This window comes from Abramis brama, assembly GCF_963993115.1.
Source record: "Abramis brama genome assembly, chromosome: 21".
Taxonomy (NCBI): Eukaryota; Metazoa; Chordata; class Actinopteri; order Cypriniformes; family Leuciscidae; genus Abramis; species Abramis brama.
In genome coordinates, this window is record NC_139983.1 from 11124124 (window position 1) to 11246019 (window position 121896).

General features: G+C 37.3%; 8 protein-coding genes across 18 annotated transcripts in view; 2 read left to right on the forward strand and 6 right to left on the reverse strand.

Annotated features, from left to right (window-relative positions):
• Positions 1-21586, forward strand: part of npas3 (neuronal PAS domain protein 3) — a 333561-nt gene extending 311975 nt beyond the window's left edge. For 2 of the 3 annotated variants that reach the window (XM_084096867.1, XM_084096868.1), the window contains exons 7-12: positions 1256-1374; positions 6442-6635; positions 9639-9745; positions 15304-15451; positions 15817-15932; positions 17029-21586. In XM_084096867.1, coding sequence (XP_083952993.1) covers positions 1256-1374; positions 6442-6635; positions 9639-9745; positions 15304-15451; positions 15817-15932; positions 17029-18428 — 2084 coding nt within the window. In that variant the 3' untranslated portion in view covers positions 18429-21586. Of the gene's footprint in view, positions 1-1255; positions 1375-6441; positions 6636-9638; positions 9746-15303; positions 15452-15816; positions 15933-17025 lie in introns of all 3 variants that reach the window. The other variant, XM_084096866.1, reaches the window with a different exon arrangement.
• Positions 21587-35671: 14085 nt separating this feature from the next.
• Positions 35672-37109, forward strand: LOC311072457 (uncharacterized protein; the record flags this gene model as incomplete). The annotated part of the gene is made up of 2 exons (XM_084097481.1): positions 35672-35799; positions 36098-37109. 2 exons carry the CDS (start codon positions 35672-35674, stop codon positions 37047-37049), a joined length of 1080 nt encoding a protein of 359 aa, XP_083953607.1. The 3' UTR covers positions 37050-37109.
• A 15732-nt stretch (positions 37110-52841) lies between these two features.
• Positions 52842-63445, reverse strand: egln3 (egl-9 family hypoxia-inducible factor 3). Of its 2 annotated transcripts, none has more exons than XM_084096712.1 (5): positions 62822-63445; positions 54274-54393; positions 54043-54179; positions 53884-53957; positions 52842-53797 (listed from the first exon to the last, which is right to left on the reverse strand). In XM_084096712.1, the coding sequence occupies exons 1-5, from the start codon at positions 63317-63319 to the stop codon at positions 53769-53771; spliced, it is 858 nt and encodes a 285-aa protein (XP_083952838.1). In that variant the 5' UTR covers positions 63320-63445; the 3' UTR covers positions 52842-53768. The 2 variants fall into 2 exon arrangements, with proteins under 2 accessions (XP_083952838.1, XP_083952839.1); XM_084096713.1 differs by lacking the exon at positions 62822-63445 and adding an exon at positions 60204-60813.
• A 2740-nt stretch (positions 63446-66185) lies between these two features.
• sptssa (serine palmitoyltransferase, small subunit A) lies at positions 66186-69227 on the reverse strand. The gene is made up of 2 exons (XM_084096986.1): positions 69068-69227; positions 66186-66903 (listed from the first exon to the last, which is right to left on the reverse strand). Exons 1-2 carry the CDS (start codon positions 69168-69170, stop codon positions 66800-66802), a joined length of 207 nt encoding a protein of 68 aa, XP_083953112.1. The 5' UTR covers positions 69171-69227; the 3' UTR covers positions 66186-66799.
• A 446-nt stretch (positions 69228-69673) lies between these two features.
• Positions 69674-73513, reverse strand: eapp (e2f-associated phosphoprotein). The gene is made up of 6 exons (XM_084096985.1): positions 73347-73513; positions 73008-73192; positions 72806-72919; positions 70593-70707; positions 70395-70520; positions 69674-70302 (listed from the first exon to the last, which is right to left on the reverse strand). Exons 1-6 carry the CDS (start codon positions 73415-73417, stop codon positions 69984-69986), a joined length of 930 nt encoding a protein of 309 aa, XP_083953111.1. The 5' UTR covers positions 73418-73513; the 3' UTR covers positions 69674-69983.
• Positions 73514-73838: 325 nt separating this feature from the next.
• On the reverse strand, positions 73839-85675 carry snx6 (sorting nexin 6). Its single transcript, XM_084097670.1, has 14 exons — positions 85591-85675; positions 85405-85455; positions 83597-83701; positions 83359-83469; positions 81959-82080; positions 80507-80630; positions 79985-80080; positions 79305-79410; positions 78400-78475; positions 78270-78309; positions 77015-77101; positions 76530-76689; positions 74762-74847; positions 73839-74676 (listed from the first exon to the last, which is right to left on the reverse strand). Exons 1-14 carry the CDS (start codon positions 85594-85596, stop codon positions 74623-74625), a joined length of 1224 nt encoding a protein of 407 aa, XP_083953796.1. The 5' UTR covers positions 85597-85675; the 3' UTR covers positions 73839-74622.
• A 5418-nt stretch (positions 85676-91093) lies between these two features.
• Positions 91094-96059, reverse strand: cfl2 (cofilin 2 (muscle)). Its single transcript, XM_084097338.1, has 4 exons — positions 95907-96059; positions 93915-94222; positions 93318-93394; positions 91094-92059 (listed from the first exon to the last, which is right to left on the reverse strand). Exons 1-4 carry the CDS (start codon positions 96024-96026, stop codon positions 91947-91949), a joined length of 618 nt encoding a protein of 205 aa, XP_083953464.1. The 5' UTR covers positions 96027-96059; the 3' UTR covers positions 91094-91946.
• Positions 96060-96507: 448 nt separating this feature from the next.
• Positions 96508-120882, reverse strand: baz1a (bromodomain adjacent to zinc finger domain, 1A). Of its 8 annotated transcripts, none has more exons than XM_084097797.1 (28): positions 120743-120882; positions 120301-120436; positions 118393-118671; positions 112921-113073; positions 112723-112824; positions 112513-112600; positions 112250-112384; positions 112016-112076; positions 110361-110515; positions 110065-110160; positions 109843-109981; positions 109485-109631; positions 109040-109135; positions 108707-108931; positions 108226-108391; positions 108020-108124; positions 107821-107912; positions 107020-107565; positions 105897-106060; positions 105644-105786; positions 105389-105537; positions 105099-105179; positions 103851-104098; positions 103394-103581; positions 102936-103270; positions 98161-98333; positions 97889-97976; positions 96508-97518 (listed from the first exon to the last, which is right to left on the reverse strand). In XM_084097797.1, exons 2-28 carry the CDS (start codon positions 120411-120413, stop codon positions 97346-97348), a joined length of 4440 nt encoding a protein of 1479 aa, XP_083953923.1. In that variant the 5' UTR covers positions 120414-120436; positions 120743-120882; the 3' UTR covers positions 96508-97345. The 8 variants fall into 8 exon arrangements, with proteins under 8 accessions (XP_083953923.1, XP_083953922.1, XP_083953920.1 ...); XM_084097796.1 differs by having other exon boundaries at positions 98161-98336; XM_084097794.1 differs by having other exon boundaries at positions 109470-109631.
• Between the last annotated feature and the right edge of the window lie 1014 nt (positions 120883-121896).

A 121896-nucleotide genomic window follows, 5' to 3' on the forward strand; every position in this document is an offset into this window, starting at 1 on the left:
AAACATTTGTGGTAAGAAAAAAAAAAAAAGATGAAAAAAAAAGAAGATCAAAAGTGGCAGTTAAAACATTTATAATGTTACAAGAGATTTATATTTAATGTTTTAATAAATTTAATAAAATACATTTAATAAATGCAAAAAAAAAAAAAATGTTTATTGAACTTTCTATTCATCAAAGAATCCTGAAAAATGTATCAATATTTCCACAAAAATGTTAAACAGCAAAAAAAAAAAAAAAAAATATATATATATATATATATATATAATTATCATATTAGAATGCAGCAAATCATCATATTAGAATGATTTCTGAAGGATCATCTGACACTGAAGACTGGAGTAATGATGCTGAAAATTCAGCTTTGATCACAGTAATCCATTTTAAATCCATTTTTTTGGATGAAATAAATGCAGCCTTGGTGAGCATAAGATAATTCTTTCTAAAACATTAAAACATTGTAATGTTTTCAAACTTTTGACAGGTACTGTAAATATAACTAGTGAGGTTTGGAAAGTTTGCTTTAATAGAGTTTATTTTCTCCGGGCTGGACCTCCTCTGATGTCTGTTTGTATAATGTTGAATGTCAAAACTAGTTAAAATGTGCAATTAATTTGGCTCTAATCAAGCGTGTTACAGCAAATTAGCAGAACCTCCATTGTTCGCCAGGTGTCCTTGTGTTAAGATCAAGGCTAGAAATCTTTTTTTCTCATCTGGTAAGAGATGTAATATAGTATAAGAAATATATTTTTTTGTTGGCTGTCATTGAAAATTCTATATTGTAATATATATTTACTATATCTTAATTTTTTGTGAAGCAAATGTGAGTGGTGTTTGCACATGCACAGCTCAGCACTACAATGCTAGGGTGTTGCGGGGTGAATTCTTATTAAACCAAGTTTGTTAGATTGCTCTCTTCTTAATTTTCCCATTTCTTAATTTACACATTCCTATGAAGGCAAATACATCTAACACCAGCTTGGGGAGGTTTATTCATTTGCCATGTAGTGTTTAAAGCAATTATGTTAGTCAAGGCTCCGCTTCATGCTATTAGTAAATACAATTAAAACATTGTCAAAGTTTGATTAGCACCTTCCCCCTTATCAGGTTGTGCTGTTTCATTAACTGTCTACCAAGAGATGATAGAAACTCAATGAGAAGATGTTGCACATCATACTCACTAAAGCAGTCTGATATCTCTGCGTCTCTGTGAGTTGTGTATTGTTGTAATAGGATGTTTGTTGTTTGTTTCCGCAGTGGAGTCGAGCAGCCCTAGTCTTCTGTCGCCGGATAACACTCTAGAACGTTCCTTCTTTATCCGAATGAAGTCCACACTCACCAAGAGAGGCGTCCACATCAAGTCCTCTGGATACAAGGTAAAACTGGCCGTCATGTTCTAAAAGAAATGAAAACTTGTATCATATCGTGTGTCATAATTAGCAGTGGAATTGTATACGTGTCACGGCCATGCAGAAAATTCAGCAGGCAATAACTAACAGAAGTGTTAGCTTCCCGTGCTCTGATCAATTATGCACATTGCCTGTTTTAAAACGATTTGTGTGAATTTTAGTTAGTTATTAAACTGATTTTTTTATTTTGTAAAGACGTTCATACTTTACCATTCAAATTTTGGGGGCCAGCAAGTTAAAAAAATATATATATTTTTTTTATCATTTTATTCAGCAAGAATGTGAAAGTAAAGACATTTATAATGTTTAAAAAAAGATTTGTATTTCAAATTATATTATATATATTATATTTTATTAATTATATGTGACCCTGGACCACAAAACCAGTCACATGGGTAAAAAATTTTGCGAAAGTGAGATTTATCCATCACATGAAAGCTGAATAAATAAGCTTTCCATTGATGTGTGGTTTGTTAGGATATGACATAATTTGGCCGAGATACAACTATTTCGAAATCTGGAATCTGAGGGCGCAAAAAAATCGAAACATTGCGAAAATCGCCTTTAAATTTGTCCATTTATTTTCGCGATTGTGCTGCATTCACTGTTTTATATATTTACGGTAGGAAATTTAAAAAATATCTTCGTGGAACATGATCTTTACTTAATATCCTAATGATTTTTGGCATAAAAGAAAAATCAATCATTTTGACCCATACAATGTATTGTTGGCTATTTGCCACAAATATACCGTGCGACTTTTGTGATCCAGGGTCACATATTATATTCTTAAAATATAGACCCAGAACTTGAGAACGGTAATGTACATTGGCATGATTTATAATAGTGTACTACTGGAATAATGCACAAGGGCATTCAGGAGCATTATTAGAGGCTCCTTTTGTGCTGCTTAATGCTGCAACCATAGCCAATACCACTGATAAAGCAGATCACCAAAGGCTTAGTGTTGTCAAAAATATAGATATTTCGATACTGATACGGAAATATCATAAATGATTCCAATTCTCCTTTTCGGCAGTATCAATACACCGATACCAGATGCGTGTTCTCGCTCTCACTTCTCTCCAGCGGGCGAATTGACACACACCCGTCTCCTCTCTCTCATTCGCACCAGTTGAATAGTGTTGGGTGTCAGGTCCTGAATTTCGGCGCAGGGTTGCGGGTATTGCACATAATTTTACTCGCGCTCACAACAAAAGCATGTGCACTACTATATAAAGCCGCCCCTCAAACAGCTCACGAGTACCAAATTGACCTCTTTTTCGTGGCTTATTGCTACACAAAATTTAGGTGAACTGTGAACACAGTCAGTTTTAGAATGTAAATAGTTGAAAAAGAAATCACAAAGAATGTTGTGTAAGAGTATATTGGATCTGTGCATAAGCTCTTAAAGTGTCAGCAGCCTAATAAACCTGCCGTGTTAATCAAAGGACAAAAGACAGAGAAAATCACTAACTATTCTTGACTGAATAACTTTTGTAACTTTAATCTGTAAACATAAATCTGTATTTGAAAACTATCCAGTGTTGTTTTAGATTTGATTACTTTCATTACTGTAGTATTTCTTACCTGAATATACTGTTATGGCGCTTTTCCATTACCAGTACCAGCTCAACTCGACTCGACTCGGCTCAGCTCGCTTTTCGCTCCGTTTTCCATTGCAGATAGTACCTCCACAATAGTACCTGGTCGTCATAGCGACGCCGCAGGAAACTGCCGTGACTTAATCTTTTACGCGAGACACACCCGCTACCCACACACACAGGACAATGGAGGAAATCGAGTGTATGCTGTTTTTGAATGTTTTTGCGGTTTTTTTATTCAGGATACTCCGTCTGGCGCGTGCAATGATGACGCAGTGAATAGTGACGATTCTCTCTGACCAATCAGCAGTCTGTCGTGTTTTCACGTCACATTTTAGTATCGCCTCAGCTCGCTTAGAACCTCGCCGGAGGTGGTACGAAAAAAAGTACCTGGAAGCAGGTACAGGTACAACTTTTACACAGTGGAAAACCAAACAGAGCCGAGTCGAGTCGAGCCGAGGCGAGCTGGTACTGTGTAGTGGAAAAGCGCCATTAGACCCACCTGAAAAACTTAAAGCCATGTTTACTTAATTTGTCTCTTTATTCTATTGTATTTACTACTGACGGTTTACTTCAGTTCAAAGTTTCAAAGATAGCCTCCCTGTGCTGCTGTGTATAAGCTATTGAAAAAAAATTTTTCACTGTATCATATCAAAGTTAGAAATTCCAGTATCGTGACAACACCACTTCAGTGTCAATCAGATTGTAAATAGAGAAGCAGATGATTGTTTGGATGTGTCTTTGAGTGAACGACTGAGATCCAAACCCCCCCCGCCGCATCCATCTGGACATAGATTGGATGCAAATAAGCGTGAAGTCGGGGAGCGCACTAACCCATAGCATAAATATTCACGCATGCACATTCGCATATATTACCAGCCAGACAAGGACACTTCTTATTGCATTTACTCCAAATTAAGTCAATATTTGTTGTTACATAATACAAAAGTATGAATTTTGCATACGGCGCGCCAGCATTAGGTGATAGGTGCGAGGCGGAGGGAAGTGAAGCGTGGCGCGCATCATGGCTGTTTATATCTCTTCTTCACTCTGGAGGTCAAATCAAAGTAAATTCTTCTCCAGCTTAAACCAGCCTTTTCTTTTTTTGCCAAGACGTCTCGGCCCCCGGCTCAGTTAATGCACTCATGTAAAAGCTCTCTATCATTACTTGTGCCGTATCGCATTTCAAAAGCACTCCAGAGAATCCCTAGGAACAGATGAATCTTATTTCTTATGTATACCTATTCTATATTCACCGACCCGGTGACGGGCGGGGGAGAGAAAGAGAGAGAGCATTGTGTGCTGAACCATGAATTATAAAAATTGATCCCTTTGTTATGTTGGCTTGTATTAAATTGAGATATGCTATGCGGCTGCCTCTCGCTGCGGCCGCGGTGAACCCTTGCCATGTCAGTTTGCATTTAGCAGCCTGAGCATATTTAATGTTTTGCCAGAGCTTATGATGTTCTTGCCAAGAGCACTCCTGCAGCAATTTACTGACGAGTCTCTCTTTGTGGCAATTACTTCAAAAGTTGTATTTTCCAACCAACTTTTTGATGCCCCTCGCTTTGGGCTTCAGTGGAATCATTTCCATTTTGTATGCTTTTAATATGACTCAGTGTTTATTTATTGAAAGATCTAGTGTTATGCGTAAGTGGAGATGGATGTGTATTCTGGAGGCGGCGTGTGTTTTGTGTGGGCTGGCGCTCTCTGGTGTGCCGCTCTGTTTATGAGAATGCGTGCATGGGTTTGATTTCGGACGTAATTGGACATCACCTTCTGATCGCAGCGTGCTGTGATGTCTTATTGAAGCTCGGCAACAGCTGATGCTCGCTCGCGTCGTGATAATACACAGTCATCGAAGACCGGAAACAAACACTCATTTCTCTAAAATACCTATTCGACAAGTTTCAAAACTGTTGCATGCTGTTTTAATGACCAGTTCTTAGTTGAAATATTACATGAAATGTTTGTGCTATGAAAAATGGCTGGAAACGTATACAAATATAGAAAAGAAAATGTATACGTTAGATCACCATTTTTTTTAAATTAAATTAATAGCACTTCTCTCGCCACTCAAAGCGCTGTTCACATTTGGAGGGGGGATTCTTCTCAACCTCCACCATTGAAGGGTTAGTTCACCCAAAAAGGAAAATTTTCATTAATTAACTTTTGTTCATCTTCTGAACATAAATGAAGATATTTTTGATGAAATCTGAGAGCTTTCTATCCCTCCACTGACAGCCTAAGCAACTACCACTTTCTGGGGCTTGAAAGAAGAGGGACAGAAAGCTATTAGATTTCATCAAAAATATCTTAATTTGTGTTTTGAAGAGGAATGAATTCCTTATGGGTTTAAAACGACATGAGGGTGAGTTATTAATAACAAAATGTTCATTTTTGGGTGAACTAACCCTTTAAACCACCTAAAATCTTGAAAACAAAAGGTCATGACTGTTATTTGTCTGCTATTCAGCTACTAATTCTGGAGAACTTTAGCGAGATAAAAATATAATTTTTGTTATTCTGACAAAATATTTTTTGTATTAAAATAAAAAACATAAAATATAAGCTGGGACAGATGTGACATCGTTGAACTTTGCAGTCGTCTTTAATTGGCCCCTGATTTGAGATGGCTTTTGAATTGTGTGAAGTTCGAACAAACTCTCTCAACTGTAAACCAGGAGAATCACTCTTTTTTAGTGACTGTGGCAGTCCGTCGTTCCTGGGGTTTGGGTTTGCTTGTCCCTCAGCGGAAAACGTACAAAGCATCAAAGAGCCCCACCGGCCTGAGCACTCGGTGACTTCGGGGCCGAGACTGTCTATATGAATGATGCTAATAGCATCTCACCAATCTCTGAGGTGAACCAATGAAAGGATAGTGTCAGAAGTTTAAAACACTACAAAAACAATCCCCTCCAGGTTTCCCTTGGTGATTAAAATGGATGGATCCAAAAAAGAACATTGTTACCAATCTAGTCAATGCATCCTCTGGGCAAAACGTGCTACAAAAGACTTTAAAGCATTACAAACTTTAAAGCCAGAGAAAAAGTAATTAGTTGCTCTGCCTTTGTTATCTCTTGATTATTTCAGAAAGAAATTGTGCTGTGTTTTTTAATATTTCGTGAACATGTATAACTGCTACAAGAACCTGAGAATCTTGGTTTGGATCTTAGAGTACATATTGGATTATCAAAGAGCTTTGTCTGTTTTCTGAGTTCAGCCTGCTTTAAAACGGTTGGCCATTTTTTATACTGGCCATGTTCTCTGATCCGTGTAGAGGAGGACTGTAGAGGTTATTTGACTTCATCTGGTTTATTTTCTTTTATCTTTAAACTGTGGTTTGGTACTTACTATAGGGTTTGCATGTAATTGAGGGGACGATCGCATCTGATCTGTTCGTAATTTTCCGCTTTGTGTCCTCTTCAAGGTTATCCACGTTACCGGCAGGCTGCGGATAAGAATGGCATTAACACACAGTCGTTCGGTACCCAATCAAATCATGGGCATGGTCGTGGTGGCACACGCACTTCCTCCGCCAACCATCAATGAGGTTCGGATCGACTGCCAGATGTTTGTTACACGGGTCAACATGGATCTCAACATCGTCTACTGTGAAAACAGGTAACACTCTTTATATAATACGTTCAGTCCAGTTTTAACTGGCCTTGGTGATGTCATTTCATGTTGACTAAAGAGGGCAACAATTTTGTTTCATTTTGCAAAGCTTATACTGTATGTATTGCCTAGTATTGTGATTTTTTTTATCTGCCTTAAAGAATGATAAATGGTGCAAAAAGAATTTCAATTTCAGCTGCTTAGAGTTCAAAATATGACATTGTTGTAGAACTGAAGGATCAGCGGGTGAAGATGTGTTTTGCAAGAGTGGATAATCAGCCACACAGTAATGTTCATGTGCAGTTCATTATAGAGCTGATAGTGATGAGTTCTGCTTAAATGCAATCCCAGAATGACCTTGTTTCAACATCTATCGCTCACTTTAAAAAGCAGGCCAAGAAAAAACCCTCTTTTGTACTTACAAAACATCTGTGGTTCCACTGCTGCCCCGTAAAATGAGAACATCTTAATTTGGCCTGGCTTGAAAGGAAATATCATATTAGTTTTATTAGTTTTATTTATATCTCTGGGATTGAAGTCCTCCCAGCGTCTGCTAAAATTTTTACCACTCCCCTGCACTTAACATATTTATGAGAGAATGGAAACGGGCCAAGTCTATAGCGGAGTTATCATCACAGCAAAAGCCTGCTTTAAAATGGAGGTGGATAGAGATCGGTTGGCCGGGTTATTTTTTTTACACTGGCCATGTTCTCTGATCCGTGTCGAGAAGGACTGCAAGTGAGAGTCAAATAATGTCTTGAAATACGCTGCTAATAGTATTTGCCCTACTGAAAGGCATTTTGTATGGTTTTAACCACCTGTTTTTATCCAATTTTCAATACTTCTGTGATAATTGCTTTTAGATTCAGCAAGCAGTTGGTAAAGCTACAGTAGGTCAGAAAATATTACGTCTATAATGAAAACAGGCTGACAGCTTGCCATCACAGATGGAAACCTTTTTAATGAATAAAATCTGGTGCACAATACATTTAGCTTACAGAAGGGCTGGGAAATCAGAATCTCCTTATAAGAAGTTGCGTTTTCATTAAAATTAAAAATTCGCCCAATGGAAACACGTCAATTTCGCAAAAAAAGTTTTTACTTCGAAAAAGGAATATTTCGCAAAACTGCAATGGAATCTTTCTTTAGAGAAGGTGCAGTATGTTTGGACAGAAGATGAGACTTATTAAACTCATTAAAGACAAAATAATTAAGGTAATACTGGATTCTTAACAAAGAAATGCCACAATTTAATAATTGTGTCTCATCTTCTGTCCAAACATTAAGTGCAGGGGAGTGGTAACATTTTTAGCAGATGCTGGGAGGACTTCAATCCCAGAGATATAACTAATAAAACTAATATGATATTTCCTTTCAAGCCAGGCTCATCTTCTGTTCAAACATACTGCACCTTAAATGTACTTTATTCCTGTGATGCAAAGCTGAAATTTCAGCATCATTACTCCAGTCTTCAGTGTCACATGATCCTTCAGAAATCAGTCTAATATGCTGATTTGCTGCTCAAGAAACATTATTATCAGTGTCAAAAACAGTTGCTGCTTCATATTTTTGTAGAAACTGTGATGCATTTTTTAGTATTCTTTAATGAATAAGTTTAAAAGAACAGCAGTTATTTGAAGTTAAAATGTACATTTATTTACTGTCACTTCACAATTGAATTCATCCTTGCTGAATAAAAGTATTCATTTATAAAAAAAATTCTACAGATCCCAAACTTTTGAATGGTGATATTATTATTTAATCTCACAAAAAAAGTCTTAAAAAGTGTGTGTGTGTGTGTGTGTGTGTGAGAGAGAGTCTGTAGCTGTATTTCCATTACCCTTCAAATTGCGCAAATTGAAAATACGCCCAATGGAAACGTGTAAATTGCGCAAAAACTCCCATATATCACAAATGCTCGCAGGAGGTGGTTTTTCAGGTGATTCAAAAAAGAAATATTTCTTAAAACTGCAATGGAAACAGTTTTTTCGCATTTACTGGTTACCTGGCGTATGTAAAAATGTATCTTTCTTTAAAGAAGGTGCGGTATGTTTGGACAGAAGATGAGACTTATTAAACTCATTAAAGACAAAAGAATTACGGGAATACTGGATTCTAAACAACAAAGAAATGCCACAATTTATCCAGACCTTGAAGCAGATAGGAGGAAGAAACACCCAGAAACAGCTCATATGTGCTGCTCCCAAGTATAAGAGGCTTTCCTTGCCATTAATGCTTGGATAACACGTCTACGTCTCCTTCCATTAAAAACAATGGCTAGTGCGGTGGCTGTTATATACATTAACTTAACAACATCCGTTGCCATGATTATTGGAATGACTTATAGAGAGGAAAAAATGTCGTTTAACTGCATAACATCGGTTAATGTAAACGCTGTCATTTCGCAATATTTTTTTTCTCCTTTTTCTTCGCAAAAGTTTGCACAAATCTGTAATGGAAACCAGGCTAGTGAGGTTGACTCGAAACCAATCAGGGCTGAATTTCCCAAAAGCACCGTAAGCCTAAGTAGATCATAAAACCATTGCCACCAATGGTCTCTACAATCAACTTGGCCCACAATGCTTTTGGGAAATGCAGCCCATGTCATTGCCCTATTTTAATCTGTCATTGACTAGGATATGATAACCCACAGTAATATCTGTTTGGCTTCTTTTTGGTGGACTGCTCAACTCTGCATATTAATGTAGCCATTGGCATTATTGGATCAGAAAAGTGCAGGAATCTGATTGGTTCTGACAAATAGCTAATATATTATTATAATTTGCTGCTGCTAATGTTTAATGGTGATTTGTGGGTGAATATTGAAGTCAACATGAATTGCCAATCACAAAACTTTTTCCCGTAATGTGTTGCATTGTAGAAACAAGCTTTTTTCAATGCACAAAAAAGAGTCTTGTTTTGAGCGACTAATGAATCGAACTGCTTAAAAATAGTGAAAAAAACAAAATGGTGTCAATTTTGATTTAACATTGAAATAATCCTTTCCAGAATCAGCGACTACATGGACCTGACACCTGTCGACATCGTAGGGAAAAGATGTTATCACTTCATTCACGCAGAGGACGTGGAAGGCATTCGGCAAAGCCATTTAGACCGTGAGTATCCATCCAATCAATCTGTGCAGCCACCCAACAGTGCCAAAAACTACAGGATGGTTGTTAAAGAGCAAGATTCAGTGTCCTTACATGCTTTAGCGGGACTCATTGATCATTGGTCAATGACATCCTGAGAGCACACCGTGTTACGTGCCAAAGCTGGTGTAATGTGTTCACTGCAGCACTTCAGCGTAATGGGACAGCAGTGTGACAGGCAAGATTATCCATGCTAGCGGTTCTTCTCATAACTGTCCATGAAGAACCGCTTCCCTCTGCCAGACGGGTAGGCGAGCGCACGTCTTCCAAACAAGCCACATATCGTTTGCAAGGCATAGAACGTGGCTGAGAATCTCTGTTCATTTGACATTGCACATCTTACTCATTTCACTCCTCCTTTCAGCTTTAGTTGCTCCTCTCAATGCACAGGCGCCACATTTCGAGTGCATTTTTATGTCATGTAGTATTCATCTGGGCCGATCCACCACTGCAGAGCCCTTTGAAGGTTCCTCAACCTTTTGCGCGCGCTGCTTTCATCGCGCTCGGCAGGAGGGCCGCTGACCGTCTGGAGGAACGTTCATGCTTCTTGAATATCTTAAATCATCTGTTAAGTGTGTTTTGGCAGCACACCTTTTCCGCTCACCTCCACCACCATGGCAGAAATTCAAAGCGTCATTGAGAGCGGCGTAGCGTTTCATACAGTAAATGTGTGTGCTGCTCTACAGCAGGCAGGTTGCCATTATTTAAGTAGTGAGGGTTGAGGCACAGGAAGAGGAGGAGGAGGGGGATAAATCCCTCGTTTTATTAGGTGTTTGCAGAGGAGGGTGGGTGTCCTTGGGGCTGGCAAGGGAATTTGGAGCTGTCTGATTAGATATTGGGAGTTCAACTGAATTAGAGCGCAATTACCACTGTATTGCACTGTCCCTTTGCCTTAAAAAGCCACCAGATTGGGTCCATTAGACCTTGATTTGAAACCCAGCGGAGGCAGAGGAGAGAGGACTGAAGCCCTGGATTGCATTGATAGCGGGGAGAGAGAGAAAGAGATGGTGTGAAAGGAGAGAGAGGAATACGCACTAAGAGAGAACTGCACATCCCCAGCTACCCCTGGCTTTCTAACCATCTATTACGCATTAGCGTGACGGCAATCAGCATAAATCTAGCCGCACTGCGAATGACCGTTCACGACGTTGCAGTAGAGAGTGGATGGGGATGCCGTTTCTGCATTTTACTTTGCACGTTTATGCTCGATATGATAAAATGCTGGTTGAAACATTGTTTGAAGATTTTGCTTCCCACGCTGTAATCTACTCAAAATTTAAAGAACTTTTTTTCACATTTGTGGGCAAAGAAAAATCATGTTTTGATAGTTATCAGCATCTTTGTTCAAATAAATGACCGTTAGATATTTTTTATATATTTTTGTGCGATAAGAGCCATATTTATCTAGTACAAAAACAATAAAAAAACTGAATCAAACTCAATCTCAATTTGAGCAGATAAATTTAAACCAAATACTCTACCAATAACTAATACAACTAGAAAATGGTAGATAAATGTGTTGAACTGATTTCCGTAAGTTCCTTCAAATGAGAGATACCATAGTTTGAGATGGGGTTTGATTATTGTTAATTATTCCTGCTGTCACACTGCTAGTTGCTACTTTTAGTTTTATTCCCCAACACAGGTTAAATGCATTATAATGACGTGTGTGTCAGAGCCAGATCTTCAGGTGTCTGCATGAACATGACATGTGCGTGACTAAGGAGCAGATACAGTGATCTCCCGCTGATTGCTAATCAGACACTGATATCAGATCACACAGGGCCATCAGATTGGTTAGAGCCAGGGATAAGAGGGATGATGTCAGTCTGGTCAAACCTCTCGACAGATCTGTGCTGCAAATGCAGTGACGTGTGCGGTCCTTTGGCTTGAGTGCATGCATGTGGTTGTGTTCTTAATGCGTTGGGATACAGATGCATATTGGAGAGGTCATAGGCCACTGCTCAAGTGTTTAAGGGCCTAAAAGCTTTTAGAGCAGATCTGTTCAAATTGAGCACCTTGACCTACAGTTGCTTAAAGAGTTGTTTATGCTCCTTTATAAAATGGGAAGTTCAGACAAGATTCTAATCTTCAAAGTGGTTGAAAAGTCTGGTTTAATGCAAAGTTGCTTGACAACCACAACCTACAGTTGGGCTAAACTATATTAATTAGTAGAATAATTGTAATTAATTTAATTCATACTGCTGTTACATTTTATAAAAGCAATAATTCAAGGTTGTGCATAACAGTGGTTTTAAATAAAAAGTTCTGTCATGACATTCTAGATGGCGCAGGCTAATAGGTCCTTAACTCAAACTGCTTGCAATCACATGATTCTCTGAAGGGCACAGCTGATTGGTTCCTGCTGCATCAGTAGCCAATGAGCGCACATGTTCAGCCTTCAAAGACTTTGTTAGCATTTGCTGTAGCGTTTGCTGCACGCTTTCAAAAACCCTCCACCTTCCCCAGCTCCACCTATATAGATCTGCTACGGTTAATTCATGTGTACAACAGCAGCATGTTTTACATGCTCACAGCAGCGTGTCGTGTATGTACTGGCAAAAGTCCCGTACTTGCTCTTCAGCAGGTCTATTCCGCCAAGACCAAATATCAATATTGTTATACCCATGCAAAACACTCAGAGAGTTGTCATGACAGAACTACAGTTAAGGTAAACTCACTGTACTGCACAGTCTCTCGTGGGCTTCTTACTACTTTTAGGACATGCTAAAACATGACCTATCATCTATTTGTTTAACGGCTTAATTTGAGCTTTATAACTGGATAAAATGATCTCTAGTTTACTGAAGGAAAATTAGAAAGCAGACTGTGGTGCTCATGAAGCATTTGAGAGCAGGTGTTTTATATGGGCAGAAATGCATTGTGACAGCTCTGACCTCACCTGTGTCAGCTTCAGAACAGGACCAACACGGCTTAAATTAATAAAAGACACTGTGTTACACGACTACGTATAATACTCACCGCATAAATGCTCCGCGGGTGTGTGTGTGTGTTTTTACCAGCTGAGAAAGAGCGAGAGAGAGACAGAGGTGGGAAACGATGGCTCACAGAAGTGTGGAGAAACCCCAGGAGACTGAAGCTCTGTGCCTGAAGGCAGACTACAAGAGCCGGTCTCTGAAGAGTAGTTCAAACTGACTTTAATGAAAAACTCCCTTCACTCCTTATTGTGCTTGAAGATAGACTCCACAGCTGCAGAAAAATACACCTGCTCTAACACCCATCGCATGTACCGTTGACAATGTTTCTTCAGTTTTCTTCCATAATGGATTCAGAGTAAATATGAAATATGTTTCTGTATCCATGGATATACTGCATTTACGTCAGCAGTGATTCATTTGAATGTTTTGTTGTTGTTTTAATGTAATTCTAATTAGTTTTAGTTGTTTGCACCAGTTTAGCCAAGGTTGTCAACTAGTTTGACTTCTGGTTAGACCAGCATTCTCAACCAGCACATGGCCATCCATAAAAAGCAAGCTTTGACCAGCTAGAAACTGGATTTTGTTTTGGATTTTATAGCACTAGGAAATCTTTAAAACCAGCAGATGATAGCATCTTTACTTGTAGTTATTCTAAATGCCTTGAAAGTGGTCGTAGTCGTAATTTCACTTCTCACCGTTTCTATAAATGGCCAACGTGTTTACTTCCTCTGCTGGTGAAGTTTTGCCATTAAATCCAAAGAATACAAGTTAAAAACCTCCAATTCACTTGTCCAGCCAAACCCTGCCTAGGTGCCGCAGATCTGCATGTCTGCTCTCTCATTCATAAAAGGCTTGTCTTTACAATAATACCCCAGTGGACTGCAAGGACTTTTCCATAAAGCAATTTCACGGGTGTAAATTACTTACTTTTATATGACAGTGACACCCTCCACCCCTCCTGCTGGAAGTGAGGCCACGCTGGGTAAAGGGTATCTGAAAGGTAGCTGCTATTATGGAAGGGATCCAAGTGATTTAACAGAACTGAAGGACAGAGGCCCTGGTGCAGAGAGGGATAGAATGAGAAAGAACGGAAGTAGAGAGAGAGAGAGAGACCGTCCTGCAGGCTTGCCCGAGGCTCCAGGAGAAGGCAGGCAGATTAAAGAGGCCGTATTCCTTTTAAAGCCTCCAAAAGCAGCCAACGACTCCTGCACCGGAAAAAAAGAAAAGAGGGATACAGAAAGAGAAGAGCGAGGAGGGGGAGAGAGAAAGGGGTGGCTTCATTACCACTAAATCAATAACTCAAGCAGCCCCTGATTGATTTAATGGCAGCGTAACTGAAAGGGGGTTAAAAAATAAGCCTCACCTGTACAGACGTGGTGCCGGGTGGAGCCGAGGGGGCCAGCACATCAAATGCAATGCAGATGAGATCAGGTTTAAAGGCAGGGGGAAAAATGTCCTGGAAACTTGTAGACAGTAATGAGGGTTTAAAGGGACCGCTCAGACTCACGTGTTCACAGATAGAGGAAAAAAAGAGAGAAAAAAATCACTGTATATGTATGACCAGATTTAATATATTGAAAATGTATAATACTTATCCAATTTAATGTACATTACTGGCACAAGCATCTATCTACCACTGTGAGATTTTAAAACCATTTCATAAAAGAATAGCTAGAAATAGAAAATAGAAAAAGTTAATGTTTCCACCTCTTAATTTAGTACAGTTGAAGTTGGTTTTAGGGAATTTTAGGGAGCACTTAGAATGCTTAGATGCATTCCATGTGTACTGAACCCTTCCATAGACTCTCAGTAGCATGTAAACTTTGTTGAAGAGAATGAAGGTGAGTCAAGGGCATGCCCACTGGCCACAGCGAACAAGTCAGATAAACAACTCATGGCTTTTTGTCTCAATTTTCTGGAGTTACAGCTTAGTTTTACATTTATTGGTACAGAAAGCAGTCGGTGAACTAAAGTCAATTATCAGAGCCTTTGGGACAGCTTCTTAAACAATGCTATTAGTCCGTAATGATTTTAATTACTAGACTTATTCTTTTATAAATCATTCTTCTCAATGGACTCTTTTTATGGAAAGGGCTATTTGTAACTGTAATTAAACCCAGAATCTGAATTTACTGCCGTGCTTGGATTCCGACTGTTTCTGTTGTGCAGAACAATGATTAATGCAAATTCATATTATTTGAGATCGCCATTTAGCGCTTAATTTAGCCAAAATTATGGCAACTGCCACAGTGTCTTCACATGAGTAGCCTCAGACAAGGACACAATTACAGAGCCCTTAGCAAACAGTCACAGCACCCTCTGCTGGGCTTTGGAGATTAATAATGTTCATGATGTTAACACAGCATGAAATAATGGATAGGTTTGAGCTTTACCTGGGCACACTAAATGCAAATATTATGATTATTATTAGTTGTTGTTGTAATTAAACCTGAGTATATGTATTGCTGTAAACTTTTGAAAACTTAAGCAGTTTCATTTCATATATTACAATGTTCACAGGTTTATTCCCTTTTTTCCTCTTCCTCCACCTTTCCTTTCTTGTATCATCTCCTCTTTCTATAGTGATGAATAAAGGTCAAAGTGTGACAAAGTATTACCGCTGGATTCAGAAGAATGGAGGTTATATCTGGATCCAGTCCAGTGCCACTATTGCAATCAACGCCAAGAACGCCAATGAAAAAAACATCATCTGGGTCAACTATGTACTGAGGTATACGAGTCTTTTACTTTGATGAAAATGCCATATCTTTAGATTTTGATTTGTTCCATCCGGCACTGTAACAAGATGAAAGTATTTCCCACTTGAGAGAGTTAGTAATTGTCTGCTCTTCTGTAAGATGACGAAGGCTAAACGCAGCACTCTTCTCAAACTGCTTTTGGGTCTGTGCACGGGCTCAGAGAACATTAGAATGCTCTGTGGTTTGGGCCGCAGTGAATCAATCAGGATGTCTGGAACATTCTAGAGAAGAGAGTGAAGGATGTTTCACACAGCTGTGAATGATTCTCAGCTGGCAAAGTGAATGACTTCTATCTTCTAAATGTGTCTTTTTATGTGGTTTCTTTTTTAATGGGCAGTAATCCAGAGTACAAAGACACACCTATGGACATCGCACAGCTGCCTAACCTGCCAGAGAAAGCATCAGAGTCCTCGGAAACATCTGATTCTGAATCTGACTCCAAGGAGAATTCTGGTAGCGTACCACTCTCGTCCCATTCCATTGCAAATATGATACTATTTCCCACAAAACATTTCAGAATAAGTGGAAGGTTGCTGGTTTGATCCACACATGGAGCAAGCCCTAAATCCATTATTATGTCCTTGAGAAGGAGACTTAAAGCCAGTTTTTCTTGCTCCATGGTTGTTGTCCCAGTTCATGGAACTGTTTTTAATTCTTAGTAGTAGTCTTCTATAAAAAAAAAAAATAAAATAAAAAAATATATAAACAACACACTTGTCTTTTAACCAAATGCAAATGTCTCATCTGAGGGCTCTTACTGGGTAAAATATCTTCATTCCAATAATTACTGGAAATTATGTAGGACAAGGAAATGTGGTGCTTTCGCCATGTCCCTAAAACTGGTGTAAATAGTCAATTAAAACTCCACAGCCAGTTGGAGATATTAATTATACATTCCAAAAAAAGATGAAGTGAGATTCCAAAGATGGTGGAGGCTGTGAATGAACAAGGCCAGTTGACAGTCTGGGGAAAGTGCCAACATATTGGCCCCTGAGCATCTCTGCCTGCCGAGCCTTTTGCCAGCCTTCATCACAAAGGTTACAGACTGTGCCAGCTGCAGCTGGACCAAACCATGCCCTCTTCTCCTCTCAGACTCCCTACCCATCTCTACACCCCGCCTTCTCCTTCTGTCTTTCTCTGTCTCTTTATCTCTCTCCCTGTGTTTCTCTTCCAATGCAGACACGCTTTTCCTAAGGCCAGAATTTCCAATCCCCCCCCCCATCAAGGTCACTTGTTCTGAACAGAATTCTAACCTTTCATGACAAAACTAATGATACATCACATCATACACAAGTCACCAGTGGCTAATGCTGCAACCAAAACAAAGAACCGTTTATATCCCAGGTGTAATTGTGTCCTGTTCATATATACAAGTAATATATGTCCAACTGGAGCTCTCCCAACTATCTAAGCTTTAAATAAATACCCTTATTCTAAAACTCCTAATCATGTTTAGTGAACTATGGTTCTTGTGCAAGGTACTGATAAACTATGACATGATGATGGGAATGGAAACTTGTCCTCTAAACCTTTTTCTTTCTCCCAGAAGACAACGAAAACTCCAAGTCAGGTGGGAAGGGGAATCAGTCCTCTGAGAACAGTGAAGATCCAGAGACGGACAGTAAGAAACAGACAGGCCGGCCGCCAGAACAAGAGATGAGACGACAGGAGGAAGGAGACAGTTCCAGCAATCCAGAAAGTCAGGACAGTGATGATAGCCTGGAACCTTCTGACTGTGAAACCGACCACAAGGAGGGCCGCTTGGGTGGTTTACACATAAAGGTAGAGCGCTATGGTGACGGCGAGGTGGAGGAATTGCAGGACTCGCCCTCCTCTTGCTCCTCCTCCTCAGAAGAAGAGGATGATGCAGAAGATATTGTGAAGGACTGCAACAGTGGGCGAGAGTTGACAGGGCCGGCAATGAGTAAACACCAGAAGAGAAAGAAGAGGAGGAAAAAGCAGAAATGGGATGATAGTCGCCAACGTCTCCGTCTGTCTCCCTCGGCTGCTGCAACCCCCAGCCCTGGCAGCCTGGACCCCACCCTCGGAGACCAGCCTCCCCTTCTGCTTCCACCCTCCCCGACCAGTTCCTCTGTGCTGAAGATCAAGACTGAGATGTCGGAACCCATAAACTTCGACAACGACAGCAGCATCTGGAACTACCCACCCAATCGAGAGATCTCCCGTAACGAGTCCCCCTACAGCATGACAAAACCCCACGACACCTTCCCTTCCCCCCCGCCTGCCGGCCTGCAGGTGTCCATTCCCGACTCCGTCCTCACTCCACCTGGTGCCGAGGGTGGAGGAGGCAGCAGAAAGCCCAATTTCAATGGCAACAGTAGCAGTGGCAACAATAACAGCGCCCCCACCTCCGTGTCCAGCGCAACTCCAGGCAGCTTGGCTCCTCCTTCCAGTTCAACCACCGCTGACCCGCTCTCCCCACCTCTCTCTGCCTCACCGCGGGACAAGCAGCAGGGTACGCCCACCTCCTCTGGTTCCCTGCTCTACACCAGTGATCTGGAAGCCCTGCAGAGGTTACAAGCGGGGAATGTGGTGCTTCCATTGGTGCACAGAGTCACAGGAACGCTTGCCGCCACCAGCACGGCATCCCCACGAGTCTACACCACTGGAACGATCCGATACGCCCCGGCAGATGTCAGCCTGGCCATGCAGGGCAACCTCCTGCCTAACGCCCACACTGCTGTGAACTTTGTTGATGGGCCCGGTTTCGGCATAGACCCCAAGACACCCATGGAGATGCTTTACCATCACGTGCACCGGCTCAACATGTCCACCCCCTTTGGGGCCACAGTCAGCGGAGCCGGGCTCACGCAGATGCCTGCTGCTAACGTCTTCACCACAGCAGAGGGACTCTTTTCCACGCTTCCGTTTCCCGTCTACAGCAACGGCATCCACAACACACAGACTCTGGAGCGCAAGGAGGATTGAAGCAAAACATTGAGACCATATTACTGTGTTCAACTGTGTTAAAAAGACTCTTCTGAGGCAAAAAGACTGTGTATCAAAGTTGGGGAAAAGTGAGATGTTCTAGCACTTTGAATTTTGAGCAATTGAGCTTGTGTAACTGAAATGAATGGTTTCTCTTTCTGTGTCTTTCTATCTTTCTATCTCTTCGACTTTCTCTTTCTTCTTTCTCGCCTCCTCACACAAGTTCTTGATGACGGTTTCTCTAAACGGACTAAACAGACTCATCTCTATTGTAAAGAGTTCCCTCTGAGCCACAGGGAATTCATAGCACTGTAGCGTATGTCTTCTCTGGGGTGAAATATTTGTCCAGAGTATCTAACATCCTCATTAGGATGTCTTAAAGGTATTAGAAAAAGAAAATTGACAAGAAAAGAAACGGTATCTTGATGTAATCGAGATTGATGCTGATAAAAGGATGTTACCCTATTTGATGTAGTTCAAAGGGTTTTAAGGTTCTTTCTAAAGGGGGAATAGTATTTTAGAAATAATGCTTTTTCTTCGTTTTTTATAGCTCAACTTGCAAATCATGCATTTAAAAAAGCAATTTTAGCCGGGTATTGACCTGTGAATAGAATGTTACTATAAAATCCCAGGACATGGAACAGGTCAGTGTGAGATTTCTCCAGTTCCATCATCTTTTTGCAGATCCATGGTGCTATCATTGAGTTACCCTCACTCAGCTGGCTGATGTAGGTACTGTTCCGGAACTCCAGACAAATGGCGGCTTCAGAGCTTTTCTACAGAAAAGTCAAACATCTAACAGACTTCTTTTGTTATGATTGATTTTTTTTATTATTATGTTCATCACTTATTATTATGTTCACCACCCGTGAGCATGCGGTACATTGAGTATTTTAACTCAATCTGAATGAATCCGGAGAGAGGGATACGCTAAAGTTTGATTTTTTTTTTCCGTTGAATTCCTTTCTATCTCTCAGTGCAACTGAGGCTAATTTTGCATCACAAACTTGAAGATGAATGTTAAAACTCCAACAGGCTTAGGTCAGAGCTATTCTTAATTGTTTTGAGGATTTTTTATTTTATTTTTTTTATTATAAATGTTTGGCTTAATTGTTTACACTCCCTCTTTAGCTTACAAGCCTGGTTTCCTTTCCGAAATCAGTTTCCCTTCATCCCTTACCCCTTAAACTCTCTCTAAAAATCACATATCAAACAGAGATTGTAATAAGGACATGCATTTTCAATCAAAAAATGTGTTTTGAAAATCCACATTCCTAATTTTTATCCACTGTTGCCAAAAAAAAATCTACTCTCACAGTTTGGTGTTAAAACACTGTGATTTGATGTTTAAAAAAAACGAAAGTAATAAAACGGAAGAAAACTGTCACTTCATCCTTTGACAGCCGTCCATCAAGTCATCTATTATGCAGCGTGATAACCGTAAACTTGTACAATGTGTAAGTGTCATTGGCTGTCAGTCTCCATAGCAACTTAAGTGTGTGTTACTATATGCAGTATATACTGAGCTAATGTAGCTGTTTTGTCCTTTGTCCTCTCTGTGCTAGTCCGGGCTTGGACGGGGAAACATTTGTTCTCCTTCCTGCCCCCTTGCAGTCTTAGTGAACCAGTGGAGGTTAGTGGATTTTGTGTGGTGGCCTTCCAATGTAGTGTCACCTTTTTTGCTGCTTCCTTTTTGTATGTATTACTTTTTTCTGTTTCTGCTATTGCTTTGCTGTTGTGTAGTCTACAGACCTCTCTCTCTCTTCTCAGAGATAAAAGACTCTAAACTAGCTCAAAGGTTTAAGGAGCCATTTTTTTGCCACTGAGGTATTCTGGGATTGCAGTTTCCAGCCCAAATGTGATGAGGAATAAAAAAACTGAAGTAGCATTTAGCAGACTGGAACCTTAAAAGCCTCAGATGTGAAACATTCCCAGAGTCCCTTGTGCTTCTCTTGTGCATTGGGTGTATTTCATTGGTTTCCACCAAACCTGTTGACTTCAATGACCCTGCAACTCACAGGAAATAATGAAAAAAAAAAAAAAAGATGACAGTAGTATTTCAGGACAATAAACAATTTTAAAGATTTCTAAAGAGATGAAAAAAGTATTTCGCACTATAAAATCTATTTTTATAGGTGTTTTGGAAATGCATGTTTACTAAGTTGATTGTTTGGTTTACTTGATTTTGTTCGGTCCAGCGGCTTTGTCGATGTTTAGTGTTTTTTAGTCTGTCCGGCAAAGGGAAGGGGGGCCTTCGTCTTTTTACCTGAATCAGGCTTCCCCCCGACATCAGGAAACTTGTGTCTGTGGTTTCTGTGAAGACGTGTTGTTACTCAAACCCAGGTCATGATATTAATGTTTTTAAAAATGACAATAACGGGACTCGCTGTCTGAGCGGTTGCAGGAGAGCTGCAGGTTAACAGGATCCTAGATTTTAGCATTTTGTACGTAGAGCAGAAGTGGTCAGGACGACGGGGGTTTGGGGACAGCTCCAAAAACAGACACTGTGGACCAGGAAATACACCCATATGTTACTAACAGAACAGCCGGGCGAGCTGTCTCAATGTATCTGTGTTGTGTCAAAATGATTGCTGGTGATTTAATCTTAAACTAATCTCAGCTGCTGTCAGATAAATAGTGTTTAAAATTACAATATGAGAAATCACTTCATTTACCTGTGAAGACTGTGTCTGTGTTTTTAACTATTTCTTGTACAATTATACAGATTCTTTTATGAGGAACTTGGTGCCAAGTAGAAGAATATGGGAGAAAGGGGATTCTCTTAGTATCAGTGTTAACAGTGTTATAAATTCTAAGTACAAACAAATTAAAATATTAAAAAGAGAAAACTATGGTACATTTTGATTTTGTTTTTTGTTTTCAGAGGAAAAAAAGACAAAAAAACAACTAACTGAAGCTAACTTTGAGTGCCTGGCTTATTTTTTTGGAAACACCATGAATTTTTTGTTCATTTACCATGAATAATGCTGCAATTCAAAAATGTACATACTTCATTTTACAACAGGGTTATTTTATACTTTTGTAGGTTTTCATCAGTTAAAGCGACATGTCATACATGGTTGTCTTTCTGTAACACAGTTTTTTTACCATCTTACAGGTGCCATATTCATAATAAACTTTTCTTGGATTTGTTACTATCTGGCATCATTTCTTTTACATTCTATTCATCATAAGTGAATGCCGAACATCAATGATTATTCTTTGCGTTCCTACTTTCCTGCCTCTTTATGTTTGTTCTTTTCCCTCCTATGTTTTTAGTTTTGGTTAATGTGGTCAAAGCCTTTTTAGTTACCTACAGGTTTCAGGTAAGGGAATATCACAATATTCCCATGTAGCCCTGCTGACTTTTGCATCCACACACAATAAATGTGCAATCCAGTGCACTTGTACCAGGGCCAGTGGCTGAGTAAATCTCCTTTACGTTGGACAGATTCTCACGGGTATTTCTCATATGTTTTTCCACCTCACGGTATCTTCACCAGGTTTTCAATTAGCAGGAATATTTCAATCTGTGTCTTCTATTATACTGATCTCACTGTAACTTCCTACGGCAAAGCTAAATAAAAGGGGAAAATGCTTCCTTTAAAAAAAAGTGTTTTACTTTAGATGTTTTTTCCACAATGTTAGGTCCTGCTCTGTGACAGCTTTATTGATCAGATGTTGTTGAAACACCATTTTCAACCCAATTCATTTCCATAATGTGATGAATTTCCAAGTGAAACAGGATATTCATAAAGAAAACGGGTTTGGAGTGAAGGGGTTTTATTTAATCCATTGGGAATTGATTGGATTGTGCAAAGTGGACAAGGTTGGCTTTGAAGAATGGCAGAATGAGCCATTTATTTTTTATGAAAGAAAGATTATGAAGATATTTATCTCTTTGAAATAACATGCGGCGATATATTGTTCACAACGAGACCGAAACACGCAAGAAGGTCAATAGAGTCAGTTTTGATTTCATGTTGACTTTATGTAACGAGTAAGATTACTATTACAATTATTCATACTATTTCTCCAGCACATGTGCACAGTAATGCAATGTGCTAGAATTGACCTCCCATTGTCATTCAGCATTGGAGTCTGATGTTATTTGTTATAAATGATTAATCTGTCACATCATTACTGTTTAAAAATTAATGTGTCCTGTAATCTTTAATCAAAATGACTTCCCCCTCCCTCTTTCAGCATCATCTCTTCTCTTCTCTGATGATGTGTTTACTGACATGAAGGTGGGGCAACCTGTCACTCACATGAGATCCACCAATAGCAAACCTCAACCATCCAATCAATTCCCGCTGGACAAAATCAAGTCCCGCCCTACATATTTTCTTGTTCGTGAAGCCGATTCACTCGGATATACACATCACAACAGGGAAGAAAAGACTATCGCAACTTCCGCATCATCCGGGTATAAAGTGCACTTTTTCTTTTTGGAATTTTCAGTGTTAAAACACTACTCGCACTATTTATACTAAAAAATGGCAAAGAATCGTGCATATGTTTGCAAATTGGGATGCACATAGTTTTTAATTTCCAAGATAATAACTGGATGTCACTCACATGCAACATAATGAGCTCATTTGACAATAACACTAATGTTTGAAACACAGTGGAATAATACCACTTCACTACTTTTTTTAAAAAAGTGTAGACAGTATAGTGTATACTGTGTAGTATTCAGTACATATAAGCTAGTGTTCCACTCCGAACACAGCTTTTGTTCAATGCTAAGTAACAGTGAAACTCGCTCTTCATTTTTTCCTTCACAGTTTCTGTGTCTCATAAACACCTTTCCTCTTTGCCCTGTTTTTCTCTCTTGTTCTTTCCCTTCTCCCTGCTGCATATCTTTCTCCACTGACTTCAGGCACTGAGGGGGAGGTCACCGCTGAAGCCCACTGAAGAAATCCTACCAACTTTAAATATTTTACGCAATTTTAAATGAAGCCCATGAATGATAGATCACAGGAGAGAGAGAGAGAGAGAGAGAGAGAGAGTGGAGAAGGTGAAAAAGCCCAAACCTAAATCCTCCCTAATGATTAGGAGCTGTCCATCTCCCCTATACAGTCCTTACTGGAGTTTATATAGCAAACAGGCTCTTATTAGGGCAGCTACAGATCCTTCAACACTTATATGAATATGAAATATGAACTCTCTCTTATCTACATAGGTCTATGATCAAACGCAGGTTTTACATTTATTTGAGCAGAGACAGGCATGGTTTTATCTACATTGCAGATATAAATATAGATAGGCATGGATGGATGGATTTTCATATATGATTACTTTACAGATTAGATATATGAGTACTTGTAGAGTAGATTTATGTATTTGAGGAGGTGTTTGTTTTTTTATTCAGCTAGATCTTAGAGCCACAGATGCTTTTCATCTGAGCTGTGAAATCCAGTGTGGCACGAGTGACATCTAGTGGTTACAGTCAGTAAAAACATCTGAGGAGCTGCTTTTTCAATAGAGATCTTCTGTACTTCTGAGACCTCTTGTGAATGGCAGGATCTATCATCAGTCTTTTCTGAGACAATCATACTGTTTATCTAAAAAACTAAATGCAGGTTTGGTAGGAAAATGGCAGTGACCTATGTCTTGAGCATTTCAAAATATGCAGATTGTGCCAGAGTTTATGCTGGATTTGATGCGTAAATATTGTTTTCACATTGGACAAATAATACAAAGTGTGAAAAATACAAAGTATTTTTCTGCCATTACTGAAAAAAAAAAAGCTCTTCGTGTGTCATTACTGATTTTAACCACTAGATGTCCCTCTTGCCACACTGTGGATTTCACAGTTCAGGTCAGTGTCTATATGAACTGTGCAATTTCACAAAGCCTTCATTATAACGCACGGAAGAAAACAAACATTAGCCTGTATCAAAATTATTGTTTTGCTAAATTAAGCAGATCTTTAGGCTAATTTCCCCACAACATTTAAATTAAACAAAAATATATCATCCATATTATCCACAGCAGGGACTTCAGAGGAATGAATTAAATGATTCATTAATGTGATAACTTTGTAGGCTATCACCTTAAAGTTAAATAAAAAAAATATAAAATATGTATCAGTAATTTAAATAACATTAGACACACTTATAAAGGCGTTATTGTTTTATAAGCCATGTCGGGTGCAGTTGTATGGCAACTAAATAAGGCTAATGTGTCTGCCATGTTATTTCAATTTTTATGACATTTTCTTTTTCTAGGTTATGTTCCAAGATCGTTCAAGCTGGCAATTATTAAGCCTCTCATAAAGAAATAACAATTAGAGCCAAATAAATTAGCAAATTGCAGACCCATTTCAAATCTTCCATTTATGTCTATAATACTAGAAAAAGTTGTCCGCTCAATTAGGCTATTTTTTTGCAAAATAATGATATATAGGAAAATTTTCAGTCTGGATTCAGGCCCCATCATAGCACTGAAACTGCACTCATTAAAATTACAATTACAAATGACTTCTAGCTTCTGACCAAGGCTACATCTCTAGTTTTACTTGATCTTAGTGCTGCATTCGACACTATAGATCATAAAATACTCTTAGATCAATTACAAAATTACACTGGTATTCAGGGACAGACATTAAGGTGGTTTAGATCGAAGATAATATCAGTAAATTATACCGCAAGGATCTGTGTTAGGCCCTCTGCTATTTTCAATATATATGCTTCCACTTGGTAATATTATAAGAAAACATGGAATTAATTTCCACTCTTATGCCGATGATACTCGGTTATACATTTCATCACGACCAGATGAATTCTCTAAATTATCTAAGTTGACAGAATGTGTTAAAGATTTATAATATTGGATGACCTGTAATTTTCTTCTATTAAATTCAGCCAAGACTGAGGTATTACTTATTAGACCAAAAACCTGTACACAGAATCTCTTAGAATACAATTTGCATTTGGAAGGATGTACAGTAACTTCATCCTCTACAGTTAAAGACCTGGGCGTTATATTAAACAGCACCTTATGGGTGACAGGTGATGACGTCACTCTCCACCCCATTTCGTCTAAATCGCACAAAAACTGTGTCGTTCGTTTGTGCTCGGTTTGTGCCGTGAAAATGAACATTGTATCTATATCCCCTCCTTTAGAAATAACAAATATAATTCGGGACAGTGACGTCACTCTCCACCCCACCTCATCTAAATCGCACCAAACCGGTGTCGTTCGTTTGTGCTCGATTTGTGCCGTTGAAAGAAACATAGCAACTAAGATAACCCCCTCTTAAACATACATTGTTTTTACTTTTTAAGAACAGTTACATAACTGTCCACCCAATATGGTCCAAATCGTTGCAAAACTGTGCTGCTCGTTTGTGCTCGATTTGTGCCGTTACGATGAACATTGTATCTTTTCCCCCTCCTTAGAAATAACACATTGGATTCGGGACAGTGATGTTACTCTCCACCCCATGCCGTCCAAATCGCCCCAAACCGGTGCCTTTTGTTTGTGCTCAATTTGTGCCAGTTTTGTGCCGTAGAAAGAACCATCATAAATTATTCGATTCTTTAGACATCACAAAATCTTTGGAGGAGTAGTGACGTCACGCAAGCAAGCCGCCCTCTCCATACATCGTCTACAACCCTGTCTGGTTCGTTTGTGCTCGCACAAGGCCGCGGCTGACACAAAGTTATGATACAGAAAATTCAGCTTTGACATCACAGGAATAAATTACATTTTAATTATATTAAAACAGAAAATAGCTATTTTAAAGTTTAATAATATTTCACAGTATCAGTGTTTGATAAAAAAAAAATAAGCTTAAGAGACCTTTAAATATTTTTTAAAAATATGCTGTTTTCAAAAATGCCAGGTCACATGGTCATGACTAACCAGCTCTCTCCTTATTAAAATGTGTACAGACTGCAGGGATCTGATTAGCCAGTGTCTAGCCCGGGATCCAACTAAACGCCCCACCTTAGAGCAAATGTTACAACATCAATGGTTTGATCGTGATCTACAGTAGATTGGAGAAGTTGAGGAGATTCACTCGATCACTTTCAGGTGTGAGGAAACAGGCAGAGTAGGATTATTATCTTTTGTCTTAAATTCTGGATTATTTGTAGTGAGATTTTCAAATTTGTGTTCATTGTTCTTGTTATAGTCAAATCACCTTCATTTATATAGCGCTTGATACTATACAGATTGTTTTAAAGCGGCATCCCTGTAGTAAACAGGAAAATAACAGAATTCAATTCTTGAAGTTGACTTGTTCATATACTCTTTGTTTTGGATAGGAAATAACATACTTGCTGAGAGCTCTGAGTTCGAGACTTGACCCGAAGCCAGAAGTCCAACACCAACCTGACAAAAACTCAGAGCCTGTCCACGTCTGAGCAAGAACGTGTTTATTTTGTTTAACGTGCTTATATTTTATTTAACATTTGTATCTCTTGAATTGAAATGTTGCATGTATATTTTTAATAAACGTTAAAAAAAACGTAAATGGGCTTTTTCGTTTGGACTTGTTTTGGGATCCTTTATTACGGTAATTTGGATGTATTTTTTTTATTATTAAAGGGATAGTTCACCCAAAAATGAAAATTCTGTCATCATTTACTCACCCTCAAGTTGTTCCAAACCTTTATGACTTTCTTTCTTCTGCTGAACACAAAAGAAGATATTTTGAAGAAAGTCGGTAACCAAATGACTGATGGACCCCATTGACTTCCATAGTAGGAAAAAAAAATACTATGGATGTCAATGGGGACCAGCAACTGTTTAATTACCAACCTTCTTTAAAATATCTTGTTTTGTGTTCAGCAGAAGAAAGGAAATCATACAGGTTTGGAACAACTTGAGGGAGAGTAAATGATGACAGAATTTTCATTTTTGGGTGAACTATCCCTTTAATATGGATTTATTTTTAAGCAACAATAACAAATACAAAACAAGACAAAACAGTAACAAACAATAATAGACAAAATAGATACAAATTAAATGAAAACAATATCACAGTCAGAAAAATGGCACATCTTTCACACTGTTTACATGTCATAAAAGACCTACCAGCTGTTCCTGTGGTGCTGCTGGAGTCATGGCAGGTGTCCCAGAGGGACTTGTAGTTGTAGTAGCGGGAAGAGAGCCTGGGATCTGGAAAATGTAATGCTCTTTCAAAAACACATTACTATAAAATGGATTTTAATTAGAGCAATATGCTTTTATTCATTTATGTATTCTTCAGATTTGTATTCATTGTCTTTCAATCTGTCTATTTCAAGATTGCATTGTGTATTATTTTGTGATTTGAAAATGTGTTTTTCAAAAGTGATATACAAATACATTTTCTAATTATTATTACACAATAATGATGATTATTATTATTATTATTATTATAACACAACAATAATAATAAATATTATAAAACAATAAAAGTCTAAATTATCTGGAGCAACTGGGAAGTCCACTGACACAGTATGATACAAAAAAATTGTGACAGGCATAATTACCAGTTGTGTAGCTGTAGTGATATCAGATGCAGGTCCTGAAGGTTCAGCTGGTCCAGAAGTGGCCTGGACAGAGGTGGGAGTTGGAATGACGGCTGAGCTGGTGGTGACAGGTGATGGACCAGAGGATGGGTCCAGTAGCCCAACGGTTGTGTCCAAATCAGCATCTTCAAAGCCCTCGTCACCTTCCAACTCTTCCTCTGTGCCTACATCTTCCAGCATGTGCTCAGTCTCCTCTGAGTCAGGTTGGACATCCTGCAAGGCCCTCCCTGTCTGGCGGTATAGGTAATCTATACCTATTAGCTCCCCTGGGACAGACAAGAAAAAAAAAGAATAGAGGAGAACTTACTTTTCAGAAAATTCATAAAATGGTCATTCTATTTTATGGATATAGAAAATAGCCTCATGATGGAAAGCTTAAACTAACCAGTGTAAACAGCAGGTGGCTGAAAAGAGGGGACAGGTTTCCTTCCAAGCACCTTGACACTGTAGTTGTTGACACAGTGAGTGAACAAGGTCGCCTGAGTAGCTGAGCAGTGATGGAGGCTTGACTGCCAGGGATGCAGCTTCACGGTCCTGATTCCATCTGTTAAGGCCTTCCAGGAGGTACAGCTGGAAATTCAGGCTGTTGGCACTGGTTCCTTAAGAAAATGCAAATATGAGCAATATTGTTAGGTTAACTTGTTGTGTTTGGTTCTTTGACAGACATTAACTCTGTTAGCGTTTCCAGGATAATAATAATAATAACAATAATTATAATGATGACCATAACAATACTACTACTACTAATAATAAAATGTTTAACTGCAAATATGTAATCTTGATGATGAATAAAAAGTGATTCATACTGACCTGGAATTAACCTGTTCAGATGCAAGTGGAAGGATTCAAGTGATGTGGACCCTCTCGCACATCTGTATTTTGGGAAGACAATGCTCTCCTTTTTAGTGGTGCCAGTTACAGTGTACAGGAGGACACCTGGTTCATCCTGAATGCACTTCACGTGCTTCTTCTAGATTTGCCAGATGTGCTGCATCCTCTCGTGGTCCAAGAGAGGGACACCCAGAAGGTGTCTGTCCGCCTCCTGCAGTGCAACGCCAGTTCGTCCTTGGTTATCTGCTGGTCCACTAGTTTTTCAGTGATCCCAGGAACACCTTCTCGTTTCAGCTGTTCCTTCTTAGCTTGACACAACAAGGCAACATCTCCACTGTTCCATTCAAAAATGCAGTTTGACAGTCTGGACATGAAGATGGGCTACAGAGGATGTGCATCCTTTGTACACCCAGATGCCAGTCGCCGCATGTCAAGCTTTACAACCAGGTCTGGCCACCCACCAAATCTTTGTTTCAGTTTTGTCTGTCCAGTGCCCTCCCGACAACATTCACAGTCAACATAGAGAAGCTTAGGAGGAGCCTGTCCAGCATTTGCTGTACCTGTGGATGAGATCAGCAGCCATGGTGTCAAGAGCAGTCAGGACCTCCTGAGCAGTCAGGACACTGATGAGGATTTGGCCCACCTCATTGCTTACAGATGTAAGCCACAAGGCGGTCCCCTTGGCAATGCCAGATAGCTTCTTGGTGATCTGTGATCACACAGAAAAGACAGTGAGTGCCTAAAGCCCAAATAAACTGTTTCTTTTATATGTAAAATACTGAAATAATAGTGCTGGACACCAACTTCTCCAATCCCCTCTTTCGCAGAAGAAGTGCCACATTGACCTCTGACACGGAGCACCTTAAAAAAGAACAGCGATAAGCAAAGATGAACAGGCATCAACTGGTACAGATGATAATACTGCATAAGTGCAAAGACAAGATTTAGCAACCATTTTGTATAAGCGAGGCATGTCACTGCATAACAAATTTCAGCATCAAGCCACAGGAAACAGCTGACAATGCACCAATACTGAATAGATGCCACAAGTAAGAATGTGTAATTAAAAGAGAACACGCTATTCCTTAACTTGACACTTTACCAAGCACGTTCTGTAGTTTCTACATCTGTGTGTGAGACACAGGAATATTCATGTTATGTGAGGACAGTCTGTCAGCTTGACAGGGCATCATCATCGTAATGTCTGTCAGCCATCGCGATGGACGATGGCATTGTCTATCGGCCCAACCCTACTAGGACCTGGTTCTAAAAAAGCCCTGGTGCTAAATTATAAAAGACCACTGTATCTATAAACTCAAGATGTTATCAGTTCTGCTGTTGGTACTGGAGAAAATTAAGAAAGTACACAGCCCTATTATTAAGTCTGATTGGACTGAAATCTTCTGCTCATTTAGCAGATTAAAGATTAGAAACACTTGTGCCTATATTCAATTTTACAAAGGCAAATAAGGTTCCTGCTGAGTGTTGTCATTAAGTCTCGGCCGGGGATCACAGCTGACCAAACCATCAGACTGTTCAGTCTCAGAAATCACCTGTTTGAATTTAAAATTAGGTAGCCTACTTACTACTATATTTTTACATTTAAAATTAATATGAATACCGTTTTTAGACTTGAAGTGTAGGCTAGCTGGGTGCTTGGAATTTTAACACAATTATTACCTGACGACGTCTCTTCACCTTGATGATTGATCTGCACGTGGCTGTCTCAGAAGTGAATGATGCGATCAGCCAATCAAAAGCCTCGATTCCATACACATGCAGTACCACTTACCCACCTACAGGGGCGCTGTCTCGATACACAGCTGATACACACATAGGGATACACAAAATCATGTAATTGTGAACTATGGGACATAAGCAGACATTTTGATTTTGAGCTCCCCCTAACAATAGAAACACTTCTACACTGTCAGAATTATGAGGACACCGTCCTCATAATTCAAAATATCCATGTGCATATGAAATGTCCTCATAAATCACAAAAACCAACACACACACACACACTTATATGAAGGACATGCATTCTTGTAATAATAATCTTTATTTAAACTTCTCTTTTTTTGTCACTTACATTCATTTGTTCATTTGATAGCTCATAACCACACAAGACAAACAGTATTCATTTATCTTTATTTAATATATATCTCTGTTTGATTTGATTTTGGTTTACTTAAGTTTATATGTTGAATGTAAAGTTGAATTGTTTTCCCTCTTAATTTGTAATGGGCCCATCCTTTCCTTTATAAGCTGTTTCTTTGTTCATTTGAGCAGGTCAGTTTTAGTTTGTTTTTTTGTTTCTGTCTAACTGTTTTTGATCTCATTTTTTGTTTGTTTATTTTATTTTTGTTGTAAGAAATAAAAAAAAGAGTTTGTGAAGTTGATTTTTCTTGGGTTCAAATAAAGACCCATTTTTCATAAAAGGCTTGTGTTCATTGTTGCTGACTTTTTGGTCCCTCACAGCTATATAGTGTTTTATACTAATGTAACAAAACTTCAAATGCAAAGCAACAAAGAAATTCAGTCAGAAGCCTTTGATGTATACAGGTACTATATAAATGTATGTAATTTCAGTAATTATACTGAAAGTTACAGTATGTCATTGAAGGTAAACTGATTTATGTTCATAAATAAAACATCAATCTCACATTCAAATATCTAATGTTTACATTTTTATCTACAATTTTAAATAATATTTGTTTGTTTTTTGCTATACCAGTAGTTCTCCACTAGAGCTTTCTATAGTTTAAAGTGTTTGTTCATCATTTACTCGCCCTCAAACCTGTGTGAGTGTTTTTCTGTCAGACACAAAATAAGATATTTTAAAGAATGTTGGTAACCAAACAAACCAAACTAAAACATTGGGTTTTTGGACCCCCACTGACTTCCATAGTATACTTTTCATAAATTGCTTTGTTACCAACACTCTCAGTCATATCATTGATTATTTATTATTTTTATTATTTCGTTTTTATTTTATTTTATTTTTTAAATGTTGTCCTTTGTAGAGATCATATGTTTTTATTGCCACCATACATCCCACTGTTTTTAAATAGACAGAAGGAATAAAAGACTGGTAACATTACATTTGTTCAAATTATTTAATGCAATATCATGCACAAACAATCAACATTTTACAGCATTTTTTAATCTATGTTATTTTATGTGACAATTATGTATATTGTGACATTTGTTAAAGGGCAATTCCGCGCAAAACTGTCACATCCATAACGCCAACTAAATACCATGGCATTGTGTTGGCGTTATGGATGTGACAGTTTTGCGTGGAATTGCCCTAAACGCTATTTATGATGGTTTATTTGACCATCCTTGGTTGTCAGTGATATTGACTCATCTATCTATAAATTATAGAAACGTGTGTGTGTGTGTGTGTGTGTGTGTGTGTGTGTGTGTGTGTGTGTGTGTGTGTGTGTGTGTGTGTGTGTGTGTGTGTACCTGTTTTTCTATCCCGGTGGGGACTTCAACCTGAATGCACACAGACTCATGGGGACTCGTGTCACAGTGGGGACCTAAATAGAGGTCCCCATGGGTAAACAAGCTTATAAATCATACAGAATGAGTTTTTTTGGAAATGTAAAAATGCAGAAAGTTTTCTGTGATGGGTAGGTTTAGGGGTAGGGTTAGTGTAAGGAGATAGAATATACCGTTTGTACAGTATAAAAACCATTAAGTCTATGGAGAGTCCCCACAAAGATAGTAAACCAGACATGTGTGTGTGTGTGTGTGTGTGTGCGTGCGTGCGTGCGTGCGTGTGTGTGTGTGTGTGTGTGTGTTAACCGCATATCTCTCGAACCGTTAGTCCGATGGATTTCAAACTTGACAGGTGTCTCGCTACGGGCACGAGTAAGTGCAGTGCCAAGTTTGACGTTGTTTGGATGAGAAATGCTAAAGATATCGTTAAATATATAATTTTTAGAAGATTGTGGTTTAAAAATAAACATTCTGACATTAGAGGGTTGTATCCATAGACATAATAAATACATAGACGCCCTATTGGCCGCTGGATCGTACGTCAACGGCGCCGCCATACTGCGGAGGGCAACTTTCCCATACCTCTCATAACGAGAATTGAGAAAAATGCCTATTTCGTGTGCTGCTTGGGGCTTTACAAATCGCCACACAATTGAAAACAGGTCTCAGGGAATTACCTTTCACAAGCAAAACTGAAAATTTGTTCCTGGTTGTATTTCATTTACTATTTTTATTTTCAGAGGAGAAAGGCCGCGAAATTTAAAAATACTACTGTTATTGTGTCACGAAATGTAGTTTTAAGAGTTTTTCAGTCGACAATGTAGTTGTTTAAAGCTCAAATCTGTGGTCTATTTATAAAGAGAGCGCCTTTTTAAAAATGTTATCTGGCGGTTTCGGAGTTGTGAGAGCCAGCGATCACCGGGCGCTCAGCGCTCATGTAACGTTACCCCGCCGACGTTCGCCGCTGGATCTGATGTCTTTAGTCTAGTGAGAATAATTCGTCTTGTGTATATCTAACGGGCGATCTTTGGTTTCATTAATCTATTATTTGTTCCTTGGCAGATTGTTTTGGCTGAGGGCAAAGTGAAGTTTCATAACTTTATATATTTAGGCTATTTGACTTTAACGGTGTAGCCCGCTGTATTTTTTACTGAATCGTTTACTTTATTTCTTGACTTGTATAGCTTCTTATACCTTTTAAAAACTGAAATTTAACAAAAAGAGACAGGGTTGCGTCATTTTATTTTAGCCTATGTAAGAATATTTTAAAATATATAAATTTACATTATTTATTATTGTTATTATAATATACCACTTGCGATTATCAATCTATTATAGTTATGCTGTTAAATTATTGTACTATTCATAGTAACTATTTAACTTATTTTTTATTGTCTATATTCTGTAATTGATATTTCATATTCTATTGCTATTATTATAGTATTATACATAAACATGCTATTATCAATATATTATTATTATTATTATATTAGTACTTATGATATTATATAATTATACTTTTCATTACTATTTAATTTGCTGTATACTGTTTGTTTATTTTATTGACTAAACTATTTACTATTAGCCTACTTCTCACTTTATTTTATATTTACTATTTGCATTGCACTGTAGTTGTACCATGTATTACCATAAAGGATCCATCAGTTATCTTTTTTATTGCTAAAATCGGGTCAATGACAGAATATGCTTTTCCCACAATAAGAAAACTTTATTTAATTTAATGTGAAAATTAAATTATATCTCAGTATGGGGGTGTTCACAACAATTCTTATCCAAGAATGAAAAACCAAATACATGACAACCCTGAGCTTTGGCCATTCCTTATTAAAAATAAATAAATTTTATAAGTCTAACTATCGAGATTTTAAATAACTAGAAATGGAACTTTTTTGTACACCACATACAAACCACTGAAATCGGTTGATAAATATATTTTTGGGGGGGTTTATACAGAAAAACGGCAGCTCACCTGTTTACTTGCATTTGATTACAGCGCAGTCTTGCCCTCCGCAAAATGGCGGACGCGTTGACGTATCGCAGCAACGTTCCAAAGCGGCCAATAGGGCGTCTATGTATTTATTATGTCTATGGTTGTATCGGTCAAAGAAGCCCCAAGAAGGTTGTGGTTTAAAAATAAACATTCTGATATAAACACTCTGTCAGCTACACTGTTTACTTCTGAATATTATAGTTTGGTTCCAGAATGTGATAAATCCATTTTGATTAATTTGAGTAAAAATCAACGCGCTTATTCATTTGTGGATGTAAACTGAATCTATAAGTCAGCTATGCTGTTTACTTCTGAATATTATATTTCATTCTGGTGCGCTTAACGTTATCGCTACTGTGTAAATGCTATTCACCAACTAAACATATCCTTTTCAGTGCGTTCACATTCTCTTTCACGGGCATCATTTGTAGTAGCCTATTCACAAAATGTTTGCTTAAGCATAGCGTTTTCTCTGAGTTCACTGTGTGCTTTCTACCATGCACAAATAAAAATGTCACTGAACTTTTGCTGTGTAACAATGTGCACTCAAACACACCAAACCAACAATTACTACAAATTACAAACCAAAAAACTGATTTTGCACTGGCATTTTGCACTAGTATATATAATGGAAAAGAGAGGAGAAGACATCAGGAAAGGACTCTGAAATATGAGTGTTCCCTTTCGAGAACAGTCACTACTTCGTATTGGGGAAACTCCTTTTCCTCTAAAATTCTGAAGCCTAAAATGTAAAACGCATTTGCAGCTGCACAGCTATAGCACAGTGAGTGTCTGGCTCACTCATTGGCTGTGCTGCGGCAACTGCACATCCAATGGCGCGGGCGCCTCTGACGTGTGCGCCAATGAGCTAGCAGCGCGCCGTCATACTATATGAGGAGATGGTGTACTAAAATAAACAATGGCTGCGTCCGAAATCGCGTACTATGTGAGTAGGTACTACATTTAAATTAGAAAGTACTTCGCGACCGTTAAAAAAGTACGTATAGCTTTCTTCTTCTCACCGCTGATTCCAGATGGTTTAGAGGACAATTACTCGAGTCGCCCCCTATCGTTTCAAAGAATAGTACAACGGCGAGCGTGTCAAGTATAAACACCTCGTCCGTTTGCAGAGACTCACGCTGCGGAGCCAGGCGAAAGTATAAATAAGGCTAATGGCGGCCGATGCGTAGTTTTGCGGACGCGTATGCGTACCGATTAGTTGACCTATGTAACCTGTTATAATGGCGGATTCGGGGACTAATGCTGCGTTCTATTGTCAACGATCCGACTCGGCCCTCGGACGTCACTTCCACACTTCAAGCGTTCTGGTATGTTTTGCGCGTCCGAGTCGGAGAAAAAACATGGACGCCACCCGGAAAGCTGTTGCTATGGTAGCACTGGCCGAGTACCAGGCGCTCCAAAATAAGTATGTGCTTCACCTACACAACACAGAGGAAGAACTCCAGGAAGAGAGCACAAGACGCAGAAGGTATGCTCATATTTCAGTATGTTTGGTCAAGTCTGAGCCACGTTATAGTAGATAATTTTGATGAAGGTGATATTGAACTCCTTGCAGTATTGCTCTTCTACAGAACGCTTTTTGTCATCATAAATAGATGCACTTAAAAGCTAAATGTAATGTTTCATGCATGTTTTTGACAACTTGTGCAAGATGCAAACTTTGCTTGCGAACGCAGCGCAAAGTAGTAGACGCACTGTCACATGAGTTAAAAGACATGTATTAACAGCTGTTTTTTTATCTCTATTTCTTTTTCTCATTCACGCAGGGCTGTGGTATCAGCTGTGAATGTCCTCAAGTCTGGAATGGAGTGGGAGATCATGCTAGATATGGATGACAATACATTTGCCCGTCATTTCCGGATCATTAGAGCCAGGTTTGAGCAGCTCCTTCGACTGCTTCAGGAGGGGGGCCTGCACAGCGAACACAGCCATGGACTTCCCCCCTTGCCTGTTCCCAAAAAGGTCCTCATGTTTCTCTGGTATATTGCCAACCAGAACAGCTTCAGAGAAATATATGATAAATTTAATGCTTCCCAGTCAGCGACGCACAGAGCCATCCTTCAAGTGCTGACCATCATGTCAGGGATCGGCACAAACTTTGTGTCTTGGCCAAGGGGCTGTGAGAAGAGGATGTCTTCTGCTGTCTTCCAGCGCATCTCTGGCCTTGATGGAGTCATTGGGGCGATAGATGGTTGCCACATCAGGGTCCAGAGGCCACCCATCAGAGGAGGGGATTACATCAACAGGAAGTCCTACTATTCTGCCCTTCTTCAGGGATTTGTCAATGATGAAGGCCGCTTCATTGACATCTTTGCTGGACCACCAGGCAGGGTGCACGATGCCAGGATGCTGCGGGGCTCCACTTTTTACACTGAATGGCAGGAGAAGATGGGGGACTATCGTCTGCGCGGGGACAGTGCCTATATTGGTCAGGCCTTCCCCTTCATTGTAAAACCTAAGCGTGACAACGGGGCCCTCACCGATGCTGACCACCAGCAAAATTTGAACATCAGTCGGGGGAGGGTCATCGTTGAGCAGGCATTTGGCAGGATGAAGTGCAAGTGGCGGCGCTTAAGAGACCTGCAGAACACCAGGATGGACATTGTGGTGATAATTATCATGGCTGCATGCTTCTTGCACAACTTTGCTCTTGGAGCTGTGAATGGCTGTGATGAACACCCAGAGGGATGTCCAAGAGAGGAGGATGGCAACGAGTAGTTGTGACTATTGTCATCTAATAAATGTCTATTGTCTTTTTACACCTTTTAAACAGTTTCAGTGTCAATTCCCCCTCCCCCATAAAATAAATATAAAATAAAAAAATATATTTTTTCTTAGTAGAGTGGTGCTACATCATGTGATGTAATGTTCATGTATTTCTAGGTGTTGTAATACAAAGTGTTCTCTCTCTTGCTTATCTAAAACGTCCAGTCTGGAGCTGTGATGAGATCCTGAGGGACGGCGCTGTCTGCTCATGTTCTCTCTGTGTAATATCGGTAGTTTTGATGATTGGGTCTTTCTTTCCCAGAGTGTTGTTTGGCATTTAAAGGACATTTGCTTGAGTCTGTTTGTCGATTATTCCTGCGCAGGAAGCTAGTTTAGGAAGGAAGCTAGTTTAGGAAGGAAGCTAGTTTAGGGGAACAAGTTAGTTAGGTGACTTATTGAATGGGGACGTCGATTTGTAGACGAGACCCAGATAGACTAAACGTCAACAGTAGACGTTCGGGGACGTCGATTTGTAGACGAGACCCAGATAGTTAGGTTTAGGGAAAAATCTACCACATTTTGGCAGGCCAGATCCAGGAGTCCTCGGAATCTCCCTCTGTCGGATGGATGGGACGAGGAACCACGTTGTCTTCATTCTGCAGACTGCAGAACCTTGTTCGACAGAGGGACCATTCCAGATGGGCTAAAAGGACTTAAAGTATTAAGGTAGGTAGGATGACAGACCTCAGCACTTTTTCCTTTTAAAATGCTTCTAAATTAATTAAAATGTTTAATTAAAAGATGGCTATTCTGTTGAAGGGGGTGGATTGGAATCTACTGCTGCTTCAATGCATATGTAATGAGTGATTATCATCAAGGTATTAATCAATATTTTTCCTTCTAAATATCTCATGAGTTGGATGACTTCTCTGGAGATTTTACTTTGTTATAGAAGTTACCAGTGTGATTATTGAAATTTTATTTTCATTCTTTAATGTCAGTATTGGATATCTGAATGCAGTAACAATGCTTGCCTATTTATCCCAGCTTCCAGAAATGAAATAGGGACTGGTTTTGTATTTGAGAAAGGTCTTTAACGTGTTAAAACACATAGGGTTCATTAAAGTCTATAGTTTAAGGGACCATTTGTCATTTAAAGCCTATACTTTCCATTTAGAATAAAGTGTCCTATCCTGAGAGAAAGAACTTGTTATCTTGATGTTTTGAGACGAGACTCCTGTTAGAGCCTAGCCAAATCCAACCTTGGAAAAGATGTGCCGGTGTGTGTGTTAGTCTTCTTGGTTACAGGTTAAGGAACCACTGGCATTGTTGGAGATTGACTGAGTTGTTGTTCGGGACATGCTGGCGCCCAGCAACCCAAATCCCCGACCTGGAAGGTCACGACGTGCCTAACTTCAGGGTCCGAGTGTCAGCTGCATAATCTATGGAGATATGCTTCTGTTTATCTGTATATGTGTGGAAAATTACTATGTTTATCAATTTCTTGGCCAATCAGAATCATTCAGCCTGTAATCAATGACGTAGCTTAGACATTGGAAATGGTATAACTGCTGTGATCTTTGTAACTGTAAGCGGGGCGGCCTACGAACTCCTGTGTGAGTCTTGAAGCTGACTTCTGCTGATGAAACTGCAAACTATCTTCAGTAAAACTTTTCTTCAATTTTTTTTATAATTCTGACTCTGGGTCTTCTTTCAAACATCTGGTCCTTGGGTCCTAAACTGTTAACCCCTAACACTGTTAAGAAGAAATGTGAAGAAAACTTGTGATCAGATTTAAAAGATTTAAGGATTAAAAAAAAAAAGATATGTTTTTACCTTGTCTATTAAAGGGATACTCCACTTTAAAATGAAAATTCTGTCATCATATACTCACCCTCATGTTGTTTCAATCCTTTATGAATTTCTTTCTTCTGCTGAAAAGAAAGGAAGATATTAGAAGAATGTCAGTAACCAGACTTGGAAGTCAATGAGACCAGAAACTGTCTGGTTACTGATATTGACTCAAGATCTACTAAAGTTATAAAGGCAATGTACTATGGTATGTTTAGTTTTTTACTAAAGATAGAATTAGATTGAAGATAGAATGTTGGGAAGAAGATGAGAAGATGGTATGTGTATGTGTGGTAACATTGGAAACTGGTTGTATTTTCATTACAGCTTAGGATGCTGATTGAAGGAATATCTCACAGGTATTATAAAGTAAAAGATGAAACATGGTATGATTAGAGATATCAGGTGGTATTAAAGTCACTATAGTTACTAGTTTTCAAACCTTGTGATAAGTAATCACAAAAACAGAGTTTGCTTGTGCCAGTGACAGAGGAAAAAGGTTGGGGCTTTTGAACCAATTGAACCAATCATATTGAAGGTGACATGTTAGTCTTATTTGTTTTCTCGATTCTATAAAAACCGTTGTATCCGTGTTTTACGGTGGGATTCTCAATGGAATTTGTCTGAGATCCCCCGGCCTTGCTTCTTGGGAGAGATTCCCTGAGAACTGCTCGGGAAGATCTCCTGACTGTGATTAAAGCATATTTGCTTGAGTCTGTTTGTTGATTATTCATCACAAGAATGAATTGAGGCTACTTGAATCATTTCATCACTGCCACCTACTGGTCAGGAGATATGAAAAATTTATATTTTTGCTTACAACTTCTGAATGGTTAGGCCAAAATTCTCTTTTTGATTCAGTGTAGCACCCAATGATGCCCAATTTTCCCATATCGGGCATTTTGGACATCAGCCATTTTTAATTTTTTCGTAAAATGCTGCATTTTATGAATGCATTAGTGTAACATTACAAAACTAGCTATGTATCATCGCCACCATTCCCTGAAGGTACTAAAAGGTGTAGGAATTAATTTAAAATGAATTTTCAAAAAATGCTAATAGCTTTTAATTAATTTTGATTAATTAAACTGCCCTTGATACATTCCTTGAGTCATACCGAGAACAATGATAACAATTATACCATTTTTGGCCGAAATTGCTGTCCACCATTTTGAATTTCTTTAAAAACCTACCTTTTAACTCCTTAGAAACTGTTGGTCCAATTTTCAGATCATCAGACAATGCTAGCAAAAATGTATCAAAAGCTTTTTGATAGACAGAACTATTCTTAAATGACACATCAATGAAACTGATGGCATGCCATGATGATTCTGAGGCTGTAACTCTGTTGTTTTGTCAAAATGTTTTGTCAAATTGACACCAAACTCTGTATGTTTTTGTCACCTCATGCTGGCTACACAACATCAATTTGGTAACAGTGCCACCTATTGTTCAAAAGTGATAAGCAATTAAATCATATTACTAGTGATTGTATTTATGATTTTTCAGCCGTTGTGCCAAAAATAATGTCTTTCATTTGTTCCAGTTTGATAACTTATCCATTTCTTGCGCTTGGCCCCTTAATTGCTGCTTGCAACTATATTTTAATATGTTTTTGTAGAAAATTATCAAGACACCTCTGCTTTAGCCCCAATATCCTTCTTCTTGGTATTTTGACTGTTTCCTTTTACAAAGTAAAACAAGTTCCATTCCAAACAAGTATTGTCTGGACCTCTGCTGGAAACGAAACATGGAGGCTGAACCTCTTGGAACTGAATTGAATAACCCTGATAAACAGAGTAAAACTGTAAATGGTTTAGCATTGCATTATATGAAAGTAAAACAATGCATTGCTGTATGATTTACAATAAAAAAAATGATGAAAAACATCAGAAAATTATTATATTTTATTTACATTAATTTGCTTCTCATTTTTGTTATCAGTTATGATTTAACATTAAATCACTTGATAAAATATATGGTTATAGCCTAAGTTGTAAAATATACAAGCAACAATATGCCATCCCATAATACCTGAAACAATTACACCATATTTTTTTCAGTGAATTTTGTCTGCCAAAGCTGCTAGATGAACACACAGGACATTTCACATTTAATGTCACCATGAAATTAAAATTGACAATTTTTTATGGAATATTGCAGTATTTTAAATGATTTATCCATCCACATCGTTATTTTCTTTCTTTTTTATATAATATAATAATATATTTAATTTGTAAACACATCTTATAGAAGAAAAAAAATATGTTTTCTTTCTCTTCTGCAAAGTGCATGTAAGCTGTGCTTGGATCTGTAATTGCTGCTTGGAACTATACACAGGGTTCCCACACCTTGCTTAACTTCAAATTCAAGGACCTTTCAAGGACTTTCCAGGTCCAATACCCTCAAATTCAAGGACTTAATGTGGGGACACATTTGTTGTGTCCAACAACAAACGATGAGGTACCATGGTAGTTTCATGCGCGCGTGAACGTCATGGCAACGTACAACACTAAGTACCTCATGTAGGAAACACTTAACGTAAATGCGCTTAACTAGTGTAAATCAAGCAAGCTAGTATGCATAGGCCGTGAAGCGTTGGCGAAATAACACATTAGGGGACCGGAGTGAAAATGGAATTTTTTCCAGAAAACTTATTGCACAAAATAAATTCAAGCACTTTCAAGGACTTGTCTCTATGTATGTTTATTTTCAAAAACATTCCAGGGCCTTGAAAACATTTTTTCAGATTCACAAACTTTCAAGGATTTCAAGGACCCGTGGGAACCCTGTATACAACAGTAAATTATTAATAAATATATTAGTTACATATAAATATATTTTTTAATAATAAAAAAATAAAAAAATCTTCTTTTGAAAAGTGCATATATGCTGTGCTTGCGCCTGTAATTGCATTTGTGTATATATACACATATAATCAACAACACATTATTTTTATTTTAAGCAGTAATAAAAGTTCATGTATGATCCGTCCACATGCTCTCACCTTTGGAAAATTCTTCTGTGTACCAGTTCCTAGCAAAGATCTCAGGGAGCTGCTTGACAGGGAGGGAACTGCCCACACATCCTGAACAACAGTACACCTAAAGAATACACTGTTGCTCTCATGGGGAGCTCTTGTGCCTGGAAGAAAGAACAAGATTTGTCCATTACCATTAGTTTGTATTTCCACAGCTTTTGTCTATTTATTTATTATAATACAACAAATGATCTATTGTTCTTATTGGCTCTGTCTGAATGGCTCATTAAAACTTGTCACCATAGATTTGTGGAATAATACGTACCACTGTTATGTTGAATGGGCAGACTTCTTCAAGCATCTACTACAGCCAAAGTCTATTACTTCGACCTGCAAAGTGTTTCGCAGCATATTCTTGCAACATGCCGTAGTACAAACCGACGCATATCTTCACATGCAGGGGCGCGGGAAGAGGTTTTAGGTTGGGGGTGCTGATTTTTTTTTTTTTGGGGGGGGGGGGGGGGGGGGGGGGTCACCACTTTTGAATAAGAAACAATATCAAGCCTATAAAACTCGTCAAACCTCCGCGAATCACAACAAGCTTATCAGTGAGAACACTTGTTCAAATAGCGCACACACTCAAACCTGACTGCACATCACATTTTTGACTTTATTGATTCTGCTTTTATTCGTAATGCGTAATGGACCGGTCAACGGGACATAAATTAATCCTTAAAGGATGGGACTTTATGGGACATTTGCACAAAAAGAATAAATAACTTATACCGTAGCCTATTTTATAAGTCGCTCCGGAGTCGCATATCAGTCAAAAAATGCGTCACGAGGAAGAAAAAACATATATAGCCTAAGTCGCACTGGACTAAGTCGCATTTTTTTAGAAATTTGTTTCACACACAAAAAAAAAAATGTTACAGACAGTTCTCCGCTACGGACGTGAGCGCTCTAAAGCGGCACTAAACGAATGTTTTAAAACTTTCACAGAGACCTCAAACAGAAAGCACAAAGCCTGTATCTTAATTTTAATCGATGTTTCATCAACCAATTGTCTGGGTTTAATAAATAAGAAGTATAGGCTATTAGAAAATAGATAATCAGGACACGGAGGCGCTGGCGAACCTGGAGCTTGTCTCATAAATGAACCGAAACTCAGCGTAGGCCTATAAGGTAGCCTATTGCCTCACAGACCTGAGACATATAGATAGCTTGAAATGTCTACTTTTAAGCAGAACAATTCAAAACGAAAGAAAACAGACTGCGCTGCTTATGTAATTCGTATGAAATTTGCATTTCTCTCTGGCGCTGCGAAGATCGCGAGTCGTCAACTTCATCTTATAGCCGACACTGACATAAAAAATTAGTTTTATTAGTAAACAATTAAAATGTCTCCTGCTATATTTTACATATTTGCCTGTTCCTTACAAAACACTAACAGTGGGGTTTTTTACTGTTTTTTTTTTTTTTTTTTTGAGCAGCTGCGGATGTAATGGGTAGAGAAAATTACCACATATATTAGTTTAATTGACAAAAACCTTCTTCTATTTGTTTACTTTAAAAAAAAAATAGCCGTTGCACTGCTTCAGTTGGGTTGCCATGGAGACGGTAGCTCAAGCGCCCAGAAATAAACATCCAGCGCTTGAGAAAGACATAATTTTGAGAGAGGGCAAAGCGCAAATGCTGGCAGTGGCAGGTCGTAGCGCCACTTCCGGTGGCATCGCCAGATGCCGTGGCTGGCAGCTGCCAGTCGTTTCTGGCAGCTGCCAGATTTCTCGCGGCAGATTCCATGGTTTTTCTCGCTGTTTTTGCTGTTTGCTCGGTAAAAACTACACTGTTCTCAGTGGCGTGCGGTGGTGTTTTTTGTTGTAGTTGTTGTATTATTATTATTATTATTATTATACATTTTTATGGATCAGCTGCCAGAGTTAGTGCCAAGAGTCACAATCGTTTGTCGCCTTTTATTTTTAAATGAAAGATTTGATTATGCATATTATATACCAGCAAGCAGATGCGATCAGAATATGAACCCAATAAGCTAAATTGCATAAGTATTTAATAAAGAACATATGAACATACACACAGATAAGGAGTGCCCAGCTGCCGCTAGCCAATACTGTATATGCACACGCGCTCGCACACACAAACATATGTTTTTATGTATTTAATGTAACACTAGTTATTAACTAGTAGCTTGCATATTACTATATAAGCTGTTTATTAGTACTCATAAAGCACATACTAATGCCGTATTATACGTGACCATATTCTACATTTTACCCTATACCTGAACAGTAGGCTAATTAGGAGTTTGAGGCAAAAGTCAATAGTTAGTTAATAGTGAGAAATGGAGACAAATATATAGGAAGTGTGTATATATTGTTATATATATATATATATATATATATATATATATACATACACACTCACCTAAAGGATTATTAGGAACACCATACTAATACTGTGTTTGACCCCCTTTTGCCTTCAGAACTGCAAAATTGCTTAAATCACCTTTCTTTCCCATTCTGACATTCAGTTTGGAGTTCAGGAGATTGTCTTGACCAGGACCACACCCCTAAATGCATTGAAGCAACTGCCATGTGATTGGTTGATTAGATAATTGCATTAATGAGAAATTGAACAGGTGTTCCCAATAATCCTTTAGGTGAGTGTATATATATATACATATGATTGAAAAAATCATATGTAACACTGTATGATCTGAATAAAAGGCAGATAACCTTTGGAAACATGAAGGCATTAAACACACGATTGCGACCATATGGTTTATTTGTACTTTTTTTCAATCATCTCCAGGTCATTTTATGGTAAATTACCAGGTAAGTTTATGAACAATTCAGTGCTACCTGACATAGCATTTATTACAGTACAAAAACTATTGTCTTATATTTGATAAAAATGAATAAAAAAAGTGTTTGTAGTACATTAACAAATCATTATTAGAAGAAAGACATAAGAGAAAAAAAATAAAGTTTCTACATTCTTATAAACAGTATCCTATATATATATATATATATATATATATATATATATATAACATTTTTGTCCCACTCACTTCTGAAATGTTGGCTATGCACCTGTGTATAGTATACACGTGCATATATACTGTCTATACAGCTAAGCACTCCTTTATGTGTTCTTTATGGGAAAATGCTGTTTATCTTATTGGGTTCATATTCTGATCGCATCTGCTTGCTGGTATGTAATATGCATCATCAAATCTTTCATTTAAAAATGGCCCTGCAGATAATTTTTGTATCTCCACTTCTTTCCAACCCACAGGTATATTTTTAAACCTTTCCAATCTCTGTTAAAAAGTATCGAAAGAGTATATCACCAGTACAGTTGTCTAGGTGATGTATATTGTCATGTTCCGTGTAGAAAAGTTATTATTATTATGCGTTTATACTGTATGTATTGGATAGCAGCTTTAGCTAGCGAACTAGTTGAAGTTAGCCTGTCACCATCAGTGAAGGTTCCGTTCTCTCGTCTTTTTGTATTGACTGTAAACAGTTGTGTCAAGTGAACATCGGTATGTTTAAAGTGTAAGATGTAATGTCTACATATTTGAATGTGCTATACCAATTGTTTCAAGATATAATACAATTTATAGTGTCATTTGTTGATGTATATTTGATGTATTATACAGTAAGACTGGTATCTATTTCACAGTATGTTATTAATGGGTTTTGTATTTTATCTGATATATACCAATGCTTCACATATTGATTTGTTTATCGTATTCAGTATAGTTATAGACCATTTCTATATTATATGGTCCATGTAATGGCTAACGTTACGGTTTATGACCTCATCGTATTATTATTGAGATATTTGACTCAGCCCAGACATAAACATCCAGCGCTTGAGAAAGACATAATTTTTGTATCTCCACTTCTTTCCAACCCACAGTGCTATCCAGCCTGTGGTTTTGTACCTGCCCAGATTCCCCTAGGTCTGAGGCCGGTAACACGGACAAATTCTTTCGACACACACACAATATTAGCCTATACGTAACACTCTGCGCTTATGTTTTAAAAACATAATTTAACATATAAATAACAATTTTTAAATAGCCCACTTAAAGTGTTTATTACAAATAAATGACTAAATGCTAAAAATGAATACATTTTAATGAACAAACATATGCGTTGCATTTACAATTCTGTGAAAACAGGGGGTGCTGCAGCACCCCCAGCACCCCCACTTCCCGCGTCCCTGTTCACATGGCGTACATGGGCCCCTCTAAGACCAGTATGTATTCATCTGGTCTCTCATACCAGTCCAGCAGCTCTTATACTTGAGGAACACTGGAGCCTTTGTTCAGAAGAACCATTATAGTGACCTCTTTTTGACAAATAGACCCTACAGGAGAGATAATAGTTATATGAAAGTGAGATGATAAGGGGACGTGGCTTAACTTATCTGAATTACTACAACATAATTATGTCCTGCATTGGGGTAAGTAGGTTTGAGGAATTCTACTGTAAATTCAACTGTAAATATTAACTGATGTTGTGGTCACATTTACTGTTGATAGGCGAAATCCAATTTTGCGTGCGGGCGAAAAAGTTCCACACGCACATTTTACTCGTTCATGTTGGTCACGCGAATTCGCCGTGCTGACAAACAGAAAGCTGCTTGGCTTGAAAGTTCATACGCTATTGACAATGGGCCTTTTTGTCTGTCAAAATTCCATTAAAATAGCCTATCGCTAAAGTGACCATACTCTGAGAGTAAGAAAACAAAGAGAGAAGCAGTCTACTTACAATACTGACATTTTCCATGTTTTCTGTCTTCACTACATATTTGATTACCACCTATTTACCAAAAAAATATGTATTTTTTTGTGAGAATGGGTTACAATTAATTAATTATCTCTGCACATCTGTCACATGACTCCAGACATGAACCTTGATGTAACTTTTCATGAGTTTAAATTCCAAGAGTGCAAATAACTTTTGTTAGCAAGTAATGAAACAAACCTTTCGTGAATCGGACAAACGGGTTCCTTCAAAGACATTTCCGTATGATCCTTTAGCCAGCATTCAACCAGTTTCATAGTCCTGGAAGATGTCCCGTTAATATAAAAAAATTACAGTATAAACTAAAAAAAGAAAAAAAGAAACCTGATTAAAGTTTGCCTTAGAATGGACACATTATTGTGCTATGGGGCCTCACACAACCAAAATATCCTTGATCCTCAATCCACATTTTCATTAGGATAAAAAAGACAATGTCCAGAAGAAGACATTAAAAATGTGTCATGTTGGAGCTTTTGGAAGTAAACTAACCTGTATTTCCCTTTAAAATTAAATGGATAATTTCCTCTTCAGTCTTCCAAAAAATATTGTCTGATGATGAAGCAGTGCTGTTGTTCTCCTCCTCATGGATCATTGACACAGTCAGAGAAGTACTGTTGCTGTGAGTGCTGATTCCCCCTTGCTTTTCACTGGGAATGTCTTTATCAACATCCTGCACAGGGGTGAGAGAAGACACGCAGCTGTATACTGAAGTTGTTCAACTTCAGGAATGTCTTTTTAAATCTCCTGTACAGCAGTTAGGGAGGACACACAGACAGAGGTGACCCTAAGAAAAATCAGAAAACTTTGCGTGACTGGAAGTGGAAGTGAATACCACTTGTGGAAAATATGCTTCCCCTTTCAAATAGATTACAACAGAGAAGACACGTTCACGCATTATAATCACCACTGATAATTTGGTATGACATTTTGGCTGAGATCACACATGTAAGCAAGGCACTACTAGCAGCAGATGTGTCTTTGGACACAGCCGTTATGCTGGTCATTTCTCTGAAAGACTTCTTGGTTCAGTACGTCTTGGTTAATGAAACTGTTGACACAGCTATCCAGGAACTTGGTGACAGATTAAAAAATATGTGCCATGTCTTTGACAAATTTAGTTTTTTTTAATCAAGATGGAAACTATGACAAAAGATGAACTGAAGGGAACTGTAATGAAGTATGCACTTACAACAAGTGACATTTCAAGAGACATCATTTAGGAAATATACCCTGCAAACCAAATTCTCAAAGGGCATTTATTGTTTCTTTTCATATTTAATTGTAATTCTTTGCTTTTGAAAATATACTTTGTAATTTTACTACTACTTGTGTTATTTAAATTTGCAGATACTTTTGACGTGACTGACCCGAGTTCGAATCAACCTTTTGTCAACCTTTTCGAATCAACTTGTTCTTCTCCCTTTTCCTATCGCATATCAGATTGGAAAGGCATTTATTTTCAATTAATATGAAGAAAATATGTGAAAAGTGGAATTAAAGTGCCTAACGGTTATTTAATAATAAAGTGTTTATCAGGTTGGGTTAGGGGTAGGTGTAGGGAGGCCTTTATTGCCCCAATAAGGCGGCATTTATTTAATAAATATAATAATTTACACTCAATATATTATTGCATACCATTTTATAATGTACTCCAATACTGAGGTGCAAATAGTATCTAACTACAATTAACAGTTACTGCAAAGAAAAAAGCACTGTGCGAACCTCCGCTGGAAAGACAATATAGAGACGTCTTGGAACTTTAATTGAATACCCCTGGGTTAGGGGATAGAATACAAAGACTATATATTCACTAGGCCTATTCTATATTACACATATAATTATGCTATATAAACCACACTCAAGCATCCTCATAAAGCAAAATGCTTAAAAACGAGGAACAAGGCCGCTGGAGCGATTGCTAATGAGAGACAAGCACGACACACGGCTCGAGAGCAGTGGAGCTTTTATTATGCCGCAGAACGCTTCTGCTTCTTCCGTTCATGCGTATATGGGGTAACGCATCGCTGTTTTATCATATTAGATACATTTGAGTGTGTGAAAAGTTGTTATAATGCTACTCTGTGAGTTATATGAGACTCTTGTTGCACACTGCAGTGAGCTAGATCGATAAATGCATGGTAAATATGGTTTTCGCGGTAAATCAAGAAAACGAGATTTAAACAAAAAGACTAACTGTGTTGAGCTGCATAACAATGATTCATTTTCTGTCGATGAATGTATTCAAACAGTTGCTCACCTGTCTAATAAAACACATAATATATTACAGCGTCTTTGGTGTTTCCATGGTCTAAAAATGGTTTAGTCCGATTAGTCTGCTATTAATTATTTCAGCTCAGTCAGTGACAAACAGCAGAGGGACCCAATCAAATCACAAGTCCCACCCCAGAACCAATCAGAGTTGAGGCTGCTCCGAGGAGAGTTGAAGAAATGGGCAGGCGGGGGTATCTGGGTAGGTACCAGTAAAGTTTTTTAACAAGACAGGTTAGTGCACTGTAGACAACGTGATGGCATGCCGTGCCCTAATCATTCGCAAGTATAGGACAAAAAACTGCTGCCCTCTTGCCGGTGTGAACGATTATGCCCTCAAAGTGCCCATCTTTTTGCTCTATTATGTAGTTTGTTGGTTTGAATAACACGCAGGATCATTTAAATGAGTGTCACAAGGATCACAGACCTGCCAGCTGCTGATTTGAAATGTTGTGAAAAGTGAATACAACTCTGCTCTTGAGGGATACATTTATTTAATAAAATATTATGCTGTAGCATATTATCTTCATCAAAAGTGAATACAATAAGTAATTTATAAAATTAAATTTCTTTTACTTTTTTTTACTTTTTTTCTGAATATTTACCATAGCTGTTAAACACCAGACAGTTTAGAAAGACATTTTACATTATATTGCTGGTTGGCCTACTTAAAAAAGTTTTATTTTATTTTTCTATTAATTTCTTGTCTTTTGTTGTTGTTTTATTAGTTTGTCTTGAATAATTGCTTGATGACTTTAAAGTTAAAGGAGAACTCCGGTCAATTTTAACATTGAGCTCATTTTTTTGTACATTTGGAGTGCTGTCAATACAGAGAACAACGATAAAAATCGGTATTGCCTACACCATGTTATCCTCTTTTTAAAATTTGCACCCTGTTGACTTCAATAGGGCAAGTTTTAAACCTGCTTTTAGCCTCTTAACATCCTTGATGTGTCATTACAAGTGCACAGCCAATGTGAGTGATTCCTTCAGAGTGAACACGGGTCAATCTGACTGCAGTAGATGTGAAAGATATGAATAAAAATGATAATAATTCAGCCAGCGCACATACCTGTATTTACATCCTGTTTTCGGTCGAAGTCCATAGTAATCGATTGTCGAGTTCACGCGCATAGGTTTAGTACCTAAAATGTACAAAAAAATTAGCTCAATGTTAAAATTGACCGGAGTTCTCCTTTAAGCAATGCTTCATAAGAAGTTATTAATGTATGGAGTTAATATAGTGCCATAATTAAACAAACAAATCCAGCATTTTGCAAACAAACTCGATCTGCTTTGCAAAGGAAAACTCGATTCACAAACAAACAGAAAGCAATGTGCAAGTACAAATTGTCAATTTGAGCGAAAATGCAGTTGAGTAACAAATATTTATTGTGTTTTACAAATATAAATAAATGAGCCTAGATAATATTTCACAAATAAATAAAAACCATCCTACAAATTGCATGTAACCTTTGAACAAATACTAAATCTAGTGCATACAAATGCATATCTGTCTGTTATGATTGTGTGACACTTGGCTTTTTATGAGATGTCTCGGCTCGATTTTCTCACAAATGTGTCCAGGCAGATTTTCTCACAAATGCAGTTGAGCAACTTCCTCTTCTAAAACAGTAGATGGTGCTAAGCTAGGGGATTAATTTAGCGCTAGCCTCCTGGGAGAAGCACTGATTTGAAACTTGCCTTTGCCTACAGCTGAGGAAAATGACCGGTGGACAGGCGTGTTTCTGTCTTACTTTATCTATAATTAACCTTTTTAAGGTTTTCTTTTGCAAAATGTTATCACATATCTAGACAGAAATCCACATTAGCACTTAGTAGCAATTCACTCTCTCTAGGATAGAGGAATCTATAAGCTGAAAGCTCTACCATTACTGTATATGTTGCTATATTATTACTCTACTGCATTTTCACTCAAATTGACCTTTGTACTTACACATTGCTTTTTGTTTGTTGGGGAGTCGAGTTTTCCTTTGCAAAGCAGATCGAGTTTGTTTGCAAGTTGAGTTTTCCTTTCCGAAGCAGATCGAGTTTGTTTGCAAAATGCTGGATTTGTTTGTTTAATTATGGCACAATATTAACTCCATTTTAATCGCTTAATGCCATTGTTTTGATGTAATATTTATAAAATGTTGTATATTTATATAAAATAAGCAAAAGCAATATTTATATGATGTCCAGTAAAACTTTTATTTGCATTTATTTATTTGTCTGTTTTGTTATTTTGTGAGTAATCCCTATTAGGTTACATGGCACCAGATGTGAATGAAACACCATATGAGCACCATATGAGTGTAGGGCGGTGGGGGCCCACATCTGTGTTTTCTCAGGGGCCCAGAATTCCCTAGCTAGGCTTTGGTTGCACCCCTGGTCATTGCATTGATATACTACTAATAGTTTGCAAGCAAGTAAAAATAAGAAAATATACCATAGTATATAGAAATGAGGAACAAAATGTGTGTAAGTGTGTGTTGGTAAATAGCTATAAACAAGCATTATAAAAACGTCTCACAGGGCAAAACGTGTTGACATTTTAAGAAATCTAGGCAAACATACTAGTTTTACATAATTAACAAATGGCTAAGGCAACCGGGAAGATTATTAATTTGAGTTAATTTAACATTATGTTTAGTTTAAAACCTAAGCCTGTTCAGACGGTAATACACACATGTGGATATGTCTAAGCATTTTGCTCGCCCTTTTACAGCAGATTTAGTTCACAAACAAACTGACAGTCGTGACCTTAATATGATTTTCATTTAAAATAATAAAAACCTCAAATTTGACATTAACTTATTTTCTCAGTGGAAATCCTTCTTGGCTCATTCTGAGTCTTTTGAATTAAGTGAATTGTTTAACGTTACTTGATTTGGCAGGAAAATGTTCACTTTGTAGATATAGGCGGAGCTACGTTTGTTTGACCCGAGATAAAAATTAGCCATTAACTGGCCAAACTTTTATTGTAAACATATAAAGCTATTGTTACATTTCACAGTTTATGTCCCCTAGCTAAATGTAAAAAAAGAAATTTGAACCGGGTTTTTTTTTTTTTTTTTACACTATTCAGAGAGCATGGTTAGGCTACTCCCTGAAAAATATTCTATGTCGAATAAAATAAGAGAAGTAGGCTACAAGATTCTACATAATCTCTATCCAACCAACTCCCAGATTGCAACTTTTTTGCAAAGTTGAGGAAAAAAATTAATTTTACCGTTGCAATCAGGTTACATCTCTTTGGGAGGACTAAAGTTGTTATCTTTCTCCTTTTATAAAATGTAATTTAAACTTTTAATTGAAAGATATATATATATATATTTATTTTTTTATTTTTTTATTTCTAGGAGTGATATGCTATCGATCTTTTTAATTTATTTGTGTTGCATTGTAATTTTTTTATTCACAAAAACACATTTCTCAAGACTTTGTCAAGATTTAATGTCTTTATCGCTGAGATTTCCCTTATTATAAAATCTCTTAAACTCAATAACAATAAGAACAAGTTTCTGAATTATGATAATATTTTTCTTACTGGTTGAGGTGTCATTGTTATTTGTCTGTATTTTTTCTCTCTCTTTCTCTTTCCTTTTCATTTTGTTATTGTATTCAATGCAGTAGCCTACGGTTTATTTTAATTTTTTTTTGCAATAAAAAAAGGCCATTAACGACAAAAAAAAAAATATATATATATATATATATAAAGAAACATTTATGCTTGTAAATATACAAGGTGCCTTTAGATTTTTTTTATCTTTATGTGATAAATTGGATCAAAAAGCTGGTAGCATATATATCTCCGGTAAAAGTCCAAAGACAGTACAAATGAGGACACAACAACAACACCTAGTGTTAAATTATGGCCAAAGGAAAACATTTATTACTGGAACAAAACAGTATATAATTCAGAAATTATACATTTATTGAAAAAATTTCTAAACTTTCACATTGTTTAATTTGGCCATTTCAAATAGTTGAAGGTCTCACTTTGTGTACAGTACATGAACAAACTGTTCACACATTTCAAGTTCATTTTCCGACATTTTATAAAGCTGTAAGTTTTATGAAACATCTGTCAAATATTGATCCAAGGGTGTGGTTGAGCAGCATTGCTGACCTGCATGCAAGCCGATTCAATTATCTCATTAAACATTAAGCCACAAGGCTGAACAAATACAGTGATATCATTTCACTAAGTGCATTTTTAAAAACCTTTTTGTGAACACATATGACTTTTATAAACATCTCTATTTGAAGGTCTCATTCAACATCAAACTGTCATTCAAAAGCAATACTAATATATAGCCTACACAACTTCAAGACAACTGACAAGTTTCAAATGTCCTTTCTATTGAAGTGTTCATTAATAAAGCAAAGAATGAAAAAATATGTGCCAAAAACATAAAAACAGCAAATAACACAGCATATAAAAAGGGGACAAGCATGAAAAGAAAAATATGTATAATGCTTGTTGACATTTCTAAGACAAACAATCACTAGAGTTATATTTCTTATCTCATCTATCATTTTTTTCCCTTTAAATAACAACAATTTCATTACAGTAAACATCTAATAGTTCATTAATCAGTATTGAGATTATAAATTTTATCACAAAATTGTCTTTACATTAGCAGCGGGTTATTCAAACGACTCTTCACTGATTGTAAGGACCGGATCCAAGTAAATCACATATACAAAGTGGAGGGAGAGGTACCATTAGTGCAACAAGCAATTCAAAAATAGAAAAAAAAATTGCAGAGGAGGCTAGTTAAGATGACGTTAAGATGATGACCCTTCCTGTGAGGCGGCTGAAATATAAAAGTTTAAGCAATTAGATATTTAGAATCAGACTTTAAAAACATACACAGACACTGATGATTTTAGTTGAACCAACCTGTCAGATCTCTAAATTTTCTTTTTGCTTCAGCTCTTTCCTCTGAATCAAAGTACCACACAGTGATTGCATACCTGTGACACAAAACAGACACTTCAGCATGATGCCGAAAACATCTTGACATCGTTCTACAGCATGAAAGCGAACACATGCGCTGACCTTGTAGCATACGACGGTTGAACTTCATGAGGGTTCCTGCGATCTGACCAGAAAAGCAGAAGTCGATCAAACAAAGGCTCGATGTCGGCTACGTAAGATTTCCCTTCAGGAAAGATCCGTAGCAATCCCCCATGCTCCTAAGAACATACAGTGACATTTGATTAATTATCATCATCGTACAATAAATATTTTGAAGATGACATTGTATTTTAAAAAAATATGACTGTGTACCTTGGCATTCCAGTTTTTATTCAGATAGTAAATACAGGTGACGCAGCGGCCATCTGCATTAGGGTTATCTACATGTTTCACGTATCCGGCTCCGTTTCCTGGATAACAAGCCACCATTGCCTGGAAAAGATGACAGATCAAACTAAGCTTGATAGATAGTCGTACATTACAACTTATCTAAGCCTATTTATAGGTAAACATGCTAACAGTTAATTAGGTTATCATATTTATACTCTAAATTTCCTAAGGCATTTCTCCTCTTAAACAACCAGAGACCAGAATTAAGTTTGTATTGTAAAGTTAACAAATGTTACAAAGAATGTTCTACTAAATTATACAATATTTTTGAGAGATCAACTAAAGGCACCCGTACACTACGAGATAATTCTCCCGATAAAAATCCTGATTATCTTGATGGTTCTACAGATTATTTTATCAGATTTTCGTGGGGTGTGTGTGTTAAGAGTGACTGAATGTGCTCGGAAGAACCAAATAACATAACCATGTAGATATTAAGAAAACAACCTTACAAAATCAAAAATCCTTTTTTGATAAACGTTTTAATAACAATTTTATTTGAAATTCCTTTAATATCAGATCCAATCCTCCATGTAAATCATAATGGCTTAAGCCTCAGTGTATTTGCACAGCATTTGGACAAAATTATTCATAAATGTTATCCTGTAAATTCAGCCATAGTAGATATATTCATACTGTTTGTGATTAATGTACTTTTTGTAGCACATCATTTGAAGATATTGAACATTTATCTTTTATTGCCCTTTTTCTATTTCTTTTTGGATTGACTTTAAAAAAGTTAATTCAACAAAACTCTTATGACATTTTACTTTGTTATCAAAAGACATATTTTTCTGAAAAACTAAATTATATTATTAATCTTTTAATTATTTTGGCAGTTTTATTTTCATAAGACAAAAATAACTCAAAAGAATTGAGGTTTACTGTTTGATTGAGGTTTACTGTTATTACTATGGTACGTACATTATGTAACAATGACACTGTAAAATAAAGTGTTACCAAAATCTTTTAATGTAAAAGCTGATGCTTTAATATATAAAAATGTATCCAAAGTAAAGCATCAGCTCCATCTTGGAATAATTATGAATGCAAAATCTAAAATTGAAATATACTATTAGTGTTCAAAAACAAAGCACTTAATTTATCCTCTCAGCAGATCCTGGTTAGCCCTCACACATACACACACAATGGGGGCAACAGTCACTGTGCCCATGTTTACATTTCTGCAGACAAGTCTTTACCGTGATCACGTTTCCACAATAAGAGTGCACACGCAAGTTTGTCGTCATAGCATAATATAAACATGTAGCAGCACAGAGAGCAGGAGGAAGTGTTTGCGTGCACCAGTGTGTGTGTGTGTGTGTGTACAGAGAGGGTAAAGAGAGCAAGCTTGGCCAGCAGCCAGTGCGCTGAGGGTTTAATGACAGTGCTACGTGTTGAGCGTGAGTCTACAGCACTACACAGACTTCAGCTGCGTACACAATCCAGAGCTCTGATTCAGCCCACAGGCGCAGTCAATATGAAACCATATCAAAACACCCACTTGAGAAATATTAATGCTCCATTTCTTCTTATTAAAGGAGAATGATTGCACTAACTCTGTTTAAAGAATCTTAGTTAACACTTTACATTGTCATTGGTTAACATGACCTACCAATGAAAAATAGTTTTAAAGCATTTATTAATCTTAGTTAATGGTAATTTCAACATTTACTAATACATTATAAAAATCAAAAGTTGTATCTGTTATTATTATTTATTGGACCTGAGCTAACATGAACAAACATTGAAAATTAATAAATACTATCACAAATGCATTACTCATGGATAGTTAAAGGTAGGGTAGGCAATTTGTTCCAGAAACATTTTTTGATATGCTGGCTGAAAGGCTCTTCGCATCCTGATAGTAATCAATTATAGAAGTGGTCTAAATATACAGTAAATGTGTATATAATGTATATATATATATATATATATATATATGTATATATACACACATCCTGTTTGAGCAGACATCACACGTCATCAGCGCGTTTCATGCTATGCAGAGTTAGACAGACGTCAGTCACCATAACTACTGTAGTTTGGAAGAGATGGAAACCTGTAATGTTTTACTCTGAGCGGCTTGTGACTCGAATTTATGCGTTTCAATCAAGCGGCAACATTCTGATCTGAAAAATGAAGCCTACCCGGAAGTGCGAAAAACTGCAATACATCGAAAATCCGCTAGAGGAAGGTCCCAAAAGGGAGCAAATGTCCATAGCCCCCATGTTAAAATGTCCGTTTTCACAACATAAATTCATGTTTTTACAGGTTGGTCCCATGGACTTTTATTGTATTTTTCGATAGGTTCCGAGTGCCTGACAACCATGAGGGCTGTGAATTTTTTTCTAACTCGTTAGTTTAGATCGTATTTAGATATAAAATGTATGACAATAAGGGCGTGGTTAACTTTGATTGACAGCTTGATTGACAGCTGACAAGGCAGCGCCACAGAGAATGACAACATAAGAAGCGCCATTTTTTAATACAGTTGACATATAATACTACTGTTTCTGTATCATGAAATGTAGTTTTAAGAGTTTTTCAGGCGAGAATGTAGTTGTTTAAAGCTCAAATCTGTGGTTTATTTATAAAGATTTATGAAAATTTTATCCAGTTGTGAGATCCCGCGATGACCGGGCGCTCTGCGTTCATGTACCCCGCCTGGAACAGCCTTTCCTCGGCTAGTCGTTCTGAGGTTTGCCGCTGTCTCTGGCGTCTCTGTAGTGGTTAAACATGAGATATAATTCGTTTTGTGTATATCTAACGGGCGATTTTTGGTTTCGTGAATCTATAATTTGTTCCCTGGCCAATCGTTTTGGCTGAGGGGAAGTTTCATAACTTTATAAACTATTTAAGTTTACCTTTGTATGGTTAGACTAGAGCGCTGATTTGTATGTTTGACTGAATTGTTTGCTTTATTTGTATAGCTTCTTGTAATTTTACCTTTTACTTTTATAATGGCTAATATTGATAAAAGTGAAATTTAACAAAAAGAGACTGGGTTGAGTTTTGTCATTTTAAATTTTAATATAACGAATATGATCTGTAATGTTGTTTACTGCAACATCTGTTGTTTAGTACAAATGCACATATTGCCTGGACCATATTAAAATGTTTAATATTTTTATATTATATTTAAAACGAAAAGAGGCAGGTTTGTGTTTTATATTTTGTTTTTTTTATAAATAGGCAAACGTTATGTGCAGTGAATATAATCAATACGCGTTGCCTGAACCACATTTGTGTGGCTATAATGTTTAAGATTTCTTTAAATGAAAACGAAAAGAGTTAGTATGGTGTTTTATAACATATTTCGTTGCCTAAAATATACACAGAGATAACCGGAGTAGCAGAGCGAGCTGAGTGACGCGCGCTGCGTCAGAAGGTGGGCGGGGTTAGGATTTCCCAAGATGGCTCCGCCCATACCCCCCATAAACGGCTTCAAACCCGTTCTTCAGAAAGTCTATGGGAGACGTCACAGACGCTTTGTCCATATTTTTTACAGTCTATGGTTTCAATGTGAACACTATCAAGGCGAAATTAATGTGGTACAAGTCAGTGCTCTTTAAGTTATGTTCATTATTATTGTTATGTTATTCGCTATGAGACATGAGGTAGTTTAACGCTGTCTCCCGTGAAGCTTTTGTTTGCTCCCTGCTGTGTTTTGGAGGAGGCGTGGCTTTGGAGACGCTCTGAAGGGAGGGTGGGATCTCATGCTTTCAAAGCTAGTTTGCTATTACTAGCCTCTCCGAAAATTGCCTACCCTTCTTTAGTTAAAGCATTAATCAACATTAACTAATAAGACCTTACTATTAAGGGTTTTCAAAACTGCTTCTTTTCATTATTACTGTCAAGGCTGTCTTTTTTATGTATTATATTGTAGGGGTGTAACATATATCCTGTCACAATATAACACAATACAAAAATGCAACAATATGTATCGTGGATGGTGACAATATGTATTGTCTATATAGTTCACCCAAAATTAAAATTACTGTGCGTGAAAAAATTAAAGTTTACAGAGTTTTAGTGTCAGTACTACATTAAACTACTATATATAATGTTGAATATAATGTATAATAATGAAATGGGGAAATATATGTGGGTCCTGATAATGCCAAATGTCTTGTTACCAGTAAAAAGTGGCCTAGATTATTTTAAATATATCTTGTTAGTGACAGAGTGCAACCATGTTCGTCTAAAATAATTCAGTATTTTCTGTCTCTATTGTCCTGTGCATTGGGTTTTCAGTACCAAGTCCAACCCTATTCATTTCCACCCAGAATGAATTACCAAATTTACCAATTTAATCAACAGTACATTTTTTGTAAACCTTTTACCATAAGTCTTGGAGTAACGCATTAATATTGTATCGTGAGTTCAGTATCGCGATATGTATCGAATCATGACACGAGGATATCGTTACACCCCTATTATATTGTCATGTCTGTAAGGTTTTGGATTGTAAAATCAGCTGACACACAAGAAAAGTGTTTAGGGCAGAACTGAATATTTCTGCTTAGTGTTTTCATTCAGCAGACTTACAAAAGAGGAAAAGCAACAAAATAAAAATAGAAAATGTTACACTTTTGAGCAAGTAAAACTCTTGCGTCCACAGCTGAAAAGTGTCCCTCAAACATCCTGTTGCTTCACTCGGGGCCTCCTATAGCTCCGTGAACACAAGTGAGAGGAGGCACGTACGGTTCACTACAGCACAAACTGAAAGCCTATCTTTGCCATTCATCACCAGGCACAGCAAAGACTGTGTGAGCCAAAAGCACTCTACTGTAACTGCTCTAAACAAAGAGCGAGACAAAGACCGAAACTAATGAGTCAGAACTTGTATTCACCCAGATGAACAAACAAACTGTTGAAATAATTAAAAACACTTAATTAATCAACAAGTTGTAATAATCAAAATCTACGCTTGTGTAGACCGTTCAAAAGTTTGGAGTCAGTTTTGTTTTTTTGTTTTTTAAAGGAATTAATACTTTTATTAATTTTATATCAAGGTGACAATAAAGACTTTTACATTTTTACATTGTTACAAAAAAAATCTATTTCAAATAAATGCAGTTTTGTTTTTAAAACTTAGAATCCTTTAAATGTGTCATGGTTTCCACACAAACATTAAGTAGTACAACTGTTATATATATATATATATATATATATATATATATATAATAAACGTTTCTTGAGCAGCAAATCCAGTATATTAGATGCTAGTGCTTTTAGATGCTTTTAAATGCTAGTGTATATGTAGATTAATTTTACCAAGTAGTGGTATTACATTTATTTTAAATCAGTATGACTTTATTATTTTGAAATATAGCAAACATTCTACTGCTTGGTACTTCATGTAAATTCCTAAACAAATTTCCAACTATTTGAATGTACATTAACCTATAATTAAAAAATGTACATTAATTAATGACCAATTTACTTTTAAGGATGCTTGTTATATTTTAAATAATAATAAATATGAACATCTTCAAATCAAAATTCAAGTACATGTCCCAGCTACCTGACTATAAATAAACAATATATAATTCATATAGTTATGCTCAAAAGTTGTACATTTTGAAAAGTACACTGACGTAAAATGTACACGTATGTTAATAGTTAATGTAATGTTGTAGTCTACATTAAAAAGATGAATCAAAGTTTCATAACATTTTGAAGATACATTTATAATCTGATAAGAATTATACAAAGTAATAATGGTTAAAATTAATGAAAGTTACTATAAGTGTAATCAATTAATGATATCAATCAAATACATTTTTTTTTTTTTTCAGCTGACACATTCTTAGTTTGAAGGCACTTTAAAGTGCAATAAGGCTTACCTTTGACCTTGCACGAATACTTTTGCCGAGATGACCAACACACAAAGAAATGAGTTTGTCTATGAGTGTTAATAAGAAGTTGACAGCCTCCGTGCCCCTCTCGGTCCCGTTAACCCATGTTATTTTATCCCCTCTGATGTTTCTCCGGGAAACTCCACTGCTTCGCCCGGCCAGCTGCCCATCGTTGAGAAGCCCACAGTAATGCATGCGTTTGACCTGACCCAGAACCATATGTCCCGCGATGTCCCCCAGAAAATGATCCACGTAAAAGAATCCTCGGTCCAACAGAGCTGGCACCACTTGCTCGGCTGCCAAAGTCTCCAACTGCGTGTCCAGTGCAAGTTGAAGAAACGGCATTTTATCTTGAGCTTGGTGCATTCAAATCAATGGAAGTTTTTTTTAAGTGATAGAGTATCTAATGGCAAAGCCTCGTCCTTCAAAAGACGGATAAATAATGGCGCATGCAGTATACAGGGTCTGTTGGTGGGCTCTGCTCTGCTCTTATGATCTCTCTGTGTGAGGGACCATCATGAGCGCGACACTATCCGAGAGCAGCGCGAGCGCACCTGAATCGCATGTGGAACGTGCAGAATGTGTGTCGCGCTGGAGTGGGCGGATGTTCACATGAAACCCCATTCAATGCGCTTATGTTCAGCAAATGGGGCTGGACAATACATGTTTCCTACGACTCTAGTGTTATCGTCCTTCAGGGGGCGCAAGGCGGCTCACAACCCAGAATTCGCCATTCAGCCGCGTACAAATCTCAGGATATTTTTGTCTTTTTGGAGACTTTTGTAGGCTATTCTTTAAGTGTAATATTTTTTAAATATCAATTTCATAGATTGGAACCTGGCATACAAATAGAAATCTTTCACTGAAATCGCTATAAAATGAGTTTGATTGAGACATCCTGAGAAACGCTGAGAAAAGGAAAGAACACCACGTGATAACAATGCCTACGTGCTACTTCAGAAGTAGCCTGCTTTACACTGAAAATAATTCACAGATGAACAATGACAGAGGAATCCATTGATTTGAATACGTGATTCAACCAATAAGGAAGTAACAACCCACGTTATTAGGCTGCTGGAGATAAATAGAATAGAATAGGCTATATAAAGGTACAAAATTATTGCAGAAATGACTAAATTAGTAAATTAAACAAACTTAAACTACACACATAGGCACACAATTTCTTTCTCTTCTTTGCACTTCACCTCTGCTGTAGTTTGTTTCATAATCATTGCTTTCTGATAAATCTGGCACTGTAGCCTACAGTACTTAACTATATTCGGCTACTGTTATCGAATAGCTTATGTTCGTCGATTTTAAAAAAAATGTAGATGTAAATAAATGCTAATTGAAAAATAAAATAGAAACAATATAGAAACAAATATCAGAATAAATACATTTTAGAAAATAAATGAATAAATTAGTAATAAAAAGAGAAATTTTAATCTGAAATTTTTCAATACATATGATGTATTTGATCAGAAGCCAGTGATTATAGTTTATAAATGTATAAATATGGATATTTTTCCATATAGGTGGTGGAGACGTATGGATTAGCCTACTTTTATGATGTCTGGATGCACTTTTTGGGGGCTTCAAAATATAAGGTAGCCTACCATTCACTCCCATTATAAAGCTGGGAAGAGCCAGGATATAATTCGGCTGAAAGAAGAAAGTAATATAGCCAGCACCTATGGCTTGAGGGTGAGTTAATTATGGGATAATTTTCATTATTTGGTGAACTAACCCTTTATGGTGTTTTTGAATTGTTCGGCTGACGAAACACTGCAAAAATATCTTTCCGATGCCAATGAAAACACGATAAGTGTTCTCTTCACAGCCTTGCTTTCAGCTGTCATATCGTACGTGACAACGTCCAGGCACATTAAGCCCCGCCCAGTTAAGAACACTGCTTCACACTGAGTGCCATTCTACCGCAGTGTTGTATTTCAGTGAGTTTAACACCACTGTGCTGATTTACCAGTGTGTCTGTAGGCTAATGCCCAGCAGGGTCAGGCCACAGAAGGGACACGAGACTGATCTCATGCATGCTTTGGCAAACAATTCATGGAGAAAAAAAGATTAAAACAATGTAAATAAGGTTGTCATTGCCTTTATCTCAACGACTCGTCCTATGATTAGAGTAAGTGCCAGTAGGCTACACATCGTATGATGTTATGAGATCATAATATAGTCATCATGCCTGACCCTAACCGCCATTGCGGAGCCGAACAGTCGCATGTACGCGCACAAATCTGCTTTACTCTCAAGTCTCAAATATGAAAGGGGCGTTTCTCAACAACTGCATGACAACACATCTCTTCAGTGAGCTCTTTATGCATTTATTATAAACTTTACAAGATAAATACACCTGCATCTCATCCGGTCAACTTCCAAATTTTGCATTGCAATTGCAATACTTTTATGATTGTATTTCTATGTTGCAAATGAAAGCATGCGACTTTATGCGTAATGTAGCCTACTTCCCAATCCCAAAGTACAGGTTCCTCAGAGTTTTAGGCTTGCCAGGTTTGGATGCTTAAGCAACTTGAGAGGTGTAATTCAGTGAGGAAAAGTTCACGAGTAGGCCAACCTCACGCACTCACCTTGTGTCTCCCTCTGATTTTGAACTTGTCCAGTCTGCCGTCCGCGCTCGTGATGAGTTTGTCCATTCGGGTCAGCAGATAGCCAATGTTTAGGCAGCTGCTTTCGGTGCCATCGACCCATGCAATCTCGTCCCCTCGAATATCTTTGCTTTTGCCCAGTTTTTGGCTCACTAACTGTCCGTCCTGCATGTGTCCACTCTGATGAATGCGCCTCACCTCCTGCAGAACGCGCTCTCCGATTCTCACCCCTAGAAAATTATCCACTATACACAAACCGTAGGAGTTCATGCACGGGACTATGTATTGCAAGACCAGTTTGTGTGTCTTTATGCGTTTGCGCTCATTAGATTTTGCCTGGTTACTGCGGGGGTTCCTGAGCTCTCTGGGCAGCTCCATGCGTCCACGAGTTTCATCTGGACAGCTTTGCAGCTGCGGCCCTTGACGTTGACGATCTTTTCGGATCTGTTTATCCTCCAGATTTCCTTGCTTTTTTGCCATTGCATTGAGTCCAGTGCGGCAGAAGTGCAGCGCGCGCTCTTGATGTCAGATGAGAGTGGAGAGTCTGAGGAGCTACGTGAACACCATCACATGTGTCAAAGCCTAATTTAGAGCTCACACAAGCCTGGGGGGCAGAAAAGATGTTCACTGATGAAGGAAAATTACATCTATAGCCTATGTATGTCCTGGAGGAATGGAATTCCAATGCTGCCAAAATAATACATTAATAAATACATAGGGCCTAAATAAATATACGGGGGGTGCAGCCTATATGTGAGTCAGTATTAACTGCTTGTCATGATGCATTAGTCAGTCATTCCTATAAATTCGTTAGTGTTAATAAGTGTCATTCAGACATTAAAAATGCTGTTAATAACAAAGTATTTAATAATCATATTTTAATTATTATTCAAGATTTTATTATTAAGAAAATCTAACCTGTACAGTTCATCAGTGACACAAATTTGCTTAGAAATGGGGCATAAGTTATGATGAAAATGAAGAAATATTTGAGATTCTGCACTTTTATTTTAGTATCATTGAGATTCTATTATAGTTTTTATTAGTATTTTGAAAGTTTTTATTGATTGTTTTAATTTCAGTTGAATTGTTAGAATTTAAAAAAAAAAATAATTTAAAAAAATTGTATAAATATGTCTATATAGTTTTTATTCATTTTAGTTTTAGGTATTTTAGTACATCAAGTTAAAGTAAATTAATATGCAAAATGTTGCCTTATTTAGGTTTTATATATTTTTATTTTATTTCAGTTTAAAAGTAATTTGATTTAAAGTAATAAAAATATATATTTTTATGTTAACTATAATAACCCTGCATATTTCTAATATATATACATCCAGATTTAACTTCAAGATTTCCTCCTAAAAAGCTTTGCCAGTCATTCATCTTCAAATGCACATAACCCAGTGGGTCAGTTAGTTAGTTTACCATCAAATGTCAGCTGTGTTTGTATGTTAACTGAAAGTCTATTTTCACTTCCATTTACAGTAATGTTCCTTTTTTTTGTCATAGTCCTCACTGTGCAATGCACAATGGGTTAAATCTTTTGCTGTGGCTCTAAAATGGCTTGAAACACCACAGAATGCACGTTGATCTGCTAAAAATAGCACGGAAATAATTAAAGCCATATCACAGATGTGACGTCCGTACTGACTTAAATGATATCTGCTGGCTTTGGTTTCTGCTGCGAGAAAGGTCAGAGGGAACTGACATGTTGCACAATGGACTATAGTTTTGAGCACCATCTAAACTACTATTTCAAATGTTCAGTTCACCTCAGATTTTCATGGGTAAGTGGGGTTACATTAAATAAATACTATAAGTGCATGACATTCAGTTAACAAAGCATGCAATCAAGCCTGCACCTGATGGTCACAATGTGTTTCCTGATTTGTTTATCATTTTTGGCAACAGTTCTTCTAACCCTAATTGATGGAGTGTGTAGCTTTTCATTTTTTAAACAATTGGAAGACACATCATGGCCATATTCCAGGATGACAATGTTAAGGCTCTTCATCAGGCTCAAATTGTAAAAGAATGAATGTGATCAAAGTCCAGACCTTAAATTCATTAAAAGTCTTTGGGATGTGCTGGAGGAGACTTTACAGAGTGCTGGACTCTTGCATTCTATAATAAATGTTTTTTTCCATAAAGAGGTGCCTCAATTTTAGGTCAAGATGAATTGTATTGACAATGCTAGAAACATAATAATCACTGCAATAATGATCCAATCATAGACTCTTAAGCATTTGCCTATTTAGATCCAGACAGCGATTGCATTTAAAAAATAAAAAAATCGGTCCAGGCAATGTGTTGGGAGGGATGGATAAGTATGTACCAACACTTTGCTAAACAGCTGAAGCGCTGCCTTGCCCAATCGAGCTTCTTAGAATTGCAACTCTGACAGGACATTGCAGTAGCTCTACAGTGCAAACTCCAGACGACCCACGGCGGCGTACGTGAGAACACCCTCATCCTGTAGTTTAAAGTGTAACCAGCTGCTATTTTCATCTTGAGCTCATGCGAGTGATATGAATCTGAGAGCTGGACATGATATCATTGGTTGCTGTGTGAAAGATGACTGCAAACTAAATGCATCCATCCATATCTTCAGTTCCACCTGCCTTGTGTGGCAAAGATCAATATTTATAGATCAACTTAGTGAGGAAAACAAAAAAGTATTTGAGAAACATCTGTAATGTGTATTGTAGGTTAACCCAGATATCCATATCTACTCTAAAAACTGATACATTTTATCCCCCTATTGAAATATGGTTTGACGAGCTGAGATGCCTATATGCACACATTGGATCATGCTGTTCCAGCTCAAATATCAATAAAATATATTTAATATATGTATAGCATACATGTATCAAGTGGGTGATAACGGGAATATTCTTTAACAGCCATCTTTTGGCATAAGACATTTTAATATTTGCCAACAGCCCTTTAAAAAATTACATTGACACATTTTTCTATCTATATATTTTTCAGTAAACACTTGGTAGAAGCAAAGAAACAATTTGATATGGGTTCAATCTTTATTACAAAACTATGTTGATCAGCTGGAGTAAGAAACGCTTAAAATAATGTTCACTTATAAATATCTTAAAGATTCAATCTTTTAATACAGTTTCTATTTCATAACTACTGACCTCACTGCCAGTGACAGCATTAGCATTTGTTATTCATGTTAATGTTTACCTACTGATCAAATACATACAAATTTACAGTCAAAGGCATCAAAACTTTGGATAACAGAAGAAAAAAAATCTAAACTGAAAAGAAAAATTAGTTTTCCTTAAAATTCCTCACAAACTGAAACTTGCTGAATAAATGTTCAAAGTCAATTATAGAAAGGGTTTATTTAAGCATTTCCCCCCTCCGGTTTATAACCTAAGAGTCAACAATGATGATATCGTACATCAGTGCAGGTAATGATTTATCACATGACTTGCAAGAGTCTGAAAAAAATAGATTTTCCAGTGGTGACAGTATCAATTAGTCATCAGTCAACTATGGCAAACTAAAACATTTAAGGTCAGCCAAAATAAATCTCTCTAAAACTTTATATGTATACAATTAAATATACACATTTATATGAAAAAATAGTCATCATCTGAATAAACCACTGTCATGAAAAAAACTAAAGCATTATTTAAAAACAAAAAAAAAAAAAAAATAATCACTATATATAAAAGGGTACATTTATAGACAGGGCAGTGTGTTGTTGCAGTAGCAGACTGTGCTCTTACATGAGGCTACACACACACACACACATAATTACACATGCTTTTATCACACTCTTCAGCGTTGGTCTCCTTCAACATACACAAGTGTCCTTGTTTGAAGTATTAACAGACATCATCACATGGTGGTGAACAGTTCAAGAGCAGGTCGATTGGTTTTTCCGGCCACCAGGGGAGGTCATGGGCAACCTGATGAGTATGGAGGATGACGTCATTGGACCACTTCAAAATAGTGTAATATCGCCATTATGTGCTGGGGCATGAACACATAACCAGTGTAGACGGCCATCGCTGCCACTGTGATCAGGAGAGAATCTGGCATTCTTATTAAGGAAACTATTTTTGCAGAAGGAAAACATGACTGATTTAGCACTATTTTCCCTAATTACACACACTAGAGCAGTGGTTCTCAACCTTTTACGGGCCAGCGCCCCCATCCAATATCCAGGTCCCTCACATGCATGGGCAAAAAAAAAAAAAAAGCCATGCAAAAACAAGAATAAACACATATGAACAATTAAATTATTATTGTATTGTTAATTATTTTTAACTATCTTGAAACTATCCAAGCAGCGTTTCGCGCTCAGATGTGACGGCGGAATTAATACATTACCAAAATGTCATTTTCTCTACAGTCTTGCAGGTTAACAATAATGCCTGACCAGTAAATTACTTTGTAAACAAAGAAAACATTGGGCATTGGCTTTAGTTAATGCCTAAACATGTAAAAGTTTTACCTTATAAATAGAATTTAGTTTAATTCATTTTAAAATTCGTCGCCGGAGTGAATGGGAACATGATTTATTGAAAATATATAAGTGGTTCTTAAGTCAATACTTTTTTAATGGCTTGTCAACTTTCCATTCCTTCACTGTGTGATTCTAGCCACCACCGGATTGTTGTCAGGGCGAAACACATTTTTGAGCACGTGAATAATAGAGTCGTTGCAAAAGAAATGATACATAGCTTTATCATTTATCAAGATACATAGATACATGTCGCATTAAACTGGCAGATTTTAGAATGTTGTAGGCAATTATTTTGCAAGTAATTACATGTTTAATCTTGTCTTGCCTGTAAACTCACGAACGCCCCCCCATGAACACCTGGACACCCCCCTTTCAAAAATCTTGCTTCTGTTGTTCTCTGAACGCCCCCGTTGAGAACCACTACACTAAAGGTTATGGTAAAAAGCTACCTACTTTTTCGTCTGACCCATTGGGCTTTATAAATACACAGGCACAATTTATATTAGTCTACAAAACCTGAAGCATTTATATTTAAATTTATATTTTTGTATTAAAATGTGTTTTAAAGGTCGATTAGAAACAAGTTCAGTTAAGTGCGTCCAAACTTTTTGACAAGTAATTGACCATTTAATGGAATTATATTTTATAATTATAATATAATGAATTAAATGATATACTACTATGACCAACAAATAAAAATGTATTTATTGTTATTATAAATACTGTATGTGTTAAACATGAATTATTTACTGGCTTTAAATTCAAATACAGTAAAAAGAAAAGAAGAAGACATTTTTTGTAACGTTCTTACAATATACAGTACCAGTCATAAGTTTGGAAACATTACTATTTTAATGTTTTTGAAAGAAGACTCTTATGCTCATCAACATTAAAAGATTTACTTGATCATAAATTACAGAAAAAACAGTAATATTGTGAAATATTATTTTCATTTAAAAAATTGGTTTTCTATATTAATATACTTTAAAATGTAATTTATCTCTGTGATGTCAAAGCTGAATTTTCAGCGTCATTACTCCAGTCTTCAGTGTCACATGATCCTTCAGAAATCATTCTAATATGATGATTTGATACTCAGTTATTATCAATGTTGGAAACAGTTGTGCTAATGATGCTGAAATTTCTTACTATAAATATATATATATATATATATATATATATATATATATATATATATATATATATATTGCAAGAAATATTTGCGATGTTCAAACATAACACTAACACGCCGCTCTATAAGTGTCAGCTGACATTCCTCACGCGACCACATGAAAACATTTCTCATTTACCGAAAAGGTGTGGCAAGTGAAACTAGTTACAGTGAAATTTAAGTTCATGTTCCCAGAGTCGTCTTCCTCTGAGGGACCTGAAAATCAGGTCGTGTTAGGGCGGTTATTTTCATTTTTAAACGACGTCACTCACATCCACAAGAACTAACGTTATGTTACATGACTTCTTCAGTTCACAACTTCTTCTAGAAGGTTTGAGAGGTCAGATGAATTTAATTGTAGTCAATGTTGGTCGGTAATAAAAATACATAAAATATTTTTATAATATATATAAAAAATTTGTCTTTACCTGAACGTATTAGTAAATCTTACGACACACCTGAAGAGTAAGGAAACAATCTGATACCTTGCGTGGAAGAACTCTCCATAAATATTGTCCCTCACACATATAAAACTCTGTATTTTATGAAAAAAGGATACTGAAGACAGTTCTCTCCCAAGGCTCCAACATATACAGAGCTGTTACAAGCAAATATTGGTAATAAAACCACGATAATTGTTTCCAGGCATCTCCTAACGCCATGTTTCTTCCAATGGTCCCACCGCTCCCTTCCGGTACAGATCGTAACAAAATAAAAGTCGTGTGCTGAAAAAAATCCTGACAGAGTAACAAAATAAAAGTCCCCGCAAGTACATAAAATTGAGCGATGACGCACCCCCGTGATTTTATTTTTTTTATTAAAAAAATATCTGCATACTTCAAAGATGCAGTCATATTTTTTTAGGAATTTAAGGTAACACTTTATTTCAAGGTGACATAGTTAGACGTTACTACATGTACTTACTATAGTAATAACAGTAAATTATGCACAATTAAAAGTAACTAACCCTAAACAAAACCCTATAGTAAGTGCATGTAATTAATATTACTCAGTACTTATTTGAGTATGTACAATGTAACTGTCACCTACCTTAAAATAAAATTAACAGCATTTCATTTTTCATATAAATCAAGAGGAAAAAAATTAAATGCTTACCTAAATGATTCTTCAACAGTGTAATAAAATTAAAAACATGTTCAAGTCATATGTTTAACTTATGTTTAATTTGAATCCCATGCCCTCTACTGAGTATAAAAAATACAATTTAATAAAAGGGAGGAATAGAACAACTTTTATGGAAATATGAAATGCAATTTACATGAAGTGTTGAAATTTTACAGCATATAAATCAAATAAAAACCCTATAAATAAAATCACGTCTAACCACATTCTTTACCCGCACAAAAACTTTTATATCTTTCATTAGAATCACTTTACAGTGAAGTTGCCAGGTGATGCACTACATCAAACCAAGCAAAACCTGTGGTTTGGGATATCCAGTCCAGTAAATGTCCTTAGCAGTAACTTGCTAGGATGTTAAAGAAATGGTACACCTCATCTTTATCATACACAGCCACTTCAGTGGAGCATTCTGTGCACTTGACCGGGTGATATTTCTCTTCTTCGTCCATTCCTGCCAAACGTGCGTCAGTCAGACCAGAGTCGGACTCCATCTCAGCCTCTGCTGGTGCGGACGTGGACTCCTGACGAGCTTTCTTCTTGTGCCGCTTCTGCTTTCTATTATTGGTGGTTTTATAGCGCAGCACTTCCTCTTTGTCCACAGTGCAGTTCATCACAAACATTGCTCTGTATTGTGTCCGATATTTCTCATGCCTGCGGGTTGAAAAGTATTTTATTTTCTGTGATAGTTGTGAAATAATATGAAATAATCTTCGCAGTGCAATATGAAATCAAAGAGGCCGTACCTCTGACAGTCCAGACACAGGGTGGTCATACAGGCGGGACAGTTGAGGACGGCGTCACTGCTCGGAAGAGCCTGGGCTTTGTTTTTTCTGTTTGCTGACGGGGGTAATCGTCTCTGATATCTGTATCTGTATCAAAAATGCAAATGAGCTCTAAACATCACAACCATTTGTCATCATTTTTTAGCGAGTAAAACTCACGATTTTCTTTTTGCATCCACCCAAGCCTGGTCCCGATCATCCTCATCTGGGTCGTATAACAGCTCATCATTTGTGAGTACAGAGCGCTGCTTCCTCCTCAGACCCTGAGAACTCCCTGATACAGGAGACCAGGTTATTTTTTTTTACCTTTATTAAATAAATCCAAGCAACATAAACCATAAAAGCATAAATTAAATCCCCCGCCCCAATATAAAATGAAATGCTTTTGAGTTATAGGATTTTTTTATAATACAGCTATGTCATAATTATTCAACCCCTATTCAATGCTGTTGTTTTTAAGTCACTTATTTGTATGGTATGGTTCAGTATTGTGTTAAAACACAATTAGGCCTTTGGAAGCGCTATAACAAAACTGAATTATCTTGTGTTGTTACACATACATGCATTTAGCCCATGCATGTACTAAAGTTGAGTAGCAAATATGGCCAAGTCAAAAGAGCTCTCACAAAATCTATAGAGAACAAATTGTTTTTTTTACGTTAGAAAGTCTATGGCTACAAGAAGATTTACACAACCCTACAAGTTCCTAAAGACACAGCTGGCAGCCTTATTCATACGTTTATTATTGAGGGGAATAAAATGTTTGATCAGAGCAACTGATAAAAACCCTCAAAAAGACTTGCGAGATGACCTGATAAAAGGAGGAAAACACATTTCAATGCAGAGAATGAGAAGTACTAGACTTGCCGTGTGCAATTCTTGACCAAGAAGAACATAAAAGGACTTGAATATGCTAAAATTAATTTGGGTAGACCTGTGGAGGTCTGGAAGAATATTTTATGGAGTGATGTGACCAAACTGGAACTTTCTGGACCAATGGATAAGCGGTATGTCTGTTGCAAAAAAAAAGGCAAAGCTTCTGAAGCAGAAGAGCGCCATCTCCATGGTCAAACGCAAGGTTGTAATGGGGGAGCTTTGCTGTTGCAGGAAGAGGAAATCTTGACTGTACGAAGGGCATCACAAAATCTTTGAAGTATCAAGCCATTTTGGCAAAGATGGTGATGCAGACGCTAAAGCTTGAGGATCAATGGACTTTTCTGCAGGACAGCCATTCTAAAGTATACATCCAAATCCACTGAAGCTTGGATCAGGGATCAGTCATATGTTCTTGAGTGGCCTGTGCTGTCTTCAGATTTAAATCTCATTGAAAATATTTGGTGGAATTTGAAGAGAGCAGTGGTAACGTGAAAACCAAAGATTATTAGTGACCTGAAAGCTTTTTCAAGCGAGGAATGGGCCAAGATTAGTAGAGAGGTGACAGAAGCATCTAGGCACTTACTGGCAAGCATATATTGGTTATAAAGAATAAAAGATTATGCACAAAACTTGAGGGGTATTGGGGGTCGAAGAGTTTTGTACATGAATGTTCAAAAACAATACGATTTTTTTTCTCTCCATTTTACATTAACTTTATGTTCTCAGAATCACTCAAATGTGTATTGATAAACTTTACTGATGACTTTGTTGAATTGTTTTAATAAAATTTTCTTTATCAGCAAAATGGCTTGCAGGTGAATACATTTGATTGCAATTGTATATATAAATATACACATATATACATCTATATATACATATGTACATATGAAGAGTTCAGATGCAAAAGCCTCTAAGTGCCATCTGAAATTTTCTTCTAGAATGATCATTTTTATCAAGCTCGTACAGTAAATTCACTTAAATGGCAATGAAAATTACCTATTAATTGTCATTTAAGTGAAATTACTGAACTTAAATATACGAGCTTGATAAAAATGATCATTCTAGAAGAAAATTTCAGATGGCAGAGGCTTTTGCATCTGAACACTTCATATATACACACACAACAAAAATTACTTCATTAAAAAATACCCTCCAAAAATAAAAGCATATTATAACAAATTAAACCTAAGGGGATTAAGCAATATAATTTAGAGAGTTTTAAAGCATTCCTATTTTTCAATTGCTTTAAGGATCTAAATAACTTTTATAAAACCTTTGCACAATTGCACATACATTAAAATTAATTGTTTTGAATTGAACGTCCTTTGTTTTATGCAACAAAAGAAATGAAAAGAAAAAAAAACTAATAACTTTGATAGTGACTGTTTATGAAAACGTCTGGAATAAAACATTTATTTTAAGAGGAAGAGGAAAATATTATTTTGTAATTATTAGTGATCTGAAAACGCTATTCTTTTTGCTTTTTGAGTAATTACCAGCTGTGTCATCATCATCCGAGTCTGAGTCAAAGTAAATGCTGTCATACTGCTGGACCGGTTGTTTGTTTGCTGTGGAAGTGTTGTCACTGGTCCCAGATGTTTGACCTGCAACTTAAATATTAAATCAACATTTATTTGAGGTTATTTACTGTAGTAATTGTTATATTTAAAGAGGCAAATGCATGCGTGTTTGTGACACCTTGAGTTGCAGATGCTGTCCAGCTGCCCTCCAGACTCTTCATGGTGGTGCTGAGCTCTGCCTCCATCTCCTTCTCAAACTCATCTCCACTGGAGGACTCGCTCTCCCCCGTCAGGTACTCTCTGATCAGCTTCTTCTTCTGATCCGGAGTCCCGTTAAGAAGAATATCCAGCTCATCCTCAGAACTGAGAAGAACAAGCAGAAAACACTGATCTGTCTCTCAGTCTGATCTCTATCTAGTATCAACAGCACTTCATGGAGCGTTGAAGATGTTCACATTTGTTTGTTTACATGTGTACACATACGAGATATTTAAATGAATGTGTTCTGTTTACGTACCTGCTTAGGGCTCCTTCCTCGTCACTTGGCTCTTCAATCTCATATGAATCATAATCATCTTTTCGATTCATTTTTCCGAGTAAAAATCAGCGCAAATAAAACGTGTTTTTGCTTTACTCATTTGACTTTACATACACTTCACACACAGGAAAGCCAGTTATAAACTATTTCCGGGTCACACGTTTGACTTTCAAAATAAAGCTGTCAAAATAAAAGCCATTAAAATATAAAGATATTTATTTGAATTATTTAAATATATCAGATTACCATTATTAAGGCCATAAATTGCTGTAAATGTATTTTAATCTTGTAATTTTAGGCTATTTAAAGTTTTCCCACACTAAGGATTTGTAAGTGGCAGCTGGATTGTATTTAATAATCCCATTGTATATGATCAAAAAGCGAAAACAGCCTTTATTTCCCCCTAGTTAATTTAGACCATCAGTTTTTCTGTTCAGATTTATATATATATTAAAAAAAAAAAAAACTCACTTAAAGTAAACAGCATCATTTATTTTTTGTTTTTTTTTCATGGTCATTTTATAATTTTTCACCAGCGTTTATGTCAGCATTCCTCCATCTGAATAAACGGAAGCTTTGGTCACATATTGTGAATAAGAAAACAACATTCATATACAGTGCACTTAAAAAAAAAATCGGGAGAAAAAAAAATGCATCCATGTATGATTTTTCTTTTTTTTTTAACAATATCATATTAATCTACATTTTAAGGCAAACATACTGAAGCATTATTCGTTAGGAATGAAAAATGAGAAAATTAGTCTGATTACGATGATCCATAGCTATACGATGAAAACTTACACATGTACAAGGCTTTGAGTGACCATACACTTTAATTGTAATAACAATCAGCTCAACTTGAACAAGATATCTGAGCAGCATCCACACACAGATCACCAAAACTAACTTTAGAGATTACAACAGGAAAAACAAAAACAAGCGAAACGAAACAGAAAAACAAACTGGACAAAAATTACAGAAACGAGAGTGAAATAGTGAAAAACAATTAACAATCAAAAGTTAAAAATGCGTGATTAAATGAAGTCATATATCTTGTGCTGTGTGGACCGGTTGATCTTCCACAGTGGACTGCCTCACTTTTAGGGGGGGTTGTGGAGGGAGTATGGTGTCTCTGGTAGTGGTAAGTACAGACGTCTCTTTAGACAAACTGACCCCAGGTATGTTCTCTCCTCCATCTTCCGAATGAAGACGAGACCAAAGCAGGGAAAGCCCTTGGAGAACCTGGTTCAAGGACCTAAGTGTCCCCTTTCAGGACCCCCAAACAGCTCTGCAGCAACTGTAGATTCCCCTGGAGAGAGATCAGGGCATATCATCAACAAATTATCCATGGATCTGAAATCATTGATGCGTCACAGTATAAAGCAAATGGAAACCTTGGCATGTTTGAGTTCCAGCTCGGCCAGTTCCACCAAGTTCTTTCTGAACGCTGCTACTCGCCGTGTCTTGAAATCTATCAGTTCTAAGTGGAAAACAAGCATAGGACAACGAGCATTAATATTTAGTAAGTAGTTAGTTAGTATTTTTAGTAAGCCAATTAGCAGATGCTTTTATCCTAATTTACTTCCAGCAGTGAGCAGTCTTAATAGAAAAATCTCCTTGGAGCAATCTTAGGTTTGCCACATTTCCACAACACAACGTCAAAACAATTTGGCCCACATTTTGTCTTTTGTATTTTGGTGGAAAACAGCAGGGAGCTCATAAAGTCAGCATGAGATCAAATTCAACCCATCTAAATGCATATTATAGGTCTTATTGTGAACAATTCATCCACGCTTTTATAATGTTTAATCAAAACAGTTTAAGCCCCAATCCTGCAAGCTCACGTTCATCAGCCTTCACTTTTGAGTGCAACGTCCACATTTCAAAATCCGATCAACAACCCATTCATGCAACCAAGTCCCCACCCAACACTTATTCTTTGTGGTAATCCGTTCCACTCAGATGAATGCCACAATACAAAAAGAAAAGATCTGTTGTTACTTCCAGTTTATCGCAACTTTAAAGCTTCTCTTGTTGACAACAGCCACTTTATAAGTGCTCTGAGACTCTGAAAACACGTGTAAATGAACAGCTCCACACTTCACTCTGAAATACACATTGCAAATACAGGGGCTGGACAATGAAACTGAAACACTGGCCAATATAGTGTTGGGGGCTTTGACGCAAGAGGAAGCTGTCTGAAAGGGATATCCAGGTTCTGGATACTCCAGAGTCAATATTCATGGTTGGGCTGCTATAGCCAAACCTTTAGACACTCGGGCTAATGCCAAATGTTGGTTTCAATGGTGAAACGTTCTGTTCTCTGATGAGTCCACCTTCACTGTCTTTCCCAGATCAGTGGGAGTTACGGTGTGGAGAAGCACAAAGAGGTTTAACACCCGGACTGTTGCTGCCCAGAGTGAAGCACAGGATCAGTGATGGTTTGGGCTGCAATATCATGACATTCCCTACTGTGCTTACTGAATCATTCTGGAGGACCATGTGCACCTAATGGTTCAAACATTGTACCCTGAAGGGAGTGCCGTGCATCAGCATGAATGCACCAATGCACACAGCAAGACTTGTGACAGAATGGTTTGATGAACATGAAAGTGAAGCTGAACATATCCCATGACCTGCACAGTCACCAGATCTTAATAATTCTGAGCCACTTTGAGGTGTCTTGGAGGAGCGAGTCAAAGAGTCACAGTGACCTGACCGCTGTTCTGGAAGAGGAATGGCTCAAAATCCATCCGGCCACTGTGAAGGACTTCTATCAGTCATTCCCAAGACGAACTGATGCTGTTTGGCCACAACACCATACTAATAAATGATTGTGGTCTAAAACCAGGTGTTTCAGTTTCATTGTCCAACCCCTGTATATTAAATTAGATTGTAGCTGTTGCAATTTGATAATAGAACAATTCCAAATCTCAAAATCAGAAGTGATCTTTAAAATGTGCAGATCTGTGGAGCCAGGTTTTGGACCAATGAGATTTAATTAACAGTCCAACAGTCCCATTAATTTCCTGTGCGGGTTTACAAGGAAGATTTACAGGGAAGAGATGCTTTTATAATGCTGCAGCTGGTTAGGAAACTATGTAAAACCATCCAGTGGTTTTGTAATGAAGTCACTGTTTGAAGGATATATATATAAAGTACCTTGTTTTGCAGATTCAGAGATTTTCTCAAACTTCTGACAGCACACTTGCTGTGTGGTTTCTGCTTGGAGGACGTCCTTGTTTTTAGCTCGGGCTTTATCCAGAGCTTTATTAGCATTCTCATAATCAACTAATGCCCTTCCTCGTCTGTACAGGAGGTCCTGTTGAGGAGATAATGTAGTTTACAACTAAAGAAACTTGTATAATCTAAAAGCATTTTTAAATGGTTTCAGCAAGCGATAACTAGGAATAGTAAAAGATTAATTCTGGGCAACAAATAATCAATACTGTATAAAACTGAATCTTATGGTCCAAGAGGTCACTGTTCCACTGTTTTGGCTTGGTGTAAAATGAATAGTCAGAATCAATGTTGTAGCTCAATTACATTGTATCCCAGGGTTTGGCTAGATTAACAAATCACTCACTAATGTAGGAACGACCTCTAATGAGCAGCTGTCAGTTCAACATGCTGACCACACGCCTCACCTTAGCGGCTTGCGACTCTCGGAGGTAGTACTTCAACAAGTCGGCGAGTTTCAAATCCTCATCGGCCGCTACGCGTGCTTCAATTTTCTGCAAAGGAAACAGAGTTTGAAAACAGGTGAGGGGAAGTAGTGTGTGACTTAACAGTCCCTTATGAATTCAAATTTACAGAAGTTGAATTCATCAAATTCTGCTTTCTTTTTGAATAAAAACTGTTGAGGTTAGAAAGACACCAAATGGCCAAATTAGCTTTTCTTTCCCTCAGAGAATAAGACACTTACAAAATATATTTAAAAAGTAAAAGAAAAAAAAATCATTATCAATTTTAATGTAAACAATTGAAGTGCATTAGATGCAATTAGGGTTGTAACGTATGAGATTTTCACGGTATGATAAACGTCTCAGAAAATATCACGGTTTCACGGTAGAACTGACCTGAACAAACAATTAATAATTGTATTTTAATTAACTAACTTGAACAAAGACATGAGCAATATAAAAAAATATTTCATTAACAATATATTATATTGTAAGGTGTTACCAATATTTCTTATTCAATTCAAGTCAAAGTTTCTTTGCTTTAAATGTTTTATGATTAAAAATATGTATATTTACAGGTTTAAAGGAGGGTGCAAACATTGTACACCACTATATATTAAAAATGCATCTATACAGAGCTGCGCGAACATTTGTTTTGTTTCAAATACAGATCATGACTCTGAACTAAACAAAGTAGCATGTCATTTACTAGAGGTTCCAACAAAATGTTAATTGCTGCAGTGTAATTAAAGATGTTGGATTAATTATTTATAAAGAATCAGTTTGAATGAATAATTCAATGACTCATAAATACTTCACTTGAATCAGCATCTTTTTTTAACTTATCACTTGTATGAATGATTCAATGACAAATATATTTTTTAACAGTCATTTAAGTGACTTACTCTATTTTGATAACTACCGTAGACATCAGTGTTTATATCCGAACTATAAACTCTTATCCCAGTGATAATGTGAATATTTATAATAGAAATAATGATAGTGTGGTTAAAAATACTCTTTCTGGGTCAGAGGCAGCGCCAATGCAGATCTGTATATTCCAATGTGATTTTGTCAAAGCTTAAATAGACACGTTTAATAGGCGAATCGCTGTCATTTAGGAAAGAAATCACGTGGGGGTTTGAATCGAGATCACAATCTTTTAACGATTAATCGTGCATCTATATTAAAATTATGTTATAGTACTGGAAATGCTTACCCGTGTTTTCTCAAAAAGCTCTGATACTTTCAGGAAAAATCTGTTTAGGAGGGACCAAAATAAAAAGCAAGTCAAAAAAAGAGGCTATAACAGTTAATTGTGGAGCTACATGGGGAAATGGACGTCGTACTTGCACAGATCTGTGGAGTCTTGTGTTCCTAAGGTGTACAGCGTTGAGGCGATTCTGTTGATATCATCCGCCGCACCTGAAACACACGTGCTGTCAGATCTCTGGATGAGGAAATGCTGTCAGTCTCTCACACATTCATTGACTCAGTGCTGAAGCACTTAACACTGTTTCACAGCATTCTGCTTTTCCAGATCATGTTTCAGTGTTGTGCCAATAAGACTCACGGCACACAAGGAAAAGCAAAACATTTGGCTCGGAATTGGAAAGACGCGTGATGCAAGGAAATGGTGTGAATGACAAAAACACATTTCGGAATAAATCTGCATTAATAGAAAGTGCTGCGTCCAAATCTCTAAAACAAAAACGTTGATTAACATTATTCAGATCATTTGACAAAACATCAGACACTTTTCCTCAGGGAGAATTCATTGTTGGTGTTAAAAGGCCAACTGAGTCACCTGACATTTGCTGGCTTCCTGACAAATTACACGTTTTCCCACTAAACAGCACTAAATACCTCCTTCAATTTCCTGTTAACACTCCATAACAAAGAAAACCAACCTTTCCAGTGTCCATAGCTGCAGGCAAATTAATGTTGTGCACAAATAGAACTAGACAATGTAAAACAAGGAAACCTTATCTGTATTCATAGATCATAGATTTGAAAATGAAAGTCAGCTATTGGTTTTATTAGTCTAAAAAATGTTTTATCAAATGAACCTTGGGAGATGCAAAGCACTCAGATTTTTTGAGCATGCATCTGAAATGATATTGGCAAAGGCATTGTTATCTCTATAACACACACTTCCTGTGACTGGAGAACTTTGACCTTGCCTTATTCTTGACTCTCCACGGTCATGTGAGCCGCAAGCATCTATAAATGCGTGATGAAAAGAGAAACTTACTTTTGTGAGACCTGATCATTCGATCAGATTTGGCAGACGCGTCTTTGACACGGTTGTGGTACTCTAATAGGAATGTCTTCTCGTGTTCAAAGAAATCATCAACGTCCTGTGATGAAATAGAAATAAATATACAATTAATATAGTAATAGAAAATAAATAAAGAAGACAATTCTAAGAGGTGAATCTAACAAAGAAATTATACAATTTGATTAATTAAATTATTTTAGGATGAAACATGACATGAACACGGTCTTGACGAGTTTTCAAGATGATTTTTAAAAGAGATGCAAGGATGCATTGAATTGATCAAAAGTGACAGTAAGGCATTTATAATGTTACAAAAGATTTCTATTCCAAATAAATGCTGTTCTTTTGAAACGTGAAACTTTACTGGTATTGGTACTGACTACTGGAATTTGGGAACTGTGACAATCCTATTTTTGACTATATGTTTCCAAGAAGACTTTGTTAAATGTGCATTCCACTACTAGAGAAGCATTCACCAGAGAGACATAAACCATCATTCAACACACAGCTAAACGCAAAGAAGCTCACGTCCAAGTAAATCATTTCTCAGAATGGTGGTTGTCGTCGTGGCCTCCCTCTCCTCCCCCTAATTTCTAAAGCAGAGTCACATAAAAGTCACATGACATGAGAAAAAGTCCACTGACTGAACTGACCTTCACTCCTGCCACAAGAACCCCGTCTGCAGACTTCACCACGTTCTTGAAGAAATCCTCCAGCCTTTCCTTCTTGTTTTTCCCTCGTACACTCAGCTGTAATTTCAAGAGGCAAATTAAAGGACAAATGAACAATTAAAATGCTCAGAAATATTTGTTTTGCCTACAGAAGCATTTCTATATGGGGTTTGTTTTGCCTACAAAACTGCTTTGCACAACCTCAACTGAAGCCGTTTTCACATTTGCTATGAATAATCTGATCTTTTGGTTTGTGTGCATCAAGTTTCAAATGAAACGAGAAAAATAAATGACATTTCAAAGTAACATTTAATCATTTTAATTCATTAATTCTTTTGTTAAAATCTCTCCAAGTTTTTTGTTGAACCTAAAAAAAAACAAGAGTTGCACAACAGTAGTCAATAATAATAGTTAAAAACAATATTAATTGCAATAAAACTTTTTAAAACAAGTTTCCAAACATTTTAGAACAATAATTTCAGAGTTAAGAAATGTCACACTTACATCTTGGTTGTACTCTAAGAAAACATGAAAGTTCATGTCTTTGCGCAGGACGGGATGGGCAGCGACACGGCACAGAAAGACCTCGTGCATTGCCACGGTCTTCTTGAAGATGGCCAGATACTCACTGCAACACATTATCATATTGTTGTTTTTATTATTAAAGGGTTAGCTCAACCAAAAATGAAAATTATCCCATAATTTACTCACCCTCAAGCCATCCCAGGTTTATATGACTTTCTTCTTTCAGCCAAACACAATCAGAGTTATATTAAAAACTGGCTCTTCCAAGCTTTATAATGGGAGGGAATGGGGGGGGGTGAGAGCCCAAAAAAGCACATACATCCATCATAAAAGTAATCAATACGGCTCCAGGGGTTAATAAAAGCTTTCTAAAGCGAAGCAAAGCCTTTGTGCAAGAAAAACATACATATTTGTAACTTCATAAACTATAAATCACTGGCTTCCGGTAACAGCGGTAAGCAAGTCGAGTTCCGGTGGAAGAGTGACCTCTGACCCGACGCATGATGTAGGTGCTGCGTAAGCTCAAGCTCCTCCGACACTTCGCTTTAAAAATTCTAGTTTTAGACTTCTAATTCATGACCGGTGTTTTGTTTTGCTCTATCCTCTGCGCTTCCGCGTTCGTCAATACGTCGGGTCAGAGGTCACTCTTACACCGGAACTCGACTAGCGTACGGATGTTATAAATCTCAAAAAATCTCACCCCCCACTCACTCCCATTATAAAGCTTGGAAGAGCCAGGATATTTTTTGATATAACTCCAATTGTGTTCAGCTGAAAGAAGAAAGTCATATACACATAGGATGGTTTGAGGGTGAGTCAATTATGGGATAATTTAAATTTTTGGGTGAACTAACCCTTAAAGGGATACTCCACTTTTTTTGGAAATAGGCTCATTTTACAACTCCCCCAGAGTTAAACAGTTGAGTTTTACCGTTTTCGAATCCATTCAGCCGATCTCCGGGTCTGGCGGTACCACTTTTAGCATAGCTTAGCATAGATCATTGAATCGGACAGGACCATTAGCATCTCTCTCAAAAAAATGACCAAAGAGTTTTTATTTAAAGTCCTATTTAAAACTTGACTCTTCTGTAGTTACATCGTGTACTAAGACCGACAGAAAATGTAAAGTTGCGATTTTCTAGGCTGATATGGCTAGGTACTATACTCTCATTGGAAAAATATCGAAACTTTTTGGTCATTTTTTTGAGAGAGATGCTAATGGTCCTATCCGATTCAATGATCTATGCTAAGCTATGCTAAAAGTGGTACTGCCAGACCCGGAGTTCGGCTGAATGGATTCGAAAACGGTAAAACTCAACTGTTTAACTCTGGGGGAGTTGTAAAATGAGCCTATTTCCAAAAAAAGTGGAGTATCCCTTTAAGTGTAACTAACAACATGGTAACAATCGATATGAAGACAAATCAACTCACGCCTCCAGTTCCTGTTTCATCTTAGTGAACTCCTCCTTGGTCATCGATCCTTCACCTTCACCCAGCTTCTGAAGTTTCTCCCGTGATGCATCGAAATCCGGTCTCGGAGGAGCAGGCGGAATCTACAGGGAAAAACTTTCCGTTAGCTATTCAAGAGGCATTTTGATTCCCAAACCTGTTTCAGCATTGGTAATGAAACTCTGGGATTCATTACATCATCAGTCACTGAATGAAAAACGCAATCACTCACACTTCTGTTCCTAATGATACGTGCTATAAATAATTCAGGCCAGCTTTGATGATATTGTTAATGGCAGTCAGTGACATGACTCTTTCTTTGTTGAATATTTATCGGAGCATCCCAAATTAAACTACATTAAATCAGACAAGAAAATGACGACCTTTTGTACTTAAAATAATGCAGAAAATAAGCCAGTGAAAATTCAGAATAGGGAACAGCAGGCCCTGTCCATTTCTAATGACTGGATTTTTCATTGAATAACATACACTACCATTCAAAAGTATGAGGTCGGTAAGATTTTTTTATAGCATAATCTCTTATGCTCACCAAGGCAGGATTTACATTTCTTCACAGTAATATTACAGTTATGTATATAAACGTTTTCTATTTTAATCTGTTTTAATATGAAATTTATTTCTGTGATGCAAATCTGAATTTTCAGCATCATTACACCAGTTTCCAGTGTCACATGATCCTTCAGAAATCATTCTAATATGCTGATTTGCTGCTCAAGAAACATTTATTATTATGTCGAAAACATTTATGATCATGTTGTGCTACCGTGTGGAAACCATTTCTTTTTTTAAGACTGAGGAAAAGTTCAAAAGAACAGTTTTTAATTGAAATAATGTACCATTATAATTTATCAATTTAATGAGTCCTTGCTGAATACATTTTTATTTTTATTTTTTTTTAACCTTAATGACCACAAACTTTTGAACGGTACACATAATACGACCTGGAAAATTAGCAGAGCACATCAAATATCCCAGTAAATATCTAACTCTTTTACAATAGTTTCAACCAATATAATCCAATTAGGAAACTGTGGCAAAGATCGTTTCCCTTTATTCTTGCACCTGAACTACAACAAAATGACATTCGACATGCAACAACAGATCCTTTTATGTACAGTACACCACGGCTATAAAAGGACGAGCACTGATTTCAGGCTTGGCAGGAGCAGCTGGGGCGTTTGCTCTCAAACACACATAATGAAGTAGTAGAGTTTAAAAGAGAGTATGACGCAGACTGTTCAAACAAGCGTCCGGTGGAAAGCAAATGAAAGAATTACAGGCCTGTGACTGCGACTAACAGCTAGGCCTATCTGTTACATCACTAATATTTTATAATATGCAAAACACTTAAAGGTACTTACAATATAACCTGCGTATTCTTCGTTTTCCACGAACGAGTCGTGGAGCCAGATGAATTCTTCATGCTGTCTGACCACAGAAAATTCATTCTGCTTGAAATTAGGTAGAGTGCTCTGAAAAAAAAAAAAACCATAAATCATCATTTAATGAATGAATGCAGTAAATGGCAAGTCGATTTTGGAGGCAGGGCTGAAAACACAAACACAATCCTTGTTGTTTTTATGCGTTGATGCTGTGTACCTTTGTGTGGACGGTGAACTTGACCTTGTCTCTCTCACTCAGAGCGTCTGAGATGTCCACCTGTAGTGTGGCGTCGGTTTGAAGATCCACATTCACTGCCCTGGGCTATTAAAACAAGTCATCAATAAACACAGTGCAACTCTAATAGTATCAATATTTCATATTAATCATTGAGGACCACGGGAGAAGGAATCGATTACAATCATACTTTATCTGCTTTTGAATAGTACAGTAACAGTTACGATACATATCCTTGCATTTAGATAGAGGAATGACATGTCGAGCAGTGACAGCAGTGCAATCTAAAACAATTTAAAACAACATTTTCCTCGAGAAACCTAGAATATTTGCACTTTCAAAAATGTATTTGTTAGAGTTAACAACGATGAAAAACTTCAAAGGAATTGTTACCAGTTACAGCACCTAAAATATATTCTTTCACTTATAAAAATAAATACATTTAATGTCCATAATCATCAACTACTATTTACATTCTACAAATATTTAACCTCGAACAAAACAGCATTGCACTGAAATGTTAGGTTTGACAGTACAACTATAATATTAGATCTCTATTGCAGAAACAATATCTGTAATAAATATAGTATTTTGGCAGAAACTATGGTTAGTTACTCTGGTAGATGTTTGTGAAGAATTCACACATTATTTTAATTCTAATCATAAAGCAACCCACAGGTTTTCAAAGCCATTTTCTATACAATACTGACAATATACCATGGTTTTCATGACATGTACTATGATAGTACCAGGGTATTTATACACCTTTAGTACTATGCACAGTGGCATGATATCGAAGTACCATGGTACTGCATATAAGGCATATCTTAATAAAAGAAATTCATCCAAACCATTACAATAAAGAGTTATTTTGCATAATAACATTGTAACACTTGATGTTACATTATAGAGCAACATTGTTACATTATAAAAAGGGATGCACTATATATCGGCCACCATATCGATATCGGACGATATATATAAGCCGATAAATAATGGATTATTTCCTTCATCTGTTCGCAATGATGGTTTTGAATTGCTTGAAATATGATTGAAATCACTTAAAATACAGTTAAGTGCAACATATCATATAGGCGGCCATATAGGCTACATGAAATTACAATGAGAACATTATAATTGTGTGCTTGGGACATGGATGATTTTAATGGTGAGACTTTTGTTTTTGTAATCAGGCTTTAAAAAAATTATATAAAAATTTGGATTTAGATTTATAGGCCAATATATCAGTTATCGGCTTTCAAATATAAAGAATTATCGGTATCGGACAAAATGTTCATATCAGTGCATCACTAGTTATAAAGTAACAATGTTTCAGTTTTATACAAATAGGAATGTCACATTATTTGACTAAAGTAACATTTTTTTACGAAGTAATATTCACCAGAGAATTTGCACAAGAGCAAACCAATAAACGATGACAGAGACAGAGACTAACTGCTGTTCAACAAACACAATAACCAATTATTCTTTAACTTTAGCATGCTTATTTAACCAGCTATATCAGTTTATGGTTAATGGCTTGATGTGGGTTCTTCTTGCCCTAGTTTCTGCTGTTACCATCGGACTAGAGAATCATTGTGCATACATGGGTTTGTGTGTGTGGGGTTTGTCAGGAGGAAGTGAACGGACGGACTCATATAGGACACACACATTCTGGGCCACAGTGACACCAGCAGTAATACACACGTCCTTTACACGACTACAAACACGCACAACAGACAGCAGGAGAACAGAGGGAGAATAGAAATGAGAAAAGAAAAAAAACTTACTCCCCTGTCTTCTTCCGAGAGGAAATCGGGACCATCGTCCAGCCCTTCTTGCTGTGGAGAGACACAGAAATATCAGAACGAACGATCGGAATAGAAAGACGACAGATGCTCGTTATTACTCGATGCATCGGAGGATTGTAGGAGTAAATGATAAAGGTGTAAGGAGTGAGAGAGAAAAGCACACACCATCATGGCTGCTGCGGGTGGAGTATGAATGTGGCGGAGTGTGTGTGACGTCAGTGAGGCAGGAGATCTGAGAGGTGGAGCTTCAACTGTTCGAGTACAAACCGCAACATTATTATTGTCTTTCTTTCTTTCTTTCTTTCTTTCTTTCTTTCTTTCTTTCTTTCTTTCTTTCTTTCTTTCTTTCTTTCTTTCTTTCTTTTAATAATAATAATACAATATATTAATTATATTAGGCCTATGTAAATGTATGTCATTTACTCCTTTAATTTTGTTATTAGATGTGTTTATTAGTATCTACGTTTACATGTACGTTACAAAACCTTTTTAATATATGAATACATTAATAGCGTTTATTATTATTATTAGTATTAAAATGTGCATATTACATTATATGATATTACATTACATTATTATAATATAATATAATACATTACATTACTATATTATATTATGTTTGGCTTTACTCCTAATTGTATGGTTATCTTATTAATATGTTATGTTTATTTGTATCTACATATACATGTAGGCTAAATATATTTCTTGTAAATCACTTTGCAAACACTGTTTTTACTATATGAATACAATGAATAGCGTTTATTGTTATTATTACTATCGAAATGTGTATATTATATTATATTGTATTATATTATATTTGGATTTACTCTTAATCTTCGTGTAATCTTATTACATATGTTATGTTTATTTGTATCTACATATAGATGTATGGCTGTATGCTAAATATATTTCTTGTGAATCACTTTGTAAACACAGTTTTTATTATATGAATAAATAACATTAATAATAATAATAATCTTATCGATTGCAATTATTATATTATATTATATTATATATTGGCTTTGCTATTTTAATGTTTTTTATCTTATTATTCAGATATATTACAACTATTATGTTATAAAGAGATTATATAACAAACTTCATTACAGTCGTACGAGTGAAATATTCACTCACAAAATCTGCACAGCACAGAATATGGGTCACTGCTACAATTCTCACTGATTTATTTAGGGTACATGTGAGTTTATGTGATAACTCACCAATAGAGGGCGACAAACTGGCTTGAACCATGGAAAGGAACACTGCTTATCTTCACCTGCTGGCGGAGTGCGATGCTGTGACTGACTCCGTTATACTGAAACACCAGTGAGTCAGTCAGTCAGTGAGTTTTATCATGAGTTTGATAGAATGCAGCCGAACTGAATCTTCACAGAATTATTATTTATCACAAAATTACATATATTACAATAATTATATGACTTTCGCTCACCGCTTTGGTCCGTGTTGTAGCCTAGTTTGTGGTTTCTGAAAGAACTGGTAGGCCTAATGATCAACCAATGGTCAAGTGTCATTCTTGGACCTCCAGAGAACTAACCATCATAAAACAGTAAATAATGATTTCTGTACGCCAAATACGTGTCATTGTAAGGTATAAAATCAGATAACCTCAAATTAATTGCTCAACTTTGGTGCATTCAAGTTAATGGCATGTAATTTGTAATTTATGCTTATTTATTGAATTGTATCTGACCACGTACAAAATAGTTTTTATTTTTAAGCTGTTTTGCTGCTGCGTAATATTAATGTCAAAACAACATGGAAAAGTGTTAATGTTGTATTATTGTTGTAATATTGTTAAAAATTCATGTATAACTTTGATGTTCAAGTTCAAGTTCATTTTATTTATATAGCACATTTTATAACAGCCACTGACTGACCAAAGTGCTTTACAGAACTACAAGATTAAAACAATAATACCATACATGAGAGCACAGCACAGATACAGCAGCCTTACGCATGAGTAGCAAAAGCATTGTCAGAATACAAAAATAAAAAATAAGAAATAAGAAAACAGAAATGGCACAACAATATCAGACGAATCAATTAAAAAAAAAAAAAAAAAAAAAAAAAAAAAACCCTTAAGACTCAAAAGAGAAATAGTAAAACTAACCATCCTTAATTATATTATATATATTATATATTATAATTTGATGAAAGGTTTTGATCCACTTCAAATGTTAACAACTATATATGAAGTGCAGGCTATATATTTATCTTTTTTGTTAATGGGACGTTGAAATAACAAAACACAAGCTCATGAAATCAAAACATATTGAGAAATGATATGCATGCATCAACATCACAGACGTGAGCATTCATAATAACATATTGAGTAACTTTGTCCCGAAGTGAAATCGTGTGACCCTGCAACATGCAATAACATTGATATGCCCTCGACAGGTCATGTTGCACTGCAATACGCATAACAAATATATTGCAAAACAACTGATCAAACCGTTCAGTTAACTAAAATGCCCATAAAATGTTTATCGATGAATTTCAGCTACTATTAGAGTAAATCATGACATATGCAAACCTGAAGGTCAATGTCTTGTTCCTCTTTATTCTGAGAAACAACATTCTAATAACTCAAGATTGCACCTCCTCTCTGCTCAAATTCCTCCATCCTTTAAACTCACTGACATTCTGTTTAAACCAGAAGGAACAGCCAATCCAGTTGACAGTATTTGTGAAATATTTTTAACAGCATGTTACACATTCTCACATGCTTTGCAGCAGCAAGCTATCAATACTCAGTGCGCACACCCTTTCAGAGCACAGAATCTACTGGATAGCAAGGAGAGGTCATTTGTTTATTTTCAGCTCACTTGTCCAGACACAGAGATTCAGGGCTTACATGAAAGGCACTTTGTTTCATACAGCGGTGGACATAAAAGCTCTGACATTATAAGTTGGCTACGTGGGCCCAAAATAGATGCATCTTTTAAGATGGGAGTTAAATAAACGTGTGACTTTCTTGCACGGTGTCTTAATTGAGGGTAGAGATCTGGATATGCATCCTTGTCAAGTTTTGTTTTAATTCTAATTTTAGTATTTTTTTTATTTTTTTTGTACAAATTAACTGGTGAACCTGATTTCACCACAACATGTTCCTGGATCAACATCTTTGTTGATCCTGGAACAACATTCCAATCAACCAATCAGTTTTGAGGGACAAGTTTACAGTTTATGTCAAGTTTAGGCTTGGTTTAGTGTTTTACATAAGTATTCACCAATCAATTCCCTCTAATTTCATTGATAAGTTATGGGTAGGGTTAGGTTTAGGACAACATTTTATTGATCACCTTGTGATATCTGTAACATTCAGTTTTGGTTTCTGTTTTGTTTTCCTGGACTTTTAGGGTATGTTTACATGACAGCGATGTACTAAAAACGTAAAAGTTTTTCCTTTGCGTTTTTCGCATATACAGGCAACAGCGTTATCAAAGCGATCCCCATTCACGCTGATCTGCGAAAACAACTAAAAACACTGTATTCTGCTGCCAGGCCAGTAGTTGGCGATGTCACATTGTAAAGAAACACTAGGCGCCTAGACTGAACACGATACACGCATGCGCATGACATATTCACAAATTCACGTTTTTGTAGTTTATATGGAAACGATAACTGTATTGTTTTCAGGTCCCCAAAACACAGTTGTCGTGTAAACCCATAAAAACCTTTTCTTTTCAACGATAGTGTAGCTTAAGAGATGTTTGTGCAAGAGTTTATTAATCAAAACTATTTTCTATTAGCCTAACTATTGTCAGTTCCAAAATAATAAACATACATAAAGACTATAATATATCTAGGCTAATTTAATAAATATTTTGTAAAATAAGTGTTTATTTTGTGTAGATCACATTTTCTATCATTGAAATGTAATAATTGGCATTTCAGCCGTCAGTCTTTCTTCTCTCTAGATATTGTCATTGGCCATTGAAAAACCAGTATGAGTTTATATGTCCAGGTCTGCACCCCCGCAATATGAGCCTACATGCACTGAGAACTAGTTTCATAACCATTACTAGAAAGTTCCCAGAGAAGACATCAATGTGGACATGTGTGCATATCTGAACTATAATCAACAGCACAGATGAAGGCCAGTTCTTTCCTGAAAGCTTTTATACAATGGGGTTTTTATGGATTAGATTTGTAACAATCTAACATTGTTTTTTTTTTTATCGTGTGATATTCGAGAGCAGTTTTTCACTGAAACAGAGACCTTCCTTTCATTTGAGCTACTTCATTCAAGAGTGAGAAACACTCTTTATAACCACTGGCCAGCCTGTCTGTCCACCAGTGTCCCTTTTGTAGCTCTTTGGAAGCATGTTCAGTTTTGCCATTTGTGGACAACGATGACAAGACACAAAAGCACGCTGGCCATAAATAGCGCTGAGCAGCAGAGGATTGCTCCCTGCCTGCGGATCAAATTCTCCAAAGGGAAAAGCAGCCACTGGCCTCAAGCCCAGATCTACTGCAAGACCACGCTCATAGAAACCGCTTGGCCTGTGAGAAGAAGTTAAAGGTGGTTGAGCTGTTCATTTAAACTTTATTAAATGCTTAAAGACATGCAGGAATGGGGCTGCCCCAGATATAAATATCTGATTATAGATATCTAATAGTGTTCAACGCTTTACTAGCAACTAACAATTCAAACCTAACCAAATACTTACAAAAAATTCAACCACTAGAAAAGGAAAGATTGCTTAAATCATATTTAAAAAGTCTTTAAGTTTGTATTGGCCTTATGTACTTTCAATACTTCTATATATATACAGCATTAAGGGATGGATAGAACGATCAATTGATGGATGGATGGAACGATAGAATAGTTAGAATGATCAAATAAATGGAGATAGAAAGAATGAACAAATGATCGATAGATAGACGGACAGAATGATGGATGGCTAGAACAATAGATGGATAGAATGTTAGAATAGATAGATGGAGATAGAACAGATGGATGGATGATGGAACGATAGACAGAACAATAGATAGAACAATAGTTATAAAGATGGAAGGAGATAGATAGATAGATAGATAGATGGATAGAACAATAGATGGATAGAATGTTAGAATAGATAGATGGAGATAGAACGGATGGATGGATGGAATGATAGACAAAACAATAGACAGAACAATAGTTCTAAAGATAGATAGATAGATAGATAGATAGATAGATAGATAGATAGATAGATAGATAGATAGATAGATAGATAGATAGATAGATAGATAGATAGATGGAGATTAAACAAACAATGGATGGATGGATGGATGGATGGATGGATGGATGGATGGATGGATGGATGGATAGATAGAATGACCGATAGAGGATGGATGGATGGAACGATGAACAGAACAACAGATATAACAATACTCAGATACAGTGATAGAATAAGTTAAATGGAGATAGAACAAATGATAGATAGATGGATGGATGAATAGACAGAACGATAGTCTTTGCTTAAAAATCTTTACAGGTTATCCTTGACTTTGATAATGAAAAAAATAGTTAATAAATATGAATTAATAAAATAATGCAGAAGGAAAATATTTTTTCATTAAACAACTCGTTCAATTAGGCAATTCTGATGACTAAACACACACAGGTCAAACATAGCACGGGTTATTGAGGTGACACTAATGAAATCAGACCGTTTAATTGAGCCAAGAAATCCATCCAAGAATTCCGCCACAAGATTTTATTTCAAAGTGGCACCTTCCTCGATCTCAAAAACAATGTTTCACTTCAGGCTGCAAATAATGCCATCATTACAGATAATATTGTATTTTCAAAACATTGCAAGCATCTCGGCCTTCACATTTGAATCAAAGGCTGCAATGGAGCGGTTCAAGCCCCATCTGTTAATGTCCATATGCGTAACAGGAATGAAAACTGTGGTAACTTCAATTCCGGGTTGACAGACACAGAAACTCCAGACAGAAAGTCCTCCTTCAACTGGTAGTGTAAAAATGAAAAGTGCTTTGTTTATCTGCATAAACTTGAGGTGTTCGCCGTGTCAAATAAGCCAGATTAGGTAGAAGAGTTGAAATAAACAGCTTCAGGCTTGTAAAGTGCTTGTCACTTGTTAGGCATTAACGTACGGCATTCTCATATAGTTCTCTGACAGCATAATAGAATATCTCTGAAGATACACGATAAAGATATCAACTGAGTTTGTGCTGGTTAATCTACGTGAACATCCGAGCTTTCTACTGTCGTTTGGCAAAACACGCAGAGGGAGACAGAACGTTCTTTGGGGACATACAAAAACTAATATGAACTGCAAAATTAAGCTGGCATTCAGCTGGTAGAGTTTTTTTGTTTTTTGTTTTTTGCATATGTTAATGAGATCTCCTTAATGTGAAAAAAATAAAATAAAAAAGAAAAGAAAAGAAAAGAAAGACAAACTAGGGCTATTCCTTCAGGATCAAATGATAGAGACAGCTGCTAAGATGAAAGCGTGTGGAATCCAGATGGCACATGGCTGTTGGGTTTACAACGGTCTCCCCTCCAGCGATACGACCACACTTCCTCCCAACTTCTCTGCCAGGGTTGAGCGGTCCTGAATGTCGTCTAAACCATTGACCTGCCATTCGTGTTTGATACCTGAAAAAAGAGGCACGATTGCATAAGATTTCAAAAAACTTTTTCATTTTAGAAATGACTCTCAGTTATTTTCCCACTGTGGTGTTTTTATTTGAATATTAACTTCTGTGAACGATTCTTCAGTGCAAAATCTTCATAATCAGTCTTCTTAATCTTTCATCAAAATGCAATTACTTGCATAACATGTTTGAGCCAGTGTTGTTGTGTCCAGCTGGTCGGGATTCTCCAGCGCTGTTGCTCAGTGTTTGTAGTTTTTTGAAATCAAGCTACAAATGACTTACTTCTTAGTCTATGGGTAGTAAACTGGCAACGAAAGTCATGGCTAAATTTTTTGATTTAGGCATTAGTTTAGTTTATAGTTTATATATTATATATAATATAAGTTTATATATATATATACAGCAGAATCTAGAAGTGGTAATATTTCAGTGATATACACCAACTAGACAATGGCTGCGTTTCAAAATCACATACTCTCTTGAGTAGGTACTAAGTAATTTCTTCACGACCGCTAAAGTATGTTCTATATAGTATGAGTGTGTGTAATATGAGTGTGTACATTATCATGAGACCTACCAGCCATTCACAAATCCTCTCCTGTGGCCTCATGGGATAGTAAAGTGCCCATCTTATGCACACTTCAGAATCACTCCGGAAGAAGGTACATTTTAACTACTCTTTTATGAGTACAGTGAATTCAGACATGCTTCTTTCGGCACATACTGTTTTTCATCTACTATATAGTAGGGAAGTATGCGGATGCAGCCAATGGTTGCTTGCAGAAGCCAAGTATGCGATTTCAGATGCTTTCAGTCTTTGTCGCTATAGTAATTACTATAAATTGTGCATAATTACATGCAACTAACTCTAAACCACACCCTAACCGTAATCTTAACCCTATAGTAATTACAAGTAGTTAATTATTATTACTCAGAACTTAAATGTATAATTACACTGTAACACTTGACACCTTAAAATAAAGTGTAACCAAATAGCCTGCTAATGTCTATTATTATATTATATTCAAACATCTAAATAACTAGGTTGCTGATGCACAGTCAACTTGTTCTCGAGTGGTCACAGACTGGATTTGACCGTATGGCAGCCCATAGAAACAGACATTAATGAGGCATCGATGTGTGTGTATATATATATATATATATATATATATATGGCTGTTACTATATTGTGCTTTTCCTGGAAGAACCCAGGATCTGTTTTGTAAAGATGCATTATTACTGAATATGACAGTACTCACCTGTAAACTTCTTCTTAATGGCATCTTTTGAGCTAGCATATATCATCTTGCTTTTTAACGGCGCACCTTCAGGGGCCCTAAAGTCAAAATAACAATGTTCAATATGCATGCAAACAAAAAATAGAAATTAATTTACTTAGTGTAAGAACTTTAAACAACATATTGCAGAGTTCATTAGAAACAAACAGCAAGTTTGATATTTTTAACAAAAGTAAATTGGATGGTCTGTTTTACTTCAGTGTATTCTATCAAAAATGTAATTAAAATTCACATATAAAAATTACATAAAATAACCTATCGCAGTTCGCTTGTTGTTCAAGCAAGGTATAAGAGATAAAAAAATGAACTAATACTTAAAAAAAAAAAAAAAAAAAAAAAAACTGTGCTTATCCAAAGATATAAATTTAATAAAATCTAAATTCTAAAATTTTAAATAAAAAAATTCTAAAACTTTCTAAAAATTCAAAATGAACTAAATTAAAAAATGCATAAATAAATGTGTGAATAAATAGAAAAATGCATAAATATATACAAAATAAATCTGAAATCTGAATAATTTTCCTAAACTATAACAACCTTTCCAGACAGACTACGTACCAAAATATAAATACCAAGTCTTCTTTCTTAGACTCTTTAGTTTCATAAGTGGCATCATATAAGCCGTATCTGCAGTCATTAAGAGGTAGGAGCTTGACGAAGCAGGCGTAGGGGTCGTCGACAGATTCTCCAATGTCTCCCACTAAGATCTGCTTGCCCTCCTCTACGACGATCTTCTTCTTGTCGTCGCTGAGGCAGAACAGCACTGCCTTTTTGCGCTTTTTCACCTCGTCTGAGCCCGAGGACTTCCGCACTTTCATGTCATTGAAGACTTTGAGCACTTCATCATTGACTGTGACACCAGAGGCCTGTGATGAGGAAGAGACTGGGGGTGAAAACAGTTGATTGAGACGAAAACAGCAATTACACAAGTCTGTAGATCCATACTTGGATGTCAGTAGCAGAATCACCAGCACATATCCATAGTAAAAAATAACTACCGGGCAATATTAGAAGTAACAAGGCGTCAGATTTGGCATTGACTGATCCAGCGCCGCTCACAAACCCTGACTCACGTACGTGCTGCGCATAGCCAGCTGGTCTCTCACCACAGTTCAAATCTCTCACTCCCGTTCCAAAATGGACTGGAAGGCCAAGTCATAGTGGGGTGCCTGGGCCACGATACAACTATGAGAGCTCCTCCTGGGACTTTTTAAAGACATTTGGATTCATGATCAATGATACTTCACGCTCAAAACAAACGGGGCCCTCGGAAGGTTGAAACTCGGTGCATTAATCCATTCGAACAAACCATTGCTTGACGTTTATGAACTTCTCTCTCTACACTACCCACATGCCATTTTAAGATTTATTCCTTAAAACGTACTGGAAACTACCATATATTTTTATCTGCTAGCAACTATTCTTATACTGACTAGTATCTAGTTTTAATGGTAATTATTAAATATAGTACTTATTAGATATTATTAGAGGACTATTACATTTTTAAAACAAGATATTCGTAAGCAATGCTGATTACTAATTATCAGAACTTAGATACTTATTCTTCGGTTACTGTTAACTATTCTAATCGCACTGCAATGAAAAAAAAAATGGTTTTCTCAGTATTTGTCTTGTTTTTTAGTACAAATATCTAAAACATTCTTTAAATTCTTAAAGTCTTGTTTTCTGAAACAATTACCAAAATTAAGTGAGTTTTTTTTATTATTAAGTCTTATTTCTCAAGCAAATGTATCTTGATTTAAGAATGTTTTGCCATAACTTGCTAGGTATGGCAATTTTTTAAGCAGTTCAGTGCTATGGAGTTGTGTCAATCAGATATCAAGTAGCTCCTTACTAGTTCCTATTCCACATTTACTAGTAACTATTTATTTTCTTGTATCTATTGAATATTTAATAAGTAAGTACTATCAACTATTGTAATATACTAGTAGCTAAAGTACTAGTGGCGCATGCGCAGAGACGCGCTGTGAGCAGCTGGTGTAGACGTCCGACTTTCTCTCTCCCTCACTCTCACACACACACTATGGCCACTAAATCCTATTGAATCATAAGTAAGTAGCCTAATTCAATTGTAAGGACACATAATAGTCGTCTCATGGCATGAAACAGTTCATTCAGATCTGATTATACGCGTTTGTGTCCATCAGTATAGTCCCGGTCATTTATTTCTCCAGCGTCCGTGAGTAAAAGTTGGAGAGGCATGCGCTGAGAGTGATTAAAGCACCGGCTAAAATTAGCTTAAAATGGCTGCCTCTGGCTATAGGCCTGATATATAGATGTATAGATAATTAAAACTGATTTCAGAAACCACAAAATAAACTTGGAGCCGAATAAAGCATTATATTTTTCAGCCGGAGCGCATGCATTGACGGATCCGCTAGAGCGCCACAGCGCCGCAATACAGATCCTGCCAGAGATGAAAACGTGACAGTTGCTGGTCAAAAGTTTGACAGAAAGAGTTTCAAAATAACATTATAACATCTGTTATGAATTAAGAATTGACTACGTGTGAAGAAAAACTGTCCTTACCATGATGTCCGATGCGATGAACCAATGAACGATTATTTTCTTGGTACTTCTATCTGTGAATGTGAACAGCCGAGACAGTGTGAGTGTGTGTGTGTGTGTGAGAGAGAAAGAGACAGACATCACTGCACAGCCGCAGTGAAGGACTGCTCGAGCATATGCACTGTCATTCACTGTCTTTGGGACAGTTGGCAAGAGATATCATAAATGTGAATTACAGCAGTCACTTAAATATAGCCTAATCAAAATATAATGCAAATTGTTTCAACTTTTAAATCATAAACGTTACATAATAGTCAGAAGTTTTACTCTACACTAGAGCTAAATCTATCAATGACATTATAGACCAGAATAATTCGAAAAATCAGTATTCACTAGAGATCTTTTCATGACTAAATTACCTCAGTTACTGTCAGGTTTTCAGTGACTGTAAACTAGTTGGAGGCACATTAACTGATGGTCTGATGTAAAAACTTTAAAAGAACCTAAAGCAAATTAAGTTATACTGGACAATCTTATACTGGACAATCTAACTGAGGCTTCTGCTGAACAGACACATACACAGGTTTGTGCAAAAATGGAAATCAGTGATGAAAACAAGTGGTCAAGCCAAAATATTAACAATTTATTTTACATACAGAAAAAAGAATTACACAGCAGGTAAAATGAATCTTAAGAACCATGAGGGGAAAACTGATTCATCAAGCTTTCTGAGGGAGAAAAAAAAATATGACAAAAACAAACTATGACAATCTTATAAATAAAGCAAGCAAATTAGACCCAAATCTAAATAAATAACCAAAAACTGAAAAGGGGAGAAAAAAAAAAAAAAAAAAAAGTTTGTCTGGTTCCTAAGTAGTGTTTATGCAAGCTATAGGGACCACACCAAAATAACTGAGTTTATCTTTACAACTATTTAACTACAGAACAGAAATTCTACTTTTTCCTGACAATTTATAGTCACAACAGAGACTCTGGTCTGTAAAAAGCTATACAAAATAGTAGTCTACAAATGCAGTTGATGTACAAAAAAACAAAATGCACCATTTTGAAATTACAGACAAAAATACACAATGCATTTTGTCCTGAGTTAATGTGAACGCAAAAAACTTATCAGAAAACAGTGCAAATATTTTTTTGCTTCACAGCAGTTTCTCCACTTTGCTCCATAGGATTAAAGGCCGATTTGCACTCCTGTCACTAGCTGTGAAGATAAATGCCGCTTGATATCCTTCAGCATGCCTTTTTGTTTGCACACTGCACTTCTGCAAATACATTTTCTTGTGTACAAGGGCTAGGTAGAATTTTTATTGAGTCAAACCATCCTGGAATGTTTATGAACATTCCACAAAAGCCACAGAACTACATAATTAGACAGCAGATTATGAACGGACTTTCAGTCTTGGCCAGTTGGTGCGTTTGTGTGGAAGACGGGGTTTTGTTTACATCCGTGGCCGTTTCTGTGGAGGGGTCATGCGGTCAGCCAGGCCGAGTCTCTGAAGCTCAGAATGGAAGAAGGCCTGGAGCCGCTGACCGGCTTTTGCTTCATTGGTGGTGCGTGGGTTGTACTCCAGACAGTTGGAAAACATGAGCTCCACATCCTCTATATACTCCGCTGTAAGATTAAAAACACAATTAGAAATTACAATCAGCAGTGACTTATGTTGTGCTTGGATATGATTATTAGTCTGGGGCTTATGTTGACACGCTATTTACTCAAGTAGATATTTCTGTTGTCAATATGTGTACATGCCCCAACACAAGAACATGGAACCTACCATGAAACAGGCAATTACGCTTTTATTTGGGTTTGAACAGGATTTGAGTATTTGAGTATTTTAAACAGGATTCATACAATTCACAGAAAAAGATTCTAATTTAAGTGGGTTTTGAACTAGGTGAATTTGACTCAATAGTTAAAAATATCAACTCTACCAAAATATTTAGATTTAAACCTTCCTTCCACAAAAAATAAGTTAACTTACCAACAGTTTGGTATTCACAGTTGTTGACCTTTTCCCTGATTGTGCTCAAGGCGATGGGTTTTTTGATTATGTCATAGTAATCGGGCACCTAAAAAAATAAATAGTAGTCATTAAATACATGAAAATAACGTCTCAGCGTAAAGCTGGGATAGCGAGATGTCATGCATAACAACTGCATAGATTATTTAAGAGTCCCGCTGGTCGTAAACCAACCAAGAATGGGGGTTTTATGACCCGGTTACAGAGGGATATAAGTGTAATCGGCTCACTACCTGAGTTCTGGACACCAGTTTCTTGAAGGGCCAGCTGTCCTCATGTCTGACCAGGTCCACAGTGAGCAGCTCACAGGCTGACAGCTCATGGACGCCTAGGTTTCTCCCTGAGCTTCGACGGTTGGAAGAAGTGGTGGTGGGAGCCAAGACGATCTTGGCTTTTGGGGAGACCTCTGCTGGAGAAACACCATCAAACCACAAAACATGAGTTGTGAACAAGTCTTAGATGAAACAACTCTTAAAAGGGTCCTATTATGCTTTTTTTACACGTTTAACTTTCTTTAGTGCAGTAGTTCCAAAACTTGGGGCCACGGCAAGGATAAGGCATAGTGTATAGTAAGCAGATTATGCAAAAGAAACCTCTTCAGGGTGATACAAGACCCCACTGTGAAATTATCCCACTTATTATGCAGCTTCTTGCCACATAAGTAAACAACTGAACACCAAATTTGACATTTTATTACCTCAAGATAACTCATTGTACCCGCTTGAGCAGTCTTATCAGTTGTAGCGGTTGTTGTCATGCAATAACAGATGACTAGATGACGCGATCAAAGAATCTGAATTGAATATTGCAGGGAGACGTGTAAAAACATAAATTAATGATACATGGTTCTGCATTAAGCATGGACAAGTTTGTGAAAGGGCTGTCAGTGCATAAATGTAAATGTAAAGCAGACAATGGATCTAATTTAAACGTCACAACTACCAAAACAACACGTCCAGACGTGAATGGTGTGAATGACAACAAAAGCAAATAGAACTCATTATAATCACGTACAAACGTTGCGTACAGTGAAGACAGCCTTAAGACAAGAAAATATGACGAGGCATATCTTGCCTTTGGATTCACCAGTACAACGGTGGATGATGAGAGACCTCAGTGTGTTGCATGCCTCAAAATATTAGATTCTGACCGTATGAACCAGAACAATTTAAGACACCACTTTAGTAGAGCTGCACGATTCTGGATAAATTGAGAATTACAATTTTTTGTTTCAAATAGAGATTACGATTCTGAACAGACTAGGGATGGCCCGATACCGATACTGGCATCGGGGATCGGGCCGATACTGTCCTCATATACTCGTACTCATAAAAATTTGCCGATACCACGCACCGATACCGCGTACATATTGCGAGCACATCCCTTTAAACAGACATCAGTGGAAAGTTTGTTCAGTCGGATGTCAATGGCAAAGAAAATAAAACGAGGCATGTAGATTATTATTAACGTTATTAACTGACGAGAGAGCGAGCGAGCGAGAGAGCGAGAGAGAGAGAGAGAGAGAGAGAGAGAGAGAACTTCTGTTGAATGCTCTTGATTGCTGATCGTTCACTCAGCACATGTTATTTGGATGAAAACTAAATCGTATGTGCAAGTAAAGTAAAACATGAACTGTTACCTGATTTAAGTATAATGAGTGGTTCCCTACAATATTTCAGGACGTGTGCAGGTCAAGAAGTTCCATGAATGCAAACATCCAAACCAGCGTCTCAGCGCGCGAATACTGAATTAAATTGTCTTTCACGTCTTGCGCTTGTACGGACGAATTCACACAAAATTATGTAAAAACGCCCGTCTTGGCGAGTATCCTATAGTAAACAAGTCGGTTAATTCTCAAATGAACGTAGCATGTTCAAATGCGGTCCGTGCGTTCGGTCTTAAAGGGGCAGCAGTTTGATAAACCTGCTTCTGTGTTTTAATGTTAATCAAACAAAGGACAAAGAAATACTCACTGCTCTTGACTAAATAGGCTACCCTTTTCAACTTTACAAAAATATCTATCTATATATTATTTATACAGTAATGAATATGCTTTTTTCACATTTGATTACTTTATTCAAATTTCTGTACCTGTTGGATCTACCTGAAAAACTCTAAAAACACTGTTTATTTCATTTGTAGCCTTTCTTTGTTCTATTGTATTTATTTGTCCTATTTGTAATTTGATTGTTTGTTCTTATTTTGTTACTGACTGCTTGTTTTAAATTCACATTAATTAGGCTGGTAGTTTTTGTTGTAGTATCAAAATTGGATTAAATAATTGGGATCGGTTACGGTATCGGTATCGGCGAGTATCAAAAATTAAAGTATCGGTCTCGGACTCGTTCTGAAAAAAGTGGTATCGGGACATCCCTAGAACAGACAACTAAACAAAATAGCATGCCATTTACTAGAAGTTCTGACAAAATGTTAACTGCTGCAGTCCATTTAAAAATGTTTAATTAATAATAAATAAATAAAAAACGGTTTGAATGTTTGATTTAATGACTCACTCATAAATACTTGTTTCATTACTGGATAAATCAGCGTTTTTGAATTAATCACTTAAACGTACAGTATGGCATTTTTCGCCACTAGGGGTCGCTAACCTATTTACAATAACAAAGGCGTAGATTGATGACGCAACATTTGCTAAGAATTATGGATCTTGTCGTCAACGTCAAGCCGACCGATCTAATAATGTTTATGGATGACTGAATACATTGATGTTTTTATCATGACTGTGATATGAAGCAGTTCGGGATTGCTAAGAGACTGCTATCAGCTCCACACGCGACGCGAGTCCCGCGGATATAAAAGGAATATGGACATTTCATTCTACCGAACTACACGCAGAATTACTACTCACAGGTCAGTTTATTAGACAAATTAAACTTGTGAGGTAACGCAGCGCTGTTTCACTTGGTCTAACATTAACACACTAGCACACTAAACTGCATTTGAATGTGTTGAAATGTAATGTTATGTGTTAGTCTGTCTGTATGAGACTAGCAGTAAACTAGATCAACATTAGAATAACATACAGATCATATTCTGACATTTTATCATTGTTGAACTATAAAACATTGATTAGTTTTATGTAAATGTGCTCACCTGTTTAATAAAGTACATGTAGGAGCGGTCGAAGTCTCGGACGTGGAGCTCTCGTTTATATACTGTCTATGGGAGCTCTAGACATCTCGAAAACACCGCGCTGATATTGATTCTCGTTTTAGTTATCTTTTTTATCCAAAGTCTGCTTGCCATGGTCCATAATGTTTGAACGAAACAACAACAGCGTGCAACTAGACATTGCGAACTACAAAGTCGTCCGTGTCAGTCGCTTTGGTTACTATCAGAGGGCTCTGGTTCATAGCTCTGGTTACCATGGCAGCACGAGCGGAAACCAGGGACAACGCGGATATGACGGCATTGGCGGCGACAAAACGGAAATAAAGAAACGGGACGTTTCTCGAATTAAATTACAAATTTCTCCTGGTTTGAAAGTTGTTGGAAACAGTCGGGATAATGTAAGTACACAACTAAAAAAAATATATAACATAGATATAGTGATTTTTGCTATTTTTAAAGCAAAAAAGTTACATATTGTGCCTTTAAATGAATGTTTCACTGACAAATACATTTTAAGTCACTTGTCGCCACCTACTGGTGTAACGATGTAATGATACAGTTATTTGAAGTGCCAAGTATTCTACTTTGATTACTACTGTAGACATCAGTGTTTATATCTAAACTATAAACTTTTATCCCAGTTCTACTGTGATCATTTGAATATTTGTAAGAGAAATAACCATACTCTGATGTTGAAAAGACGGTTTCATACCTATACATGATAACTACTTTCTCTGGCTCTGTGGCAGACCTGAAATTCGGTGCTGTTACCCAACGGTACCTTTTTTTTGTAATTTAGGCATGTTTACCTCAATAGCTGTAAAGAAACCATTTTCTTTCAAAGAAGTCATTTGTAGAATTGTTATTGACAATATGCCAGAGCTGCCTTGGTCGCTGTCTGTGATGCTTGAATATGAATAAAAACAACCATTTTAGTAATAAAAAAATAAAAAAATCATTTCTATGAAATGTTCTGTTTTCCACAAATTCTGTGATGTGAATCAAATGAAGACATAAAACATTAATTTAATTGATCTTTTATATGAAATTTAACTTTGTCAAACAACGCAGCACAACTGAGCTTTATACTGTTAAAATGACAACATAGAAGAAAAAGTGTGATTATTCCTAAATTTTTGATAATTTATTGTTATTATTAGTGTTATTAAATTGCGATATCTAAATTTCCGTGTGTTAATGATGTAAAGATATTTTTTCTTAAATGAAACTGTAAAATGCTGATGAACTTCAGTGACTCTCAGAGCGGCTCTGGAAATGCATTCATGTTTTCATATAGTGAGACTGCAGAGGCTGAAAAACTCGGCATGCTTCAGTGTATGTGGTAAATGAAACTGTGCAATGAATGTTGCGACTGTTGTCTCTCATTCACACAGAGACATGCAGATCACGCAGGATTCGTATTTAAATAGTCTTACTCTCGCGCCTAGTCACAATATTCCTCATTTAAATTATTCACGCCTAATGCATATGCAAAAAAAGGGGTGAGGACTGGTTAAGTTGCGTTAGTAGGGTGTTGAAACCTCACGGTTATGGTAGGTGAAGTCACATTTCCAAAACGTGCTCAAAGCAGTTGACAAATAACACCACACTGGCCCAGCCGACCAATAAGGGCACTCTTCAGAAAAAGGGGCTTCATAAGAGACAGGAACTAAACAGAGCGTTACTGACAGTATGGGAAGAACCGCAACAATGTAAGCGTGTAGGTGTCTAATTCAAAGGTCAAGTATGTAATTGTTTCAATGCTATTTTCTCTAAACCCAGCTTAATCCTTTTCTTTCATTCTGTATCCTAATTTGATGTGATGCATTAAAAAAAAAAAGTTTTCTTTTTGAGCGAAATCACTCACACTCCTTACCAGTAATGGGTCTCTTCCTGGAGTCTGTATTCTCTGCAGCAGGACTGGACTGGTTGCTGGATTTGGCTGTTGTGCCATTAGTGGCGAGCACCTCTAGACTAAGACGAGCACTGGAGCGGCTTCCTGCCCGGGGTGGGGGTTTGCCATTGGACGCCGAGATGGATTTCTTCCCTGAGTTTTTGGAGCCTCCTTTATTAGCAGATTGGCTCTGTTTGGGTGTGCTCTGCTGCGAGCGAGGCGTGGAATGACCCGATTCAGCTTGTTTTGATTTGGTGTTCAAACGACCTCCTTTATTGCTCTGGAGTGGAAGTTTGATGGCATCCTTTTTGGACACTCTGTTAAATAAATGAAAAAAAGAAAACAACTTGCATGACACTTCTGGTCTCTTTCTGCATAAATTTACTAAATCAAAAAAAATAAAAAATAAATACATTAAAAAAATAAAAAAATCCACTAACTCTTCCTCCTCTGACTCTTCCTCTGACTCTTCTTCTTCCTCTTCCGATTCTTCCTCCTCTTGTTCAGACTCCTCCTCGTCCTCCATTTCTTCTTCCGAGTCAATGGAGGAGCGCTGACGGGAATTTATTCTATGAGAGCGCTGTTTGGGGCGGCACTCAGGGCAGAACCAGTCTTCAGAAGGAACAGCCTGTAGAACAAAGAAATATCAAAACTTTATTCAGAACTCGTAAGTTTAAAAGATGTTCTACTTACACAAAATATAAAAAGATTTATAAATAGATTTCTGATATGTATCAAAATACTTGTATTTTGTTCTTGGCTGCATGTGTTTATGTATATACACACACACACACACACACACACACCTTATAACTATATGGCAAGTTAGAGTTTATGACAAAGAACTGTAAAAATGGTGTCGCCTAAATCAAACCTTCCAAAAACTATATTTCTCACCTTCAGTTTTGGCCGAACACAGAAGATGTGATAGCCTCTCTCACAGCCGTCACATAGAAGCATATTCTCAGCGTCTCCTTTCCTACGGCACACCTTACAGCGGGCATTGAGGATGGATTTGGCCCAGACAACGCTGCGCTCAAGTGTAGAGAGATGTAGGAAAACCTGTGACAGGCTGGAGCAAGCCAACAGACTCTCACGCCAGCGTTCTTGCACAGTCTTTACCTGCCGCCCACTTTCACTGCCATCTGTTGAGAGCACACAGATGAAAATGGGTTTAGTACGGATCATTTAAACCAATATGTGCTAAAATACACCAGGCATGAAAACTGGTCAGGGGTAAAAAAGGTGAGAAGGATATGGCAACAAAAAATCCAATCAACTTTATATATATAGCACATTTTAAAAAACAAGGTTACCAAAGTGCTGCACAAAGAATAAATATACAATATAATAACACACAAAACATATAAAATATGGGGACCATTTTAATGTGTGGAGGCAAGTATTTACACAAAACTTGAGATTATTTTTCTTTTTTGCCTGAACCAGAATCTCAAGGGCCTGTTTTCTCTGTTTAGCAGCATGTCTCAGCCTTGCCCTCTTCAGCTGCCTGTTTTTTGAGATCCTGAGCACTACTGGATCCTTTGCAGTGCATCACTCTCTCCTATCTCTCTGTGCAAAACACGGGGGGCCCTGGGCCTCGACCAAGACAAGGCGATGAGAGACGCCACCCACGTCATTAAACGATAACTGACTATATCAACACATGCAATATCGTTGACAAAAAAAAGACAAGACTGAAATTATAAAAAAAAAATTAAACTTTAACCAAAACCACTTATTTTTGTCGAATAAATGATAAGACAACACATTACAGACTGTTTTTACGAGCGTTCATGCTTACGGTCGCCAGATTTCAATAATTTAAACCCCAGTCAGAGCTTCTCTGTTAAAAGAGCACGTTTTCTACCCGTTCTCTTCAATAGTATCTGGCAACCATAGGTGCACGCGCACTTTCTAGATGATCTGGATGAAGCGCAGATGATCTGAAAACACAGACAAGTAAGCTGGAGTTCCGCGATCTTCATTTGAGGATCAAAATTCACTATTTTATGTTGTTTGTTTTCATTCACTATCCATTTTAAAAACCATCGGTTGATTAATCTGTTATCAGCCAGCGTGGGCCAACCTAGTTATTGTTATCAGTCAAATTCACTGTCGGTTGACCTCTACAATAAATCTTACCATCTTTCTCGCTGGACTGGTCGTCATCTTTCTTTTTGTCCTTTTTCTTGACCTTTTGGTCTTTCTTGGCATCCTCATCACCTGATTAAAAATAAAACATATTCAGAAATAAGAGCCTGTGGATTAATGAATTCAAATATATAACAAAAACATGATCCTAAAAACAAAGTAATGATCCATACAGGAACACACCCTTCAGAAAGCAATCATCTTCAGGAAAACACCCTTATTCAAATAAATATACCAAACCCTCAAAGTTTCAATGGATGCCAAAGCTAAATAGATCTTACCTAGTGGAGCTTTCAGGAACTTGCGCTCTATGCCCTGCTCTATCTGTGCCAGGGCCTGTGCCAAGTAGTGGACAATGTTACTGACAGGCTGTGGTGTGCTCACACTAGTGGACGTGACACTCTGACCCTCTGCCTTCAATTCATGCAGCCTAAACATAAGACACCATCAGTTGTCCCATTCGCAAACAGACTCTGCAGCAGCATCTGAACATAGAAGTAAAAATGCACAGATAACAGATATTACAGTAAAATAACCTGTCTTTGACTCTGACGTGATTCTCATCCAACTCCATCGGCTCCTCTTCTCCATTGATCAGCCCATTCTCTTTGGACTCCGGGTTTAGCAGTTCATAGTTCCCATTTTCCAGTGCGGCTCTCCATGAGTTTCTGTCCATCACCTTTGAGGTGAGGTGAAAAGAGGAGGAAAAAGACAGGTTGTCATTAACAAAGATCCAGATTAAACCACAGCAGGCTATAAGAACGAAAATATACTGTGGAGTCAACATACTTTAATTGCTCCCAGAGTTCCCTGATAGATGCGGTCCTCAATATCCAGTAGTAGATCTCTGAGACGGTTCTCCATGAAGCGCTCAGCAGGTACAGTGCTTTGTGGGTAAGACGGGCCAACTTTTGGTTTTACAGCAGTGACTTTGGTCTCTGACAGGGATTCATCTGCACAATAAATTACATATATAAATCACATAGTACAGTATGTTAATGCTATCTGCAACAAAGTCACAGGGCACCAAACTTTATTTAAAAAAATACAAATAAATCAGGGCTCCATGATAATGCTTTACATGTGTAAAATCTATTTAAATTATATTTAAAAACTAACCAATATATGTTTCACATACATATGTTTCTTTCTGAGAAAAGAAAGCACTATAACTATCACTATAACTTCTGAAAGTGAACAGCAGTGTTTTAGCATTAAATAAAAAGTAATGTCACAAATCTGACAATGTCATTTTAACATTAAATATGATTTATTTTTGTTATTTTGATTTATCTGTGTTATTAAAAATAAGAACAAAGAGGCAAATAGTGTAGGGATGCACGATATATCGGTTCCCATTGAACAGTTCATTCAATGTTCTCATTATTGAACCGATAAGAAAATTTGGCCGATATCTTAAAGCTGATATATAATGGATTATTTCCTCCAGCTCAGACATAGATGCCATTATGGTTTTGAATTGATTGAAATATGATTGGAATCACTTTGAAAAGGAAAGTACATTTAAAGGGGTTAGATCATCCAAAAATGAAAATTACCCCATGATTTTACTCACCCTCGAACCATCCTGAATTTTACCTAGCAGCCTATGAAGAAGTGAGCCAGCTCTCAGATTTCATCAAAAATATCTTAATTTGTGTTCCTATGATGAACGAAAGTCTTGCGGGGTTGGAACAACATGAGGCTGAGTAATTACTGACAGAATTTTCATTTTTGGGTGAACTAACCCTTTAAGGCCAACGATTCAATGATTAATTGATCGTTCATTTAAAAGACGATCGATCATGGGAATTTGTATAAAGTGACATTCCCTAATTCTGATATATCGTGCAGCCCTAAAACAATTAAATAAAACATTATTTAGCAACCTGGCTCCAAAATCCCACAGTACCTGAGTGACGGTAACGCTGAGCAGCGTTGCTATCCATCAGTTGAGTGATGCGCTGCTTCTCCTGCAGCAGAGTCTCTTTGAGGCTGCTCTCTCTGTGTCCACGAGGGTTCAGAGCCTCTATGAGCTGCTCCACCTCCTCAGGCATGCTGTAGAAGTACCACTGATTGGCCCGGTTAACTGGGGGTGAGGTGTTCTGCACCAGCACCAGCTCCTCAGTGGTGGCATCTGTCTTAACTGCGCTCTCAGCTGAGAAAAGCTCTTCCATTTTGGCTTCGGGAGTGGGGCGGGGCTCTAGCATGTCCTCTGTTAGGCCAAAGAAGTCATCCTCAACAAACAGTGCCCCGGCAGAAGGGAAAATCCAGTATCGGCGATAGAGGCGGTCTCGGCCGAGAGGTAGGATGTAGGTGCAGGCCATAGCCTTCTGAATGCGCTCCAGGAGTTCTTTCTCTTTGAGCTGCTGTTGCTGTAACTCCTCTGGACTCAGACTGTCTTTCGTTTCAACCTCACAAACTTGTTTCTGATTTGGGCTGCCATTTGTTTTCTTTACTGGAAAATTTAAAAGAATATAGGAATACTATTAATATATGCTACAGAATTAGCATATGAACAACCGTTATTCTTTAGGTTTTACATTTCACACATCAATTGAATGTTTCATACTTTTTTTTTTTAGCTCATTTGATCTAAAAGCCAAATCTTTTCTCTTTCAAGTAACTGATTATTGATCACAACAAGACCAAGAATGTGTCTTATGAAAGTAAACTGATGTGATACACTGCTCATCATTTTAAGAACAGGTACCTTTTTTAGATTTAGCTGGTTGCTCCTCCTCATCCTCTGTGTGTTGTTCAGCTTGACCTTCCTGACTCTCTGTGCTGGTGTCCATCTCTTCTCTACAACCAACAAACAGAAAGCTTAATCAAGCATGTGGACTGGAATATAAGCTGTGTCCCGAAACCCAGGAATTGAGAATTGAGAATGGATTATTGGTTCAGCTTACCCTGCCACAAGGCCTCCATTTTTTGCCTCCTCTTTGAGTTTTTCATGTTTTTCTTTCAATTTCTGCTCCTGTTCCCTCAGCTTCTCCTCCTTTCTTTTTCGAACCCTGGAATATGGAGACTATTAACAACTACTAACAACAATTAATTTATAAGCATAAAAATCTTTGGTGCTGATAGGTAGGTGCAGGTCTATGTAACGCTGTACCTCTCTGCAGCTTCCTCTCGCTCTCTACGATGCTGTTCAGCTTTAAGTTCTCGCAGTTCCTGTTTGGCAGATCTCTGCTCATCAGCATTGTCTTCTATAAAGTCTCTTGTGGAAACCAAAGTCAACAGCTTCCCACACAGAGAATGGAGGATCTTCAGTTTCTCTCCTGAACACACATTTGTAACAAAGTTATACACGTGCAAAATTGGAATATGGTGACTTACTTATTTTACATCATACTGGCTTCTTTTTATTTAATTTTATTTATTTAATTATTTTTTAGTTCAGGTAAATTTAGATTTTAAATTCTAGATCGATTGTTCTGAAAAAATAAAATAAAAATCAGAAACATCTAATTTTAATTTTTTCCGCAAACATCTACAGTTTGGAAATATTATTGTTTATTGAATAATATTGATTAAAGAAAAAAAGACACAAAGTCAAACACAAAGGATGAAAATGAAAAGAAATAAACACTCACCAGGCAGCAGGTCATAGACAGCAGTGCAGGATAGCTTTTTGAGCAGGAACTGGTTTGACAGACGCAGCTCCACACAGGGGTCATCTGTGGAGCCAAACCCACCCTGTTTCTGGTAGCGGAACTTTGCACTGGTTGAGCTGCAGTCTGCCCCCGAGGACAGGATGTGCAGCCTCAGAATCTCAGAGAGCGTACAGCTGTCCAGATCCAACTGCTTCAGACTACAGCCTGTGCAGACAAATGGAAGAAACATGGAGGTGCACTAGATGTTTCAATTTACAGCAATTATAAATTATAACTGTCAGTACAAACATATTTCATGGCACATTGTCTGACCTTGGTGCAGTTGTGGCCAGGCAGCAGCAAGAGATGCCACAGCGCTGATGGCAGACTGTGTGGGGTCAGCATCATCCTCCAGAGCTTCACTCAGATCTGAGAATGAGAAAACAGTCAAAAACACCTGGCTTACTATGGTACTGAAGGTAACTAACATAACACCTGAACTTTCCAGTAGTCGTAAACCAATATCAGTGAACTAATTAGCTGCAATTTGGCACTTAAAGTGCTAACACTGGACTAACCGAATGCTGTAACCAGTGTAATTTGAGTGCACATTTTCCCCCAAATATTGAGTATAGACTGAGATTTAATTTCGACCTTGAAATCAGTGAAGTATATCTGTCTGTTAGACTTCATATGATAAAATAATTTTTTCACAATTCTGAACAAGACGCTTGTGTAGTCGCCATTATAAATTAGTTGTTACCTCTGCCACTCTGACCTTTTGTGTCCGTTTCCGCCACTTGGTCTTTAGCCACTTCCTCCTGTTCCTCTGCCAGAGCCTGGAATATGGCCGAAAGAAAGAAGAAGAGCAATTCACAGAGCGGACCCTCAGGATCACAGCCCACTACGGCCTCCTCCAGAACCTCTGTAAACAGCAACAACCCTCATGAGGAACATTCAAAAATTATTTTGCTCTGACTTAAAAAAAACAAACATTGTAAATTAAAAGAAAATTTGTAAGCTAGAATATTTTTAGGGCACTCGGGCTAGATTTATCAGTGAACAAGAAAGACATAATATTCAAACAATTTCCCATGGTGTATTGTGTTAATGAGCAGCCAGTAAGTATATCTTACCAAGTGTTACACCATCAGGGAACTCATCATTTAGATCAAACAGATCTCCAAATGCATGCAGAAACTCAAGAACCATCAGAGCATCTCCAAAAAGCTCTGGAGGAAGACGTGTCTTTACTGGAAGTGGTTTTGGCAGCTCCTGAAGACAGGCAAATTTAAAAACAGTGTTTAGTCTGCTGTATATGTATGTGCCAACACAGAGTTCTCAGAAAGAATGCTTACCTTTAGATCATCACACTCCATGTCCTCTCGAGGTTTGTTCCATAACTTCAGTCGTTCTGCATATTTTTTCTTTTCCTCCTTTAGCTTCTCTCGTTCCTGAAGCACATCACAAAGAGATGATGGAATCAGATTTAGTAAACAACTTATAAAAGTAGAACAGATGCAATAATTAATAGCATATAACAAAAGATAAGCATTTAAAAGAATAATATTTAGACAATGTATGTAGGACCAAAAAGCAGGACTGGCGATGAGATATGCACTGAGAGAGAAAAAAAAAAGTTCTTCCAACTCACCCTCTCTTTCTCGATCTTCAATCGTTCCTTCACCTCTTTCCGCTTCTGTTTCTCCTCTTCTAGTATCCTCTTCATCTCCTCTCTCTTTTTTTCCTTGTCCTCTTTTTCTTTCTTTTTGGCCCCTATTAGATCTTCTCTTTCTTTCTTGAATTTTTCTTGATAATGCAAGCCATGTAAAGAAACAGCGAATTTCAGGGCTCGAAATTAACTTTTTTACCTTGTAGCACTATATATATACACATGTATGTATGTGTGTGTGTATGCATGTATATAATCCCTGGTGTTACAGTGTTCAGCAGCACACCGATTACATCACTTGTCCATCACTCCACCGTCATTTAGATTTTTTATAGTGATAAAAATAATTTAGTTCAGTTAGAGAACAGATACTAAAATTAAAAACTGAACGTGTCTGCTCAATTCAGAGTGAGCCAAATAAGAGTCGCAGCCCAGATCAGCAGGAGAAGATTTCAGATTTAATTGATCACGTGACAAGAGTAGGGCGAGCTGACAGTAGCCGACTGACAAAGACGATGGCGGAAGATTTGGCTTCAAAGCCAAATGTAAAAGCACCTATATATGGCAATACTTTGGATTTAAACCCAGTGCTAATAGGGAACCTGCAAACACTGAGGCAATCTGTAAAGGCCCTATTCCAACTGGCACACTTAACATGCACTTTAGGTCTTGTGGACTTAAAAGTGATAAACTAATAAAACCCATTTCCAGCCTTTGCTTGGGCTGAACAGATTTAATGTCTTGCGTGTGTTCGGGAAGTTGCAGTGATTGAAACAATTTAAGTTGGATTGGAAGGGAGTAAAGCCTGTGTTTAGGCTATTAAGGAAAAGTAATTTTGCCAAAGAAGAACCTTTACTTTAAATAAATGTTGATTTTAAAGACAACACTGAGAATTAGAATAATTGTAATGCGACGGTCGGGTGCAGATATCTAAATGGGAGAAAATCATAGGGTTCGGGTGGATGATTTGGAGGTTGACTTTAGAGCTGATCCATGCATCTCTAGTGTGGATTCAGAGGCAAACGCAGTGTTACCAGCAACCTCAGTCCCACAGGCTTTACAGTGAATGCAGTGCATTGGGCCATTTTCATAGCAGAGCCACTCAAATTATTTGATCACCATCACCAACCTCAGGAGTTACATTATCTGTAACTTTAGGCGGCGTACAAAATAAATCTGTGTTCTTTTCATCTTCTCTCTTCAGCTCTTTACATTTTGTGCACTAGTTAGCTCGGTCATGTGACAACGGAGCGCTGTGAAAGCGATTTACAGCTAATATTAACCAACCTAAAATCAAAAAAAAAAAAACTTTAAAAACCATTAAAGTTAAGAACGTAAAGATGAATTGTAATAGGTTATGTGATAGAACGGTGGGCCGGTCACTGTTATCAGCTCACAGCAGGCACATACTGTGCAGTAGTAATTAGCAAACGTTTTGTAGGGAAATGAAAACGATTACATCAATTATTTGCACTCACACAAATGCTCCCAAAAATATTTTGAGGTCGCACACATTCAATTTCAGGAACATATGCAATAAAATTGTTGCAACTTCGAGCCTTGGAATTGAAGTCGTTTACCCCATGACTACTAGATACATTTTCATGTGTAACATGTATTTTGCATTTTAAACTTACCCATGGCCATCATTTGCTCTTTCTGCTGCATCAATTTTAACCTCTCCTCAACATAATTCATCTAAAATTGGAAAACAAATACTCTTCAGAGAAACACTATTTAAAACTGCATATGTCCAAAACTTCACACCAGACAGTTTTTTTAATGACGTCATGCTTGTAATAGCCTGAATCAAGATGGCCTAGGCAAAATTCTAATTGTAAACAAACATGTAAGCAGACAATAAGACAAACCTCTGTTGGAGAGGCATCATTTGGACGGCGACCTCTTCCCTTCCCTGGTGGACTGAAGGCAAACACTGGGGGCTCATCCGGGAAGAAGTGGGAGAAATCTTGTTCAGCTAACTTATATTTTACAACTGTAGATGGCTGGAAAGAACAACAGCAACCAGAGAGAGAGAGAGAGAGAGAAAAACAAAAAACATTAAAATTGAAATAATTAAATCAGGCAAGCTGGACAACTGCAGTCCAAAAAAATTACTACATTTTGATTTTACCTTCAGTCTGACGGTCCCGTTAATTAGTTCACAGTGCTGTTTAAGAAGAAGCTTCAATCTGTCTCGACTAAAAATGTTCTTCTTACGACTATAGGATGGAACAACAAGAAAAAAAAAAATGAAAGTCATTTTTTGAACGACTTTACCATCTGAGTAACAAGCAAGAGAAACAAAGAGTTTATTCATGAATCTATCTCTAGTGTAACTCACTTAATCTGAGCAGCTTTTGTAACTAATGGTTCACAACCCTCTGGGCTGACAGGTTGAACTCTGTATTTAAATGAAGATGGACTGGTGGGTTTCTTCTTCTTGCTTTAGACAACAAAGCATAAAACACAATTTATTTAAAAATTAATTCAAGGATACACATATGAAGCATTTAATAGAAAGGCAGTTCTGAACACTGACCCACTAGATGGTGTTTTGGGAGAAGTGACTGTGGGCTCTTCATCACTGTCACTGATCACAATTGAATCACCCTCTATGCGATGTTTGACATGGCCGTTGGCTGTGCCATTGGAATGGGGAGGAGTAACTTCTAATATTCTGCAGGGTTGCCTGCTGAACATGGAAACATTAAAATAAATTAAACAAATCTGCATGTAAATGTTAAGTCCAAAAGAAGTGTGAACCAAGTGATCTGAAAAAGAAGAACTAGAATGGAAATGGGACAAAATGTTAGCCTTAGCCTGAGAACCAGAATTCTACCTCAAAATACTACAAAAAGTAGGTAGAGATAAAGTTAATAACCTTTAAAGAGTGGTTCATAAAGAAATTGTGAAAAATGTGAGGCTTCATCACTCCCAAAATAGCCATTTATATATTTTATTCTTTCTTACTATGTGAAAACAGCTGTAAACTATAATTATCCTAAATGTAGAGAACACATCACTACTTGCAAAGCTATATAGCAATTTCTTCAAGACCAGCCACTTTCAATCTAGAATAGATAAACTCCACCAACCACCAATACAGGATTGGGTGTGATCTATTTGACTGACTGAGACAGCAAGACTCAGCCAGACACAGACAGCAGTCTTCCTACTTATCTTCCAAAAAAGAAAAAAAATCCCCCTCCACCCCCTGTCTACCATTGGGGCTCAATTCTGCCTCACGTCTGGTTGTCTCTGCTAGCTCTGAGGATGTCTGGGGCAACTCCTTGCACCAGTTCATCCAATCGGAAGGATTCTCTTAGCTCCACCCATTCACTTTATGTCATCTCCAAATAGCAAGGTCAGCTCGTGATGGCTGACTCTGATCCTTTCCTAAAGGACAGAGGTCTGATACACTTTCCTTTAACAAGCAAGTTTCCATTCAGGATCAGGCTTACAGCGCAGTCTTTGTTATTATCTCTGGACTGATAATTGTTCAGGGTTGGCGTTTTTCTTTTCTAAGACTTGATAATGTACTGCATACAGAGCTGGCAAAGACATATAGAGCTCCAAATACGCTTTGTCCAGAGGAGGCAGGCGAGGGCGTAGACACACTGACATCTGGGTGTTTCTCTTCTGTTAAGCCATGGTCTGTTCTAAACAGTACTTTATACAGGGCTATTGTTCATCACCATTCACATACTTTCTTTTCAACACAATTGTGGCTCATCTGCATAATGGTTGTTTTCTTCCAGTAAAAACAAAACATTGAAGTCAACTGTTGTCATTAAATTATTTAGCAATTCAAAAGACAGATTTAACCATTATCAAAATGAGTAAATGCACTAGAGAGGGGGATCTCCATGCACCTCAGAATTCTATTTTATTACGATTCAGAAGGCTCCGATGTGATAAAACGATTATTTGATGCATTGCATCTTTTTTTCTATACAAGATTTATTTTTTCTCACTGTGGGTGGGAATCTTTAGGCACCCACAATCCGATTCGATGCGACCATTCAATCCCAAAACGATTCTTCAGCTACGTTTTTATTTTCTTAATAAAATGAAATAATAAAAGAAGTAAAAGAAACTTTTGTTTTCCGACTTTAAATCTTTATTTATTACATTTTTTAATTACTTGTGTAATTATAAAGTACTTTATAAAATAATTACAAATTAGCCTATAAATTGCATTAAAACAATTGTATGTTATGCATACAAGCAAAGAGTAAATAATAAAGAGGAACAAAGAAACATTACAACCAATAAACAAAGAGTGTTTTCTAGTAGTGGTAAATGATGCCTTTGTAGAGCGTTTCTAGGGGAAAACGCTGAAATAACAGCAGGCGAGTCTGCACATTGTAAGTAGTGCTGCAACAACTAGGCCTAATCAATAAAATCGATTATTATCAATAACGACAATAATCGACAACGAATTTGATAATCAATTAGTCGTGTCTGAGCGCTGTGAATCGTTGAAGATTTGTGATGCATCGCAGTATCTATTTTTTTTAGAACAGTTCTTACACTAAAATCAGATTCAGTGACTGAATCTTTAGTACCACACAAAAAACATCCGCGGCCTAGGGCTGGGCGATATGGCAAAAAAATTAAATCTTGATTTTTTTCAGAACGATCGACCAGTTCACATTTTTTTTATTTTTAATGTTTAACTAGTCAACTTAAAAATGTAACTACAATATGATTGAAGTAACATTCTCTTTATTAACCATCTGGTTAAAAAAAAAGTTATAAGTGCACCACACCTGTAGCGATCAACATGGTGTAAATGTAAAACTAATGACTTGCTATTTGTTAAATATTTTTGCATATGTGACCCTTTTGGGTCACAAATAATTGTTGTAATCGTTTTCATTTCTCTACAAAGCCTTTGCAAATTACTGCCCAGTATGTGCTTGCTGTGAGCTGACACATACCTTTGCAGAAAAAATGCATGAAATATGAAGGCAAATATTGTACAAACTTATCTTAAACATATCCTATACACTCAGAAATAATAATCTATTAATTATATACAGTGAGGAAAATAAGTATTTGAACACCCTGCTATTTTGCAAGTTCTCCCACTTAGAAATCATGGAGGGGTCTGAAATTGTCATCGTAGGTGCATGTCCACTGTGAGAGACATAATCTAAAAAAAAAAAATCCAGAAATCACAATATATGATTTTTTAACTATTTATTTGTATGATACAGCTGCAAATAAGTATTTGAACACCTGAGAAAATCAATGTTAATATTTGGTACAGTAGCCTTTGTTTGCAATTAGAGGTCACACACTGCAGGAGGGATTTTGGCCCACTCCTCCACACAGATCTTCTCTAGATCAGTCAGGTTTCTGGGCTGTTGCTGAGAAACACGGAGTTTGAGCTCCCTCCAAAGATTCTCTATTGGGTTTAGGTCTGGAGACTGGCTAGGCCACGCCAGAAACTTGATATGCTTCTTACAGAGCCACTCCTTGGTTATCCTGGCTGTGTGCTTCGGGTCATTGTCATGTTGGAAGACCCAGCCTCGACCCATCTTCAATGCTCTAACTGAGGGAAGGAGGTTGTTCCCCAAAATCTCGCAATACATGGCCCCGGTCATCCTCTCCTTAAAGGGGCATTTCACCCATTTGAACATTGTTTTTTATTTAAAGTGGGTCATATATGTAGTCGAAATGTAAAATAATTTTTGAATTTGGTGCCTTCGTGACCGAGAAAAGACAAAAAATAACTTCAGGATGCATTTGTATGAAAGACAACAACTCCCACAATGCACCACATTGCACAGCTCCGCAAGCCACTCCCACTAATCCAGAAAGCGCATATCTGCCTATAAGAGAAATCACTCTTCCGTCTACAAGGCTAGCTACCACCAGAGCTTAAAATTCATTTCACATTCACACAAAATGTCTAGTTAGTTGGCGAACTCATTAGTGCATTACTCCTCGTTTGTATTTCTTTCGAAAAGGTGAATTATTGCATGGTACCTGGATGTTCAGTCAGAACATATGCGGTGCGAAACTAGGATAGTTCTCAACACAAACGTCCGTGTCCTCGTCTGATTCAGAGATTTCGTCCAGGAGAAATTGTCATCGTTGAAATTCTTTGCCGCAGACAGACTCTATATCTGTGTTCGTAGCGGTTCGTAGTTGCATAGTGAGTCACCGGCGCCACCAGTCCGCCCTAACTCGAGCCAGTCCGGGCTCCTCGTCCGCGGCAGGCAGGTCTTCTGCCTCGGCTGCTCTTCGCTATAATGCGGCTTGTAAAGGTAGCCACAAACACCTGATTCAAGCATCAGACTTCCGAAATCCTCTTCCTTTATATCATATTGAGCACTCTCCTCCGCTATTGTCATAACTTTACATCTGTCTCCACAGCGCCTGTTAGCTTAGCTTCAAACAAGATGGAGGATATTGCTTTCAGTTTCAGAGAGTAAAGTCCCACCCACTGATCTGTAATAGGCCTGTAGCGTGAGCGGTTCCCGCCCCCTGGAATAATGAGGAGCTAGTGTTTGTAGTCTCTACACTTTTCAATGAAATGTGACTTCCTGCTTATTATGACGCAAAATGATGATTTTTACGTCATAATAAGCAGGAAGTAAAACACTTAAATCCTTATTTCTCCCATCTCAGGGAAAAATTAATGAAAAATCCACGTTTATTATAATATATGACTGGGTTTCTAACAATAGAAAGCTTAATGCAAATGGGTGAAGTGTCCCTTTAATACAGTGCAGTCGCCCTGTCCCATGTGCAGAAAAACACCCCCAAAGCATGATGCTACCACCCCCATGCTTCACAGTAGGGATGGTGTTCTTGGGATGGTACTCATCATTCTTCTTCCTCCAAACACGTTTAGTGGAATTATGACCAAAAAGTTCTATTTTGGTCTCATCTGACCACATGACTTTCTCCCATGACTCCTCTGGATCATCCAAATGGTCATTGGCAAACTTAAGACGGGCCTTGACATGTGCTGGTTTAAGCAGGGGAACCTTCCGTGCCATGCATGATTTCAAACCATGACGTCTTAGTGTATTACCAACAGTAACCTTGGAAACGGTGGTCCCAGCTCTTTTCAGGTCATTGACCAGCTCCTCCCGTGTAGTTCTGGGCTGATTTCTCACCTTTCTTAGGATCATTGAGACCCCACGAGGTGAGATCTTGCATGGAGCCCCAGTCCGAGGGAGATTGACAGTCATGTTTAGCTTCTTCCATTTTCTAATGATTGCTCCAACAGTGGACCTTTTTTCACCAAGCTGCTTGGCAATTTCCCCGTAGCCCTTTCCAGCCTTGTGGAGGTGTACAATTTTGTCTCCAGTGTCTTTGGACAGCTCTTTGGTCTTGGCCATGTTAGTAGTTGGATTCTTACTGATTGTATGGGGTGGACAGGTGTCTTTATGCAGCTAACGACCTCAAACAGGTGCATCTAATTTAGGATAATAAATGGAGTGGAGGTGGACATTTTAAAGGCAGACTAACAGGTCTTTGAGGGTCAGAATTCTAGCTGATAGACAGGTGTTCAAATACTTATTTGCAGCTGTATCATACAAATAAATAGTTAAAAAATCATATATTGTGATTTCTGGATTTTTTTTTTTAGATTATGTCTCTCACAGTGGACAATTTCAGACCCCTCCATGATTTCCAAGTGGGAGAACTTGCAAAATAGCAGGGTGTTCAAATACTTATTTTCCTCACTGTATATATAAATATTAAAAATAATATATATATTTTTTTTTTAAAGCTAAATATTTCTTAGCCAAAAAGTAATAGCACTAAATAATACCAGTAATAGGCTATTTTTAATTCTAATTTTTAAAATCAGAAAATAACAGCACCTTTCAGTCTGTCACCATCATGCAAACATGAAATATCAAACATAAAGTAGTTCTTTACAGGTTTTTGCATTCCATTACGCTATTTTTCCTATTGTTTTTATGTTTGGCGGACGTGTTTGGCTGTGATTCATGTTGATGAGTTATGAGTAACAACATCTCACCTGGTACCAGAGCGACTGACAACATCCACTATCTCTCCGGGAAAGAAGCGGTCTTTGACATAGGCGTACACATCATCACATATCTCATGCAGGCGTGAGCGGTGCGTAAGTGCTGTCAGGTGCAGGAGGGGGATGACCAGGGCATTGGAAAAGTTCTGAAGATTGAGTCTGGCTTTCCTCTCGCTGTCCAGAGCCTCCTGGTAGGTCAGGCCAGCCTTCCCCGTCACCGCACAGCTCCACACCAGGCTGTTACACAGAATGGTCCTCTCAAAGAATTCACTGTAAAAACAAAATCACAATGTGTAATGCTGTTATTAACTAACCTAACACCTTTACCGTTTACAGAGATGAACATATTGCTCACAACTGACTAATCAACTTAAAAGTTCATGTTTTGGGGAAAACAAAAAAACAAGAGTGGAGAAATTTACCCAAAATACATCTACTAAAAAATGTTTATATAAAAAGTTATTCATGATTAAACCTGTCATTAGTAATGACAGCAAATAGATTGTTCTGTTGTCATCAAAATGTTAACACACTAAAATTAAACAACTTCCCATATCAGTCTTATGACATGTAGAATCAAGTCAATAGCGAAACCCCCCAAAAATCAAGCTTTCTGAATAACACTGCAACGGTGCAAAACTATTTAATCTCTCCTGATCTCATCTAAAATTCACATAATAAATTTTATTCACTTCAAAGTTTTATTATTACTTGAAATGTGCAACAATGCAAATCTTTTGATTTATTTTTAAACAGTTAGAAGTCAAAACTTATTGATGGTTATTTATAGTAGTAAAAGCTCTAACACACTATTGTTATCCCATTCAAACTCAGGTGAGAAATGTGTATCTTAACAATAAGACAGAAACCCGAAAAAAAAACATGAATATACCATTTATATTTCAAAATAACTCTGCACAAATAACAATATAACTAATAATTAACAAATAAATAAAGTGATAAAAATCATTGGACAGTTGGTCTTAAAAAGCAATATCTGCCAATATCTTGCCTTAGGATTTATCTCCAAGTAGTAAACTAATAGCCATAACTCAGTAAACAGACCTAATGATAGTTGATTGTAAATGATAATCTGCATCCTACCTCCTAAATAAACCTCACATGAAAACTGATCAAGACGAATGACAACTTTCCAAGAGCTGTTGACAGATGACATACTGCCTGCTTCAAGATCAAAACTAAAGACAACCATCTAGACCAGTCCAATTAGTTGGTCTTCTTAATATTTCCCATTCCAGCCTCATATGACAAGCAAGTTAATTCCCCAAGGCCTGATAACAAGTGGCATCAACATAATAATGGGAAAAGCAGTAAAACTCCTGCATCTAATGGCCAAATACACCAACAATAGCAGCGACCACGTTTCAAGCAACAACATCCTGTGTGTGGATGAGACCTGTCCCATCCCCGCTAACAACCCCAAAAACACCCGACCAGGGGTTTTCCTGTGGACATCCCACCCGCGATATGACACTATGTAAGCCTTTAAAACAAATCGAGCAATAGGTTTAAGAATTATTTCCCTTAGTCTGGTCTATATATCGTGGTTTAGTTGGCTAAACTAAGCTAACTAACTAGCAACCAACTCTGTTAGCGAAGGCCTCCAACTGACACCTGCCGGGTGTATGAAGGGGGAAAAACTGAACTCTTGATAAATACAAGGTTATTTCACACCAGGGGTGGTGGGTTATAGGTAAAGCTGGTTTAAAATAGCAAACTAAGATGGTATGTAGGTTGGTAGTTATTTTAATTATGAAAAACAAAACTTTAAAGCGGGCTGTCACTACTGTTGTTAGTTTCTGGAGCTTCTTCTGTTGTTGGCTGGCATCAAAGGGGAAGTTGAAATGTACAAGCAGGAAAATAATAAAAATCTCTTACTCGTAGGTCCTGAAGATTTCGTGTGTGAATTTACAGAGGAAGACTTCTTCATCGGGTCTGATATCAGCGGGCGGTTTCTGCCTCACGAACGGCTTTTTGTGGAGAAGCGGCATCTTTTCTTTCTCTTTCTCGGACACTTTCAAAAACAACACACACACACAAAGACAATCAGAAAGTGAGATGTTGTCAAATTAACGAGAATCCATTAAAAGTCAGACTGTGAAAATTGTCTAAACCGGTTAAAATAAAACCGTTAGGATTTCAAATGTAAAAAAAACCCCGATATATTCTTCAGTCTTTGTTAATGACACGCGCTTCCCGGGTGACGTTCAAAATCCAGCCCACATGTTTAGCCGTTTTATTCAACCCGAATATAAAACCCACGCTTGGTTACTATATATCAAACGAGTCTGATACATAGACGACTAAAGATGATATTTACCAAATCTATGATATAAAAAGGATAATCGGCTCCGGAAGGGAAAGAAAAACACAAGAGTATCAGAGTATGTCCCACTTCTCCGAGCGGGGGATATTAAGCGTGTTGACGACAAGTTTTGATCCGCTCTAGTTCACTTACCCACCGGGTAGCGCTGGGGGCGGGACTTCCACGACAATTCTGTCATTGCATTGGGCGTTTTGAGTGCCAATCACGCCTCCGCAGCCAATAGTAGGAGGCGAAAGTGGAAATTGTAGGGGTTTTTTTCTACCACTGAAGCTTCATGACTCTTGAAAGACATTTTAGGTTAATATATAAAATGTATATTAGAAATAAACACAGATAATTGTAGCACTATCTTTGTGACAAATTTCCCAAACAAAAAGCCTAGTTTCAGAGATGATTAGAATATTTTTTGTGAACAAATGTAGTATTTAAAGTACAATAATTAAAGGTAGCTACGTTTTTATTTCTTCATACCCCCATGAAATAAAAAAGTTTGGCTTTTCATCCATGTCTATTAGATTTTGTTTAGGTCTATAGACATTTAAAATGTCTCTTCTGTGAATATATATATATATATACACATACATACATACATACATATAGGGGTTGGACAATGAAACTGAAACAACTGGTTTTATACAACAATAATTTATTAGTATGTTGCAGGGCCTCTTTTTGCGGCCAAACAGCATCAGTTTGTCTTGGGAATGACTGATAGAAGTCCTTCACAGTGGCTGAATGGATTTTGAGCCATTCCTCTTCCAGAACAGTGGGCAGGTCACTGTGATGCTGGTGGAGGAAAACGTTTTATGTCTCGCTCCACCAAAACACCTCAAAGTGGCTCAAAAATATTTAGATCTGGTGACTGTGCAGGTCATGGGAGATGTTCAACTTCACTGTCATGTTCATCAAACCATCCTGTCACAAGTCTTGCTGTGTGTATTGGTGCATTCATGCTGATGCACGGCACTCCCTTCAGGGTACAATGTTTGAACCATTAGGTGCACATGGTCCTCCAGAATGGTTCGGTAAGCACAGTAGGGAATGTCATGATATTGCAGCCCAAACCATCACTCCTGTGCTTCACTCTGGGCAGCAACAGTCTGTGCTTTGTGTTTCTCCACACTGTAACTCCCACTAATCTGGGAAAG

What these genes read in the sequence shown, in the direction of transcription:
- baz1a (XM_084097793.1), bottom strand. Translation starts at nt 120,413, where the DNA reads ATGCCGCTTCTCCACAAAAAGCCGTTCGTGAGGCAGAAACCGCCCGCT. An exon ending in CGAGAGGAAGCTGCAGAGAG is followed by an intron (nt 108,125 to 108,225) that starts GTACAGCGTTAC and finishes TCCATATTCCAG; the next exon opens with GGTTCGAAAAAGAAAGGAGG. An exon ending in GAACTCTGGGAGCAATTAAA is followed by an intron (nt 105,787 to 105,896) that starts GTATGTTGACTC and finishes CTCACCTCAAAG; the next exon opens with GTGATGGACAGAAACTCATG.
- cfl2 (XM_084097338.1), bottom strand. Translation starts at nt 96,026, where the DNA reads ATGTCTGTCTCTTTCTCTCTCACACACACACACACACTCACACTGTCT. An exon ending in GACTTGGTATTTATATTTTG is followed by an intron (nt 93,395 to 93,914) that starts GTACGTAGTCTG and finishes TTTTGACTTTAG; the next exon opens with GGCCCCTGAAGGTGCGCCGT. An exon ending in CATTAAGAAGAAGTTTACAG is followed by an intron (nt 92,060 to 93,317) that starts GTGAGTACTGTC and finishes CTCTTTTTTCAG; the next exon opens with GTATCAAACACGAATGGCAG.
- eapp (XM_084096985.1), bottom strand. Translation starts at nt 73,417, where the DNA reads ATGAATCGAAAAGATGATTATGATTCATATGAGATTGAAGAGCCAAGT. An exon ending in GGATGATGATGACACAGCTG is followed by an intron (nt 70,708 to 72,805) that starts GTAATTACTCAA and finishes CTCCTGTATCAG; the next exon opens with GGAGTTCTCAGGGTCTGAGG. An exon ending in CTGTGTCTGGACTGTCAGAG is followed by an intron (nt 70,303 to 70,394) that starts GTACGGCCTCTT and finishes TTCAACCCGCAG; the next exon opens with GCATGAGAAATATCGGACAC.
- sptssa (XM_084096986.1), bottom strand. Translation starts at nt 69,170, where the DNA reads ATGGCGTTAGGAGATGCCTGGAAACAATTATCGTGGTTTTATTACCAA. An exon ending in TTGGGAGAGAACTGTCTTCA is followed by an intron (nt 66,904 to 69,067) that starts GTATCCTTTTTT and finishes TAAGAATGCCAG; the next exon opens with ATTCTCTCCTGATCACAGTG.
- snx6 (XM_084097670.1), bottom strand. An exon ending in AGCTTTTTGAGAAAACACGG is followed by an intron (nt 77,102 to 78,269) that starts GTAAGCATTTCC and finishes TTTCCTTTGCAG; the next exon opens with AAAATTGAAGCACGCGTAGC. An exon ending in CTCTGAATCTGCAAAACAAG is followed by an intron (nt 74,848 to 76,529) that starts GTACTTTATATA and finishes TTTTCCACTTAG; the next exon opens with AACTGATAGATTTCAAGACA.
- egln3 (XM_084096712.1), bottom strand. Translation starts at nt 63,319, where the DNA reads ATGGCAAAAAAGCAAGGAAATCTGGAGGATAAACAGATCCGAAAAGAT. An exon ending in CAACCGTCGTATGCTACAAG is followed by an intron (nt 53,958 to 54,042) that starts GTCAGCGCATGT and finishes TTTGTGTCACAG; the next exon opens with GTATGCAATCACTGTGTGGT. An exon ending in AAAATTTAGAGATCTGACAG is followed by an intron (nt 53,798 to 53,883) that starts GTTGGTTCAACT and finishes TTTATATTTCAG; the next exon opens with CCGCCTCACAGGAAGGGTCA.